Consider the following 121,896-nt stretch of genomic DNA (forward strand, 5'->3'; position numbering starts at 1 on the left):
GAACAACAAAACAAAGACACTAAGACAACTCGGCAAAATAATGTGGCTAAGGCTAAATATAAACTATCAAACAAAACATGGTACAGGGACACAGGTCAAGATAGACAATTACATGAGACAAAAAAAGCAGTGCAAACAGTGGCATATATACTAGTGTGCTCATTAACTGAAACATAAATCAGGTGCAGGTGGTCATGTGACACTGATGAGTATGGTGCAGTGGCTGCTGGGAAATGAAGTCCGGAGTTCCCTCCTTGATATATGACAATTATGTTGTACAGTTAATATTTATTGTAAGTACACTTACTGTAGGAAATGTAGCTTTGTTTTCAAAGTGCTTTGGGCAAATGTATTTTTTAACTAACTGAGGTGACAGCACATAAGCTGATAGAATGTGCAATCCATAAATGTTTCCCTTTGCACTGAGAATACTCACTGCTTTTAAGTTGCTATTATATATTATTATATATATTATTAGTATATATATTACTGTACCAGTGTGATCAATTACATAAGCCTACCTATCGGCATTGAATATCATTGGCTACATGAGATACTGGAAGCACTTTTACATGTCTGTAAGTTTGAGGATCATGACCTTTCGCGTGCCTCCCGACCTTAGTGTTCTGGGACCTGCAGATTTACAAATTAAGCACTGCTTGAATGGGATGTTTAACAAGCACAAATGGGTGTGATGGTCAGGTGTCCACAAACTTTTGGCCATATAGTGGGTTTAAAAAAAAGTTAATCCAACATATCGAATAACTGTAATAAAATTATATTAATAATAATAATAAATCAATAGATTAACTGATTATGAAAATAATCATTTGTTGCAGCCCTTGAATATACCATATACTGTAGCTAGAGTATTTGAGAATTCAGTTAAAGACTTTTTTAAAGACTTGGCTACACCAAAATGCTGGCCCAACAGAGCCTAAATACCACAGTTAATCTCTCTCTCTTTTTTTCACATTTCAGTGGGAATCCCCATCTTTAAAGTAATGCTGCATTACCGCTCATGCTGCGTCTCTATGTGCAACCCACCCACACGTCAGACAAAAGCAAATGAGTTGTGGAGGTGGAAGTGACACACAGAACTAAGTGCTCTTTAAAGCTGCTATTAGCTTTATTATATGGTCCAGAGACAAGGAAGTCACCCACAGTGGAAAGTTCTAATCCAACAAAATGCCTAGTCATATGTGTCACATTATGGAGGTTAGGATGGATGCAAGTGCAGATATGAGATTTGTTAACGAGAGGCAGGCAGACAAATCCAAAACATGAAACACAAGCGTGGTCAAAAACAGGCAAAGGCTCAGGCAATCGGCAAATGGGCATAAACGAGACTAAACAAGAATCAAGTAAGGAGGACGAAAATAGGATCAAAACTTTGGCACGTAATCGAGGAACAAAATCTTGGTATGGTGGTAACACTTACGCAATACTTCGCGCAGAACAACGAGACATGAGGGGTTTAAATACTAAACATATTCAGACGGATAGCACAGAACAGTTGAATACAATAATGACACGTAAGGGAAACAACCAATGACAGTACATGGGCGGAGACAGGACAGAAATAATAACAAAAGTAAACAAAGTCAATGTCACTGAAACCCAGACATGCGCGCTCGCACTTTGAGCTTCGAGGACAAATCGTGACAATATGAATTTATTAGTCATATGAATTTATTATTCACTCACGTTACAGCGTTAAAAAAATCCAAGGATGTTGTAAAATCAAAAGAGGAAATTGATCATACATTCTGACCTACTACACCAGTAGTCCACGACATTTGGCTTTTTAGCCAGCACTGTGGAAAGTATAATAGGCCATCTTTTGGAAATAAATTTGTCCTAGTTTGCCGAATCTTGTTCCAGTTCTGCTTTCAAAAATCTGACCAGGGCTCAATTGTTCTAAAGCTCTAAATGGAGCATTCATCTTTGGTAAAAAGTCACTTATAGTCCTGCAACCATTTAAAATGAAGGCAAATAAATTAGCTGACCAACCAATTAAGTAATACATCAACAATTGTACTCCTTTGACTACGTCTGTTGATGCAGTCTGTGGCAGACCATTGCTAGGAATTAAACAAATTAGGTAACATGTCAGGTGCTCCTCTTTGTTGAAACCTATCATGGAGAATAATGTCATGTGACAAAATAACAGCACGGAGGACTGTTTGTTAAACCTCTCATTTTCTAGATGTAATATAGCATATGCGTTTAATCTGACCAAGGATTTACACTCAAATATATCCTTGGGAAGTCTTCCCGAAATCAAATCTTGACCATCAAATGTGCATACAGCTGCATTTACTGCATACTACATTTATTACATGCCCATTACATCCATATTATGGTACTCTTAAATGATGAGCTCCACAGGTTTTGCTGAGCTCAAGGGTTTTGTTCAAATTCCACTGAGAGACCAATAGATGCTGACTTTGTACTAGTGGATTGCAGGTTGTAATGTTGTTTCTGTGCTAACTGCTGCTGATGTGACATGATGCATTTAAACTTAAGCGCTTCTGGGGCACTCCTACACTCACATAGCAGATATAGGGAGCCTCCTCCACAACCCTTTGGGATTTCTTACTGATCTCACTGTTCCTTTCCTAAAAAATATGGCCCAATTTAGAGATTTTTCCCTCAAAACATGCTTTTGTGAGTTCAACGACCAGCAGTTGCATTCGAAATGGACCATTTCTGGTCTTGATAAATATGCCGTGTCTGTTCATTATGCTAGCCTAATCTTTCTGCATGCTTTATGATAGCAAGGAAGATATAGTACATAGGTGTATAGGTGGGTGAACAACTATATGTTGAAGGACACATTTCACAAATAGAACTGCTATGGAGTTACAGATTTGGCAGTTGTGACTTTATGGCCAGAACAAATCTAGTGAAGTAGGGTACAGATCACTTTCATCTAGGCTTAGCAATCGCGCTGTGATAGCAGTGTGAAAAATTAATCCCAGGTGAAAATTGAAAGGCAAAATCTACCGTATATGCACTTGAATGAAACCTGAAATGTTAAAATATTAAAATAATTTAGCATCCAATCTAGTCATTGCCAGTTCTCACCCTGTAGCTAAGTTTCCATCTATCACATCAAAGCCACTGGAGTGTGAGACTGAACACTAGCGCACTTGGGTACTGGTTTCCGCAATATGATAGTTAGCCTGATGTTACTGCAGCTAGCTTGTTATGCAACTTGACTAGGGGTTTAGAAAATATAGCTGAACGGTCAAATTTTAGCGCTTTAATTACAATGCATCTCATTTATCAATTTAGTAATTTTGTGTGTAAATGTGTTTGTAGGTCAAACCAAACTAAATATTCCCACCAGATTTATAAAAGTTTCATTAACCCTGATTTTCTTCATACTCAGTCAGCTACTGCCTGAGTTCTGACTGAAGTTGTACTTTTTTGGCTTTTGGTACTAATGTGGTTTTTCCAGTGACAGCCATTTTTCTTTTCTTCCCAGACTCCCATTATAAACCTTCTGCATGACTGCTGAGCCTCCAGCCTACGCTCTCTGTGGCATTCAACCCAAATTATCATGCTGAGCTGGGGATCTCTAAATTATGATAATTTACTCAATTATAACGCTTTTAAACATGCATTTCATAATACACTTGATCATAAAAGGCATAACCGAATAAGTTACCAAGTAACAATTGTGATTTTAGAGTTTAACCTTTAGAAGGGCTCAGTTCCACTGTATGAAAACCATACATAAGTAGAAATATCTCTAATGTTCATCTGCTAAAGGATGTGGTCACTTTTGTTAGTGCATGTATTTGTTGTGTGTATATTCTTATATAACACAGAAAATATTACATATGTTAGCTGGCATGGCAGGTTAAAGATGTGAGAGGTTTAAATTAATTAACAATCCCACAAAATAAAAAGACCTTAACAGTAGTTTCTCTCATACTGGCAAACAACACTATGCAACCATATGCAATGGAAAAAATGGGCACTTATCAGAATAAAAGAGGTCAAAGAAGTACTTAAACTAAAGTACAATCTCCCTCTGACTGTCGGCATTCATCAGTTGCATGATTGGACTTTTTTGCTGTCTTTTCTCTTCCTTTCTTCCTTTTGGTGTCTCTGGCCTGTGCCCTAAAGCAATACTTCTTGCAATATCTGCAAAGAAATTTTTTAAACATCCACATATAACCTAATTGCATAGCAGGGAGTCAAAATTTCTCACACATCTCTTTTATCTCTTTTCCCTGCATCCTCCAATGGAGTGCTGGTGCTTCCTTCCTAACACACACTCTCACGCAAACAAAATGTCAATTGTGCTGCAAATCATACAGGCCAGAAGCAAATGAAAACTGAAAAATCAGAGAAGTGCTTGAAAAGCATCCGTTGCGTTATGCTGAATATCCTTTTCCATTAGTTCACTAAATTCAGATTGAGAATGAGAGCATTGCAGTGCAAATTTGGACACTTACTAAAACCCTGTAGTAGATATTTGTTTAAATATAAAGTGTATCATGCAACTGTTACTTTCGTTCCACTAATTGGATTGGTTGAATGAAATTCCAAGAGTGCTTATGTTTCCTATAACTGCACTGGGAATTTCACTGTGTTTATCACTCCACTCGTCTGTGTTCGCTATATAAAATTTCACTTCCTTGTTCAAAATTATCATTCAGAAATATCGATTCTGGCTTAAAATATGAACACTCGTTAGTTGAAGATGAAAAGGAAGAAGGGACGCCAATTTTACTGGAAGCGCCTTTAAGGGAAATGTACACATCAATGTTCGGGATCTATTTCTAAAAATAAACATAACATTTGGCCATACTGTGACCAAAATATCACTTACTTGACATTTCTTGTTGATAGAACTGTTGCATAAAGGCAGTGTCACACTCACAATCATGTGGCTATACTGAAATTCGGCACCTGTGGCGAATCACACCCATGCCAATATTCAGTATAACCTCAGTATAAGAGTCAGTATTAATCTTAAAATACATTGAGATCAGGTGTTAGGTGAGGAAGCCTGGCATGCAGTCAATGTTCCAATTCATCTCAAAACTGTTCATTGGGGTTGAGGTCAGGGCTCTCTGCAGGTCACAGGAGTTCTTCCCCACCAACCTTGGCAAACCATGTCTTCATGGTCCTCGCTTTGAACACAGGGGCATTGTCATGCTGGAACAGGTTTGGGCAATTTAGTTCCAGTAAAGGGGATTCTTAATGCTACAGCATGCAAAGACATTCTAGACAATCGTGTGCTTCAAACTGGGTGTGATGGTCAGCTGTGCACATACCATTGGCCATACAGTGCTGCCTAAGCACAATATGGTATGAAGATCCCAGTACCCTGCGTCATCCAGGAGAGGATGGGTTACTGTTTGAGTATAGTTTCTACAAAGCAGGGGTGTCCAAACTGTTTTCAAAGGTTGCCAGATTAGACTTCATCATAATAGCTGAGGGCTGGCTATATATATCCACACAGTTATAAACATATCTAACGGTATGTTAGAGTTCAAAGTAAATAATGAATATGAGATCAAAGTGCAGACTTTCAGCTTTAATGTGAAGATATTTACCTCCAAATCAGGTGAATGCTGTAGGAATTACAGCTCCCATGTTCAACACAAACGGTAAACAAATGTACCACTGACCTCCATTTGTGTGAAATAAAACCTAATAAATCTTTCCTCTAGCTTAAAGATTTGTTCTAGCCAAAACATTAGAAAACAGTCTCAAAGCATGTGGAGATTTCCAATGTTCTACCATTAATGATCAAAGAAACAGAGTTTGCCAGATGCATTCATAGCATTAACTGGGTCAGCCGAATGCTGAGACGTGATAATGCTGACAGTTTTCATCACTGTGACAGGCAAAGAAGACAATTGTGGAGGCAGGTGAAATGGGATCGAAACAGCTTACATAAACCCAAGACTTAACACACATGCTGTGTGGGTGCATGGGTATGTGTTGTTACTGGATTCCTTATCACAGCATAACAATGTTACTACAGAATACTGAGGCAATATGTCAAACAAAAACCTTCAGGGATCTGTGGCACAATAGGCAAAATAAATCTACTAGTCATTTATTTTATTGATGCTGACATTAAAAGACAAATCAATTATTAATGCAACACTGCAAAGTACTAATAAAGGTCTGGATGGCATAGTGTGTCTTAAAGTTTAATTAAACTGCAGTTCTGTCTAATACAAGCTTAATAGACTTACATGTAGTGCAGTGCAACCACAATGCTGCTAAGCAATTTTGTAAAATATGAATTTGTTCTTGTAGCTGTGTAGTCTGGAATTTCCATGAGTAAAAACATGCTGAATAGGTGTGAAAAGTTGTTAAATATCATACTAAACCTTACAAGGATTACCATTAGAGACATGTTCTCAGTGGGCTGTCCTTGTTGGCTACACACGCATCACAAATCAGTTGTTTTTTTTCTGTAGATTTCTCAAAGCTCTGCTTATATAGTCATCAAACGAACCTGCTGACATGTCATAAAATATGGATCGCATCAACTTTATCTGACTTTAATTTCACTCTTTGGCATACTTTGGAATACAGTCATATTACGTAAAAGTACTTAGTTGATGTGCTCTGCTCTAGGTAAATCCGTACTTTCTCAAACAGAGATTTGCATATTCCATTTGCATGTTAATACTGACCTCTAATTCTGGCTGACAAACCATATTCCATTAAGATCGTCCACGCCTCTGCACATACAATATTAAAACAATGTCAGATAGATATTAAAGCATTATAATGAGTTCCGAAGGTGGTGCAAACGTGTTAAGTTTGGTGTATGTACACCAAGAATTATATGTCAGTATGTGCAACTGCATGATTTACAAGTGAAGTAACCATTATGTCCTTTGATCCATCTATTACATTTGCAATTTGAGAAGAGTAACAATGCACTGGTGCATTAGGCTGCAAAACAAGCATTCTGTAATGGTTCTGAAGGGCATACCAGAGCCACCACTTCATCCATTAATAGTTCTAATGCACTCAATACGACAAGGTTGTTGTGAAGCCACAAAGTGTCAAGGATGAGGTTTTGCAGTTATTAGCTAATGGGGGGCCCCTTTTCAGTCACACATTAGCATTAGGAACAATGCATGTAGGTTTATTATTGCTGTATCCATTATATACTGCTAACCTAGGACACATACTAATTTAATTTATTACATGAGAAATGACAAAACAGTGCATGATCAGTAGATAATGTTTTCCACCAACATCAAGAAGGAAAGATTTTCTGTAGACTTAATGGCTTTATTTTATTCTTTTATTTAACTTATGTAAGGCGCATGGTGGCTTCGTGGTTAGCATATTCGCCTCGCACCTCCAGGGTCGGGGGTTCGATTCCCACCGTAGCCCTGTATGTGCGGAGTTTGCATGTTCTCCCCGTGCTGTGGGGGTTTCCTCCGGGTACTCCGGTTTCCTCCCCCAGTCCAAAGACATGCATGGTAGGCTGATTGGCATGTCCAAAGTGTCCAAAGTGTCCGTAGTGTGTGATTGTGTGTGTGAGTGTGTATGTGATTGTGCCCTGCGATGGATTGGCACCCTGTCCACGGTGTACCCCGCCTCGTGCCCGATGCTCCCTGGGATAGGCCCCAGGTTTCCCCGTGACCCTGAAAAGGATTAAGCGGTATAAATTAAACTGGAGGATTCTATGTTCTAAGAGCTCACAAAAAAAAAAACTTCTTATTTTCAAGCTTCCTGAACTTCTTACTTACTTCTGTCAGTCTCTGTGTGGAGAAAAAAGTGTGAAATGTGCACAGACAACAGTGCTGTGAACCATGGGGACATTGTCTGAAGTGTGTCATGACTGACTTGTTTGTTTGTACCAGCTTGTTGACAGCAGCGTCATTCTTTTCCCTTTTAGAAAACAACCTCAAACTTCTGCTTAATGCATAAATTAGTGGCTGGGCTTCAAGGCTACAAGCTTAGCTACCAGATTCCTTCTTCTTGAATCATGAGCTAATAATGTTAACAGATTAATGATTATTCCTAGTACATCAGTGGAACCTAAAAAACCCCTGCAGTTCTGGATAATATGGAATTATAAGATTTAGTTAAAAAAAAAATTGGTTTATCTTTTTTATCATTTTTAGCACAAATGACTCATCAAAACAATGATTTTTTAAATTATAAATCTACTGATCCTTAATTAAGAATCAGTGGGATGGCATAAAGAGGCAAAATGATTTATCAAAGAAAATGAAATTAGATGTTCGAGCTTTTCTTAGTTATCTCAAGAGATGCGCACTGTCAGAAATATCTCTCAGAACTACAGATAATGAAGTAATTATTGCATCTCATAATTAAAAGATGTTCCTTTAAAAAGACCTTCCAACTGCAGAATGATGCGCCGTACTGTCTCGTAACTCATTTCGTTCCTAAGTTGTATTATTCCACACAGCAGTTACGAGCTTTCATTTGACATCATTTAGAGCCATAAGTGAGAGCCTGGAGAGCACAAAGAGGACTTTCATCACTTTAAATCTCAAATCAAATGCATCTTTATGACTAAATGAATGGCAATAAACATAAGCAGTGCGATTTGTTGAAGTTAAATCTGTTATGTAACTCTAACAAGTAAAAGATGAAAAATGAGCTGAGTATGTTACGCTTGGAGAGTTTTTATATGATACATATCAACAAGAGCAAACATCGCTCTACTAATAACAATGTTGGGGAGCATAAAAACAATTGTCACGATTTGGATTTAGAGGCGGATGCAAATGCAGAATCTCAGTGAAACATTTTATAAAGTATCAAACAAAGCACAACACAAGACTTACAAGGCTCAAAGACAAGCATAAGGTGATACATGGGGACAGAACAAACAAAACAAGACCACTCGTGCATTGCAGAACATGACTATATATACACACCAGTGCTAATGAACTAAACGTGAAACGGGTGAAATGAGACATGTGACATGGTGCACTGGCTGATGGGAAATGTCGTTTCTAGTCCTTCTCCCATATTACATGACACCAGTAGCATGAGAAAGTGTTATAGCCGATATCCTGAGAGACTGTGAAGTGTCAGTGTAATGGGGCAGCTTGGCGGTTAAGGCTCTGGGTTACTGATCAGAAGATCAGGTGTTCAATCCCCAGTACTGCCAAGCTGCCACTGTGGAGCACTTGAGCAAGGCCCTTAACCCTCTCTGCTCCAAGGACGCTGTATCATGGCTGACCCTGTGCTCTGACCCTAACTTCCTAACATGCTGGGGTATGCAAAGAAAAGATTTTCTCTGTGCTGCAATGTATATGTGATCGATAAAGACTTGTTATCATTATTATTATGTTCTCAGCAAAAATAATCTTATTATTAATATTTAGTACAAAACTTTAATTATAGGGAGTGGTTTAAAGAAATAATAGAGTAACAAATAGAGCATCACTTTCAGAAGAGCGCAAAAAAGGTACATAATTGATAGTGTCACCATGTTATCCATGTAACACTGAGACTGTCATATATCGTATGTTGTATATCGGATATTGTTGAAAAAATGATAATACTACAATTTCAAGTTGTAAACTATGGAAGTATTTTGTGGACAATTTTCAAAAGTAATTGCAAACTGTATTTTGCAACATGTAGTTTGCGTTTTCATTTACATGGACGTACAGTGTCTGCCAAATTTCAAATGGAAAATCCATTTGCACTTGCATTTCCCATGTCTTATAAGTTATGGTCCTGTCATATCGAAATAGCAACGGCAATTACCCCGTGTGATATTTCACTTTCATCTGCATCAAGAATGGAGCCTGCCAAAAATTCAAATGAAATCACGAGTCCCTTTGCATTTCCATTTCCGATGCCTTGCACAGAAAACTGCCAATCAGTGTTGGCGGTGGGAGTATACTATGGGGCGTGTTTTTATTTGGAAGTGATGTCACGACTTGCATTTTCATTTGAATTATGTCACAATTTATGCGTCCACAAATAGGAAATGCAATTGCAAATACAGTTTGCAATTACAACCCCAAAAGTTGGGACAGTATGGAAAATGCTAAAAAAAAAAAACCAAAAAACAAATGGGAATGATTTGTAAATGTACTTTGACTTGTATTTAAACAACAACAACAACAAAAAAACGTATGAAGACAAGGTATTTGATGTTTTACCTAATCAACTGCATAGTTTTTTTGAAGATAAACGTTTACTTTGAAATTGATGCATGCAACACGTTCCAAAAAAGTTGGGACGGGGTAATTTAGGACTAATAGCAATGTGACAAGTTAAAATAAGAAAGTGATGTGAAACAGGTGAGGCAATCGTTTAATCATAGGATATAAGGAGCCTCCAAAAAAGGCCTAGTCCTTCAAGAGCAAGGATGGGTCGAGGCTTGCTAATCTGCTAACAGACGCATCAGTGAATAATCCAATACTTTTAGAACTACATTCCCCAAAGACAAATGTGTAGGATTTTGGGCATCTCACCTTCTAGGTCCAAAAACCAGCATCTGTCATTGTATGGAAGTGGGTCACATCTGTGAGGGCAGCATTAATGCAGAAAGACATGTACACATTTTGGAGCAACATATGTTGCCTTCCAGAGCAGGACAACACCAAACCACATTCTGCCTGGATTACAAGCACATGGTAGCGTTAGCAGAGAGTGCGGGCCTGCCTGCAGTCCTGACCTGTCTCCGATTGAGAATGTGTGGTGCATTATGAAGCGTTAAATAAGGCAACGAAGACCCCATGCAGCTGTGCAGTTGAAGAAATGCATAATGGATGAATGGGGGAAAATTCTGCTTGCTAAACTTATCCAAGTGGTGTCTTCAGCGCCCAAACTTTTAATGAGTGTTATTAAAAGAAAAGATGATGTTAGACAGTGCTAAACAGTCAACTGTCCCAACTTTTTTGGAGTGTGTTGCAGTCATCAGATTTGAAATTATGTATATTTTCAAAAATAAATTAAATTCACAAAGTAAAACATAAAACAATGTATTAATAATGTGTTTTCAATATAGTACAGGGTGAATTGAATTTTCAAGTGACTCTTTTTGTAGTATTTTTTTTTTTTTTTTGCATTTTCCATACTGTCCCAACTTTTTCAGAATTAGGATTGTACTTTTGAAAACTGTCCACAAAATACTTCCAGAGTAAACACTGAATATGTTAGGGCTAAATAGAGGGATTTTATGTAAAACTATCACTATACATGTATAATAAGTGTATTGACTGTTAGTTGTGAGTAGAAGGATCCAGAGAGAACAAATCGAGACGAAGGAATCGAGTCGTGTACGCTTGCTTTCTTTATATTAACTCAGAGGGAATTTCTCTGAAGACTTCTGGGAGCTCTGGTGCCTCTGATCCTCTGCCGTGTGAAGTCTTTCTGACTTTTTCTCATTAGCCGCTTGTGATAATTGCAACCTTGTTTATAAAGGTTCTGCTTCACCAAGCACAGGAAGCAGGAGCTGAGATGTAACCATGCACTGTCTTGGGGAGATGAAGATAAAGAATTCTTATCCTATAACATCATCATGTTTGATTCTTTACTTATTACAGAGTCAATCATCATGTAAATCTCTAATTGTGTGTCAATTTTACAACAAACTATTTCTAATGATCTGTCCTATGTAGCTGATGGTTCATTCAAAACAAACTCACCAACAGCAACACAGATGTTGTTTTGGATTATGGAAATATCTATTGCTATAGACCTGCAGTGTTAAACCCACATAATTGCATTGCTGTCAGTAATTAACAATACATTTTCATTCTCTGAAGCCATAAAGAACTCATTCAGCCATTGCCTCCCTGGTCTAAAAATGCAACACAAATGGCAAGCAGTACTTAATCAAAAGCAGTGGATAAAACTGCCATGGCCTTGTGATAAGCTTGCTTGTTCTTTTTTGTTCATGCCGAATTCCAGGCTTTAGTGACATCCTGATCGACCTGATTAAAAGGCTTTCAACTGGGCTTGAATTATATATTTTAACAGATTACCCAGATGGGCAGGGGTGTATTGATTGTAGCCCACACAGAAAATAAATCTTCCACCTGCTCTGCTGGACTCTACAATCTGTCACTGACAATTCTGCTCCATATGTTCTCACTTTTAGACCCTGAAGCACACTAACAAACAAACTGAGCTTCAAAGTGACTGATTGTGGGTGACAAATGTGTTAGAGGCCATCGGTGCTAAATGCATTCATCACACTGCAAAACATACAGGTTGAAATATTGAGCAAGCACTCAATTCTGGTTTAGCTTCAATTGGTGCTTTAGTTTTAGCAGCTCGATTTCCTGAACATTTTGCTGATGCTGTTTCATATTAGTAGCAAAATGCCAGTTAAGGTCATTAAAGCAGTTATGCTTTTGGAAATATGATCATGAATCTAACAGCTAAATGTCTGCAACATAAATCCCTGAAACTCTTTTACCTTATCTCATTCATAAAGCATGATCTCTTCTCCTGAATGATGGAACTGGGAGAATACTGTACACTCCTGGGCAAAAAAAAACCAAATGGCCAAGCCCAAAATGGCAAAATATTAAGCTTTTAATGGTCTTAACAACTGATCAACTTCCTGGGCCACCATTTGCTCGTTTAATAATCAGATCCTCCAAGATTTCACAATTTTGAAATTGAAGAAACTAATACAAAATAGTAAGTAAAAAAAAAGTAAACTCAATATCAAGCAATATTCGGAGGAGCTTGCAATTTTTCTAAATTCCCGCAGATACTTTAGTTTTTTTTTTTACTATTCTGACATGCTGCATTAGCGTAGGAGTTCAGTAATAAAAATGGACAAATTTCCCCATGCGTCTACCTCCGATAGTTCCTCAACATCACTGCGTGACTGACTCAGTGGAACAATAATATAGATTTCAAATAATATGCAGAATAATATAGATTTACATGTCCTAAATTATAAATCTGGATCTGAAAAGGGTCGGACAGCAGAAAATTCATAATGTCCATTTGGGGACTTTTGCCCTAAACGTTTGGGTTTCGCCACTATATACAATAACCAACCTTTTCCGTGAACACCTAACTAACCCCTAAAATGCCAACCTCACATTATCTTAATTAAAAAAAATAAAATAAAAAAAAATAAAAAAAAAATAAAAAACCCTATTCTGGCACTTACACCTCTACTCTGCACACTTTGCTTTTCTAGAACTCAATTAAAAGATCTTGTATGGTAGCACTACTTGTATTGTTCTCTGCTTGATAGTATTCTTTGCTTTGTTCTTTGCTTTGCTTGTATTTCCTCATTTGTAAGTCGCTTTGGATAAAAGCATCTGCTAAATGAATAAATGTAATGTAATAATAAGACAATTTTGGGCCTGCAAAAAAGAAAACAACTGCAAAAGGAAAGCTTTTTTTAATGCTTATTTATTTTTAAAAATTGCGTTGTATGATGATACCTTGTAGACAGTATATGACAGTGGTAGTCATGATTTAAAAAAAAAAAAAATCTTTGGGATAGTAACACTGACCACTGAGCCAGTTTTAAATTCAGACATTTTCGTTACACAGAAGTACAGATTACTGATTTATGCTTTGTTTATCTTAATCATATTTTAATCATAGTCTGCAAATATTTAATTTAAGTTATGCTTTCAATAGACACTATGTTACTACTACACAATCTAGTTAAAAAATGTTTTTAGTGAGAGCCTCCATGCCTCATTGAGCTAAAACCCCTCAACAACAAAAATACACAGATGCTACTGTGGATTATGAAGGTAATTAATATGTTAACATGTTCTGCGCCACAACATTAATCATCTGGACTCATTCATCATGCAGGTTGTGTCCTCTAGGTACTTGTAACTGAAACTGAATCAATCATTCAAAGAAAGTTTAATGTTGGAGTAAACATAGACCTAAAATGTAAAGAAAACACAGTGAGCTGATCTCAGGCATGACTGGCTCCAAATTATTTGAATTTATAACCATGAAGAAAGATAAACTCAGCATGAAGCCTTTCCTGACTTGTGTGTGCAATCTCAAGTAAGGCAAAGCACCAGAGAGAATGTGATCAAGCATGGATGAGAGAGAAGTCTGGCCACTTATCTAGAATAAAGTACCTTCTGGAAATCCAAAAAATAGCACAAAACGAGATCCCTGCATTTCTGAAAGGATTCTTTTCTTCTCACTATGTATACATTTATTTTAGAATTAAATAATTCAATTTAAATGATACATTTGACAAAACTCTCTATGTCTACTCAATACATACACATGCTTGTTAGAACATTGCATGGGAAAAATTAGCCTTCTATTGCATAAGTATCACATTTTATAAATGCAACAGTACAAACATGGCTCTCATTATCCAAATACCATATGCACATACAGTTTGCATGTTAATATCAGGTGCAAAAGGGTACAATTCATGTTCCACCAGTAGAGAATTTTTTTTAAACACTTGAAAGTGCATGCATTATTGCTTCTTTTTCTAAAACCTTGTTTTCACGTAAAAAGGCCTCCTTTAAGATCTTTCCCATTCCTTTTGCACTAAAATATGTGAAATACTGTATGAGCTACAGTGAAGTTAATTGTTGCTTGAATGCATGAATGCAGCCCCATCTTGTGGCAGTGTGATACAAGCACATGAATGTATCATACCAACCATAAACACAAGTGCACTGACACCACACAAAATAAAACTGAGCAAGGAGCATCTATATCTAATCACAGACTTGATCTAATTCACCAGATTAAGTGCATAGCCATGAAAGGCGACGTGGGGTGTGTGTGGGGGGGAGGGTTGTGTGTGGGTGTGTGTGTGTGTGTGTGTGCACTCACGCACACATTTGCTTGCTGTCCTTTGGAATAACGGAACCATTAAGTTGACACAAACCCACACAGACACACGAGCTGGCACAGTTCCGACTCCCTGGGGCAACAACAGACATATTTTCATTGCACCTGAGACCGAGTGGACAGATGTGACCAACGATACTCATTTACAAATTTACACATCAAAATAATTACAGTCAGGCAAACTAGGTAGAATTTGACACCAAATCCATCCACATTAATTACACACTCCCTTATACACCATTCTCTATTGAGGGAATTTGCTAAATTAAATTTTAAAGTTAGGGGCTTGATTAATAATCACAGCAGCCAGAGTTCAAGATACACAACCCCAGCACCATTTCTTACCAAACCTGACAACAGTATAATAGTACCTGGAATAGTTAGAAATTCAAATATGGGTTCGACCATACCTTTTTTTTTTTTCAAATCTGCCAACAAGAATGATATACCAAACAACAAAACTGTACTGTTGTGAGGCCATACCGTTTTGAGTAAAGTTCAGCTGATGGCAGCACCAGTGGTGTTGAAAGATGCAGGTTCATCCACAAGAGGCAGTGTAATGTGTTGTGAGGTTCAGGATGCATAAACTCAGTATGTGCTTTATTTGGACAAATCCAAGAATATTAATTCAAGTCCATAACACGGGTCAAAAACACAGGCAGGCACAGTTAACCCGGGATATAATCAGAACCTATAATCAGAAAGCAAGCAAGGATCTAAAGCAGTAAAATGTAGAACTAGAAAATACTTTGAAACATGAGAGGCCTGGCTTTAATGACAAAAAATGCACAATAAGATTTTGCAATGATATAGACACAACAGTGTATAAAGTAGACAAAATAATCAGAACTAAACTCAGAACAAGTGAAAACAATTGGGCAACAAAACAACAATAGTACAAAGGTGAAGGCAGGACAAAAAAAACAAAAAACAATGACATAGGGGAAACCATGACAGGTTTAGGCTTATGCCTAAAGCAGAGGTTCTCAACTGTTTGTAACTAAAGCCCCCCCAAGCCACCCCTATCATGTGGCATGCCCCCCCCCCCATATTGGAGGAGACCAAGTTTAATGATTATCTATTCTATATATTCAATTCAATTCAATTTCATTTGTATAGCGCTTTTAACAATGGACATTGTCTCATGATGTCATGTGACATCATCACAATGCGCATTCAGTCAAAGCCCTCTTCGATTCATGTGCGTTGAACATGAGTACAGCTAAAAGATCTAATTTATCAACAAACATCACTGTGAAAGACAGTGCAAAACAATTTTGTGCCATTTCAATTTCACCAATTCAAGTAGTTTTCCACAAAAAAAAAAGCACAAAAAATTCTGCAAATTGAATCGCAAATTTTGACAAAAGCCACAGCAAAATCAAGCATTTTTGGCCACAACGACCACAAAATAACTCTGTGAAATCCTGTACGGACTGAAGTATTAACATAATTAAACTATCGACATCCCAAGTTTGGAGCTAGCTTGTTGCCACTAATAACAGACAGAATGTTTATTGGTTATAACATTTAACTGAAGGCAAATTTATTACATGGCAGTGTGCAGAATGAGTCCTCAATGATTTTTTTTTACCATCCTTCAAGAAATGTAAAATGAAAATAATTATTTCTATGGAAGAATATTGTCTTTTTGTTTTGTACTGGCATACATCCAGTAGGTACAAAGCCATTTAAAAGATGTAAAAAAAAAAATATATATATATATATAGTTTTTAAAATTATTAATTAATTAATTTAAAAAACACAGCTTTGCCAAAATTAATGAGAGTTTCAGCTTGAGTTAAAACATGGAGATACCATTTATAGTCTCTTACAAGACATGAACCAAAAGGGGCTCAATCAAGGCAGAACAGGACTGAAAAAAAGTAACATTTTCTCATTGAGTGATTATAGACTGACCCATTTATAGACATCCATGTCCATTACTCTGGTAAGCTGGTGCTCACTGGGCAGGTGTCTATAATGCCAAGAGACATGAACAAAAATCTCTGAAACTAAAATTTTACTATACTGAAAATGTCAAGTCAAAGGTCTAAATTTATACGTCCTCGCATAACTCAGTCAGATGATGGAATAACGATGGCGGGATTTGGCGAATGGAGAGTATGTTTCAAATCAGTCATTATACAACTATAATGGGGATGGATTAATGGATTTTTGCTTTCCTATTAGGTGCATACTCAAATTGTTTCCAGATGTTACTGCTGAATCTCTGATGACTGGCTTCATCAAGACTATAGAGATGGGAGTGGATTTAGCAGCAAATGTGAAAACACAACATCTGCTCATCAAATTGTGCTACAATTGTTCTCTCAAAGGAAATGCACTAAAAGCTCTTTTAGCACTCACATACTATTCATGCAATGCTAGTCTCTACATCTTTCATTTGTTTATTGACCACACCCAGGCAATTCCCTCACTTTTGATCTTTAACATTTGATCATTTTCTAAACTTCGATCATGTTAACAACATTAGCACAGTATTATATTTTTTAAAAAAAGAATAAACAATTAATTTCCATTAGAAGTGAAATTCTACTTTAGAATTATAATTGCATTAGAATTTGTATTTAAAATGATAATTTTAAGATATTTTTTATTATGATTTAAAACCTTCTATATAATAACTAGATTATTTATAGCCCCCCAGTATCTAATTAATCACCCAGCAACTTATAATATTTCATACCATCTAAGGAACTCCCCACAAGCCTACATGGCTGATGACTCATTGCTGTGTGTGTTAGCGGAAAGACAGGATCAAAGAGCATTATGAATTACATGAGTTCGCATAAAAACACTACTTAAGCAGAGAGGGTCATTGTAGATGGAGGCACTAAGCCACTGACTGTCTGCACATATAATTACTAAGCCACTGACTGTCTGCACATATAATCGATTTAAGGGTACTGGCCAAAGGAAACATGTTATGTCTGGAAGAACAATTTTTTGATGAAGGATAACTTCGTAACCTTTTTGTACTTTATCATTTAGACCCAATGATCATGAAACCTAAAATCTCTTTCAGGTTTGACTGAAAACTCTAAATTGTCAGATGGTCTAAAAGCTATATTTAAAAATAATAATAATAATAATAATAATAATAATAATAATAATAATAATTGCAAACAACAAAATGGCATGAAATGGAGCTTTTGAAATCACAAGCAAAGACAATACTCTTGACTTGAAGAATTTCCTTTACATGTACAGGAGGGTGAAAAGCACCAGGCAAACATTAATTTCATGTGTCCAACTTTGAATGAATTTTAACAAATAGTACAGAAATTCACAAATGTATGCTAAGTAATTATGACAGTTTGGAAGAAAAAAAAAAGTAATTATGAAAAAAAAATCCATCCAGACTCAGGGTAACCTCCCTTTCATGGGGGCTTAGCAACTTTCAAAACAAACCTGCTGTCCACCTCTTGTCTGTCTGAGATCAGACACTGCCATTGTCATTATCCAACTGCATGCCTATCAGATAACTGGCCTGTGGAACAAAATCATCAGATACACCTATCAGCCATAACTTTAACAGGTGAAGTGAATAACAATGATTATCTTGTTATAATGACACCTGTCAAGGGGTGGGATATATTAGACAGCAAGTGAACAGTCAGTTCTGAAAGTTGATTTGTTGGAAGCAGGAAAAATGGGCAAGCGAAAAGGATTTGAGTGACTTTGACAAGCACCAAATTGTGATGGCTAGATGACTTGATCAGAGCATCTCCAAAATGGCAGGTATGCAGCATCTGTGGGATGTACTGGACAAACAAGTCTGATCCATGAAGGCCCAACCTCAAAACTTACAGGACTTAAAGGATCTGCTGCTAACGTTTTGGTGCCAGACACCATCAGAGGTCTTGCAGAGTCTATGCCTCGATGGGTCAGAGCTGTTTTGGAAGCACAAGAGGGACCTACACAATATTAGGCAGGTCATTTTAATGTTATGGTTGATCAGTGTATACACCTAGACATATAGACATATTGCTGTGTCATGAATATTCAAAGCAGATGGAGGTAAGTGCAAGTACAATCTTTATTAATAAACCCAAATTGCCAGGCACAATCACAGTCAGGCAGGCAAAGGTCAAAAACATGAGCAAACAGAGCAATATAGGAATTCTGAATCAAAAACAGAAAGCTTAAATAAGGACTGAAAACAGGAAACAGGTGTACTAGGGTTCAAGTGAGTGAGATGAATTTAAAATCCGTGGAAGGACCCGGATCGGATTAGAGAGCAGCGGCTTCTGGACTCAGTGGAGCTGGATATAACAGGCTGATTGCGAAATGTTAAAACCAGTTTTAACCAATATTGAATGCAGTGATAAGCCATAAACCACCAAGAAAACTTGTAATACTGTGTAGCAATGTTAAACAGCAGTGTAATTGACTTTGTAAAAGCAAATCAGCGGTGCTAATTAGCCATTCCTAAATTTTCATAGACATAAATTAAGATTTTTTATAAGGTTCCAAAAATTCACCTCTGAATCTAATACCATGAAAAGCAGAGTGATGGATGTGTTGATGGGGGTGGAGTTAAGTCCAAATAGCTGTTTCTCAGGAACAAAAAATACAATTGACCTGAAATTTGATTCACACAACTAGCATTTAGCTATTGGCACAAAACTTAATAATTATGTTAATCTATGGTCTTTTTATTGTTCTATATAACTTGGCAAAAACTGGGCGCTGTATGCATTACTCGCAAAGAGTGCTTGGATACTTGTAGTTGCTAAATACTGTAAATAAATTGTATGTATAAAGTTATGTTTGATTATTTATATTCATTTCAGAATTTTTTGTTCATTTATAGCTGCCACTACTTTCTTCATTGAAATTTAGCTAGCTAGTTAGCTGCTTAGCTGTTTGTTTGTTGTTGTTGTTTTGGCATGACTTGCCAGACACTACTAATTTTGTTGATCTGATTTTGAAAAATGCTTTTGGATGCTCTTACTCATGAGGAGACTCTGATAACTAAACAGGAGGCCAGACCAACAGATGAAACAGTTAAAACAGAACACATAGATATATAGATATACAGTATACTTCAGTAGCAGACAATTGTTCTTCCCCTCTTTTAAAAACCATCAGCCACCACTGACATCATCAAATTATTCTCAGTCATCAGTCCTCAACTCCAGAAAGCACTGCCTGTTGGAGATAAGCACAGTGTAAATTGCTGACTTTGATATATTCTTATAATACTTTCAGTACTGGCCAGCTGGCAGGAGCTAGCTAAGGACTCTAAGCACTGAAGTGTACCCTCTCTCCATCAGACACATACGGGATGGGGCCTCAGATTAGAGAAGTGCCTCTGATTATTGTGGGCGCTGCAATATCCAGGTTCAAAGATGCCATTAATCTTTGTGCACCGATGCACATCTCATTTGCTGAAGTCTCCTTGCCCTGTTCGCAACAGGGGAGGCCATTCAGCAATCATTAAACTGCCTTTCCAATTTACTCCCTAAACAGTCTAATCTAAAAATGAAATAGAAAAGCCGTTAGCAGAGGCTTTCTTTTTCAGTGAGAATGCTTTCCCTAAATTATAAGGATCCCTGTTAGAGTTATACAAACTGTAGAAGACAGCCGGGACATTATACATTTCATGGTACAATAACAATATTCCTTACACATTTCTAGTTTTTTTTTTTTGTACTTCTATTTTAACACTCTGAGAATAAATAAGTGAGCTTTCTTTATTTCACAAAGCCTCAGCTTAGGCCCCTTGCTGAGTTTCCGGGAAGTGATACCTGATTTCAGTAGCCATGTTGCTTGAGTAAAACAAAACATTTCCAATAAAATGTTCAGCATGGGCTCTGCAGTATATTGTAGTCTTTTACTTGACATGAGTGTTCTCTCTATGGGGCCAATATGATTTATTACTGCAGCTCAGCACATTTTCTCAAACACAGCATGAGTTCTGCAGCTATTAGTGCAACTTCAGTCCACTGATTTGTTAAAACAGTCAGTGTAATATCAAAGAACTCCCATAATATAACAATTTATAAAGTATTAATATTGCATGAGCAGTTAAATTAATTGGACATCACATTATACTAGGGGTCTAAAAATATGCAGAATTCAAGGAATCATCATTGTACAACAATTTCATGTTGTCTCCATTCAGAACAGAGTAGACAGATGATTCAAATGAGAAGTAAAATGAGCACATACAATCACTGACCACTTTATTAGGAACACCTGTAGACCTGAATATTCATGCAGGTACCCAATTAGAAATATGGCATCACCACAATCCATAAAACCATGCAGATACAGGTCAACAGCTTTAGTTGATCTTCTTATCAAACATCCGAATGGGGGAAAATGTGATCTGAGTGACCATGACCATGGCATGGTTGTTGGTGGGAGATGGGTTGGGTTGAGAACTGCTGTTCTCCTGGGATTTTTATGCACAACTGTCTCTAGAGTTCACACAGAATGGTCCAAAAACATCCAGTGAGTGGCAATTCTGCAAGTGGAAATGCATTGTTGATGAGAGAGGTCAGAGGAAAATGGCCAAACTCGTTCTAATTGACAGGAAGGCTACTGTAACTCAAATAACTACTCTTTACAACTATGCTGAGCAGAACAGCGTCTCAGAATGCACATGATGTCAATCCTTTAAGAAACAATATAGAGACCGCATTGCTCAGATGGTCTCAGTCTGGTTCTAAGTTAACTCTAGCGCAGTTCAAGTGCCAAAAAACTCTGAAATTATCTAACTGCAGGAAGCGAACCATGCTGTGTGTCATAGGTTGCAAGCAGCCATGTTTTGTAGCTATGAGCTGCTAAACTGAGCCATAGGACATAGCTATAACACTGAAGGAATGTAGTGTTCTGGAGATTTAAAAAACAAAACAAAAGATTGATTAAACACTGGATGAAACATGAAATGCTAGCTTGCTAGCTTGGTGTTCTCCATGCTCGGGTGTAAAAATAAATACTGTATTGTGGGTTTACTCAGGTTGCCTATGTTTTATGTTGTATTCATTCAAAGATCTAAAACTATTTAGTACAAGATATACATAAAAACACAGGAAATCAAATATGTTTTCACAGCACTGTAGAAATTAATATAGTCAATAAGCATCTGTTCCACACACATAAAGATATTTTGATGTTATGCCAGTATGTATTCATATAGGAATAAAGGCGCAATACTACTGTCCATGTGAGCCTCTATGGTCAGCAAGGTATCACTGGTTCACAGATAATGCAGGATGTTGCATTGTTAATAAAACACATTAGCCTCTAAAAATGAGCAATGTCATAATTACTATGTCCACACGGTTGTAGGAGGGCTCCTCTCCGCCCGCTATTCTTTGTAGTCTGATTAAAATGGAAGACTGAAAAATGAAAACTAATTAACAGCATATCAGTCGTTTCAAAAGTGATTAAAAAAATTTATATGCATACCGTCCCAATCGCTCATCAGAGGACGCCATATCTGCTACCATCCATCTGTTTCTGACCCATCCAAATAAAAAGGACAATTACCTAAGGATGCTGTTCATAGACTTCAGTTCAGCATTCAACACAATCATCCCACAACAACTGACAACAAATCTGAGCCTGCTGGGTTTAAACACCTCCCTCTGCAAATCGATCTTGGACTTTCTGACCGGGAGACCCCAGTCCGTCAGGATCGGTAGCTCCATGTCCAGCACCACCACACTGAACACTGGTGCCCCCCAGGGCTGTGTGCTCAGTCCACTCCTGTTTACCCTGCTGACTCATGACTGTGCTGCAAAGCTTAGTTCTAATCATATCAAGTTTGCTGATGACACTACAGTCGTGGGTCTCATCAGCAACAATGATGAGTCAGCATACAGAGAAGAGGTGAACCAGCTCACAGAGTGGTGTAGAGACAACAATCTCTTAATGTTGATAAGACTAAAGAGATGATGTCGACTTCAGGAGAACCCAAGTGGACCACTCACGACTGCACATCAATGGAACAACTGTGGAGAGAGTCAAAAGCTCCAAGTTTTTTGGTGTGCACATGACCGAGGACCCCTCCTGGTCTCTCAACACCACCTGCCTAGTCAAGAAGGCCCAGCAGTGCACCCACTTCCTGCAGAGGCTGAAGAGAACCGAACTCCCCCCTCCCATCCTTCTACAGAGGGACAATAGAGAGTGTCCTGACCAGCTGTCTCAATGTGTGGTACGGGAACTGCACAGCCTCCAACCATAAGACCCTGCAGAGATTTGTATCACCTAGCTCAACTATAAGTTCTGATTGAAGGACAAGGGTTTCTAATCTCACAGTGTGGATTTGGTTCATGCCTATGTTGGACCATGATAACATTTGATGTATCTGAGTTGGCGTACAATGTATGTGTACAAATTTCCTGCCAAATTGGACCCGACACCCTTGACATAGCGCTGACAGTTACAGGATTGTCAGGATGACTCACAGCTGCTCAGGCATATTATAAGTATTTTTTCTCCACTGACTCAACAATATTTTTCAACAAAAACAAAAAACTTCTGCACTATCAAAATGCTATCAAGTCTACCTGTTTAAGAACTACATTGTGCTATAAAACAAAAGGTATTGTAAAAGTATATGACTGTAAAAGTGATTGTAAATGTGACTGCAATATTATTTTTAAATCACACATGAATTAAAAGATATATTTAAAACATATTTTATACTTTGAAATTGATCAGTGTGCTTTTTTTTAATGAGGGCAAGATCATTTTGATCAAATGAGATGTCTAAAGAGGCAAAACTATGTTGTAGATCTTTTAGCATATTCTATTCCTTATCCATTGATATTGACATTTAACATTTAGACAAAACATAATACATCCAAATACAATTCACCCTTTAAATAATTGTAAAGTTGTGTTTGGGAATTTAGAAATGCCAGACTTTTTTATGTACATTTCATTTTGAAGGTACAGAATTTTTAACGTATATATTTAAAACCTAGCATAAATAGTTATTTAAAACAAAGTTGGTTTGAATTTAAACAAACTCATGATAATGTCAGAAAGTGTAACAGATGGCTAGGCAATATTCTGATATCAAAATGATGAAAAAAGCTATTTAGAGTCTAACTAAAATGCAACCATTAATGCAGATGAACGAACCTAAAGCACATCCTCACCCTAACCTGCAACGTAGCACAAAGGTTGCTGTTGGCAATAATAAAAATGATGGCGCCATGGAGAAATACCATCCACACTCTGTCAACATACTGCTGCGATATTTCAGAGCCTAATCCAGAAGGAACAATCCAATCCACTCGGTGGCCTGCAGTGTGTGAGCGTGATAAGCCGTTAGCCATTTAAAAGACATACACTGCAGAAGGAAGCACTCCGAAACTAGCTGCAGGCTTCGAGGTATTTGTGGAACGGCACAGACAATATTTCACACAGCCAGTCTAAGCAACTCACACTAATCCGTAGAGAAAGTGCGAGCATGTGGAACGGTGGAGAGAGTCAGACATAAGAGAAAAAAATAGCGAATGTTGTTTCCTGCATCTCTCAGCTATATTGTGCATTCTTTAAAAATTCTGTGTGGGTTTTAATATTTGCCATCACAGATTTGCTGCATCCTTTAACATTGGAGCTTGATAGTTTTAAGACTAAAATTTATAGGTCCTATTGCATAAAATTCCATGAATACCAAGTTCCTGATAAGCAACTAATGTGACTGAATTATAACAACACATACATTTTAATGCTTAAACAGTGATTAGTGTATGGTCATGGTAATGTTTTGTTTCATGGTCTCACTTCATGTTACCGCTTCCTGAACCCATGAGACACATCTATTTGACTTTGATGCAGGGAAAATAAACACAAACTTTTCTGACCCTTCCATTTTATACATTCTGTCTTCATCATTGACTATTTAAACAAGGCTTCAGCTCACTAATCAGACCAGATAATGCAAATAAAATGAAAAATTTGTGAAAAGTCTGTGACACTACTCCCCTTTCTGACCTAATGTCTTAGGTCATAAGAAGAGCTCGGCTCTGGTCCAATAAGCTGCTTTCTGCAAAATAATTTAAATGCATGCGATTGGACAAACCTCAACAGAAGGTTAGAAAACTAGGGTTAATTAACTACAGGCAGATTTTTTTCATATAGACCTCATCAAAATACCCGAAAGTCATATCCTCGTCAGTTCAGGTTTTCTATCGTTTTCAAGTCAGGGGACTGGGATGGCCATGGCAGGACCTTGATTTTGTGGTCAGTAAACCATTTTTGTGTTGATTTTGATGTATATTTTGGATCATTGTCCTGCTGGAAGATCCAACGACCCATTTTAAGCTTTCTGGCATAGGCAGTCAGGTTTTCATTTAATATCTGTTGATATTTGATAGTGTTTGTGATGCCATGTATCCTAACAAAATGTCCAGGTCCTCTAGCAGAAAAACAGCCCCAAAACATTAAAGAGCCACCACCATATTTAACCATGGGCATGAGGTACTTTTCCATATGGCTACCAATCTGTGTGCGTCATAACCACCTCTGGTGTTTATTGCCAAAAAGCTCTATTTTGGTTTCATCTGACCATAGAACCCGATCTATGACCCATTTGAAGTTCCAGTAGTGTCTGGCAAACTGAAGACACTTGAGTTTGTTTTTGGATGAGAGTAGAGGCTTTTTTCATGAAACCTTTCCAAACAACTTGTGGTGATGTAGGTGACTTCGGATTGTAGTTTTGGAGACTTTCTGACCCCAAGACGCAACTAACTTCTGCAATTCTCCAGCTGTGATCCGTGGAGATTTTTTGGCCACTCGAACCATCCTCTTCATAGCGCATTAAGACAATATAGACACACATCCTCTTCCAGGTTGATTCATAACATTTCCATTTGACTGGAACTTATTAATTATTACCCTGATGGTGGAAATAGGCATTTTTAATGCTTTTGCTTTATTCTTATAACCACTTCCCATTTTGTGAAGCTCAACAACCTTTTGCTGCACACCACAGCTATATTCCTTGGTCTTACCCATTGTTATGTATGACTAAGGGAATTTGGCCTGTGTGTTACCTCATATTTATATCCCTGTGAAACAGGAAGTCATGGTTGAACAATTTCCTGTTCCTAGTCATTCAGGTGTACTAAAAAGAAATATTAACATCTTGTACAAAATATCTTGTACGAAAAAGAAAATATTATTGTTTGGCTTTAAAAAATTTTTTTTACAATTTGGTCTAATTGATCAGCTGATCTAGTCTCCTTTGCCATGTTCCCTGGTAGTTGGACCAGTTTTGTTAAATTGCCCCTGAATGTGCACATCCAGAGGGTATTCCCACCTTGCTTCCAGTGTTCCTGGGATAGGCTCTGGACTATGACCCTCATAGGCTCGTGACCCTGACTAGGATAAAATGGTTGAAGATGAATGAATTAATTACTCAATAATATGGGTGGTGGGGTATTATTTAAAAAATGCTGCATTGACACTGTACATAAAAGTTGCTTAACACCACTTTTCTTCCCACAGGTGTTTTTATAAGCAGAAAATTTGACATTGACCCCAAGTTATGTCTCTGATTTTCAGACCACATGTGAGATGTATATGAAGTCACATAAAAAAATTCACACATTATAATTCACTGATGGAGGACAGCAGCTACTGGATAAAGTAGTGGCTACTACTATGTTAGCCCTCTTTTACTTCTCTGACCTCTTTAGAATTTGTCAGAAAATTTGCGTATGGCATAAACAATTTTAGGTTAGTGATTGCTAGCGTTTCCCCATTCTGTCTGTTCACTTTTGGATCAGTGGGCCATGCTGACAGTGTTGGAAATAAACCACATTAAAAAGATAACATGAAGTAAGCAGGAAACTGAGCAAAAAAATATATAAAATAAGCAGATTGAGGCAGCCAACAAAATCACACTTAACCCTGCACAGTAAGCCAATAGCAAATTAGAACTAGAGATCTACCACAGGCTTGCTCATCTGGCTAACTGCACATTATCAGTGAGAGTGAGAGGAAGCTGATTAGAGTCATATCCCAGCAAGTCTATATTCCATATGGCAGTTAAACTAATGTCATTTCAAATCATCCAGTTATGGCCGCTTTGGTCTGAAATTGTTGAAACCCCCATTTTTTCCAAACAAAGTGTTCCCAGTCAGATTTGCAGCAAAGTTATGATGAGGATAACTCCAACGTCTCTACTTGTTCATTTCAGCATGGCTTTTCACCCTAAGTGCTGCTCTTTTAGCAATCAATGTCTCATATGATTGTACAGCAGATGGTCAATATCAGAATAATGACACATTTGAATGTGCTGAATGGCCCATGGCAAAGGGAAATGTTTGACTGAGATAATGAGAAAAACTGTTTCTTAGCAAAATCTATATCTAAAGAGTTCCAGTCTTTTGCTGAACTTCCTGCCTCAACAGCTTAACCATGGTCACATGTCGAAATTACTCTGCGTTCTCTGGAACAAGGAGGACAGTAGCAACTCGCTGCAGGCTAGCATTTAGCTCAACTCAGCTCCTGGGCAAAAAATGGGCCATGCCCAAAATGGCAGAATATGAAACTTTTAATGGTCATAACAACAAATCACTGGTCAGAAAATTAGCAAGAATTAAACAAATGCACTACTGAGACCTCCTGTGCCACCATTTGCTCTTTTATGTTTGCTGCAGTGAACTGTCTGGGGAAAAGCTAGAAACAGGGAAATTCACTTATATAGTGTTCTTGTATGCAAAGATAAAATCATGAAAATTATTAAAATGTTTGATGTACAATTCAAACTAACACGTGTCTAGGTGTACAAATTTAAAATAAAGTAAACATAAAATAAATTTGTAGAAATTAACTTAAAGTGCCTTCCACTAATATTGGCACCCTTGGTAAATATGAGCTGTGAAAAACTGTCTTTATTGTTTAACCTTTTGATATTTTGTTCACAGAATTCACAAAAATACTCTCATGGATATTGCAAACACAACAAGGTTCAACCAAAAAAAAAAATCTTTGTTAAATATAGCTGTGCAACAATTATTAGCACTCCTATGAATTCATATGAGAAAAATATATTTCAAGTATATTCCCATTGATATTTTATATTTATTTTAGTACACCTAGGTGACTAGGAACAGGAAATTGTTCAACCATGACTTCCTGTTTCACAGTGATATAAATCTGAGGTCACACATAGGCCAAAAATCCCTTGGTCATTCATAACAATGGGTAAGACCAAGGAATATAGTTGTGATGTGTGGCAAAAGGTTGTTGAGCTTCACAAAATAGGAAGTGGCTATAAGAAAATAGCCATGTTTAACAATTTTTCACAGCCTTCTTTGCTCATATTTACCAAGGGTGCCAATATTAGTGGAGGGCACTGTATATATTAAAAATAATAATAATATAATATTTTTGCCATTTTGGGCCCATCTTTTGCCCAGGAGTGTATGCAGTTATTAGATTATTTTACATTCAATTTAATCCCATTTTATTATCCAGTTATTCATCTTAAAGCAAATTATTCAGTAATTACTGAGAATTATTTAATAATTCAGTAGTCAGTGGGTCAGTGAGAAGTATTTTCAACCTGACCACTAAGCAAAAAACTAAAACAAGTGAAACTGACTTGTTTGGATTCTGTTTTAAATGAAACCGTAAGAAAAACTACAACCTTTAGGCCTGCCCCTCATTCTAAGTTTATTCCAAACATATCTCTTGCAAATTATTTAAAAATCTGCAAATTTGTGGCAACATTAATTCAGAAGCTGCAAACAGATACTTCTGCTAAGTGTTGTCTCAGTAAGTCACAGAAACTGTTATTACAAAAGGAAAGCAGGCAAACAGGCATGTTACTGTATTGTGTAGGAACAATATCGACAATAAGAAAGGTTTGTATACCCTTGTCATATTGAATGTCTAAAATCATAGAACCAACTAAACTGTAGCACTTGATTTGAACACCTGAAGAAAAAAAAAAAAGAAATTCATGCAGAAATACTGTTCACTCACTAAAGCTTTGAAAGTAACGTAATCACTCCCATACATGTAATGATCAAAGGCAAAAACTTATGAATATGCTAGATGGCTGTATTATGCATGTGTATCATGAGTTTTGGCCTATGAAGGAACACCTGGGTTATAGTGCACTACAAAAAGTGAATCCAGAGTCAATGTACTGCAGTATATTGGATAGTGTTTTGAACATGAATTTATTTTATTTTATTTACTATGCATTAAATCATTTATTATTTTCCTTTCATTTTTTATCATGCTTATGAGACCAAATAAGACAGAATAAACAGTAATTATCCTGAAGTTGTTTCACAAAAGACCAATTACAATGTGGGCATATTCATATAATGTAATCTTTCCTTTGAATCTCTCCAGTGACAACTGCTGCTTAGAGAGTTTCTTTACTGCGTGTTCTATAATGATTACCCCAAAGATACAGCCAGTGAGCTAAAACCACTGCATAAACCTGTTAGTCTTTTACAGTGAAAGGCTCAAATAAAAAGAGCTGACCCATGAGATCCACAGGGACATAACATCAATTGACAATAACAATGACAATTTTCCTCTATTTGGCTTCAACTAATGCTGCTGAAAACAAAATTTTAATTTCTGGTTTTTATTGCATCTGGTATAATCAGTATGCTTGCTTGTGCATAGTTGCTTATGATGATTATAATGATGATCTTTCAAACGCTTGGTCATAATTTCAATAACAAACCCAGGACCTCACTGACACTAACCAAAACTGACAGATGGACCTGAATAACATGGTTCACACTCATCACGGGTTATTTTCTAACAATCACTGTACTACCCTTTAGAGTCTGCAAATCTAATTTGCCTTTACCAGGTAGATATACGTAGATATGATTTTAATGTTATCTTGACAGCAGTAACCAAAAACTGATGATGATAATGATAAATATGGCCGTACACTTTTTCAACTGTATAGATGGAATAACGCTGAAAGTGCGTTACAAGACAAAAACAAACAACTTAATAGAAAGATAATTCAATTGATGTTGGGATGATATAGTTTTGGAATAGTAATGCTGGAATAGTATTGAAATTGTAAGACTTTTAAATATACGCTGTTGGGTGGTACAGTGTTCGACTGGTATTGTGTTGGTATAACTTGGCGCTGACATACTATTGTGTGTCATGTCAACACCGGAAACGTCATTGCTTCGTACTCCAAGTAACTCAGAGCAGCCTACAAACATGGCTGCCAAAGACTACAGCACCAAACAGCCATCATAACCTCTTTCATTATCACGTGCGCCTTCATTCTGATTGCACAGACCTGGACTCCATTACATTAATCACAGCCACAGCATATAAAGACACTCATTCCACCACTACATTTCAAAGTATATGCTCTGTGTCATGTACCTACGATACCAAGTCTTTGTTATTCTGCTCTGTGGTCAGGACAACGTTTCTCGTTTTTGTTTCACGTATTTGTCTTTTGTCCAGTTAACACTGTTTGCACATCACTTGATTTCTGCCTGTATTCTGACTTTAATTCTACCTCACATTTTGTTGCCTGTTTAAAAATAAAGACTCTTAACCTGCAACTGACACCATACTCCACAGACTCCATCTCACAACACAGCCTGCAAACATGGCTGCCTCAAATTGCACTTCCCAGAACGCAAACACACTGCCTCGTTCGCAATCACCGGTCTTGTGATCAGACACATCGGATCCCAATTACACACACACACACACGCACGTGCACAAACACACACCTTTATATAGAGACTTTCTACCGAATGCTCCTTGCTATGTGAACACTCAATCCCTTTGTGTCTTTGTTGTTATTAAGCCTTTGTATTTTGCCTGATTATTACTGGTTTTGCCTTTGATTTAGTCCTCTGATTTAACTGTTTGGCTCTATCTCTGATATCCTGTTTGTTAATTGCCTGACTTCTGCACATTTCCAATTTCTCTGCCTTGCATTTTGGATTTATCACACAGACTTTTATTAAAGCTGCCTTACCTGCATTTGCATCTGTGTGAGTCTCTCTAATGTGACTGTGTTCGAATGGTATTGTGTTGAAAAAGTGTTGCTTGGAATGGTACAGTCCAGATGAGGTTACAATGGTATGTTGAACTAAACGATATTACAACGGCATACTGTTGGAATTTTGTCACAGTGGTATGTTGCTCTAATGGTATGATGGTCCAAGGGTATGAGTTTGAAATGCTATGATTTTACAGTGGTATGCTATTAGAATTTTATGACATTACATTGGAATTTAGAAATGGTATTACAGTAGAAGGGTATGATGTTACAATGGTATGTTGTTGGAATTTTATGATGGCACAACTATATGTTGGAATGGCATGAGGTTACAGTGGTACTTTTTTGGAATGGTATGACATTGTAATGGTATATTTTTGGAATGGTATGACAGTACAAGAGTATGATGTTGGAATGGTATTATGGTACAACGATATGTTGCTGGAAAGGCATGAGGTTACAATGGTACTTTTTTGGAATGGTATGATGTTGCCTCGATGGCATTATGTTACAGTGGCATTTGAATTGGCTGATGCTATGATTTAATTTCACAAAAATGTGAGTAATGTTTTAATCCATATGTATGTTTGCTATTGGAACCCCAACCCCCTGATTCCAGCAACAATGTTTGGTGACTCTGTTGTTAATCAGCAGAGTGTCAATGTCCTGCATGATTGTGATCGTTTTTATAGTAAATCCAATTTAAAACACAATAATACTGCTGCACCAGAAACAATCTCTTTTCCCACGCACACAGTACACGCTGCATACATTATCACCTCATTTTTAAAGCTGGGAAGGTAACAATCTGATTGTAAATTATCCACCATTATTTCCATAACGTACACTTAAAAAAACCACAAAATGTCAGCTTTGAAAAAATAGAATAATTTGTGATAGATTGTCATGCACTACTTCCACCACACCATTTCTATATCTTACTACTGATATGGAAAATAGATTTACTAAGGACTGAAGGAAGAATTTCACAACAGATAATCTAATTGCAGGTTTAACGCATAGTAGAAACAAAGGCACTGACTATTAAGGTGCATGCCAAATACAATAAACTTAAGAGTGCAGCAATAAAGTTACATTATGCCCTTCACAGTGGGCTGGGCTGGCCTTTAGGACCAGCAACTGCATTACCCAAATGCAGATTAGTCAGGTCTTGGAGATTTGAGTCAGTGATCCAAAGCAATATTTATGGGCAATGGATCAGGATGACAGATACAAGAGGTCCTGCAGAGATTGATCCATTACTTTCCTCAACATTAATCTGGGTACTAAATAGCTATTCACTTTTGGAGACAAGGTTATCTGTATCACAATTAGTAACCTTTCTGAAATGGTGTTTGTATTTTTTTTTTTTTTTTTTTTTTTACGTTTTAAAAGGTTTTAGCCCATTTAAAACGGAATTCTAATAAAATAACTCTGTATAACGAAATACAGCAAAACATGCTTTTCGTAAATATTATGTGGTATACTTAGTAGATACAGTATCAAGACAAAACCAAAATCGGAGAGAGATCCTCCACATAAAAAGGTATTGGGATTTATCACTTGGTGTAGGAAGTATGTTTTCTGGGGCACTTTATTGGAGCTACTCATGTTCTCCTTTGAATTTTATATCATATCTGATTATATAAAAAGCCCTTCCAAAGGTTTTCACCTAAAGGTGCATGGTTTGTCCTCAAATTTTTACTACTTTGGTCAAATATTGATAGCTGCATTTCACATCAATATTTCTACAGTCCTGGGACAGCAAAATGTCTCAACACATTTGATTATGCTTCACTTGGCTAAACATGATTGCTTCATTAGGATGAACTTGACTCTACCATTGTCAAAGCAGCCGTCTTCTTTTCTAATGATGGAGAACTTAACCCTTCCACTGGTGTGAATTCTGCAGGTCTCTCACATGTCAGGACTGCGGAACCACCTGTGATAATGTCTGGTTATAGCTCTAACTGTTCAGGTAATGTCAATTGAGTAACAGGGAGTTCACACAGCCCTGTACTGTAATGATCTGTCTGTTTAATTAGATCCTCAATTAAAACACTTTCTTCAGTTCCTTTTCTTCAGGGAACAGAACAGAAAACAATGGCAGTTTGCAGAGACAGTGTTAAAAGAACTGTAATAAACCAAACTGAAATCCTTTGGCTATACCATATTGAGAATATTTTGATGTTCAGATGGTATCATGGTGGTTTAGTGGTTAGCACTTTTGCCTCACACCTCCAGGGTTGGGGGTTTGGTTCCTGCCACGGCCCTGTGTGTGCGTAGAGTTTGCATGTTCTCCTCGTGCTGCAGAGGTTTCCTCCGGAAACTCCAGTTTTCTCCCCCAGTCCAAAGACATGCATGGTAGGCTGACTGGCATGTCCAAAGTGCGTGAACGTGTATGATGTGTGCCCTGCGACGGATTGGCACCTCATCCAGGGTGTACCTGGGATAGGCTCCAGGTTCCCCATGACCCTGTCGTATAGGGCGGTATAGAAAATGGATGAATAGATGAATTACTGTATTGTATCATCATTGGGTTTTACAATGCTGGGACAGCAGGACGTATCAACCCATTTGATTATGACTGACTAGGCTAAAATTAATTCCTTCCTTAGGAAGAACTTGACTCCACCATTGTCAAAACAACTGTCTTCTAGTGAAGGAGAACTTCCACTGGTGTGAATTTTGCATGCCTCTCACAGGAAAAAAGGGAGGAAAAAAGACTGTAAGCGCCAAAATACTTTGGCTATTGAATATTGAGAATATTCTGATGTTCAAAAGTTGGTGTCTTCACAGAAGTCAGAGCCATGGATCTATAACCAAGAATGAATACTGAACGATTTATCACATATAGATCATGCATTGAATTACTGTAAAATGGACCTAGGTGTTGCTCAAAATAAATAGCAGACTAAACTATACTAAATATAATTTCTTAAAATTATGTCTTAATATCTCAGAATAATAAAGTTAATTTCATAATAGATTTGACATATGTTTGAATGTCTGATGGCAATACCTTTTAAAAGATCTGAAGATCGAAGCATCATTTTTCGTTAACATATACCTTATAGACAGATGACAAATAAAGGGGAAAAATTGTGTATCTGTTATGCTGTGGGGCATTTATTTATTTTACTGGGCATGGTCTCCTCCAGAATGACCCTGCCTCAATCTACAGGGGCAAGAGCGCTCACCTGAATGGTTTGATGAGAATGAAAATTATAACATCACATCTCACCACACCTAAGGGAGATTTTGGTGTGAGACAGCGCTCTCCATCACCACCATCAAAATACCAACCGAGGGAATATTATTTGGAAGAACTTTGAAAGACATGGTGCTCCGAAACTGTTCTGTTGGCTCGTAGTAGCCCAAAACCTTACTAAGACACTTCATGTTGTTGTTTTTTCTGTTAACTTATTATAAATAAAACACATTCATGTCTACACATACCACGTTGTAATTATGCAAATGTTGCCAAATGTTTACATTTTCAATCCCAAAATTTCCTTTGAGATCAAAGCTCACATTTGTGCACACAAAAACATTTAAATATCTATTTTTTCCCCTTACATATAATCACATTCAATTATTTCCATAACGGTTAGATTAGCCAATCTATGGTTGGATAATGGTTAGATAATCATAATTTCAATTCCATTCTAAGCCTTTACAGACCAAAGCAGCTGTTAAAACACACAGATCAGTCTGGAAGAAAATTAGCACTTTTCTCTTTTACCGTGAAGACTCCTGAAGTATCATTAACACCTGAACGTGTGAAAATAGCTTAGCATTGCTGAACTACAGTTTGGAATCTGCTAGTGAAAAGCTTTCTTTCAGACATGGATTCCAAGAAGAAATACTGCACCATTTTTGCTGTTTATTTGTGTATTTTAAAAATTACATCATAAAAATTACATCAGATTATATCAACTACAATAGATCTGATCCTGAACATTTTTCACCTTCGCTACTTATTTCTTGCAACAGAAACAGCTCAACAAAATAGTTCATGCAATTCTGTGGTTGTGAAATAAGTTACATTTCACATGGAAATGTCAAACTGTTAAGAAAAATTAAGCATAATTAACTAAAATACAAAAAAGTCAATCTGTAGTCACATGCAACATCTGTGAGCGGTGTGATTTCCCTCAGCCTTTCTCTCAAGGAAATGAAGAGGTGTCAGGCTGGCATTTTTATAGCGAGATAGTCGAGTGCAGTCACTGAAACAGAAAGGCAAAAAAACTGGAGCAGAGAGCAGATGGATCACCGGATTTCTGCAAAAAAAAATCTGACATATCACAATACATTAGAGAAACAGATGAAAACTTACTGTTAAGAACACATTTGTTCAATGAAAGGTATTCAGATTAGAATAGAAGAATGGGGGGATGTCTCACTGTGAACCCTTACAATATCACAGGAGTCCAAGAGAACCAAGGGAGTCCAACAGCCAGGAGTCCAAGAGCACATAATTAGCCCCATCAACTGTGAGTTCACATTATATCATGTATACCAAATAAGGCAGTTAGTTGCTCTTGTAAAAGTGCATTCAGCAGTGCATGAACAGCAGTTTGGAAAAAAAATTAGTGGCTTTACATGTATTGGAAGAAGCATGTGTTAGCCATCACCCTGCCAGATAGGTTCTTGTTGTGCAACAAGGGAGAGGGCTGGGAATTGGTCATGACTAAATTCAGAGCAAATTGTATAAAACAATTTAAATCTGTAGCAAAATTTAGTGGTTTAGATCTGAGATCTAGATTTAGATCTAGAGTTGTGCACAACTCCACTCACATTTTCGTAAACAAATACTAGGAGAAGCAATCAAACCCATGTTAAAAATAATACACGCCTACTTTAGAATTATCTAAGCTAATTAATTAAACTAGCGGTTATCAGACCATTGTTAAAATAAACTGACTTGTATCAAGCTATAAGCCAATGTCAAGCCTCCCCTTTATTCCAAAGAGTAGCTAAGCTCATACTTGCATAGGAATCACATACTCAATATACAGTATTTCAGTCAGTACCTCATCACAGTCCTAAAACAGTGCTAGTTAAAATAGTAATGGTAATAGTAATCCTACTACTGGCCTCTGATCAGGGTCGCTTTTCTTTGCTTGTATTACTTGATCTCAGTGCAGCATCTGATGCCATATATAACAATAATTTTCTAGAATTTTTTTTTCTGAATCATGGACATAGCTAATTTGTGGTTCAGACCTTTGAGACCGTTCTGATTGAACGATATCAGTTTGGTGTCATTATTGACAACAGTCTCTCGTTTGAAGCTCAGAGATAAAAAAATAAGTACGACAAACTTTTATGACAGAAACAATGCTTACCTAAGATATATATGTTGTTAAATGATGCAGAAAAAAGCTTGTTTCAGCATCTCACAAGCAGTATTGATCAATTTGAAAATATATTATAATTAGTTAATAATAGTATATTAATAGTTCATAAAATAGTTAATATCTCATTATCATTCCTATTTAAAATGAGAAGAACAGAATCAAACCATGACTCTCATTTATAGAACAACACTTTCATGTCTCAGACATACCTAGCTCACACTGCATAATATTTGACAAGAAAAAACAATGTGAGGCATTTTGAGCGGAAATTGCTCACATAGCTGACAGCAAGACACACTCTCTTAGGGGGTATGTCACTGGATCTGGCAGACCAGTGGGAAGGTGATGATGAAGAGCAGGGGAACAGAGTCTTTTGGATTAACACGCGTCTGTGAGTGTCAGTGGCCTGAATAAACATGGACACGGTCTGTCCAAAGCATCCAGCGCCAGCCATGCATGATGGCACAGCTGGCAGGGCACACAGATACAATTCCTAAAGCTGGGCTCTTACGTGGCTTTTAAAATCTAGGGAGTGAGACAGTATACCATGCTAAACAAATCTAAAATAGTTATACTGTTTAGGTCATGCTATACAGTTATAGTAATGATCTTGCAATAAGAGCTAGTTACCAGTTGTGGTACATCACTTTAATTTTGGTATCAGATATTAAAAACATAATGGTCACATTAAAAATAGATTTGATAAACTACTAAAGGCTAATCACAATCCTCTTAAGTATGTTGCAATAATATTCTAATAGTTTCATGAAGCATATGTCTCTAAAGCATATTGCTTTAAGAAACAGCAAAAGTGGGAAATCTCATTAGAAAATCTAAGTTTGTATGGAACCCATGACAGGGAAGTGTTAATGTGTCATAAAATGTAATAGCAGTGAAGTTCCAATCTGTCAATGAAGGCCATACAACATCAGTTTGCCAGGAGAAGGGGGTGACTGCATGTAGGCTTGGAGGTATTTCAAACTTGCATATTCATAGAAATGGGATTTTATTTATTATTCTGGATTGGGCAAAACCAAAGGGATTCTGTATCTTTCATTTTCTGTCTATTGTTATTTTTCAAGTTGCTACAGTGCATCCGGAAAGAATTCACAGCGCTTCACTTTTTCCACATTTTGTTATGTTACAGCCTTATTCCAAAATGGATTAAATTCATTATTCTCCTCAAAATTCTACAGACAAAACCCAATAATGACAATGTGAAAGACGTTCGTTTGAAATCTTTGCAAATTTATTAAAAATAAAAGATAATAAAAAAGCCCATTTACATAAGTATAAGTTACGCAAGAAATGCAGTATTCACTACTGAAAATGGTTCACTAGACAAGTTCGGTGATCTCTTATGAACAGTTAAATATTAAGCAAATTCTTTAATATAGTAAAAGACATGACATTGATTTGTCCAATTACTATAAATAAATTTGTGAAATACTGTTGCACCCCTTCATAAACCATGCACTTAAATAAAACATCTTGTTTTATTATAGACATGGTAATTATTATTCATCACATATTTACAAACATATAACATCATGTACATAGTATTATAAGGCATTTTACTAATTGATATATTACACATGAATTTCTAGCTATAAAAGGATTCATATAAATACTTTAGTTCTTTTAAAATCTGTTAAAATGTTCTCCAAGTTTAAAGCATTCCAGAAATATAGTCAATATTCACATTAGCATATACTGGGCCATTTTAAAATAAGACATTTTCACCATTTCCAATTTATGTTAATAAGTTGAATTACATATGAAACAGCAGAGAAATGGAACAGCAAGGATTAAGAGCTGAGATTTTGTTCAATTAAAAATCTCATTTTGTCCAAACATCTCATTTGCATGACAATGGTTTGTGACCAACAAAAATAGCAATTTAATTCTCCCAGTGCTTTCTGGGTTATTTAAGGGAATATTATAGATGTAGCATGTCACTGCCATTAGTGTGATACTGGTTAAAGTGATTTAGCATTGATTGGCCTCTATAACTCTGTGCTGCAATAAAAGAGATGATATTGGTTTCTTTAAAAGGCATTCCAGTAGGCTTGAACTGCAATTGATTGAGGTGGCCTACTGTGAAGACCTTAGACTATCCGGGATTTATTGGTTTCTGTGGAAACTCAAATTGCCCATGAGGTTCCTTGACAATAGGCAGGCAGGCAAAACTTCAATGAGATAGTCAAATAGCTTTTATAGGGCAAAAAAAAAAAAAAAACACACAAGGAGAAAAAAAGTATTTATGGGATATAGAAACAGCTGGGCTTATTGAAAGAACTGAAAGTTCCTGAATCTTCCTGGTGTGAGCAAAGCAATTTTGCCAAAGCCACCGTTAAGAACACTCTATACAAATTTATTGTTTCAAACAAATTTTATTGCATAGGGAAAAAAACATGAAGTCTGATCAACATCTATGTTTCTTAGTTGTGTAATGAGCTACTTCATGGTTATAATTTTTGATAGCTGTGAGCAGAACATGAGGTTTACTGAGGTTAGTTTATATATATGTATATATATGTGTATATATATATATATATATATAGTTATTTTATATTATATTACATCTATGTCACATTATTCACAGTTCACAATATTGTAATTAAAATGATTATGTAACTAACAAAAAAAAGATAAATGGTTTCCACCTTTTACTCGAGTTCATGAAACAGCATAAAAGGATTGCATAGAGTGACACATGCAATGCACATTCAAATTCAAATTTCTCCAGAATAAGAAAGCTTAGAAGACATCCATCCTCATACTGCTTCTCAGGACCTGAAACGTTGCCCTAAAATGTCAGTATCTAGCTGCACACCAGCACGTGTTGGTAAAGTCTCAGGCTGGAGAAAGAATCCACTGATTTGGCGAATTGTTCTTTCAAAAATATGGTATCCTAAAACTAATCTAGCAAACTGACAAACTGAAATTCTGACACTAAATTAGCCAATTTTACTCCAAAAAACTTAAACACCTAAATTTCATTTAACATTAACATCAAATTAAGACAGTATTTTGATATACAGTAAACAATTACTGTCCAAGTTGAATGTCTTCATATTTTAAAGACATGTCTAATTCATGTCCTTTTCACATCTGCTATAGTTCCCCTATAGAGTTGTAGTTGGTGTAGCTGGAAGTGGAAAACAGTGGATTATCAAATGGAATTCAATGCCAGTTAATTGTAAGTTGGTCATTTTTAAGGTACTGTCCCTACAATTACTGCCAGCTACCATGAACCCCACCTGTTCTGATGCAAGTCCACTAATAGCTGATTTCAGAGACCTCCTATCAGTTCAGATTCTTGCACTTACAATGCAAGCTTCTGTTTTGGATTAAATTCCTTATTGCCTAAAGAGAGTAGACAACTGTCTTCTCCATTCATGTCCCTTTAATGTCCACTCAGTGGATACTTCCAAATCCAACAGTCCAATGCTGAGATCCCCATGTATAATAATATATATAATAATATATATTAGCTTTACCTTAATGAGATGTACAAGGCATGAGGCAACTAAGAATATATGCAAGTGAGTGCAAAGCCATCAGCTTGAACCAGGTGTAAAAAAGGATTGGTTGAGTTAAGGTATATTTTTTACTGAATAAAGAAAGTTAGTTCATGATCAGTTATGGTTTACTAAGGGTTGGTCTGCCTAAAAACTGACTCATACATTTAGATCACAGCTCCTTACAGCCGAGAACGTCATAAGCACCACCCACTTGGAGTTTGATCATCATCTCTACTGATTCTCATCCAAGTTATTTAGGTCAGGTGAAAAAAATCCAGGCAAGCTGGATGCTTCAATGCTAGAAGCAATTTACAGACACAGTACTGTAGTTAAATCTATAACATTGACCATACTAAGTGCTGTTTAGAGACTGTTATCATCAACATTAAAATTATCATAAACACTAGCCGGCTAGCTTGTTGCTAAGTTCCTTGCTATTGTCTGCTGGCTACCTTACTGCTAAGATACTCGCTACTGTCCGCTGAGATTGCTGTACGCAATTTCAGTTCACAATATTGCATGAATGTTTGATGTTCACTGTAGTACTAATAGCCACTCAGGCCTGGAACTGTAAAAGTGCAGCTAAGTAGCTATTGATGAGCTTTACATGCTCTGATTGAGCAAACAAAATACATGCTTCGTGGAGGCATCCATGTTTTTTTCCCACCACGTCATATGTAGAATCTGTCGAGGTGGGAACTGATGTTATTACAACTTGCAAATTTACCTTTTTCACTTACAAGGTACCATGAATGCAGCAAAGCTCAGTCATAGTGACTAGAAGGTTGTTGGCGTGCAGGTTGACTGCCACTCTTGGTACTTTGAGCAAGACCTTTAACCCTGGTTTCAAATAGCAGTGATTTTTTTTTTTTTTTACATTACTATAGGCTGGTCACTAGTAGCTGTTCTTGAGTTTACTGCTAAAAGAAAATTTCTTACCACCCTCAACTACCATTAGTGGTCTTCACTTCACTTCGCTTCTTCTAAAGTCAAACTTTGCTTAACTTCATAGCACCCAGGAAAAACACTCATTTGCACTGCAAAGGTTCTTCTTGTCCCTGAATCATTGCTTTAAAGACATCCTTGTGGTCACTGTGATAATAATATATCATCACGTGACAGATGGCATTATCATTCAGGAGAGAAGCGGTACTTTAAACAAAACAAAGGTTGAGTGCACAATTTCATGGAAGGTTTTTTTTTTTTTAAATGATGCAGAGTTCTAAAGTAAAAAGATGCCAGATGGTAGATCTTGAAAAAGTATGATGCTCCGGTCTGCTAAGTATTGGGGAGAAAAAGCACTCAGCAGGAAGAACAGGCACAAGAGTGAATAATAGCCTTCATGCAGCAATGAGAAATACAGAAATTTCTGAATTTCCCATAAGACTCTGACATCACATTGAATACATGGAAGAAAAAGAGGTTAGATATGTATGGAGCACTACAGCAAGGTGATATAATGAGTAGCTACACCACAATACACTCTTCTGAATCATAAATAAATCTCCAAGTAATTCAATTAACTGGAGATCAACGCATAAGAAAACCAGCATAATCTAAACACCCCCTCGCACGAAGAGCAAGGATTGATACAAGATGATCACATCAAACATTTTGATTAACACAAGACCAGTTTTCCTACTGCAGTCTTATGATTAACAATATATCGTGCAGCCTCAGTCAGAAGATCATTAATTTGTCAGTTTAAAACTCTTCTATTATTACCCTAATTTTAAAACTGCTGTGTAAATTGCTTAGGAGATTGTAAAAAATGAATTAAGTTTAAATTATCTTCAGGAAATTGCTCTTGGTCTGATCAGAGATAGCTTTTTAATCTATTAAGATTTTTTTTTTTCCAATCCTAATGATCTGACAAGTTTATATCAGTGAGATTTGATTGGACTGTAGTGTCTACTCTGCAAAACCAAGTTAGTAAAAAAAAAATTTTTTTCAATTGTTTGGAATAGATTACAGCAGATGATGGTAACATCTGTGAATCAAAACTGATTTTTGGAGTAAACATTTTCATTTTATTGTTGTCTTACTGTGATTTCCTTTACATAAACAAGTGAATTTCACCAAATTGTGTTTTCTATAAAAAATAAATAAATAAATAAAACACTTTACAAATTTTTCTTTGACCTTCGATTAGGTCATTATATTTTCTGTGGACCCAAAACAATTATGAGCTAGCAACAGAAGCAGATGACTTCATCTTCCTCAGCTGGACCAAAAAAGTGGTAGCACTCAACTACTATTAGTAACACAATAAACTGCTCCGTTTATTCAGGCAATGCAACATCTTATTAGGTTTGGGCTCTTCATTCTAGATCTAATTACACGCTCTTATACCCTCAGACTGTGTTCACTTCTGGATGGCATTATCAGAGGAAAAAAAACATTACGGCAAGGCATTGTACCTATGATTAATCATAATGTGCTATTCAAAGTGGGGCTGGGTTTGTTACTGGCACTGTATCGTGTTACAAAACATGCTTATAATGCACTATATAAGGCATGATAATTCATATAAAGTGAATGGGATGTTCAAATACAATTATAAAAATTCACGTAATGCATTATAATGTTTATCAAAGTGTTCAATGTTTATTATAGATATGACATTCAGAAAAATTGTTACCAGTACCTGCCAGCAACTACAACCTTGGCTTAACATATAAAATAAAACACATACCGTCTCATCATTAACCTGTGAAAAGTTATTCCTTGTTCTCTTATGAGATGATGGTGATGTTTATTTATCTCCTTTCTATAAAGATGACTAGCCCTATATGAGAGCTGATTTATACTGTGTTCTAGCTGCCACGTATACGTTATATATTTAATCATTAGCACTTCTTATCTGAGGCATGTTGATTCTCTAAAAATTGTACCCAATACACCAACTTGTAAAGTTTATTGAAACAAGGGAGGCTTTAGGTTTTAGGATGTTATTGCATATCATGATCGCTTTATAGCTGTTCCTTCCCCTTGATATATCTTTGCTAGGTGAAGCATACACAGCAGAAAAGCTGATCTACGTCAGAGTAAGTCCTAACACAAACAGTTTGCTCATATTAATAGCGTCACCAATGGCATGTACTGTTCTTAGTCCAGCAAGAGAGACAGAGTGGAAAGAAAAACCAACAGAAAGCTGCAAAGACATTATCTGTCCTTATTCATAAATTCAGTTCTGGAGCTGGTTATTGTCTCTCCATGACACCTTCTGTCACTGGAGTCGATGATGTGTTGTCGTGCATGTCAGTTTTAGTCCTGTTGTTCAGTTCTCCAGTCACAACTTAGGAGATAGAAGGGCATGACCAGAGAAATATAAACACAGAGAGAGTATATTAAGCTGTAGAACAAAGCTGTCAGCAGCACTGGCACTTCTGTTTCTTATCTTTCACACCTTGGAATAAATAGTGAGTAGTGCTGAGGCATGAAGAGTCACAGTTCAAGTCATGGAACACATACATTACCTATTAGCCCTGTCAGGTTTCTATTACTTTTTGAAGTATAAAATTAAGCAACAAATTCCTAAAATACTACTTCCCAAAGCACATTAAAAATTCACATTCCTGGATAAGAGCACTGTAGAAGGAGCGTCATAAAGGTTCAAAAGCTCAAATTATGGACTATTAGAGCTGGGCTTCTCCTCTCAACACATCAGTTTTGCAAAATAAATAACATGCAAAATTGGTCAGCAGTACCATTACAGATTTTAGAGAGAAAATAATACGATCAAAATTTTTGCACACACTAAGGATTTATTGATTTCATTGTCAATCACAAACTCAAACACTGTATATGACAAAATACATATAAACGTGTACATATATACAGTGATCGCTTAATAATTGGCAAATCATAAATTCATTAGCTAGCCCACATAGGTAATGAAAGCTTTTGTTTGCCCAGAAGTCTAACTGACTACACTAAACCTGGTACCTAACAATGTAATAAAGTATAGTGAGCGAGTTACAGTGGATATATAAAGTCTATACACCCCTGTTAAAATGGCAGGTTTTTGTGATGTAAAAAAAAAATTCAACTAAGATAAATCATATCAGAACTTTTTTCACCCTCAATGTGAAATTACAACGTGAAACGTGAAATTAAGTGACAATTAAGTTATTTATGACTGCTTTTCTTCAGCCAGAACTGGGGTTATTAATCATGAATAACTACAAATAACAGTCAATTTTAGTGCAAAACCTTTTGGTGTCTGCTAGTAAGCTGAAGTTGAAAAGGAATTTCCCATTATAGCACAAGAATGACCAAAAGCATACATCCAACTCAACAGAGGAATGACTTAACCAAAAGAAGATCAATGTTTCTGAATGGCTCAGACCTGTATCCAACTAAAAATATGTAGGGTGACCTGAAGCGGGCTGTGCAAAAGCGGCCTTACAATTTGTTGGATTTAGAATGTTTTTTGCAAGAAAAAGTGAGAAAATATTGCCAAGTCAAGATGTGCCACACTGACAGACCACTGTATTTGCAATATTATGTTTAACCGTGAAATGACAGTGTGTAACAAGCAGGAGAGTTATATGACAGCTTGATGCTACACTTTATTTTGCTACGTTTGTTTCAGTGTTTCCACACACCTGCATATTCCTGATTCTGAAAGAGTCCTATGTCATCCATGCACACTAGTTAATCTGAGTAAAAGCTGATATGTGTGGTGCACACAGCATTGAGTTGTGTCACACCATTATGAAGCACATTTTGTTTAAATATACATATCAAATTTTAAAAAACATTATTTGGTATATTTCAAAAAGTCAATAGTAAGACCGCCATCCTACTGAACCTACATATCTGCTGGGCAACTATAAATTAAAACTAATAGTGCTAACATGTAATCTTCTTGTCCCAGTGGCCCAGGCTAGTAATCTGCCCACCCCTGTAACAGACATAAAATTTTACATTATGGAGCATCTCAAGCAAGAGCAAATTTAATGTACATGTTTATATCATCCCTGCCCTTTATAATATGCACTGGATGGGTTACAGTTCACATTCAATTCAAAATTCATCTTCTGACATTTAAAGCTCTTTATAAAAAGGCCCTCAATATCTGACTAAACTACTCCATTTAAGCGCACCTTACCGTACTCTCAGATCTTCCAGCAATTATTTCCTTGTCATTCCTAAGTTTTGACTTTCCTCAGTGGGTGGCAGTTAATTCAGCGTTGTGGTACCTGAACTCCAGAATTCTGTCCCACAGAGCCTCTGCAACATCCCCTCCATCACAACCTTCAAATCCCAGTTAAAATCTTACCATTCCACTGTCTGCTACTGTCTAGTGCCCCAACTAATATCCGTGTTCTTTCCATTTACTTTATGCATAATTTGTTTTGTTTTCCTATGGTCCATAGTTTTTGTAGTACGTGTACAATCTTCTTTGGTTATTCGTGATGTAATGATCTGATGATGTGGCTCGATACTTCGTTTTAAAAGGCCATGATTGTAACCATCGCAACAATCATAAATCGATTTTTCTGAAAAAGCATAAATGGGTGTGCAAAAAAGAATTCATATGTATAAACTGATGTGTAAATAATTTAATAGGCTATGTATCCTAGCAGATTCAGTGGTATCATCAAGTATCAAATAATTTCCTTATAAATCAAAATCATACTGTATCATATGGAAGCCTGAGGATTACACCCCTATTGGTTATTGTCTATTTGCCTGTTCACATGTTATGTTGCCCTTATATAAAATTTTAAAATATGTTATCTGTGTTTTCCAAAAAGTCGACTGAATCGAACCCTTGGTGCATTTCATTTAGGCAGGCATAAACACGGAATTTTTGGATCAAAACAACTGGTCCTGGTCCGAGATAGCATGGGACAGACTACTTCCAAGTGAGCCCTTGCATATTTTATTTAACCAAACATGCTGTGTATTAGGGGTTGTGGATGATATATATATTTTTTTTAAAGATGTGAACTACTAAACTGGCCTTTGAGGCACAAATCTATACATGTTTCCAAAAGTGATCTCTATGTGTGCCTGTGTTTTCAGACTCAGCAGACAAACTAATAAGTGAGAACGCACTGTTAACTAACCATGCTGTATTCAGTAATACACTACGCTGAGTCTGAGAAGAGCTGCCCTTTTGTATACTCCTCACGGTACATTCATGGGCCACTGCCAATGCAGGTCCAGGCAGACTGAATCACTGAACCATAAAATGTATCCATGCAAATGGCCCCAAGTCAAGTGTTACTCCATAAACCTGAATATACAGACTGACAAGTGACTGGAGACACTGTAATATCAGCATTACCTGTCTCGCCAGGCTATGTCCAACAAAAGCAAGACACATAAATCATATTCAGCAATGGTCACAGTCACAAAACCCTGACCTGCAGGAGCTGATAATTACTTAAATGGAGCTGGATGGAGCTCTACATAATAGCATGTTTTGATGATTGCTGTAGAAAATGCTGGCTAGATGGAGGGCAGAAAATTAGATGTATATAATTCTTCTGCTGCAGTGAGTAATCTAATCACATCAGCGACATTTCCATCGAGCTACCACGAACAGAAACGCTCCCAATACATACATATGCATGTCACTTGTTGTAGGTTAACAGTGAACATAATTTTAGCTAGTGCACATCAATACAAAATAACTGAGTGTTAATAAATAAAATATATATGTTAAATATGTGCGCTTTAATCGCTCAGGATGTACTTGAGTGTGACGGAAGGAGATGAAGCCTTTGAGTCATCTTGCAGTTACAAGTAGAAGACTAGCCAAGGAAAAATACTGTAACCATGTCTCCCCGAAAATACACACAGACAAAACAACAGCATACAATCCCCTCCAGAACTATTGGAATGACAAGACAAATTCATTTGTTTTTACTGTAGACATTTGAGTTTGAGATACAAAGATGAATATGAGAAAGAGACTTTAGAATTTCAGCTTTTATTTCTTGGTATTTTCAGTGATGCTTGAAAGTTTGTGAACCACTTAGAATTTTCTATATATCTGCATAAATATGACCCAATACATCATCTGAACTGAATTAAACAAATTAAAAAAATATATTATGCTTGGCCATTTATTTATTGAGGAAAATGATCCAATATTATCTGTGAGTGGCAAAAGTATGTGAACCTCTAGGATTAGCAGTTAATTTGAAGGTGAAATTAGTGTCAGGTGTTTTCACTCAATAGGATGACAATCAGGTGTGAGTGAGCACCCTGTTTTATTTAAAGAACAGGTATCTATCAAAGTCTGATCTTCACAACCCCAGTTTGTGGAAGTGTATCATGGCATGGACAAAGGAGATTTCTGAGGACCTCAGAAAAAGAGTTGATGCTTATCAGGCTGGAAAAGGTTATACAACCATCTCTAAAGAGTTTGAACTCCACCAATCCACAGTCAGACAGACTGTGTACAAATGGAGGAAATTCAAGACCATTGTTACCCTCTACAGGAGAGGTTGACCAACAAAGATCATTCCAAGAGCAAGATGTATAAAAGTCCACGAGGTCAGGAACCCAGGGTAACTTCTAACTAAAGGCTCACATTGGCTAATGTTAATGTTCATGAGTCCACCATCAGGAGAACACTCAACAACAATGATGTGCATGGAAGGGATGCAAGGAGAAAGTCACTGCTGTCCAAAAAGAACACTGCTGCCCATCTGCAGTTTGCTAAAAATCATGGGGACAAGCCAGAAGGCTATTGGACAAATGTTTTGTAGACGGATGAGACCAAAATAGAATTTGTGGTTTAAATGAGAAGTGTTATGTTTGGAGAAACAAAAACACTGCATTCAAGCATGAGAACCTTATCCCATCTGTGAAATACGGTGGTGGTAGTATCATGGTTTTGGCCTGTTTTGCTGCATCAGGACTGGGACGGCTTGCCAGCATTGATGGAACAATGAATTCTGAATTATATCAGGGAATTCTAAAGGTAAATGTCAGGACATCTGTATGGGATCTGAATCTCAAGAGAAAGTGGGTCAAGAAAGGCAGTAAGACAACCACCCTAAGCACATAAGTTGTTCTACCAAAGAACGGTTAAAGAAGAATAAAGTTACTGTTTTGAAATGGCCAAATCAAAGTCCTGACCTTAATCCAATAGAAATGTTGTAGAAGGACCTGAAGCAAACAGTTCATGTGAGGAAACCCACCAACATCTCAGAACTGTTCTATACTGAGGAACGGGCTAAAATTCCTTCAAGCTGGTGTGTAGGACTGATCAACAGTTACCGTAAACATTTAGTTGCCGTTATTGCTGCACAAGGAGGTCACACCAGATACTGAAAGCAAAGGTTCACATACTTTTGCTACTCATAAATATATAATATTGGATCATTTTCCCTCAATAAACAAATGACCAAGTATAATATTTGTTGTCTCATTTGTTTAATTGGGCTCTCTTCATCTACTTTTAAGACGTGAAAATCTGATGTTTTAGGTCATATTTATGCAGAAATATAGAACGTTCTAAAGGGTTCAAAAACTTTCAAGCAGCACTGAATATGTACATGTGTAAAACAACATTTTGTATCAGACCACCCAACTTGTGGGCGAGCAAAAATATTGGACCATATGACTTGCTTTCTCATTGCAATCAAACCTCACTGGAAGCAGACTGAGAAAACCTCGCTCAGATGCTCTTGGACACTCTTTGTTCTGGTCCACACCCAAGGGTGTTTTCTCTTTGTTCTCATCTGCCTAAATGAACCACACTGTGGGGGAAAGCGTACCAGGGTTCAATTCAAATGGACCAAACACTGCATATGTATTTAAGCACCCTTAAAGGTAGAGAAAGTCCAAAGTTAATAGTTAACAGTTCCTATGCAAATAACGTTCTCTGCACCATATGTTTCAGCAGTCTGACAATAATTTGCAGTTGATGGCTTTTGGGACTGGTTTATTACTTCAGAGTTTGTCTCCCCAAACAGGCTTAGGAAGACTACCGTTCCTCCTTGGATTAAGAACCCTATTCATATTCATAGGATAATGTCTGTCATGTCTTCATTACCAGCCTGTACAAATTCCGAAGACACTCTGCAGTCGTCAGTATCCTCCAGACAGCTTTTAGGTGTTCTGTGATTATTATTCTAAGCAGCATATTAAGGGTAACCGGAGATGAAAGCTGAAGTGTGTGTGTGTGTGTTTGTGCTGAACCAAGGCTTATATTATTAATGATTTGAATAGCCAATTAATCCAGAGTCAATAATAATGCTTTATATCACTGACCTGATCTGTATCATGAGTTACTATCTGGGACAGGATTCATGGACACCTATGTGACAGAAACCTGCTGCTCCTGATGTTTATTGTTAAAGGTTGATTAGGCAGATCCGCACAGAAGGGATTTTCAGATTATGGAAATAGAATGCTTCATCATTTGAAATGGATGGGAAATGCTAAACGATGCAGAGCAGTGCAGTGCTCTATAACAACATGTTCAAAACAACTTCAAATCGTCAATACCATGTCTTAAAGATATAGTCAGAAATTTTTGGTAGACATTACCTGAAACTACCTGTTTTGAAACTCAGATTCATAACACATGCATGCATGTACTTAAATGACAGGCAAGTAGAGGTACCTCACTGATCTTATTGGCTGAATTTTAAATTGAAAATGAATTCTCACATTTACATATAATGGGAAGCCACAGAGACTCACCGGAGGCTCGGTAGAACCCCCATTTGATCTAAGAACAGACTCAATTCTTCATGGCATGAATTTCATAAGATGTTGGAAAGATTCCTTTGAGATTCTGGTTGACATTTAATTGCTGCAGATTTGTCAGGTGCACATCCATGCTGCAAATCTCCCAACGGTATGCTGCTGGATTCAGATCTGGTGACAGGAGAGGCCATTGAAGTACACGTTTAGTTTTTGTGACATGGTGCATTATCATGCTGAAGGTAGCCATTCTAAGATGGGTAAATTGTGGTCATAAAGGGATGCAGATGGTCAGTAATACTGCTCAAGCTATGGCATTTTCATCAACAAGGCATTTCCACTTGCAGAGCCACTGCTCACTGGATGTTTTTTTATTTTTCACACCATTCTCTGTAAACTCTAGAGACTGCTGTGCGTGAAACTCCCAGGAGATCAGCAGTTTCTGAAATGCTCACATCAGCCTGTCTGGCACCAACAACCATGCCACACTCAAAGTCACTGAGATCACATTTTCTCTCCATTCCACTTAATTAAAGTTTTGGCATTAACTGAAGCTCTTGGCCTGTATCTGCATGATTTTTTTGCTGGTACATGATTGGCTGATTGGATAATTGCATGAATAAGCAGGTGTACAGATGTTCTTAATGATGTGGCTGGTGAGTGTAGTGTTTTGAAGTAAAAGTGACTAAGCCCGCAGACATGTTATGAACTTTCTTGAAGATAAACAAAAAGCAAAACAAATATGTAGCCATTGCCCCAAAACAAGTCTAGTTTCATTAAACAATAAGTCACAAAAAGGTTAGGTCAACACCCAAGACAATGACTAAACAATGCATATTTGTAAGTATCTCGGAAACATTTGAGCTCTTTAATATGTGTGAGACATAGACATTGCTTGTTATGACTGGACATTGGCAGCAGGACACAACCCATGACCTAATCGCATGTATGCAATTCCACACCATTCTAAAAATAGAGTGATGTCAATTAACACCTCTGTTATGAAGAACAATTGGATGTACAGTAACACTAACAACAAGCTTTATAACTGATACTAGTGTTGCACTATTAGTCACACATTTAGCCAAATCTCACCTTTGGTTTCTGCAAACGTAATTAATTACAAAACGAACACTGAACTGAATATTTAAGAACAAGATTCAGAATCATGTGATCACAAATAGAACTACTGACCTGAAATAATCACAAAATAAATCTGACTCTGAAATATATATGAAAGTTTTACCTCTAAAAATTAGAAAGCTAAAAACATTAGCGTATGTCACCAAATGTTATCAGTTCTATAATTAGCAAAAAGCTCTAATTAATGTATTGTATCTGACACGACTACCTGCTGCATCACAAGAATACAGTAATTATAAACACAAATACTAACTAAATATTTTTTTCCCTGGCAAACTTCACAATGTTGCTTCTATGAGTGCAACTATATAATAAAATTAGGAATGTGACAATAATTGGTTATATGATACACTATATGGGCAAAAATTTGTGGTCACCTGATCATCCTTAAAACCATGGTCATTAATATGAGCTGGTCTCCCCATTTTCTGCTGTAACAGATCTACTGTATATAAAGCATAGTATGTATACTATACTATACTGTATAGCATAGTATGTTGGATGGATGTGAAATGTCTGAAAAAAATCCTTCACAGGCTGTAGAGATCCTACAACTGTGTGGTTAATTGCATGGAACAACTAAAATCAGGAAAAAAGAACCTGCTCCAACCAAACTCCAATTTCAGCCTTATTGGCAAAACTAACTTAAAATGAGCCTATATTAAAAAATAGTATCTTAATCCCGTTCTTACAACAGTGCAGTGTGGATGGATAAAAAATTCTGCTTTGCATGGGTGTGCTAATTATATCTGATGGATTAATGCTACTTCCTCACTCAAACTTCAATCAAAGCAGATACGTATAGAGCCAGGAGGGCAAATTGATTTTGTACTATATGCATAATTGTATTATTTCCATGATAAGGCTGACATTTACATATATTCTTTGGCAGTGTTTGTGCTGTCAATATAAAGGCTGTCCCATTTAGAAAGCAGGAATAAGGAAAATACTAGACTTTATACTGGACAACTTGGAACACAACGTGGAGTATCACATGTCCTTTTCAGAGAACCCAGTCCCACAAATCTGTTCATGAACATTTGTCTAGATAATATTCTGAAATGTCTTAAATATAATATCAGAAATGTCTTTCTACGTTACAGAAAGTATCATTTGGTCATAAATGTGCAATATTTATCTGTTGGTATTAAAACAGCTCGATCTAGCAACCTAAAGTTTCTCATGTTTGTCTGCAAAAACCCTTAAGGATATGTAGTGCTGTGAAAAGGTATTTGCTTTCTTGTTTTTGTGTATATCTCATACAAAATTGTTTCAGAAATTAAAACAAAATCTGAGATAAAACAATGGCAACCTGAGTAAACAGAAAATCCAGTTTTTAAATGATAATGTTATTTATTGAAGCAAAAACATTATCCAATACCAACTGCGCCTGTGTGAAAATGTATTTGCCGCCATAGTTACTAATTCCCCAAATCTATGAAACTGTATTCATAATGGGGTTCAGCTGCACTAGACACAATCAGGCCTGATTACTGCAAACCCTGTTCAATCAAATCATCACTTAAATAGAACTTTTTCAACAATATGAAGTTGGTTAAAAGGTCTTACCCAGTAACACACTATGCCAAAGTTGAAAGAAATTCCAGAAATTACGAAAAAGAAGGTGATTGAAATATATAAGTCTGGGAAGGGTTACGAAGCTATTTCAAAGGCTCTGGGATTCCAAAGAACCAGAGTGAGAGCCGTTATCTCCAAATGGAAAAAGTCGGCACAGTAGTGAACCTTGCCAGAAGTGACCGACCTTCCAAAATTCCTCCACGAGCACAGCAACGGCTCATCTAGCAAGTCACAAAAGAGCCAAGGACGACATCAAAGGACCTACAGGCCTCTCTTGCATCGATAATGGCCACTGTTCATGACTCCACTATCAGAAAGACTCTGGGCAAAAATGGTTTCCATGGTACGGTGGCGAGGCGAAAACCACTGCTAACCCATAACAACATTAAGGCTCGTCTGAATTTTGCCAAAATATACCTTGATGTTCCTCAAACCTTTTTGGACAACGTTCTTTGAATTGATGAGTTGAAAGTGGAACCGCTTGGAAGACAGGGGTCCCGTTACATCTGGCATAAACCAAACACAGAATTCCACAAAAAGAACATTATACCTACGGTCAAGCATGGTGGTGGAAGTGTGATGGTGTGGGCCTAGTCCTAGTCCTACAATTAAGTGAAAGTCTGATCTCCAGTTTTCGGAAGTGATTGGTTGCAGTTACTGTTGCTAAAGGTGGTACAACCAGATTTTAAGTTTAAGGGGGCAGTTAGTTTTTCATATTGGTGACAGGTTTTTGATAACTTTTATTGCTTCAATAAAAAAACAAAAACAAATAAAAAACAGTGTGTTTATTCAGGCTGCCTTTCATTTGACAATCTAAAACTGTTTAGTATGAGATATACACAAAAACAGAAGAAACACTGCATGTAGAAACTTACAAGAGGGTTTCTTGTTCAGAAAAAGTTCTAAGTAGAACCCCTTTTAGTCACCATCCAAAGAAAGCTTCAGGAACCATATTTTCTAAGACTGTAGCTTCCATTATTAGAGAGAAACTATCTCATATACTTTGTTGAAAGACAAATGCTTTAATCTAAATTATTTAAAGTTACCCGATGACAGACAATTTCTCATGTAAATGCTGCTGCTGTAACATAATATTCACAGAAAAGCTTGATATTCAGTAGTGATGACAACACTGTGGCTCGGTTTGTTATAAATGGAAGAAAAGCTGACAGACATTTGGCTTTCTGCAGTGTTGTGCTGTGTTGTGCTGTGTTGTGCTGTGTTGGACATGAATTAACCAGCTGAGAGAGAATCGCTTTAAGGAAGAAGCTGCCATGCTTAATAACACCACTCTGAAAATAAGGAGACCTGAAGTGTTCACCAGCTTGTGTCCTCTGTGCTAGTTCAATGCCTCTTCTGAAGACTCTGATACTTAACTCTACATACATTTTATGACATTTGTCAGACACCCTTATCCAGAGCGATTACATATATCGCATCTATACGTCTGAGCAGTTGAAGGTTAAGGGCCTTGCTCAAGGGCCCAACAGCAGCAACTTGGCAATGCTGGGGTTTGAACCCACCGCGATCTGATCAGTAGCCAAATGTCTTAACCACTGAGCTACCACTGCATAACAACTAAAACTTCCACTACAAACAGCGAGTCACTGAGCTGAGCGATTTTGGGATTTAAAAAATGGACTGTTGCAATAAAAAATTTGCCCAAAAGGAAATTAGTTTGTTACACTCCTCAAAAGGCACACTAGCTAATTCACTCCACTTAATGCATTATCTCTAAAATTGTACAAACAGATTTACTAAATGTGTAGTAGGATTTCTCTCATGACATGTTTATGAACTGTAATAAGACTTTAGATGTGACTAATCTGAATTCCCATGTCTATACAGTGAGTAAGTATTTGGATACTTTTTTTTATTGAATATACTTCCAGAGCGTGTATCCACTTCAAATTTACACACAATATCTTTTGACTTTGTACTTATAAATACTAACAAGAACGTATGTATTCATACGCACAAGCAAAGCTATGTTTAAAAAATGAAACTGAAGAATGAAATGAAAAGCTATTGTTGGCACTTACAGCGCTACGATGCCTACTGTATTGTAATTAGGTTTTTGCAGCAATGTGGTTACATTTTTGCCCATTCCTGTTAGCAAATCATCTTTAGTTCCCTCTGATGGATCAGTAAATCCTCCATAAATAAAGTCAGCATTACAAAGCTTTTTCCAGTCGAGTGTTGTTTAATAATGTTGTCCCCGAGGAAGCTCCTTCACTTTCACCATGATTGCTACTTGTTACATGGAATCTTCCCAACCAATGGCAACATCTTTATAATAATACCTAGTGCACTTTGCCTGAGAACTATTTTTTGCAGCATTTCTATCTACAACCTGATTTATTTGTATGTAACATTTATGCGTGCGTGCACACACACACACACACACACTCATATAGAATAACTACAAAGTCAAACGACGGCATGTGTGTAAATTTGAAGTTTATATATTCACTGGAATTATATTAAATAACAAAAAGAAAGTGTCAAAAATGCTTTGAGATCTCCCCTAACTGTATATTTAATCATAAAGTCTTAAATTTGAAATAAATTGTAGATTAACTTCTCACTCTGATTTTAGACTGTACTAAAATATTAGCCAGAAAACATGATATGAACATCCCTATAGGATGTAACCGAACCGAGTATTAAATGATAATATTTCTGAACATATATGTGTTACTTTATGTAATATCAATACCATTTGGTCATAGCTTCACAGCCAAACAATATTTATTTTTTAATGAATCAAAAAAAATGATATATTAGCTAGGGCTGGGCAATATGACAATAATATATCAACACTGTGGTAAATTACATCAGTATTTTTCATATCAATGACAAACTGGTTTTAAAAACAGCTGATAAGATAATAATTTTGTACTGAATCTTTAAGATAGCTGAATGGTACAATTTTGTACATTTCTTTTATTCCTTTTCTTGTTAAATCATTTCTTATTAGATAAAATTGAAATCTATTTCGTGTTAGATAAAAGTATCATTTCCACAGTTATTTTGCAGCACTACTGCTTTGTGAGCAAACCTACTGTACATAATGTACTTATTATGCATCATAGAAATGTTTTCAAGTACCATGAATAAAAGTCCTATTGCCCATCCCTAATATTAACTAAGATTGTAGGAGTGGAAGTTAAAATGTTTTCGTCAAAGGAAAATACATTTTAATAGATCTGGAACACTTTCCGGAAATGTTCCCATTATATAAAAACAGGTTTAATGTTTGCAGTTACAGTTTGTAGCCTTGATGAAATTCAATAAGAGAATAGAACTGACTAATCCAATTCCATAGCCATACATCTCCACTGTCCATAGATTTTAAAATGTTTACAAAAAGTTTGAAGTTTAGACTTAAACTGAACTGTTCAGCTCAGAAAAACTCAATCTTGCCTTGTTCAAGATAAGAAGTGAATTCAGGTGAATATTATCTGACCTGCTAGTTTTCAGAGATCATCTGGCAACCTTCAATTCTACGACTACCATTATACAGAAGCTATAGCACACACACACACACAGTCCAATGTGTTGCTGTTTCCTTCGACACTGGATTTCTCAGTATGATGACTGATTTTCACTGGAAAGTAAACAATAGATGAAACTGATGAAAATATTGATACTTTTAAAAGCCACTCTATCTGATCTTGCAATTCCCCTGTGACTTCCTGTAACTTCTCACAGGAACTTTTTCTTCACGTCTTCAAAATAGGTGTCAAAATGCAACATGTCTGTCTCTTATTTGGTGTCCTTTCATCTATCCTGGCTTACACCTACAGTGCCATATACGCAGCATTGAAGTTTTACATTACACCTTCACAAGACAGTGGAATGGCTATAGTAATATTTAACATGAGTTTACTGCCCACTGTATTTCCATCCTTAGAGCAAACTTTCTCACTAGTATCTCCAGACAAGCTACACTCATTATGTATGTTCCTCGAATGGCCTGCACAAAGCCCTGACCTCAACCCAACTGAACACCTTTGGGATGAACTTTAATGCTGACAGCACCGCAGGCCTCCTCACCCAACATCAGTGCCTGCCTCACTAATGCTTATGTGGCTGAACGAACACAAATCCCCACATCCACACTCCAAAATCTAGTGGAAAGCTTTGCCAGCAGAGTAGAGCTTATTATAACAGCAAAGGGAGGACCAAATCTGGAACTGGATGTTCAACAAGCACATATGGGTGTCATGGGTCAGGTGTCCACAAATTGTTGGCCATAAAGGTCAGTGGTAGCGCAGTGGTTAAGACATCTAACTACTGATCGGAAGGTCGTGAGCTCAAATCCCAGCACTGCAAACCTGCCACTGCTGGGCCCTTGAGCAAGGCCCTTAACCCTCAAATGCTCACTTGTATAAAATGAGATAAAATGTAAGTTGCCCTGGATAAGGCCGTCTGCAAAAATGCCATAAATATAGTGTACTGTATACTCCTGAAAAGCTTGACGTGCATGAAACAGTTTTATATATTTTATACTTTCTGTAAGGAATAATGAAGGAAATGCAATTAAGTATGTAATTTGAGATAACGCTCAGGTCTACAGGAATTCTCATAAACTGATATACCTCATCTTCCTGAAGAGTTTAGCCCCATCTCAGGACAATCGGACAGACTGATGCTGTGGCTCAGATGTGTGTGTTTGAGATTGAACTTGGGTTATCCTGGGTTTGAGAAAAGGACACACCACTTGAACCTGAGCACGTGCAGAAGTGCATCTCATGATGCAAAATCAGCACTGAGAAGCAAAAAAAAAAAACACCAGCAGCCCCTTTAACTCAAGGCATTAGAGTCAAGTCTTTGTTTGCACTAAGCACAATTCTTCAAAACAAACCAACAAGAGCATCACTGGAGAAAACACTCTTACGCACGTGCGCCAAAGCCGCACACACGCACGGTCAGCTGGCCACCGAGATTACAGCAACGCAAACTGAGCATGCTGCGGTGCAGCTTTAAATCCCCGCGTCTTACCTTTAAATCCCCGCGTCTTACCTTCGTCGTGCGCTTTCTGCAGGCAAAAAGTCAGATTTCTCCTCCAGCTCGGCATGGCAGCGCGTGGTAATGACAACAACGGAAGCAGAAGGCGATAAACGTCAGCTGTCGGTGAAAAGTAGGCTACAATCCTCTCCGAGACCAAACCGAACAGAAGGCAGGAGAGGTTTCCGCTGGCGGTAGAAAGTGGGGAGAAAAAGCCGCGCGCGCTCAGCACTCGAAGCTGGCTGAACCTGTTTAATGTCACCGCGCGCTCGGGAAAAGTGTGCCAATCCCTGTGCGCCCTGTAGGTCCGAGAGGCCACGGAGCTCGATCTAAATCTCAAATGGTTTCCTAATGATATATAGTGCACTACAAAGGGGGCAAAAGCTATTAACTTTTAGTGCACTTCGTAGGGAGAAGGGAGTAATTGGGGATGCATCCCATTATGCATCGCTCTTTTGTCGCTCGAAGTCGTTTCCTGTGATATGTCCCTGCAACGTGTGATTGCTTCTTCTTCTTCTTGTAAGGGTGAAATGACTTTACAGTCAACTTCAGAATTATTGCCACTTTTCATTCATATTACACGTGCAATTGTTAATATTTCAACTACAAACCTTGAAATATTTGGAGACAATATTCAGTTTTATTTCAGCATAATTCAAAAAGAAATGTTTTCCAAAAATAGTGCATTTTGTGTGTGTGTGGGGGGGGGGGGGGGGGGTTCTTCAAAATTATCTGCACCCCTACAATTAATAATTGGTAAAGTCTCCTTAGGTTTGTGAATGCGGAGTGCTCTCTTCAATTCCGACCTCAGTAGGGTTCAAATCTGAAATGGTCAGTGCAGTAAAATATGTATTTTGTCGAAGGTTGTGAGCTAAATTATTCGGGCACTTAGTTGTCATGATACCACCAATCTGCACAGAATCCCCAGCGCATCAAAATGCATCAGTATTCACTGACATATTACAGAGTGGTTGGGGCTGTTTTCTTCTCTCTAATCATGTAGAAGTTGAGCATGAACAAAAATCTGAGCCAGGGCGAGTTCTGAACATTTGAGGGCTATAAACTACAACTTACTCAGGGGTCAAAACAGTTTAATAGACAATAAAATAAATACATTAAAACAACTGAACAATAACTATACACACAAGGAATTAAAAGATGGATTTGTCTTAAAATATACCTGCATAACTTTCCTTTCATGATGCCCCAACTGTAGGTGATTGACATTTCGATCACCAGAGAAGTGACATAGCTAGTAATAACGAGTTAGCAACTTAATGTGTTAACCTAACACTTCTTACTCTAGATATCAGCTAGCTAGTTAGCCACAAATAATTTCCATTTCAATTAAATGAACACAGGAAAGCAGACAAATTATCAATCAATCCATTTTCCGTACTGCTTATCATACACACAGTCGCAGTGGAGCCTGGAGCCTATCCCAGGGGACTCGGAGCACAAGGCGGGGGGGGGCACCCTGGACGGAGTGTCGACCCATTGCAGGGCACAATTCGCACACTATGGACAATTTGGAAATGCCAATCAGCCTACAATGCATGTCTTTGGACTGGGGGAGGAAGCTGGAGTACCCAGAGGAAACCCCCGAAGCACAGAGAGAACATGCAAACTCCACGCACACACGGCAGAGGCGAGAGTCAAATCCCAACCCTGGAGGGGCAAGTCAAAAGCCGCCGTGCCCCCACACAACATATTGTTAAGTGTGTGGTGACTAATAGTTAGTTTTGAAGCTCAACAACTCCAACAAACAGCTAAACTGTGCAAATCTGAAATTGTGATGTTTTTTTCTTGGTATATTTAATGTTTGGTATATTTAACTGCTTATTTTCTCCTGAGTATCTATAAGATGACTTCAGCAACCTTCTGTGACTTGTGCGTTGAAAGTTGTTTGGTTTGGGTGATGGATGATGAGCAGATTTGTGTAGCTTCCATTTTTGTCAAACATAGCAAAGATACTCTCTCAGGACTAGGAGCAATGCAATAACATTTGAGGGTGGCATGTGTCCCATTTGGGCAGATTTGGGAGTAGCTGCAGGACATACACCACAAAAAGCTACAGGGAATTTGTTTTTAAACTTGTAGCACTCTCTAGGGTCACTGGGGGTTCAAGCTGATGTACTGCCGGGGAGGCAAACTGTTGTGCTGGATGTGCAGGGATCTAGTATAGTTTGGTGATTTTCCTACTGGGCTACATCTCATTGTTTGTTCATTGCATGATGGAAAACTCTGCTGCTGTGGATGGTCCCACATGAATAACCTAAAGTCTTGGACTTCCCAAAAACAGTTAATGCTGAAGACTCACTCTTGCTTCAGTGCAATGTCACCTGGATATACTTTAGATTTGTCCTGACGAACTGCTGCCGTAATCGTGAATGTACTCATGTGCTTTGCTCATAGTGAAGATCCTTGCGAGGTTTCTTCCCCATGTCATCTCGGGGAATTTTTCCGTGCCATTGTCTTGCTCATTAGGGATCTAAATCTATATTCTGATTTCTGTTAAACAGCTTTGTGAAAATATCTATTGTTAAATGAGCTATACAAATGAAATTGATTTGCATTTCTGATGCAAGTTTGTCTGTCTGGAATGAATCTGTAGGTTCCTCCTCGTTGCTCACTCTGCAGGCCGGTCAGGAAGGACGCAACCACAAAAACTGATGTGTTGAATTGTGTGTTTTAATGCAGAAAATTCACCAACCTGCACTGGACTTCCACATACACTCCTGCTCTAGGGAAATGCATCACTCAACACCATAATAAAAACACTGAGTGAAAGCATGGCATGCTGGAGATTGGTGTTACAAATGCTTTCACCTGTTGTTCAAAACACATGACCGGTGCTCAAGGGGACATCGGCATTTTCCGAACAGTCTTTAAGCTCTGAACGTGATTAGGTCTGTGACTTGTACAAAAAAGGCAACCCTGCCTGTGTAGGAGCAGATAACATCAGAAAAATTAACTAGGCTGTTATTTAAACCACTTTTTACTTTTCAAGATCCTTCAGCTACAGCAGTTTGTGCGTTTCAATTTTTAAAAAATGGAGGTTACACTGAACAAAAATTGTAGCATTTAAAAAAATCATCAAAATTAAAGTGTATAATTACATATAAAAGTTTATTTATTAATCCAGTGGCACTGTGAGTGAATTTCAAACAAAATATCATTAGCCATTCCACTTAAGATATTAAATACAAGATTTGGATTTTGAACCTTCAGATCATCAATCACAACGCTTATTAAATCTACTTTCAAAGGACGCATCAGAAAATCCTGAATCTCAAACATGGCTGTGAGCAATCAATCGTAGTGAACATATTACCTTTGAAAAACTTTTGAAGGACTTCAGAAATTGACTGAAATGTAGTTCAAACTGTTCTGGCCATCTGGATTTACTGGTTGTTGGGGGAATGACAGGTCATTGGTTTAAGAAAGTCTCTGAGGCTTAATGAGCTTGTCCGTCTGTGTGAACCCAACTACACTAGGTTCCGTCTCACTGCTCGTTCTGCTGGCCGTCTGTGATGGAGGTCACGGCCCCTTGGCCTTTATTCACATCGCTAATGCAAGCCCACTGTCCGCCCACAGACTCCTTCCACAGGGTCACCTGGGAAAGCAAGACGACAAACATCATCAGCCTAAAGGTCACCTTATCAGTCAAAATAATGTGCTTTGATTATAAAGTACTCTTCTACAATATGTGGGTTCATATTCTGTTTAAGCCATGAACACAGAATCATATTTTCAGGCTTCTGGTTACACGAATATGCTTGTTGACCAAATACCAAACAAGATACACTCATGAAATTGTTAACAATACATGTTAGACAATAAATTATGATTGTCAAAAGGTAGCACTTTTTCAGCCAAGAATGACACTATTCAAAAACTGCTGTTCTGATCAAGAAAGAAAGAAAGAAGAAAAAGAAAAAAAACAACAACAAGAACAAGAACAACAGAGCTATACTTAGAATGTCTCAAAGTTTTTAGTCAACCTATAAGCACGAGACTTAACACCAACAAAACCCCAAACGCAGCTACGGCTACATCTACATTAAGCCGGACAGATCCGATAGATCCGGATAAAATGCTCTCTGCCTACATTGGCGTTTTCAAATGTTTTCCAAAAACTGCTCTTCCACACTGAAACGTCTGAAAAAGCTTACATCCCTATACTGTACATTCGTAAAAACGTAAGAAGTTGACCTGCATCATTACCGTCAGGCGTTTATTTAAAAATACAATCTGAAAGCTGTACAAAGAGACACGCACCTTTAACAATGCTATCAAACTGGATAGCAGGCACAACAACCGCTGTGCAACATCATCCACCATCTTGTTTGTTTTGAGGTGAATGGGTCACATGACTTTTACACGACAAGAAATACATCTTCGTTTTTGAATTTCTCCATTTTCTCAGTCCACATTACAACACGATATTTATCCCAAATTTATCCACTTCAGAGAGTGTTTTAGGGGAAAAAAAGCTAAGTTTTCGTTGGACAAAAACACCATCTCAGGGTGGACGGAAGGCCAAAGGGTTGATAAAAAGATGCATTTTCAAATCGATCCGGATAAATGTAGACATACCCTAAGCATCAAGATTTTGGACCAAACATCTGGTTTTAATAAACAGACCACTGCAATTTCACATACAATGCTGCGCAAAAATCTTAAGCATCCTAAATCTTTCAGATAAATTTTGTCCGAGATGTGTGTTAATCTGTATGTGTATAACTCAGACTTCAGAAGATGCGACTACGCCTTAACGCTCGGTCTGAGTGCACCAAACATCATGATTAGGCAGACATACTTCACTACATCTGCTGCTTTGCTTACATCTGTTGCTCCTCAGGAACCGGGGCTATGTTAATTAGCAGTAAATCCCTTTCAGAAAAAGCATATTTGGTGCAAAACAGAAGATGGCTATAAACTAAAAACCTTTTTAAGGTGCTGAATATGAACATCTGTTTCTTTCTTGAGCAAAATATATAAAACCACTTCTGAGAAAAGTCTGACCAGATGTGCACAAAATTTACTAAATGAAATATTGCAGAAACTATTACTTTGAGGAGTAATTTCTTACACTAACCTCATCTTAAAATCACATTAGTAATGTTTGTAATATACCAATGGACTGGGACTTTTCTCCCAGTTACTGACAGCCAGGAAATGTCACATGCTTGTGTGATAACTAGATTAGATCACATTAACGTCCTCGTGTGGCCGACTCAAGAACAGCATCTCTAACCGACAGAATGAAGCTGCCAGAATCCAGATACATACCAGAATAAAAGATCACACCTTTAATTTCCTCACAGGCTTCCTGATCATTTTAAAACTGATTTTAAGATTCTGTTATTAATTCTAAAGGACTGCCCCAGACTACACTCCATAAAATAGTTCGATGCTTTCTTGATTTCAGGTCATCAAACAAACAAAGATCCAGACTAATGTTTGCGCACCCCCCCCCCCCCCCCATACTGTAGTTAATAAAATTTTTATTCAAGCCTGTTTGTATTTTCTTGAACTGTTTTTTTTTTTTAATATTTAAATATTTTATTCTATCCCTGTAAAGAAATTTTAATTTGTGTTTTTTTACAATACAATAATACCAATTATATAATTATTATTATTAATATTATTATTATTATTATTGTTGTTGTTGTTGTTGTTGTTAATAATAATGTCCCAAAAGTCTCCACATATTGAGGAAATTAACACTTTTTAGCACAGTGTATTCCAAAAAATGTTATACTTTGTGATATTTGTGATACTAAATGTGATACTAAAATGTGATATTTTTTCATAGCCTATATAAATGCCTTTGACACTGACATCATTCTCATGGCTAGATCAGGAAGCTGTTGCAAAGTTGCTACGGACTTGAACAGAAAACACTGCAAGCACATCTCACACACGACACTGTCGCCAAACTTATTAACAGATTCAAAAAGACTGGAAGTGCAGCGGACCAACCTAGAAGTGGAAGTCCACGAACATCCACTGACGAAGGCACAACCGACGTGGTGCTGACAAACATAGTCCCCTATATATGGAGACTTTTGGGACACCCTCTAATATTTAATGCATTACAAACATCCGAATGAAATGCTTACCAAATTGTCTGGAACTTATCAGCAAGGACCTCTTGCTGAAAGAGCAGAGTTATTCATGCGCTATAATCTAAATGAAATCAGCCGGAGGCGATCTGACAGCCTCCTCGGGTGAAATAAATGTAGTCATTAACCCCTGTACCTTAAAGTATCAGAATTGAGAGTTACTATACAAAACAAAACAGGTTTATCCAAAAAAGAAATATCTTCATTAAATATAGGTGTGCAACAATTATTGGCACACTTTTAGTCAATACCTCCCTTTGCCAAGATAACAGCTCTGAGTCTTCTCCTGTAATGCCTGATGAGGTTGGAGAATACATCGCAAGGGATCTGAGACCATTCCTCCATACAGAATCTCTCCAGATCCTTCAAATTTTGAGGTGCGTGCCGGTGGACTCTTCTCTTCAGTTCACCACGCAGGTTTTCTATGGGTTTCATGTCAGGGGACTGGGATGGTCACGGCAGGACCTTGATTTTGTGGTCAGTAAACCATTTTTGTGTTGATTTTGATGTATATTTTGGATCTTTGTCCTACTGGAAGATCCAACCACGGCCCATTTTAAGCTTTCTAACACAGGCAGTCAGGTTTTCATTTAATATTTGTTAATATTTGATAGAGTCCATGATGCCATGCATCTTAACTTCCAGGTCCTCTGGCAGAAAAATAGCCCCAAAACATTAAAGAGCCAACACCATATTTAACTGTGGATATGAGGAACTTTTCCATATGGCTACCTCTCTGTGTGTGCCAAAACCCCCTCTGGTGTTTATTGACAAAAAGCTCTATTTTGGTTTCATTTGAAGTTCCAGTAGTGTCTGGCAAACTGAAGATGCTTGAGTTTGTTTTTGGATGAGAGGTTTTTTTTTTTTTCTTGAAACCCTTCCAAACAACTTGTGGATTTCTGACCCTAAGACGCAACTAACTTCTGCAAATCTCCAGCTGTGATCCTTGGAGATTTTTTGGCCACTCGAACCATCCTCTTCACAGTGCACTGAGACAATATAGACATACATCCAACTCAAGATAGATTCAGAACATTTCCAGTTGAATGGAACTTCTTAATTATTGCCCTGACGGTGGAAATGGGTATTTTCAATGCTTGTGCTATTTTCTTATAGCCACTTCCCATTTTGTGAAGCTCAACAACCTTTTGCTGCACATCACAGCTATATTCCTTGGTCTAACCCACTGTTATGAATGACTCAGGGAATTTGCCCCATGTGTTACCTCATATTTATACCCCTGTGAAACAGGAAGTCAAGGTTGAACAATTTCCTGTTCCTAGTCATCCAGGTGTACTAAAAAATTTGTAAAATATCAATGGGAATATACTTGAAATATATTTTTCTCATATGAATTTATAGGGGTGACAATAATTGTTGCACAACTATATTAACAAATATATTTTATATAAACCTGTGTTGTGTTTGCAATTGTTTGATATCCATGACAGCAGAGTATTTTTGTGAATGTTTTTTACAAAATATGAAAAGGTTAAACAATAAATACAATTTTTCACAGCCTTCTTTGCTCATATTTACCAAAGGCGCTAATATTAGTGTAGGGCAGTGTAAATGGCTGTTAAATTTTTTCCCCTTAAACTTGTTTTTAAATACAATCAAGCAAAACTGTTACTCAGCTCTCAGTGATATAAATGACCTTGCTTCCTTCTTTCTACGACAAATAAGTAAGGAATAAAACATGACGGGAGTGCTGTTATGAGAAAGATAATCAACAGTGGGTGGTGTAATACAGCCTGATGTAAATCAGAGTTAGTATTATATTGATTATTTTCCTGTAACAGCATATCCCAAGTGTTTCCTTTCTCTTATATTACAATTGATCACCTACTGCATTGACATTTTTTAGTTATATTTAATGTTTAGGAATGTCTGTGAGACCAGTTTCTGACATTCCCTCACCAGCCTCTCATGAAGTTTTCTCTCATGAAAACTTGTTACTGAGAAATCCAAAGTGCAACGTCATCTGTCCTGAAGACTCTCATGTGGCAGAAAATGTATTGTTTGATACAGTAGTAGAGGTGGACTGACTGATCGGCTTTGACTATTAATCGGCACTGATAACCGATCTCTGGATCAATTAGTTATCAGCAAAAATCCACACAGTTTTTCCCGGTTGCGTCCGTTCACGGAGTGGCTGAAAAAGGGTATGTTGTCATTATACAGTATGAGAGTGGCCTCTAGAGGCGAAATAAAAACTACCACTGACAAATTTTGTGTTTCTTAAAGTGTTTTTTTCATTTTGGAAGTCTCTATTTTTATTTATGTTGCCTTTTTGTCCAAGTTTGGATGTATATATTTTATTTACTTTAATATTTATTAATAGCATTAATTAATAATTGAAAATAATATTTAAAAAAAAAAGTATTGTACATTTTCATGGTACATTCAATACTGCTTATTTTTTAAATAATGTTCAGCAATATTTTACTTTGAGTGTTGTTTATTCATTCAGTATCTATTTTAAAAACTATCGGTTGATTAATCTGTTATCGGCAGGTACCGCCCAACTTAGTTATCGGTATCGGAAAAATCAGTCGACCTCTATACTGTAGACACCTTCCATAACCGTTATATATATATATATATATATATATATATATATATATATATATATATATATAAATAAATGCTTGAACACACTTAATTTGTTTATCATAAAGCTTAAATCTTAGATAGGCACATATGCCATATAAGTCTCTGTGTATTAGCTCTTACTACAGAAACGCTATTAGAACTAGGTCATTAATATAAATCTATGATTTGAATTGCACCTGACACTAGTCACAACCATAGTAATTGAAAAATTAGCAACACCTTCTGACCAATCAGATGTGAATTTAACAGCACTGCATTTTAACTAACATTTTTAATGGACCATCAAGCTTAATAAATACTTCAAACAAATCAAAAATAACCTACTCTGAAGATTAATTGTTGAATATGTTTTTAAATGCTAATGAAACTACATAAATGGCCTAGGGACCATTCCTACATGTTTACTCTCATAAAGAATCTATAAATATTCATAAGGCATCATTCTTCGCACAGCCTTGAAAGAGGAAACATCTGTTCTCCATAATGAGGGAACTGTTGACATAAGAAAATGCATCAGCATTTACTGACATTGCTACTGTAGAACTAACGCATTAAACTGCCAGGTATACAGTAAATGGGGTTGGAGGCACAAGGAGGATTTCAGAATACATGTCTCATTTTTCACTGTCATGTTCTCAGTGATTTATTGTTATATTACTATCTACTGGCTTTGTTCCGAAGAGGCCATGTGGAGTCACAGTTTAGGTTGCAGCTCATCACAAGAAACTCTCATGTATAACTTACAGCAATTTAGTGTCTCCTTCTTTGACTCATTTGTGATAAAATGTCTTTTCTACATGATAAGGAAATGCCTTTTCTATCTTTTCTACATGATAATAAAATGTCTTTTATATCTTTTCTACATGACAATAAAATGTCTTTTCTATCTTTTCTACATGATAAGGAAACGTCTTTTCTACAAAGTACCACCAAGTCTGTATCTCTCTATTACACCGAGTAACATAAGAACCTACCTACATTTTGGCAAAGTAAATTTGTTAAAAAATCATAAAGTGTGTCGCCTATTATCCTTTAGACGTCTACACACATGGACATGTACCTTGTTGTCTCCTCCGGACACGGCCAGGATGTTGCCCGTGATGGACCAGCTGACGTGCCAAACTACATCGTTGAATTTGTGCAGGAGTTTAGCGGTCCAGGTGTTTCCGGAGGGATCATCACATGTCCAGATGAATACGCGACCATCCTGCAGAGAGAACGAGAGAGCATTTCAGCTTAGGAGTTTGCTAAATAAATATACTCATCAACACCTTCACACTTCTTTTAATACCCTGACATAGATTGTTTTTTTCACTTGCTTTAGGCTTTAACACTAATCCTATAATCCAGTCATTCATCGGTTATGTCTCTACCTGTTTTGTCTCTTCTTGGCTTCATGGTCAGGGTCAATTCAACATGTAGAAATATATATTTTTTTCATTATTTAGAATAGCATGAGAATGTATCAGCCTGTTAAAATCAGTTGTACAATGCAGGCAAGTCTTAGTAAGTTTGTCATTTGATGATTGTGATAACATCTCAATACTTGAAACTGTATAAGAACTTCATCCATCCCACTAGACTGCGAAATCATTGCAAAGAATATTCCTTTATTTTTCAGTCAACTTTCTTTAGGGCTGGCCGATATATCGACATCATATCGATATTGTGATAAATGATTATGCAATACAGTTTTCTGAGATATCATTCTGTATACTGATGTATTTTTTTTTTTACGTTTTTAATCACTTAAAATTAAATGGTACTAAATGGATGCTGTTGATTTGACGTAATTTGTTTTAATTTAAATCTTCTTTGTGGGCATTAAAGAAAAGTCAAACTCAATTTAACTGTATTTATTTATTTTACTACTGTTTTGCTGACAGTTTGTTGGCTAAATTTTATATATCGTGATACGCATCGTGCATCATAGAAATGCTCTCAAGTATCGTTGTATGATATTTTTGTCATATTGCCAACCCTACCTTTCTTACACACATGTTACTGACAAAATACAATGATAAAATGCTACACTAGTCCTAAACTATAAATCTGAACATTTTAATAATATAGGGTGATCAAGGCTTGGGGTCACAGAAAATGTATAAATTCCACTTGGGATCATTTGTCCAAAAAGTTTTTGAACCCCGAGTTAGCATGTGTGTTGGGCTTAAAATAAATAAATAAACACAAATCTGAGCAAACCGGATAAAAATGCATTTTACAACGTGACTAAATGAAACTGTAAATACATGCTCAAACATTGGATTAACATTAACTTAGATTATGGAGCAGTAATATATTTTAAAACTCTAGAACACACCACATTTGGGAGTGAGAATTTTACTATTAAGGTTTCATATGGTAAGAAAATGGAGGAATTACCTGAGAGCAGCTGGCAATTGTGCTGGTAGGTAGACCGATAGACGGAGCCCAGCCTACATCTCTCACCCAGTCACTGTGGGCCTCCAGCTTCTGGTCCTCCTTCCACTGACCATCCTCCTCTCTGTATCAACAGTTTGTTGAAGTTATATCTCAAATGGAGCGTGTAGTAATACAAATGCAATATACTATTTTATCTATATGATGCAGTCCTACAGCTAGAAAACATCTGCAGCTTTAACTGTGCTCAAGTCAGGTTTGCTGCTGCATAAAAAGTAATCACAGCAAGAAGCCTATTACTTACTTCCAAAGCTTGACCAAGTTGTCACAACCTCCAGAGACAAATCTCTTCACATAGTTGGGTTTCTGTCCTGTGGGCTGGTCTATGAGGCTGCCTGGAACAACAGCTGGAGCCCAGCTCACTGCATTGCAGCCAATCTGGCAGGAAAGACACAGAGAAATGTTGAACTCTCCTTCTTTTGCCATAACAAGGAATAAAAAAAATTACCACTTGTACTCAGAATTATTAGCTAGTACTAAAGAACAAGCCAGAACAGTGTCACATATTTATGTACGCCTGGGGATGAGATAAGTCTTCTAAACTGCATTTACAGTGTGGGCATTGTTGATCTTCTTGATGTCCCACTGCCCATCACCAGTGTAGGTCAGAATCGAGATGGCACCGTCAGAGCTTCCGCAGGCCAGAATTAAACCGAAGTCATAGGGTCCCCAGCAAATAGAGTTCACTACAAGAGGGAAAATACATTTCAACACAATGCATCGATCCATTAACCTAACAGTCACTCGGTATACAGCACACATTAAATCTAATTTTAAATCTGTCTAATCAATAGAAGGTACCTGAGGAGTTGTGGCCCGTGTACTTGTACATCTTATCCCACGTCCCGTTTTCCTCTTTCCAGATGATCACTTTTCTGTCGTAGGAGCACGAGGCCAGGATGTTGCCGTAGGTGGGATGTGCCCAAGCCACTTGCCACACTGGACCTTCATGTCTGCATGAGAGAATTACAAAATTCTTTGGTCAGATTAGACATACACTTCTAGTTCCTGCTGGATGCCATGAAATTTCAGAATAACAGAGGTGTGGGATTCTATCCTCAAGATTAGCCATGTTGTTGGGAGATCGCCCGTTCAAACCCCAGCAATGCCACAGCCATCCGTTGCCGGGAGCCAAGGTAGAAAAACCAACTTGGGGTGTCTGTAAGCTCATGTATGCAGCAAAGAGGGTTTTTTTCAGGTTTTCAATGTTTCTATGTAATGCGTACTGTCAAGCTGCACAAGCAGCTCCCATTCTCAATGTTCTCCTTCAAATGCTACAGCAAAGGCAACTCCCTATTACCAGATAAACACTGATCGGCCTCCTCCTTCCCCTACTGACTACAGGTTGACCAATTGATCGGTTTTACCAATTAATTGGCACCGATAAACGATTGCTGGAACTCCAAAACATCCACACCGATAGTTTTCCCGGTTGCGTCCATTGCGTGAGCGGCTGAGAAAGGGCCGCTCTCATCATACAATACAAGAGCAGCCTCTAGAGGTGAAATAAAAATGACCACTGGCAAATTTTGTTGTGTTATTTGAAGTGGTTTTTTTATTCATTTTGGATGTCTCCATTTTTTTTTGGAGTGTTATGTTTTGGTTCGGTTTGGATGTATATCTTTTATTTACTTTATTTATTAATTGTTAACATATTAATATTTACATATTTAATTTTAAAAAGTACGGTACATTTTCATGGTACAGTCAGTACTTTTTATTTTTGTAATAAAGCTCAGCAATATTTTACATTGAGTTTTATGTATTCATTCAGTATCAGTTTTAAAATCTATTGGTTGATTAATCAGTTATCGGCAGGGACTGCCCGACTTAGTTACGAGTATCAGTAAAATCCACTATCAGTCAACCTCTTCTACTGACCAATTCTGTTGGAACTACGCTACATCGGAAAAAAAAACAAAACAAAAAAAAAACACAGAGCTGCACAGTTCTGTTCTGGCTGGGGCTTAGAAACTTACTAGATCCACTGCACGCCATTAAGTTTTATTTTTCTAATATACACAAAAAGTAACATTATTATAGATTTAGAAACACTTGACCAGTGAGCTGGAGGAACAGTCAATACATGATATGCATTTTAAAAAAAAAGAGCATACCGTAATATCAACCACTTGTAAATTTACAGTAAATTTTAAAAGTAAGACTTCCCCTACCCCCTCAGGTCTGCCACAAGAATCTGGCCACCATTCTTAACATCAAAGATCTTCACAGATCGATCGGAGGAGCAGGTCGCCAGTCTCGTGCCGTAGTAGTCCATCTGAGCATCATGCTTTAAAAAAAGAAGAAGAAAAAACAGGAGTTTGTAAAGAAAGACTCTGGATGCATTAAGCACAAACTTCAAAATCCAGGTCACTCAACATTAAATCAAATTAGTCAGCAAATATACGTACAATCATATCCTCATGGGAGGTATCCACGGTGTTAATGACAGACACCTGAAATATAAACACAGAGCTCAAAGGAGGGAAGAAGGTAGAACTGATAAAGGTTGCCAAAAAAAAAAAAAAATAGTCAAATCCTAGAACAATCAAAATCAATCCCAACAAGTAAGGAATAAAACACAATGGAGTATGTGTATTAATTATTTTACAATAACAGCACATCTCAAAAGGTTTTACTCCTCTTATATCACTGCAATTTGACCATAATAACCTTTTTTTTAATCTATTAAAGAATGTCACATAATACATTTCATCTGCTTATAGTTACTTTTATTGTTGTGGAATATCTGTGAAACAAGTTATCACTTTACCGCTGACAGTCACAAAGCTCCTTTGGAGCTTTGTAATGGAAACTCCTTCCATCAATAATAAATAAATGTTGCCTCACAGAAAACTTTACAATATCATAAATTACACACTGTTTTAATCTGTTTATGTGGCACGTCCCCCATACAAGTCCCCATGTACGTTGTTATTATACAGTACTGTTTACATGGACAACAATATTCCGATATTAAGACAATACTCTGATTAAGAAACTACCATGTGAACAGCGATTTCTGATTATCCGGCTAAAGTCATACTCGAAGTAAACACAAATCGAATGATGACATGTGAACTATTCCTGTTTTAGTCCCATTATCGGAGTGAATTACAGACATGTACACACCTTAACAGAATGTTGTCTTATTCAGAATACGGTCAATAATTAGATTACTGCTGTCCATGTAAACACAGTCATAGAAACGGTAACTTATTACTAAGAGCGCATTGATATAAACCTGTGATTTGTCTTGTAACTGGAACTACTATCAAAGCTGACCAACTGAAGATTCAACTGTGACGTGTGATATAGAAGAATATAACAATTAACGCAAATTGTGTTTGTTTAAATTAACAAAAAGAAGAAGAAGAAGAAGAACTTTCACTATTGAGTTCAAAGATATTTTAGGTAAACGTTGGCTGATGTTTAGATTTTATTCAATTTAAATTAACATAAGGTTAGCTAACTGACTAGCTAGCTAATATAAACAGGAAACTACACCTTCAGTCTGACGATAATAAAACCTAGAAAACAGTTCTAGATCAACTTCCAGAACTAGCTCTCTCTAACTGTTCGTTTGAATTAGTTTAACTCGTAAGTATGATTTCTTTTGGCTATTCAGCAAAGCAACTTACTAACAACTAGAAGTCTAAGGAAGCCGGTCACTATAAGCTAACGGTAACTAGCCAGCGGTTAGCAAATTAAAAAAGCATTCTAAAGTAAATATATATTTTAAAACTTCTAAAGTAATCCTTGTCTAATCAAATACCAAACAGCTAGTAATGTTTCACTTACCATGTCTAGATATTAGGGTTTGTTTAACAAAACAGCCACTGCTGAAGGCATCCAATTAAACTCTGCTTGTGTTTTCGACGTGGCAACGGGACCGCCGAGTGACGAGGAGATTTCCGCTGTGAAAAGGCGCCGGGTGGAACAAGTAGAAAGGAAAATAGTCCCACAAATTGGTTCCGCTTTGCTGCAATTCGAGAACTTGGCGCAAAATGGCATAAGCACTCTCCAAACTCTCAACGTACCGCGTTAAAACGTGTGATAATTTTGCGCCACATTACGTCCAAATATACAGCATGAACGTAACAAATAATTTACAGGTGCATCTAAAAAAAAAAATTGAATATCGTGGACAAGTTCAGTTTTTTTCCCCGTAATTTATGTGAAAAAGTGGAACTTTCATATATTCTAGATTCATTACACATAAAGTAAAATATTTCAAACCTTTTTTTGTTTCAATCTTGATGATTACGGCTTACGGCTCATGGAAATAAAAAATCCAGTATCTCAAAATACAAAATACAGGGTTTCCAGTATGGAAGCAGGCCAAGACCAACTGGGATGTTTTGTTCATGCTTTTTGTTGCCATATTTTCATGATCTCTGCGTTGATCTGTTTTTTGTAATGTATCACAATAAATAAATAAATAAATAAATAAATTAAATGGATGTAATTGATAGTGACAGTGAATAAAAAATATACTGATGTACATGGACTCAAGTCACTTTTTTGGAATTTATTAAATTCAATAGGATTCATGTAAAATATTAAAACTAAAGATTTTGTACAATAAATAGTTTAAAATTAATTAAAGTAAAATTACTGTAAGATAGCTACTGTAAAAATAAGTTGCGGTGAGGGCATCATAATGTAGAATGAAATTGCGGTAAGGGCATCATACTGTAAAACACATTTACAGGTAAGCTGCTGTAAAGGGGCAGTTACAGTAACTTATTGGCAATAGTGCTGCCTGTAAGTTACCGCAACGCAGTGTAGGTAAGTGAGTCACTCGTGAGAACTGTTCAGTCAGTAAGGCTATACATATGTCACACACACACACACACACACATACACACACACACACACACACACACAACATATTGAGAAATGACCAATTTTATGTAGGCTAATATATTTAAGTGAGTATTGATAGTAGAAGTAGCTATATTGTAAGGAGACAGAATTTATTTGTTGTATAGGTAAATGCAGGGTGCGATTTGCAACACTAAAAACTAAAACTCCAAAATGCATCTACACCACACAGTTACTTTCACACTGCTTTTCAGCACCTCAGTCAACCGAACAAGTGTGAACAACAACTGAACCGAACAACTCTGCTACTGCAGAGAAGCCATTATGATGACGAGAGTAACTCTGTACATCATCTGCTTCTCCCAAACTGCCATCTTTTATTGATCCAGCAAAATGACCTGCGACCTGCTCATGTAGAGACAGCAGTAAATTAATAATAATGTTAACGCTACAAGGTGGGTTTTAATTCAAACTTCTTTATTAAATTATTCCTCACCAATCATAATCAAGAGTAGCAACTGTTCGGTCTGTAAACATACAGTACACTACCGCTCTTCTTCACTCTCTTCAGAACTCTAAAAGACAGCGCATTCACTTCATTTAAAGTCAGGGTTGCCAGATATCATTAGAAAGGTCAACGCCAGTTTCCATGTTTTGATTTATGCCCTCAAAATAACTCAATATTATCAGCAGATGTGGCAATACTGTACTGGGGGAACCCATCTAAATGGAACAACTGATAAACAAACAAAAATAAAACTAATAAAATGTAAAGACAGAAAATGTGCTTAGTTATAAATAAATCATTTAATATAAAAAATTGATATTATAATAACTTCATAAAATATAAATAAAATGATAAATTAAATTATGTTTAATTACTATGGGTTGCACTTAATATCAATTTGACATTAAGCTTAGTTCGCTATTTCCTTAGAAGGCTATAAGCTTTTTTCCTATTATGGATCATTTTTGTGTTAGTCTACTTTTAATTAGGACTCTTTATTGTTTAAAATATTTAAAAATTCATATTTTATGCTTGTTTATTTATCAAATAATCAACAGTATTTCTCATTGCTATTATTTTAATTAAGTTAACAGTGACCAAGAGCAGAGAGCTTACATTTAACTGTTTATGACAGACCTCCTGATTAAAGCTTAAACAAAAAAAGATTGGTATCTGGATCGGTATCGGCTGTAAAAATCCTGATCGGCGCATCAGTAATGAACACCATTAAACTAAAGTGCTTTGCATCTGACAGGTAAATGAACTCACCCAATCTCATCCTATATGAGATTATTCAGATATATACACAATATACACAGAGTGGTTCGAGAACTGACTCCAGCCCAGAACCATGACAGTGGAAAATGTCTAATAGTGTAGCTTTAAATATATTTAAGAGGAGCAGACTTCAAAGACTGAACATTGAGGTTTATTGTATTTGTTTACAAGGTGGAACAGGTTAACGGTTGTTGTAGTTTTTTTTAATACAGCCTGTAAAATTAACTGAAAATATTACGTTTAGTTTATTAGAAGGTAAATTGATGTGTCATGGCTCACACTATGTTCGTAAATTCTGTCATATTTGACAAGCTCAAGTTTTCTCATGCCTACTTGTTTGTTATATTGTGGCACATTAACGTTACAATCTCTAAAAAACTAAAAAACAAACTAAACTTCAACCGTGCTCCTAAATTTTTGACCGTGCTCCTAAATTTTTGTAATTAGGAGCACAAGTGCTCCTAATACATTTCTTGTTTAGTGTTTGTCAACGTTTGTCAACCTTTGTCAACCTTTTATACCCAACATGACCTCTGTCATCATCAGACAGAGGCATAGGGCAGGGGCGCATTTTATATTAAATGCCATGGAGAAGACTGTAACCTGTAAACTTTGCAAAGTGGTGCTTGTGTAGCACGGAAGCACGACAGTGATGCACAAGCACAAACATGTTCATATCCAAAATTGTGTTGTTGTTTTTTTGTTCATCCATTAAAATATTGCATAAATACTTAAATAATATAAACTTATGTATATATAATTAGACAAACAGTTGTGTTAATGTAAAGTTTTATCATTTTATTTTATATTTGTAACACTCAGTTTGTGGATTTTATTTTAAATAAACGGAAAAAATGATACTGTACATTGGCTGAGTGATCGATTATGAAAATAATCGTTAGTTGCAGCCCTAATAGAATATTGAGGTGCTGTTAAGAAAATAATGAACACCAGATTTGAGCATTCAAGCCCTCTGTGGTACAATAGATTATAACATTTTGAATTTCCTATAGAAAGTAGAAGTCTTTGGTCATGGCATCATAAACTAACTATTCATCCCTGCTGAAAAAACACAGAATTCACAGATTCTAATGGTTTCCACTACAAATACCATTTAAAAACCATTACCATTATTAATCCTTAATGGTATCCACTAGACATCACATGCCTCCAATAGAAGGCAATAATTTACCAGTAGAGGCCCACTGGAACCAATACAGTTCCCATTAAAACCATTACAAATTCTATGAGGGTTTCTATTCTTTTTCAGCATGGCTGTACTTACAAAAGAGTGCAGCTTTTTTGGTGACAGTACATAATTTATAGTCATATTTATGGTTATTGTTAGTTTTAGTATAAATTTACAAAAAAAAAAAAAGAGTTTCCGAGTGTCCGCGCCTCAGTGTTTGTAGGTTGAGGGTCCCAGTACCCCAGTGTCCGCGCCTCAGCGTTTGTAGGTTGAGGAGCCCAGTACCCCAGTGTCCGCGCCTCAGAGCTTGCAGGTTGAGGGGCTCAGTACCCCAGTGTCCGCGCCTCAGCGTTTGTAGGTTGAGGGGCCCAGTACCCCAGTGTCCGCGCCTCAGCATTTGTAGGTTGAGGGGCACTATAGTCTAGTGTACCCATACTGTAATTTAAAAACAAGATCCTAAATCAAAGATAGGGGAAAAGAGTAAAGATGGAGTGTTGTAATTAAATATAGTCTTAAGCATAATCTCAATTAAAATTAAAGCTAACGTTACCTAAGTAACTCTAATTCACTAACTTCACATAATGTAGATTATGTTTTTTTTAATCTTGTTCTACATATTGTCCATATTGTTTTTATTTGTATAAGTAAGGAATTTTAAAAAATCAACTATTTTACCTTTCAGAATCAGAATCAGAGCTGCTGTAAGATGGAATTTCTGTCTCCAACTGGCTTTTCCTGGTTGCTGAGTAGGGTAAAACTCTGGCTGGTTTTGCTAGAAAGGCTTTGGTCCCAGTCCTTCTCCAGTCTCAGCAACAGAGTCAGAGAGGTCTTCCACTTCCATGTCCTCCACTGGATCCAAGTGGGAACTGCTTACACCTGAACAGAAACACTTTGTTCCTGCTGCTTCTCCAGTCTCAGGAACACCTACAGAGTGAAACAAAGAAAAGGGAGTCACTGTATACAGAGTAGATTAGAGGATACAGAAGTATATGCTAATTACAATTCTATGCTAGTAAAAATGGATAACCACCAGTGGCAGTGAGAATCACCTGGTTAATTTTTGTCTGCGTACATGATGGGTGCAATTCATGAAGTGATTTGTGCTACATTATTTGCAATAAAGACAATGGGTGGTGAGAATTATCTGGATAACATATGCAACCAACACACCTTTGATCTCACTGGAAAGTTGTTCACACCACTTGGAGAGGCAATGTTAACCTTGTAGAATATGCTGTAAGTGTATGCAGGAGAGTATCTCTACTGTAACAAGTGTATGCATGTTACAGTAGAGACTGTGTGTTCAGGATACCTACAAGCCCTGGTGATGTCTACCACCCAATGGGCCAGTCTCTGTTCTGACAGTGGAGCTACTTGCTTCTTTAAACCATGACAGATGAACAGTTCAAATGCTACTGTTTGGTCTAAATAGTACTGTGGGGTGTGTATTTAGTAGACAAGGGAATGTTCTGCAGGGTCACTTTCATGGTGTTGATTGGTTTACAAAATTGAGTAATATCACCTTGGGCAGAAACCCTGGGTCTTTGGTGTCTTGCTAGCATCATCGAGCCATTGGTGCAATTAAGGTAAGCTTAATATCAAAAAAGTTTTTAAAAAATCATTATCAAAAAGGCAGTGTTTATAGACACTGAGTGAGGAGAGGGAACGATAATTGTATGGCAATAGTATTTATAGCAAATACTGTGTCGTACATCACTTCATGGCTTTGTTGGCAGGTCTCAGCATGCATGTGCCCAAGAAGGTATTCAGGTGATTCTCAATACCCTTGATGGTTAAGACAGTTAAAATATATCCCACACCCAAACTGAGGTTAAAATGAAACTCGTACTAAGTTTATGTTCCTGCACTTGGGTTATGTTGACGTATCCACCCAAACGATCTTCATAGTCTTTCATACTCTCAAGGTCGAAAGACTGAAAAGGAGGCTTTGTTGTGTCATTGTCATATAGATGCCATTTGTTGTCGGAGGACTGGAAGCACATAGTCATGTGATCATTTTTCCCAAGCAGCACAAATTGAAGTACAAAGGTCCTAAAAGAAAGATAAATACACTGTTCAAGGGACACAGAGCATCACAGGGATAAACAAATAATCTGCATGTTTAAACTTCAGTTTTGCTCTGTAAAATGAGTTTTGATGCATTTGTACAGTTACCTTTTCTTCTCATCTTTAAAATGCAGCAGTGGTGGAGACGAACAGTTCCCCAGAATGAGAGTTAGATCTTCTGGATCTTCCAAAGCCTTCCGAAAGCTTAAAAATACATTTGGTTCACAGCCAGATGTATCAAAACTGCTGCTAAGACAAAAATCACATTATATGTATAAAAGTAGTATAATACAGAACATAAAGTGCATAAATCTTTACAATTTATTAAAACTACTTTGTTAAAATACTGTATATGACTGACAATGAATTGTCTCCATTAGAAGTAATATCTACTGTTATTACTTGTAATGAGAGTGATTATTGCTTTGAAGTGGCTTATACACTTACCTGAGCATTTCTTTGTAGATGTGACTATCCTTTAGGGGGTTTGGTTTATCAGTGAATTCACATACCAGCTTATCAAGCAGAATGAAATGATCATACACAGAGCCATAAAAGTCCATTTCTTTCCTTGTGTCATCAACTTGAACATGTTTCAGCTTCTGCACCCAAAGAATTTTAGCCTCAACATACCTTCCGTCACTTAATAAAGCCATAAGCTCTCTGAACAGCTCATCTGAATCCAAAAGAGCTTTTACATTTGGATATTTTAAGTATGTAGTGTGCAAAGCAGCCAAAAGTGAGTCCAAGACACATGTCCTTTTAAACTGGTACGGGTCAGAAGAACCCCCTTCTTTAATGTAGCAAAACTTCTCGTCATCCAGGCAATCCAAATGGGAACTGAGAAATGCAAAATAAGTAAGGCAGAAAATGTAACATTAAAATCTTTTAAATATCCTTTTTTTTCTTTAACATTCTATTTAAAAACCAGCACTATAACCATGAATAAACCGGTTTATGTTGGTTAACTAGCATGCTAACTAGCATTTTACAACTTTCTACACAGATAATGAGAAGAATGTTTGAGACTTTTAGTATGTTGCCTAAAATAACAATGAACTGTATTACACTAGAGTTTTTTAAAATTTATTTTTAGTAGACATGCACTGTTAAAGGATTGCAAAAGTGCAGTCACAACCTGACTGTTTTGATTGATCGCCATCTTTTCTGCCATGTATTTCAGTCTGTTATACCAGTTTTATAACTGATGCATGACATAAAAAGAAGTGAAATTTCATCACGTTATGAGGACTCAACCCTCATATTTAACAATCACTTTCCCTTAATTACTTGCTGTAACATCCTAAATTTAGCTCTTCATGTTAGAACATGCTTTTCAACTTGTCTCCGTAGGGTGTTGCGATTAGCCTACGGGTTGCGGTTTAGAATAAGGATTTTCTGAAGTGCCTAGAAAACATTGTTTGAGCAGAATTATACCTAATTGTTTTCATAGAAAGAACATATTGAACGTTTTATTTACCTTGCACTTCCCATGTTAAATCACTTTTAAAGTTAGCACACGAAGTCTACTCTATCATGCCGCTGGACTATTTCCTTAAAAATAGATGTCACGTGAATGCAAATCACTTCCTGCAACAACCTCCTGGAGCCGCACTGATGCAAAAACCACAAAAAAGAAATTAACTGTGGCGTTGAATAAAGATATGCAGGAGAAAAGCCATAAACTGTCACTACATCTTCCATGATGTGGTGTAAGAAACAATCAGCATAAGAGTTAAAGCCATAGTCTGATAAAGACATAATCTTACCATTAGATTGGGCCGGTCAAAAAAGTTAAAATAGTCTCCTAAGAGGCTATATCTTTATACACATTTTCCACTGAACACTGCATTGTGCAGCTGATTAAAGATTAAAGCATAGGGTTGCTTTTTAAAAATGTGCAATAATCTTTTATGTGTACATCATAATATAATATGAATGGATACAAACGAGTCATTTTGAATATTAATCATTTTTGATGCTTTCCAGCAAACAGAAGGTAAGGTACCACAGATTTAACTGCAACTACTACCTTCATTATTTAAATGTTTATAAAGATAATGTGACTATTTATTAGAGCCATAGAGCTTTTTGTTACTGAACTTTCCATTCACAGCATTCGCAACCTCTGAGTCATTTTGATAGTAACTTTTCCTTTGAACACCATGTCACTCAAATCACCAGAACTGCCTTTTTTCATCTAAAAAAACATAACTCACCTCTGCACATCACTTTCCTTCTCTGCTGGCGAAACTTTGATCCATGCCTTCATCACATACAGAATCAACTACTGCAATAGCATTCTCTATCACACATCATCCAAAATCCTAAATAAACTACAGTACATCCAGAACTCTGCTGCACATCTGCCCTCTCGTTCTCGTGACCATCACTCCTGTCCTCCAGAAGCTTCACTGGCTTCCTTCCCCACAATGGATTCAATTTAATGTCCTTCTTTTCACTCACAAAGCTCTTCATAACCAGGCCCCCTCCTACCTCACTGATTTGCTCCAATATCACATTCTTTCCCATAGTCTCTGTTCCTCTGGTAACAGATTCCTGTCTATATCACTCAGAAGTAAGCACCGGACCTGGGGCAATAGAGCATTCTCCATAGCTGCCTCTCAGGGCACAAGGCATGGGACACCTTGAATGGGGTGCCAACCCATTGCAGGGAACAGTTGCACACTACAGACAATTTGGAAATGGCAATCAACATACAATGCATGTCTTTGGCCCCAGAGGTGCACGGCAAACATGCTAACCACTAAGTCACGGCGCCCACTCAAAATGACATTTGGTTGGGGGCTCGAATCCTGCTTCCACCCTGTGTGCATGGAGTCTGCATGTTCTCCCCATGGTTCGGGGGTTTCCTCTAGGCACCATGGCTTCCTTCCCCAGTACAAAGATGTTCCCTGGGTTTTCCCTGCCTTGTGCCCCAAGTTCCCTAGAATTCCCTGGAATAGCTTGAAGGGTGATGTGAGGAAATGATACTTTCTCGGGTATTATCAATCGATCTCAATTTGCTGGTTGATTTACAGTGTTAATTTTAAATGCTAGTTTTGATTTCACTTGTTTTCACATATTTTATGATTATTGTTAGTTTTACTATAAATTTAAGTGAAAATGAAGTAAAATTTAGTCAACTAAAATTGAATGGTATTTGCTTTTTGTATTCAAATTTCCAAACCTGCTCTAAGTTTTAAATCCTGCTTAAATAGAACATCACAGATGAGTATTGCACTGCGTACTCATAAAAGTAATTTCATTTCAGTGACTTTCAGTGACTTTCAGTATGGGCGCACGGTGGCTTAGTGGTGCGCATGTTCGCCTCACACCTTCAGGGTCAGGGGTTCAATTCCCACCATGGCCCTGTGTGTGCGGAGTTTGCATGTTCTCCCCGTGCTGCAGGGGTTTCCTCCGGGTACTCTGGTTTCCTCCCACAGTCCAAAGACATGCATGGTAAGCTGATTGGCATGTCCAAAGAGTCCGTAGTGTATGAATGGGTGTGTGCCCTGTGATGGATTGGCACCCTGTCCAAGGTGAACCCTGCCTCGTGCCCGATGCTCCCTGGGATAGGCTCCAGGTTTCCCCTTGACCCTGAAGGAAGGATAAGCGGTATAGAAGATGGATGGATGGACTTTCAGTAATTTTCAGTAACAATGCAATTTCATACTCAAATCAGAGAAAATATCCAGGGTTCGTCTATCAGTGTGCAGCAGCACAAAGGTTTCCTCTCACCTTGTCTGTTACTGCATGCAGCCAAGATCATCTCAATCCATGCAGGCTCAGTTAATTCTTCTGTATAATTGTCTTACTGTGGCAAAGTGAGTGCAAAATTGTTTTCTTCACCAAAAGTAACAGCCTTAATGATTTTGTGTTTTTGGGAAACATGAGTGGTTTGGGGCCGCATGGTGGTGCAGTGGATAGTATTGCTGTCTCACGACTCCACGGTTTATGGTTTGATCCTCGGCTTGGGTTACAGTCTCTGTGGACTTTCACCTGTTCTTTCTGGGTTTGTAGGGGTTTCCTCCAGGTTCTCCAGTTTCCTCCCACTGTCCAAAAACATGCAGGTAGGCGGACTGGCTATGCTAGGTGTGAATGTGTGTGTGCATGGTGCGCTGCAATGGACTGAAGCCCCATCTCAGGTGAATACTCCCACCTTGCACCCAGTGTTACTGGGATAGGCTTCGAATCCACCATTACACTGACCACAACCTGAATGAATGAATGAATTAATTCATCGTAAGGATGTAAACAACTGCTTTGCTTGTATATACATGAATAAACTTGCATGTGTTAAAATAAACACATAGTTAGCAAAGCACATCCAGTGTATTTTTTTTAATGGTGCGTGGTATTGTCTGTATAGTGTAAGTTTCCCCACATCACCACAGAGTATAAAGGAAAGATTCTGGGGTCTTTCCTGCCTAAATAATGTAAACTTTGAAGCTATAGTAAAATAGTAAAATGCCATACGGAAATATTAAAATAAGAAATGAAATGTCTACCACAAAATACAGTAGAATACAATAGAAATCAGTGTGTTTTTTTTGTACTTTTATTTGGTTTTTACAGTGTTTTTTTATATTATTATTATTTGCATTGTATTTAAGAGCTGGTAATTGATAGATTTTACAGAATGGCTCCCAGGTCTTGCATCGACTCTTGATCCACGTGGTTAGACAGAACCTGTTGGTGTTTTGTTCCTATCCATAGTCTGGTCTCAGGAATACCTACAAAATAAATTATTTTGTTAAAAAAAAAAAAAGGTGTTCACTGTATATAGAGAACATTAGTACATATGAAAATTCACACCCAGGTGTAATAAAAAAAACCCAACTAGTACCATGCTTATAGTCTTCTGCTTGGGTTGTGTTGGCACATATGGCCGAGCAGATCCAAACATCTTTCATAGTGTAAAGTCATTCAAAGTCAAGATACCGGAAAGGTCTTCCTCGGGTGTTATCATAGAGCAGTGTTTCTCAACTCCAGTCCTCAAGCCCCCCTCCCAGAATGTTTTAGATGTCTCCCTATTTAACACACTAACAAGCTGATGAGTTGAACCAGGTGTTTAATTATTGAGACATCTAAAACATTTTGGGAGGGGAGCCTGAGGACTGGAGTTGAGAAACACCGTCATAGTGTATTCATATGCTGTCTGATAACTTAAAGCACATAAACATGTGCTGTTTTTCCCCCAGCCAGCACAACCTCAAGATCAAATTTCCCATAAAGAGAGAAGGCACTGTTTGTGAGACACAGCTCATCTGTCTAAACAGCTGAATGTCAGAACTGGAGGTATTTCAGAAAGTAGGTTTAACAAACTTTAAATGCTCTTTTTTTTTTTTTTTAACCCTGTTTTACTCCCAACTTAGTCATTGTTATTTAATGTCTATTAACTAGTTCTCTCTAATCATGCTCCTGTCTGTTAGATAATATGCCTACTGTATTAGGGATTTAATCAAATACAAAGATATCATTCATAATAAACAGATAGACAGTTAATGTATTCTAAACAGATAAATATACAAACAGAGGGTACACAACTGGATGTATTCTTTCAGTGTTTTGGTGAGATGGTAATTCTTGTGATGGTCATGGCAATAAAGCTAATATATATATATATTTAAGTTTTCTGAGGTGGTTATTATTTTCATACGGATACAAGTGAGTGGTCAGATATGAAGCTAACGTGAATATGCGGCGCTGTGTGAGGCATTTACAGTCTTCTTTCATTGATTCATTCATTTCAAAATCAAAAAGATTGTGTCGAAATCAAAATAAAACAAATCCCACTGTCAGTTACCACAGATCCTACTACCACTACTACTACTACTAATTTTAATATAGATTTAGACTAGTCCTACAATTTTGCTATACACATTTGGATATAAAAGTATGTTCGAAATAAAACAGCTGTAAAATATCATTAATGTTAGTTTCTTATCCAGACCTTTGTAAGGAAGGAACTGTATGTAAAGACCTTAAGTGTTGCAGGCCCTATCATCAAATTAATCATTAATGCAAATTAATACAAATTAATGCTGTGAATTTTGTTCTGCGTATACTAATCCCTTACTTGGAAATTCCTTCCATTACACATCACAAATGTTTAACAGTTAAAACACTTGAATAGTAAGCACATAATGCTTGAAAATGTATTGTTTTCTTTAGAATGTTTCGTGTTAGGGATCTAAGCACCAATTGTTAATTGGTTTTTCTGTTTCTTCTGCTTCTTCTCGTTCTTCTTCCCTTTTCTTCATTAAAATGTATCATAGGTCTAATTAACACAATGGTGGCACAATAGTGCAGCCACAAAATTCATTTAGCTGCATTTGCATAGTATACGATTGTGCAGACCAAACCCTAAGTCATAGAGACATGAAATGTAGACAATATTAGTAGTACTCCTGCCCGCTACTCAGGCAAACATGATGGCTTCTCCTCCGCCCACGTAACTCTCTATAATCCCAACCAGCTCGCCCAGCTGCACGCACTACTAAATTTATTATCCTACATATCTTTATGGCTTGTAAAATCGCCATAAATGCTGACTAAAAAACTGATCACATCTGGCAAATGTTTATAATGGCTTTCAACGCTAATAATGATGGTAAACTCTGGCAATTGTCCAGAAAAGCTAATACACGACACAAGTTTTGAAATCATGTATGCAGCCTATAGGATGTATACTGTGCTTTGCAGTTTTGTTATCCCATTTATTTCCCCAATCGCTTTGCTGCAATGCATGTAGTCGCCACAAGATGGCGGAAAACTCCCCAAACTGTCAATGCACCGCTTTAAAAGGTGTCAAAAAATGCGGGCCACATTGCATGCATGAATGTACCGCCGTGAACAACTGTTCATACCGTATACAACGTATTTACAAGTTAAATCCAAAAACAATCAAAATGGATCCCAATAAGTGAGGACTGAAACACGACAGAGTATGCTGCTTTATGAAAATAATCAGTGACGGATTGTTGGTTTATTGCTGTTACCACCCCAAAGCTGATTGTTTTTACAAATACATAGTATGAATGTAGCACTGTGAACAAAACTGTCCACACTATTTGTCCAATTACTACCCTTTAAACTTAATAGTTAGACACAAAGTTTAATGTGATGTACGCAGCCTAACGCTTTGCTGCAGTGCCTTTAGTCGCCAAAAGATGGCGGAAAAACTCTCACTGCATCAAACTGTGTAAAAAATATATAGATATATATTTGGATCAAAAATACGTCCAAATACATAGACATGTAGCACCGTGAAAACGTGTCCATACAATCTGCGGATGCACTAAAATGAACTATTACACAGTTAACAAGCTTGGTTAGCATGTAGGCAGTCTAAGGGTTAGTCTATGGTTAGTGGTTTTGAACGCACCCATGTGTTCCAACAATCTATTTATAACTATGCACAAGCGTCAGGTTTCTCAGTGTGTCCTCCAACAGAGACAGACCCTTGAACTAGAAGATATGGTCTAAAAAAGAAAGAAAGAAATCCCTCCTTTTCAGTGAATACTGGCAAACCGACTGATTTCTGATATTGGTGTTAATATTTGAAGAGCTGAAATGTCGAATGTCACCTACCACATTTCCAACCTGTTGGAAAAAATGACATCCACTGACAAAGACTTTCGGTAAGAGCGCCTGTGTGTAGTTTGAGTGGAAGCCGCATGACTAGTATCAGGCTATAAATATAGGACGGTAATGGATTGTCTCAAATAAAATGTCTTTTCCGTTTTATACGAATGTCATAAGATAGGATCACTTCATGCTGCCAGCACCGTTTATCGGTAAACAGCCCGTTCCAAGTCCGGCATGTGTCACACAAACATTCTGAGTGAAAATAAATCACTTCTAACAAATTACCTAATATAAGGTTATATAAAAAAGATATGAATAAGCCTCCTAAATTAGCAGAATTATATTTATTAACACATGTATATTGGACAATTTATAAATTTAAATGCAGCTCTGGCTCTTTACAGAATATGCAAAAACAAACAAACAAACAAACAGGGTGAACACTTCAAAAAGTATTAATCTATAACAATAACTTGAATAGTTGAACTACCACCATCCACTATTCATATCCATATGCACGACCATTTCACTTTACTTCCATAATTTTTTCCGTTTTCACACTGTTTACAATGTTTAGACAGTTGACAATGTTTACTGCCACTTTAATTCCACTCAAATTGGCTGCTTCTACAATGTTTCAATGCTGACACCCACTAAATACTGCTCTGACCCGTCGAGGCATGGACTCTACAATACCTCTGAAGGTGTGTTGTGGTGTCTCGCACCAAGACGTTAGCAGCAGATCCTTTAAGTCCTGTAAGCTGCGAGGTCGGGCCTCCATGGATCGGACTTGTTTGGCCAGCACATCCCACAGATGCTCGATCGGACTGAGATCGGAGGAATTTGGAGGCCAAATCAACACCTTGAACTCTTTGGCATGTTCCTCAAACCATTCCTGAACAAATTTTGCAGTGTAGCAGAGCGCATTATCCTGCTGAAAGAGGCCACTGCCATTAAGGAATACCATTGCCATGAAGACATGTACTTGGTCTGCAACAGTGTTTAGGTAGGTCGTACGTGTCAAAGTAACATCCACATGAATGCCAGGACCCAAGGTTTCCCCGCAGAACATTGCCCAGAGTATCACACTGCCTCCACTGGTTTGCCTTCTTCCCATACTGCATCCTGGTGCCATCTCTTCCGCAGGTAAGCGACGCACACACACCCGGCCATCAACATGATGTAAAAATAAATGTAGTTCATCAGACCAAGCCACCTTCTTCCATTGCTCCATGGTCCAGTCCTGAAGATCACATGCCCATTGTAAGCACTTTTGGCAGTGGACAGGGTACAGCATGGGCACTCTGACTGGTCTGCGGCTACACAGCCTCATACACAGAATTTTTAAACTCTGTTTGGAATCCAAGATGGATTTAGAGAGTAAGTATGATGCTAAGTGATGATGATAAAGTACCGATCTGGCAAACAGTCAAATATACAGTACATAATTTTCCATATTTTTACACATTCCAGAAACCCAGAATCATTCATTCATCTTCAGTAACCGCTTTATCCTGGTCAGGGTCCCAGGAACACTAGGCACAAGGCATAAATAAACATTGAATGGCAGCCCATCACAGGCGCTGTGAGATGGCAACACTACCCATTGTGGCACTATGCTGCCCTAACTTTTCATTATTTTGGCTTCTTTTCAGTTTGGTATCATTCCTCCCTACAGGTCTGACTTTCCCAAAGTTTGGAATGTAATAGTATGGGGATGATGAAATAGTTTGAAGTTTATAATTATTAACCCTTTCTGCTATTTTAGAAAACAATCGAGTTTACATAGTTTAACAATTTGTATTTCAAGTATGCCAAGATTTTGGTGTGTATTAGCCAAAAACATTTTGTTCGATATAGACCTTTATTAAAGAAACAATAAATAAATCACCTGCCTGATTGATGAATTGTATGACATGATGATTTGTAGTAAGAGAAAGTTGTATTAATCTGATGTTTTATCAAACAATTCATTTAAGAGCTTTATAAACCAATCAGTTTCCTGACTAGACCTCACTGTTTAGGTTTATGGCTACCAATGATCTCATGATGGAGCTGCAAAAAGATTCTATAAAACTGGATGAGGACAGCGAAAGGAAAGTGGTGACCATGCTCCTGAAGCTCCTAGAGGACAAAAATGGGGAAGTTCAGAACCTGGCCGTCAAATGGTAGCCAAATTATTTGTCTGATTCACCAACACATACTGTATATAGTGTTTATAGATCATTGCTAAATTATTTGTCTGATTCACCAACACATACTGTATATAGTGTTTTATAGATCATTGCAAAATTATTTGTCTGTTTCACCAACACATACAGTATATAGTGTTTTATAGATCATTGCTATCCATGAACTATCATCATAGCTGTTTTTTTCAAGTGCTGTTGGCTGAAGAATTTATGATCTATGCAGTCTTGGTCCTCTTGTGGGCAAAGTGAAGGAATATCAAGTGGAGACGATGGTGGACACGTTGTGCTCTAACATGTTGTCTGACAAAGAGCAGCTACGTGACATCTCCAGCATGGGGCTGAAAACGGTTATTGCTGAGCTTCCCCCACCAACTCCAGGTGAAACATTCACATGTTGGTCCTGATGGCTCAATGTTTGAAGGCTTTGGCCTACTGAACAGAAGGTTGTATGTTCCAATACCTGTACTACCAAAATGCCACTAAAAGTGCTTGAGTATTGGTATTAAAATGTAGCCATGCTCTGTTATATATGCTTTATTGTACTTTGTTACACTAGAGAAGCTTAAGGATGGCTGAGAGTACAAAATTTGTTTTCAGTCCTTCACATTTTGCGGTGTAGTTACATGAGACACAATCTCACACCGAGTTCAATCAAATTTGCAATCATTTTTATTTGCCTGCTTGGTTAATGTGGCTAATATAGGCAAATTCCAGGAAACGTACACTGCATTCTGTCATTTTATCCATTTATCCAACTGATCTCCACCTCTTTTAGGTTTGTGTCTGACAGCTAACATCTGTAAAAAGATCACTGCTCAGTTGATTGGTGCCATGGGAAAACAGGACGATGTGTCTGTACAACTAGAAGCCCTGGACATCCTTTCTGATATGCTAGGAAGGTTGGTATCTAACATTAATCTGAGATGAAATTCTCATCCAAGTCATCCAGGTTCACATATGCACTGTATTTCCATTTGTGGTATATTAGCAGACCTAATTTTCTGGTATTTTATGAACCATAATCCTATTGAAATTTTGGTAGATTAATAAACCTGATCAACTGTCAGTGTCATGTGTATACATAGTATGAAATCACTCATTTTGATGGGGATTGTGGTGGTGGTGATGGTGGGGGGAGTAATTATGCATCATGCAGCTTTTTTTTTTCCCAATAATTCTAAACACCGTAATTTTATTTCTGTAGAGATTCAATTCAAAAGGAGCACCAAAAAAAAAATCACATATTAATATGCTTAAATTTGATGTTGCAATACAAAAAAATTAATAATAATAATAGAATAATCATTTTCTAGAGGTATTGTACGTTCCTTAGAAAGAATGTGTTATGAATGTGGCATGTTGGATAAAGTTTCTTTATAGACTATAGAAATGGCACAACTACACCAATCAGCCATAGCATTAAAACCATCATCCTAATATTAACAATATTTTGTCATGTTCCTCAACCGAGCAATTCTTGCAGTGTGGCAGGATGCATTATCCTGCTGAAAGTGGCCACTGCCATTGGGGAATACCATTGCCTTGAAGGGGTGTACTTGGTCTGCAACAATATTTAGGTAGGTGGTATGGTCAAAGTAACATCCACATGAATGCCAGAACCCAAGGTTTCCCAACAGGACATTGCCCAGAACATCACACTGCCTCCACTGGCTTACCTTCTTCCTACAGTGCATGCTGGTGCCATCTCTTCCCCAGGTAAGCGACGCACATGCACCTGGTTGTCCACGTGATGTCAAAGAAAACGTGATTCATCGGAACAGGTCATCTTCTTCCTTTGCCCCATAGTCCAGATTTGATGCTCATGTGCCCATTGTAGACAGGGGTCAGCATGGGCACTCTGACAGGTCTGTGGCTACGCAGCCCCATACACAGCAAGCTGCGATGCATGGTGTGTTCTGACACATTTCTATCATAGCCAGCATTCACATTTTCAGCAATTTGTGCTACAGTAGCTCTTCTGTGGGATTGAACCAGACATTCTAGCCGTCACTCCCCACGTGCATCAGTGAGCCTTGGGTGCCCATGACCCTGTCACCGGTTCACCAGTTGTCCTTCCTTGGATCACTTTTGGTAGGTGCTAACCACTGCATACTGGGAAAACCCCACAAGACCTGCTGTTGTGGATGTTCTGACCCACTCGTCTAATCATCACAATTTGGCCCTTGTAAAAGTCGCTTAGTCACATGCTGCCTAATAACCCCTTTACAGGACCACTGTAACAAGATCATCAATGTTATTCATTTCACCTGTCAGCAGCTTTCATTTTATGGTATGTTGTTAACTGTATGAAACCAGCAAAATAAGACTCAAGGGAAAATAAACAATGAAACAAGTTTAAAAAATGTTCTTACAGTTTTATTTTTCCACGGTATGGTTGAGATTTGCCTGGGCTTGCCCAACAGAGTACGATTTGGATGTGGGAAGGTGTGACCTAAGCATTAAGAACCTAAAGGATAGACATTTGGTCTGTTATAATTGTTTGGTTTATATGCCTCACTCTTTCATTTACACCATGAACTTACACCATTGACATTGACTACTTTCAAAAAGTCATATTTAGAGCTAAAACAAAAATACACAAGTTTAAATACTTTATTTACACCTGTATTTACACAGTATTTTTGATAGTATTCCTTCCAATGACACTGTAGATCATAATGTTTTCACCTCTGTAGGCTAAGCAGCACCTTAGTCGGTTTCCACCAGTCAATCCTGACCAGTCTTCTTCCACAACTGACTAGCCCTCGCATGGCGGTGAGGAAACGTGCCATTATGGCGCTCGGGCAGCTGGTGCCCAGTAGTAGCCCTGCGGTCTTCATGCAGCTCACTGAGTATCTCATGGGTGAACTAGCACGAGGAGCACCTGCTGCAAACACACGTACCTACATCCAGTGCCTCACCGCCATCAGCCAGCATGGAGGGCACAGAGTTGGTGAGATAAGGCTCTATATAATCTATGAGTAATCTGTATGCAATTTTATGAACTGGAGGAGGATGCATTGAATGATTCTTGTTTTTCTTACAGTATCATTGAGATAAAGTTATTGCCTCATCTGAAATGCCTCTATCAAATCCCTCATATTGCTTTCAATGTGATTTCCATGATTTCCACTCTTTGTATCACAGTATTTTGTTACACCTTTTCAATTTATAGTTGCATTAAATGACAATATAATAGTCAGCTTTTGAATCAGATGTATCGAATACTGTATGTCTTCCTCAGGGGAGCATCTGGAGAAGATCATTCCAATGGTAGTGAAGTTCTGCAGTGTGGAGGATGACGAACTGAGGGAGAATTGCTTTCAGGCATTTGAAGCATTTGTTCGCAAGTAAGTCTTTTGGCTTATGTAACATAAAGTTATCATTTCTGAATGATTTCACATTAATCCATAAAGTGTAGAACCTTTCTCTTTTTCTTGAAAGATGCCCCAAGGAAATGTCTCCTCACATTCCTATGGTAATTAACTTGTGTCTGAAGTATGTCACCTATGACCCAAATTATAACTACGACGCAGAAGACGACGAGGAGGACTCCATGGATATTGAGGATGGAGGGGATGAAGACCAGGGTGCAATTTTTATTCATTCCTAAACATACTGGAAATTATAGTAACATTTTTGTGCCACTATACACTCACCATACACTTTATTAGGAAAAACCTGTACACCTACACATTCATGCAGTTATCTAAGCAGCCATTCATGTGGAAACTCTAGAGACTGTTGTATGTGACAATCCCAGAAGATCAGCAGTTTCTACAATACTCAAACTAGCCCATCTGGCACCAACAACCATGCCACGGTTAGTCACAGAGATCACGCTTATCCCGATTCTGATGATTGATGTGAACATTAACTGAAGTACCTGACCTGTATCGACATGATTCTATGCATTGCGCTGCTGCCACATGATTGGCTGATTAGATAACTGCATGAATGTACAGGTGTTCATGTACAGGTCCCCCCCCCCCCCACCCCTTCTGATGATTCATACAGCAAAAGGATTGTGAAACAGGCAGCAAACCTTTCACCATCACTATTTTTTTCTAACAGAATCTGAGGATGAATACAGCGATGATGATGATATGAGCTGGAAGGTAAGACGCTCATCCGTGAAATGTCTGGAGGCGGTCATCAGCAACCGTAGAGACCTGCTGGTGGAACTTTATAAGAATGTGTGCCCAGTTCTGGTGTCACGTTTCAAGGAACGAGAGGAGAATGTCAAGTCAGACATTTTCTTGGCCTTTGTTGCCTTACTGCGGCAGACTAAACCCCCTCATAGCTCTGCTTTAGATCCTGGAACTAAGGAAGACCCTGCAGTTACCCTTTTGAAGAAAGAGGTACAAACAAATAGTGATATAGTATATACAGTGACATATTAATCGTCACACTCAATTTAAGGGATACTCAACTTGCTCACAGGTGTCTGTATAAAATTACTGTGACCTTTTTTTTTTTTTTTTTACTATTTCCAAAGCACCATTATTTTTGGATATAGTCCACAATTGCTATTCAAAATTCTGTATTTTAGGGTGGATTATTGGTTAGCATGTTTGCCTTGCGCCTCCGTGCGTGGAGTTTGCATGTTCTCCCCGTGCTTTGGGGGTTTCCTTCAGGTACTCCTGTTTTCTCCCCCAGTCCAAAGATGTGCTGTAGGCTGATAGGCATTTCCAAATTGTCCATATGCTATTATGCCCTGCAATGGGTTGGCACTCTGTCCAGGGTGTCCCCTGCTTTGTGCCCGGACTTCCCTGGGATAGGCTCCAGGCTCCCCCAAGACCCTGGGTATGTCCAAACCAGCTCCCTAGTTTAGTAGTCAGGGTACTGATCAGGGAGTCGGCCATTTTAAGGGCTGTCTCAATTGCAAAAATTCTTCCAGGGCACTGGAACATTCGCTCCCTAAAAAAATCCTACAGCGCACAGCAAAAATCAGGGAGCATCAATGCTCACTATGTTCCCTTACTGGAAATGACGTCATGATTTCTGAAGCCTCTCAACTCGAAAAAAAAAAAAGGTAACTTTTCAGCCAACTTCCGGCTACAAATACAAATTGTTATTGTTGTAGCTCTCAAATGATTACTTACGTTAGCGATTTTTTAACTTTCTTTGATGTTCTATATGCAGTTTGTTTGAGTCTAATGACTTTTAATGATTTTGTTTTTAAATCCACTAGCTTGCCTATGATTCTTCTTGGCCTATTATGATAGAAATATGTGTTATTAAGCTAACAAATTTCTATGACATATAAAACTTCAATAAATTAAAAAATTCAGCTATCAGTGTCCCAATGTATAGTAAGCCAGGGTCCTTACCAATGCCCCAACTCATGTACACGTGTTCACTACCTACTGAACTAGGGAGCTGGTTGAGACATATCCCCTGTATAGGATAAGTGGTATGGAAAATGGATGGATGGATGGATGAATTCTTAAGTTATGACCTAGTTTCAGACCTTTTACAGTATATGTCATGTAAATACCACCATATTCTGTCTATTGGAGCCGTCTTCATCGTTGACTGTAGGTGTCCCCAATTCATGGATCCTTCTTACAAAAGAACCAGCATACCCTTAATAGACCTATAGTGTGGTTAGTCCCAGAAAAAAACTTAAAATATTAAAAACACTTTGTTTGTGAAAAAAACGTATTGACTTTGTGAAAAAAAAAACGTATACACTTTGTTCTGTGTGTGAACTAAGTGAAATCCCTCGTACATGTATTTGAAATGTCTGGTTTTTACAGAATCTGTGATAAATCTGCTTGGATTCAGGAGATTTGTATACATGTATTTTAACTGTCTATTAAGTTGTCTTAAGTCTCGTCATATTCAGTTACTGTTTCATTTCAAATCCAGTGTAGGGGGATAATCAAAAATTGTGTCACTGTCTAATTATATATGGATTGGTGAGATATTTGTACAATAATACACTTTTAAAATCAGATGCCCCTTGCATTTGTAGGTCCCCACAGTAATAAAGGCCTTACACAAACAATTGAAGGAGAAAAGCATGAAATCCAGGCAAGGCTGTTTCAGTATACTAACAGAGATAGCCATTGTGCTTCCTGGGTCATTAGGAGAGCACGTTCCTGCCCTAATTCCAGGTAAGGTTCTTGTTCATTTAAATGAACATATTTTGTACAGTTCTGGTTCATGTTCATCTGAACAATAAACCAGACCAGTATTAATATGATACTGTGTTTGCACTTTTGCACTAACTTTTAGCACTTTTCATACTTACTCCCTCATGAAGACTTGTTCTTTCCATAGGCATTGTGTACTCTCTCACAGACAAGTGTGCCTCCTCCAACATGAAGATCGATGCACTTTCCTTTCTCCATGTTCTCCTGTCCAGCCACACCCCAGAGGTCTTTCACCCACACATCAAAGTCATTCTGCCACCTGTAATTCACTGTGTTGAAGACCCTTTCTACAAAATTACATCGGAAGCCCTTCAAGTGACTCAACAAATGGTCAAGATGATGCGCCCCCTGGATAAACCACCTTCTTTTGATGCAAAGCCCTATATTAAGGATATCTTCAACAGTACCTTAAAGAGGTTAAAAGCAGCAGACATCGACCAGGAAGTGAAGGAGAGGGCCATTTCCTGCATGGCCCTCATTGTCAGCCACTTGGGAGACCAGTTGGGAGGAGACCTGCAGCCCACCCTACAGATTTTTTTGGAAAGACTAAAGAATGAAATCACCAGGCTCACAGCAGTAAAGGCTTTATCTATCATTGCCACATCTCCACTTAAGGTTGACATAAGACCTATCTTGACAGAAGGAATTCCAATTCTTGGATCGTTCTTACGTAAGAACCAGCGTGCCCTTAAGCTAAACACATTAACAGCCCTAAATATCATTGTAACAAACTACAGTGACAGTTTCAAGCCAGCTTTGATAGAGTCTGTGTTGAATGAATTACCTGCTTTGATTCAGGAGAGTGATATGCATGTTTCCCAAGTGGCTATGATGCTTGTCACATGTGTGGCCAAAGTTTGTCCAAATTCTTTAGCCAAGATAGCAGGCAATATCTTGCCTGAAGTATTTCACTTGGTCCATTCACCACTGCTTCAAGGAGGTGCTCTTGGTTCCATTGTTGAGTTCTTTCAAGTCCTGGTCCTGACCAAGGCCAGCAATACAAGCTACAATGATCTCGTAAAGGCTTTGACTGGCCCTTTCTATAAGGCTAAATCAGCTGACTCCATGCCAGTTCATAGACAGTCCTATTACTCAGCTGCAAAATGTGTGGCAGCACTGTCTTCTGTATGTCCCAAAGAAGCTTCTGGAACAATTAACAATCTCACCCTGGAGGTGAAGAACCAGAAGACTTCAGAGTCTGTGAGGATCCTGTCATTTCTTTGTCTTGGGGAAGTCGGACGTTCCATGAAGCTGGGTACTCACAAGGAGTTGAAGACCATCATCGTGGATGCTTTCAGTTCCCCCAATGAAGAGGTGAAATCTGCAGCATCATTTGCACTAGGCAACATCTGTGTGGGAAATTTAGATGAGTACCTTCCATTCCTATTGAAAGAAATCGGTAGTCAGCCCAAGAGACAGTACCTGCTCCTTCATTCACTAAAAGAAGTGATCAGTGCTTTATCAGTTGAGAGTCTCAAGCCTCATGTGGAGAGCATTTGGTCTCTGCTCTTCAAGAATTGTGAGTGTCCAGAAGAAGGTATTCGTAATGTTGTGGCAGAATGTCTGGGCAAACTCACAATGGTCAACCCATCTGAGCTTCTGCCCAGGCTTAAGAAGCAGTTATCCACAGGTAAGAATCCTTAGCAACTCAAGCTACTGTAACCAAAAAGAGAATATTTGCTTTAGGCAACACCTAGGTAGAGGTCCACAGAGGGACAATGAGATTAGTATATTCAGCTGCGACAAATGAAGAATATTAACACAAGGCAATCTCTTTTTAGGTTCCTCTCTTGCCCGTAGTACTGTTGTGACAGCTGTGAAATTCACTATCGTAGATCAACCTGTGCCCATAGACTCACTTCTTAAAGAATGCATAGGTAAAATCTTTTCAATGTTATTATCACTAGAGTGTTATTGAATACAACTGTTCAGTTTCATTGCAAAACAGTGTGACATTGTCACATCTCCCTTACTAGGTGACTTCCTAAAAACCATCCAAGATACAGATCTTAATGTACGGCGTGTTGCCTTGGTGATGTTCAATTCAGCTGCTCACAACAAGCCTGGCCTGATACGTGGTATTCTAACCACAGTTCTGCCAAACCTCTACAAGGAAACCCAAATAAGAAAGGAGCTCATTCGAGAGGTAGCATGCCATTTTGAGATTACCTACAGTACCATGGCAAAACTAGCATACTTTTACATATTTTAAAATGGATGTTTTTGAAAATAATATGTTACTATAAATGTCTGAGAATATTGCTTGAAGAAATGAGCAAAATTAGCTCAATAAATAAATACATTTTATAGTATACTGTATATCATGGCAACTTAAAAGGTTTTCATGAGCTGAATGTAGAACACTTATATAATAATGCACCTAAAAAATATTTGTTTACTATTTCAGGTAGAGATGGGTCCCTTTAAGCACACAGTGGATGATGGGCTAGATGTCCGTAAAGCAGCCTTTGAGTGCATGTATACTCTACTGGACAACTGCCTGGAGTGTCTGGACATCTTCGAGTTCCTCAACCATGTGGAAGAAGGCCTAAAAGACCACTATGACATTCGAGTGAGTATACTGATGATACTATATCACATGATTCCAAGCCATTCATATTTAAATGTATGTTTTGAATAATTTGACACAATCCAGTTCCTTGAAAAATAATTGACTGCACCTTATAATGTTTTATACCAGTGTTTTGAATAACAGCAGCTCTGAAAATAGTAGCAGCTGTACTCATCACACCACCCCACTGTTGATCATTTTCCTTTCTGCTTCATTTTATTCCTTACATAATATGGATGTACGTGTTTGTTTATACTCTATCGGTTGTTTTCTTTTTTGTTTTCGTTCTTATGGATGTGACATACAGCAAAAGCAATTATAAATGTTAGTTGGTTTTTAAAAGGGTATGGTCTTCTACTAAGAACCATGGCATCTGCACAATTCAGGTAAAATGAGTAGAATTTTTATTTTACAATTTGTAATATTATTAGAAATATTATTATGTATTAGGCAGGTACGCATTAATTTAAAAATCAATAACTTCTAAATTGAGCAAGGCTTTGAAAAAGGAACAAAACATTTCCAGTTTTCTGCACTGCCTGTCATGGTTTGTGGTAAGCCATTTTTTCCAACCACCACCCTTTATTTTTTCTGTCATAGAGTTGGGTGGAAATGTTTGCATACCTTTACTTTGAATGACAAAACGAGCTAAACAAAATTGATTTTAACCCACAAGACTGTGCCTGTGAATTTTGTGTTTGTTACAAATATGTCATTATCAAAAGTAACACAGTGGTATTAATTGTAAGACAGACAAAGTATTACTGCTTCAAAATTTTTATTTCCTTTGCATTTTGTAATGTATAAAGAACTTGCATGTCAGCTTTGTATAGTTAATATTTTGGTAGCCCTGGGGAAACAGTTGGATCTTTCTATCTTTGCATCTGACAGATTGCTTGGTTATCTATGATACACAGTTCCATTTAAACAATGCAGAGATTTTGAGATATATTTAGACAATGTAGACTGTATATCCCCTCCCACAAAAAAAAAAAACATTTTGGTTTTTTTCTGTCTTATGTCACATTGCAGAATCTACTTTTTTTGCCTGTTGGTTTTTTTCTTTTAAAAACTGACCATGAACTTCATATCATGTTCATACCTCCTATGATATGCAGTGAATATTACCCATGTCTATATGTATTTAGAAAATACATGTAAATGTCTGAAGGATGAATAATTACTTTTTACCCATTACATTATTAAATAACTGATATCTTTGATGTTCCCCAGATGTTAACCTTTATCATGCTGGCCAGACTTGCCTCTTTGTGTCAATCTGCTGTTGTCCAACGGTTGGACCGTCTAGTGGAGCCCCTCAGAGCCACTTGTACTACAAAGGTAGGTCCTAGCTGGCAAGATACATCAGCTATGTTGAGTAACAAGGACAAGTCATAAAAGATTTCTCCCACCATTGTTCAGGTAAAGGCTGGCTCTGTGAAGCAGGAGTTTGAGAAACAGGAGGAGCTGAGGCGCTCAGCAATGCGTGCAGTGGCAGCTCTTCTGTCCATCAGAGATGTGGAGAAAAGCCCAGCGATGGCTGACTTTGCCACACAGATCCGAAGCAATGCAGAGATGGCTACCATTTTTGAAAGCGTTCAGGGAGACCCCATATCAGGGACCGTGGAATCAATGGACACTAGTTAGGACTTTCAGCTATAAGTATGCACTTTGTGTGTGTGTGTGTGATTATTTAACAATAGAAATTAAAGAAGTCTTCTGTGCTAATGGTTTAGTATCACAATTTTGCTGATGAAGATTACAATGCATAATTTCCAGACTTAAATTAGCCTTACTATCCCATTAGCAAAAAAAAACACCAACCCAAATCTTCATTTACTATGGCAGCACAAGACTAAACTGATAAAATCTGAATTGAGATTCTCAGCTTTATAAAAATTGGTTACGATTCAACAAAGCCTAACAAGATTACACAAGACAGTAAAAATGCACACATTACACAGGAAGCTAAACATGCTGGCACAAGCACAAAGTTGCACAACACCCACAAAGGGGCAAACTAGAGCCATCTACAACAGCAATACATAGCAAGTTGTAAATGTCAGTTTAGTATGAGTTTAACTGCAAACAGCAGATGGGAAAGACAGCAAACATTTATAACACATTTAAGAAAATTACAAGACACACGGACTGGTTTTTATGATTTTAAGCTTTATTGAAAAGACCATATTTCCAGATTATTCGTTCTCTTCGCTGCGGAGTCTTGCGTTCGGGTTTGTGACCTTGATGGCCAACTGAGCCGCTCGCTCCACAATCACCTTCCTGTTCTTTGAGGAGACGTTGTGGGCAATCTCTGCACAGTAGCTCCTACAAAGGTAACACACAGACAAAGAAATTAAGACAAGCACACAACTGCAAAGTTCTATAATATCTCAAGAACTTGACTGCACTACAGACCCCTTATACTGCCTGTTTTTCTTTTATACAATAGTTCTTATTAAATGCATTCCATTGCAAGCAATGCAGCAAAAGTTAATTACTAGACACGGAGAATCAAATGAATGCTGGAGATCTGTTGCAGATTATCTTCCACCTGCAGGCTATGGGCAGAGCTTGAGGTGGAATGGGTATCTCCTCTGCAGCACTCTCTCTCTCCATATTCAATACCTGACTAGAACATGGGTGAATTCAGCAGGTACAGCTGGAGAGGAAAGCTGGGCTGACCAAGGTCTTGATGCATTTTAAGCTTTGAATTACCATAAACATAAGACAGTTAAAAAGTTTCCTCAGATCACAGTATACTACACCTGCATACTTATTATTAGTTTTAGAGAACTCAACATACTGCTGATCCAGTGTTTATAGATGAATAAGCTTGCACATTCACACTGCATACAACAAGAATCTGGGCCGGGCAAAAACAGCCAGTACTTTGTTTAGGTCTGGTTCATTTGTTAAACTTTCATAAATTTGGACCTTTCTATATTGCCAACGATTACGTGGTAAGCATTCACTTCAGCAGGACTGCATGATGCTTGATGAAATGCCAGACAGACTTAGAACTGAGATCTCAATTCTCAGTCACGATTATTTAACATTTTGTAAGGAACGGTACATACAGTTATCAAATTACATTATTGTAGCAGAACACCGAAGCAACATTTTTACTAACGGAAATTTGTGAATGAATTACTTGCATGTTTGTACTGCAATGGCCTTACTCCTGAGCAATGATGACTGCTACTTAATCTCAAACTAATCATATTAGCGTGCCGGGTGTGCAGTGTGTGAAGGAAACCATTATCATCAGCTAGTTAAATAATCAACAGTAAGTTTCAGAGCATGTACAGCGTCAATTTCCTCACCCCATTCATTCATTGTATTTATTTAGTGAGCGATTTTATTTTTCTGTATTCATTCACCTAGTACAAAGGTGTTCCTTTTCACTTACAAGCAGGAATTTGGATCATTTTCAAATTCACTCCCACATTAGTTTTCTGAAGCGTCTCTGCTTTTACGTCGGGAGACCGCATTTAGTCACATGGTGATTTCAGGCGAATTTTATCTAATACATCTGTAGTGTTACGGGAAATTACCAAACACAAGAACAGGCATGTTTTCCTGTAAAGGTCACACATTTTAAATGCGGCAGCTGGGGGGGGGGGGGTTTACAATATTATATACTGAGAGATATCTTATCACCCCAAGCCTCTAAGAACAGCAGCATTAAAAGCTCTTACTTGTTGCTCATTAGAAGGACTTCGAGCTCTTTGACGTTGTGCACCAAGAACTTCTTGAAGCCAGACGGCAGCATGTGCTTGGTCTTCTTGTTGCTACCATAACCGATGTTGGGCATCAGCATCTGGCCCTTGAAGCGCCTGCGGACCCTGTTATCAATACCTCGTGGCTTCCTCCAGTTGCGCTGCAGAAGGAGTGGGTCAGTGTTTAGCGTTTAAAATGATCATGTTTTGGAAACTGAAATATCCTCTAATGTTTTAGACAAGGAAATATATACAAATACATTTCAACAGGCACAACATACAAGTACATTCATCTTTCACTAGCTGAGATGCATATAAATTTTTTTGAAAAAGAAATAATAATAATAAAAAAAACCCCCAAACCACACACCTCAAGCTGCTGATTCCAAAGAAGTGTGGTTTAATTTAATGAACAATGTCACATTCGAGACACACATACCGTTTTTAATATTAATAAAAAAACTGATGCATAACGATAAATCTGAAGGTGTGCCATAAGACATCAAGTGACGCGTGGGTCACGTGGTTTTCTAAACAGTTTAGAAAATGTGTCGGAATAGATTCTGTAAATGACTTGGGGGCCGTTTACACAACGTTTTCAACTAAAAACTTTTTTGCTGTTCGGGGCCTGAAAACGCAAACTTTTGAAAACAGGTCACAAAGGGCAAGTTTTTGAAAATGATGCCGTTATCATCTCCGTGTAAACGTACAAAAACGCAAATTTGTGAAAACGATGACGTCATGGCCATGCGTATTATGTGTTCAGTATATAGGCATGCATGCGAGTACTTCAGAACAACGCGCGAGACATTCAAAACTACAGTGATGGATTACAGGACTGTGTTTGTGCTGCTCAAGATCGCGAGTTTATTGATGCTTCTCCAGCAAAGTGTAGATTTACTGCATCACTTCTATGACCAGCGGAGACGCATTCGTTACATAAACCACATTATTAACCCACATCTACACTGACGAGGAATATTCAAAACTTATAATTACCTTTATAATTGTCTGTTTGAGAGTATATCTGTATCCTTTTATTGCTAATAAAAGAAAGAAAGCAGACTGACTGCCAGTGTCTCAGTATTTTATTTGTATTTGCCGATTTTGTTCATTTTGGTGCAACGATGGTCAATTATTAGTACTTAAATATGCACTATTTCGATTTTTTTCAGTATTTAAAAATGAATGAGCTTTGTTAACAGAGTTCTGTTAATTTCAATTCCTTATGACAATGAATAATTTTCCAAGTCTAACTATCAAGATTCTAACTGGACACCGAACTGTTTTTTTGTACTCCACGTAGATCATAAAGCATTGAAATAATTTGAGAAATGTAACCGTTATTGTGCTTTTTATCCAGGAAACCCACAGCTCCTCCGTCTACTTGTATTTATTTACAGGGCAGTCTTTCCCAGATCAATATAGCGGACACATTGACGTGAATGCTTATGTGCGCAGGTACGTAATGTTTCTTTACAAAGTAACATCACCAACTACTGGCCTGGCATGCGTAACACGCAGTTCATAGTTTGCACAGGTCCGTGTGAACGGGGATCATTTTCACAACGCCGTCGTACGAGAAACATTAAAAAAATTCAAAGAAAAACTTTTACATTTTTAGTACATTGTTGTCGTGTAAACACACATGCTACAGAACATGGAATTATTTTTTTTGGGATGTGCAGGATTGGGTTGGTCTCTTTTTTTTTTGCCTTTGAATAGACAAATAATAAGTTTATCAGACCACTTTTATATATATATATTCAAATATGTCCTCAAATACTCCTTACTGTTTCCAATATGCTCATTATTCACACTACAGAACTACTTGTGATATTAGCCCTGACAAACACGGATAGAAACATGTTCAAATCAATTCAAGCTGATATTGGAGCAGATTATCCAGACGTTGGCCCTACCAAACATCTGTCAATAACAGCAATCATTGACATTCATAACAGCCTCCCACTGCAGAAAATATATAGCACTTCTTACCCTGATCTTTACATAGCGGTCTGACTGATGCCTGATGAACTTCTTAGTCCTTTTTTTGACGATCTTAGGCTTGGTAAGGGGTCTGAGGGCGGCCATGATGGCTGCAACAAAAACATTTCATTAAAAACTAAACACCACATACATACATACATACTATATAACTATACATATTACAAACACGCTACCGGTGTGTACTGCTTTACACACACTTGACTGAAATGTTTCTCATAACCTTAAAAATCTTTTGATCCGAAGGTGTATGATTAAATGTTTGAAATCTGTGCTGTAGACAAAAATATAATCGTGCCAACATTCATTAGAAAACTAACATTTTATTTACAAAAAGAATATATTTTTATATGGATGACTTGGAGCAAAACATTCCAAAATGCAGCCGACAAGTGTCCAGCATAGGTGGGAAGTCCTTTAATACTGTTTAAAAAACATCTCAGGGAGATTCCTTAAGAAATCGGCTGAAAAAATTGCCAAGAATACATTTCTGGAAATTCTAGGCAAAAGGGGGTCTACTCTTAAGATGCTAAAATAATAAATTATTTTGGGTTTTTTTTTTTTTTTATCACAACATAATTCCCATAGTTACATGTGTGTTACTCCAGAGTTTTGATGACTTTATTATTCGAAAATGCAGGAGAAAAATAAAAATACAAGAACTAGTGTCTAAATATTTGACCGGTAGTGTGCGTGTGTTTTATTTATATATGAACATTACACAAATATTTCCTTGCAAAAGAATGCCTTTAAATCCGGGACTTTTAGAAATCTGAGTAAAGTACCCTGAAGTACTATAAAATAACTCAATATTTGAATATCAACATGCCCAATTTTTTTAAGCCCGACACTGTAGACTGTAACTAAAGAACGCTTCTTAAATATTAAACAGAAAAAAAATAGGCGTAGAAAGTCAAGTACTGTCTCTCACTAGAGCTACTTAGCTAGCATTAACAGCTTAACACTTCTCACATAAACACCAACTCCATTCTACAATTACAGTTGTAGGAGGAAAACAGATCAGAAAAAAAGACGTTAAATAATCATCACTCTATTTATAACTGAGAAACCAAACAAGACTCAATAGAGCTGTACATGCAGTTATTAGCCGTTTAGCATGAACATCGCTAGCACTAGCATGCGCTGATGCCACTTTCCAACTTGTGACATTACAATTACATAAGTATATATAATTAATTTAAGAGTTAACGACTTGATAACTACTTGAAGCCACGTTTAAATAATACATATTCGCGCTACATAACTGTGCATATTTAAACAGCGCCAACTCCACACTAGCCGCCATGTCTGCTAGTGCTACTTTTTTTTATATACAAAATACCCAAAATTATTTAACATCTTGAACCGAAATATCTGAACGTGTATAATCTTAGGACATCTTGGGATGATTCTGCAAAGTGATGAGTTTAAACCTGAATCAGGATAACTTGATGGAAACAGATTTCCTCGTTCCACTCACCGTTCAATCTGTCTTCACGAAAAGACAGAAGGTAGAAGAGGAGGAAGTAAAGCGCGGAATGCTGGGAAATCAACCCCAAACACCGGAAGTTGGTGAAACCGAACGGCTTCCAAACGCCTTCTAATTTCCTACATTAGCGCACTACATCGGGTATGAAATAATGGCTTAGGCACACTTCTTTATATTTAATAGAGCGCTATGTGGGATTAGATTCATTATATTATAAAAGTTTCACAGTGTGTTGTGCATTAGCGCGATTTTGCGTAAATTAACAGGATTTATTTATTAATTCATTCATTCAGCAACAAATTTAGCTTTTTTTTAATTTAATAAATATTTATGCTTCTCCTCGCTACAAATGGAAACGTCACTATTATAAAATAATGACACATAGTCCATTATACCCATTAAAATATAATGTATTTGGACGTGTTACAAAGTAAGAGAAAGAAAAAAGTCCCTGTAGTAATAAAACAAAAAGTAAAAAAAAAAAAGTCTGACGACATTGAAATGCTTAGAAAGAAAATCGGGGTCATGGATGACTTGAGTTCACAAATTCCGTTTGTCTACCCACATACTGTACATATCCCATAGTGTTTAAATTCACAGTATTAGGGAACACTTTATACATAGTTAAAAAACAACTTAGAACATGAAACAACGACCTGAAGACTATACACAAGGCCAACATGCAGGAAATGACAGACAAAATACTTGACATTCTTTTCAGTTTATTAGAAATGTATTTATAAATCCACTGCCGTAAATAAGCGCATAGCAAAAGTCAATTTTAAGTTGAATATATTTATTAATGTGTATTTAAATAAGTGCTGGGGGGGCATACGAATTGTAAACATTAAGATTCATTTAATTGCACTTAATTTAATTTTCGCTTATTTGCAAGGGATTTTCTAAGACAACAAACATGCTGCTGCTAATCCATTAACCCATTGTGCAGTGAGCTGACAATCACTGATAGTCTCCTGTCTTGTCCTATCTGAAAGTCATAAAGATGACATTAATGATTGCCCTTGACTAACTTACAAGTTTAAGAACATAATAAATATTAATTCAAAACAACAGCAACACGGTCTTTAACCATGGTGTGTTAACAAGGCAGGTGATTCTAATTGGCCACATTAATCCTTAAATATTAGTGGATTTTATTTATTTTATTTTTTTAAACAACATTGATGTAACTATATATAAATACTACATACGCATGTCAGTATGTTATATAAATATTTGGAAAATCTATGCATTTATTGGATACTAATTACCAAAAATCGCAGTACTTCCTCTCTAACTCAGATCACCCACACAAACCTTCCTAGAAGTGAAGTCTACATGAATCATCATCTTCTTTTTTTTAATGGCGGTTGGCAAATCAACTAAAGGTACATTACCGCCGCCTACTGGACTGGAGTGTGGGCAGTAGATTGGCAGAAAAAATAAAATAAAATGGAAAAAAAGTAATAATAATAATAATAATAATAAACAATAAATAAATAAAAGAAAAGAAAGAGATAAATAACTATATACTAGATATTCCTACTAGAGTACTAAAGTCTCTCACTTATCCCAGTATTTTTTAGATAGTTTATTAAGGGGTGGTGCATTTTGCCAGATGTTTTCCCCAGCAGGTTCTCTAGTGTCATGTTTTGCTTTCCAATTTGCATCTCTATCTCAGTTCTTTCCTTATCATATCTCTTGCAGTCTAACGGAATGTGTTTTACCGTCTCTTGTGTACTGCAGTGTGTGCCAAGTCCAGTGGGGTGTTCTCCTATTCTGTTGAATGCTAGATTTAAGCCAGCATGACCTATTCTAAGACGGGTAATTATCATCTCTTCCTTTGAGTTTCTGCGCTGCCTCACACCCATGCCTACTTGTTTTTGTATAGTATATAGGTGTCGTCCTCTACATGAATCACGTGGGGGGGGAGGGAAGAGTTATGTGGGTGGTATTTGGCGGGAAGTGGAGGGGGGCAGGAAGCAGGGAGCGGGGAGGGGGGCGGGAAGCAGGGGGCGGGAGAAGTTATATGGCTGGGTTTGGTCTCGTCATTCTTCACATTTAATTTCTCCTGGATTCTTCTTAACATTTTTTCCATCCGTTCTCGGCTCACGATTACAACAGCCAAGGTAGGTTTAAAACTTAATAAATAAATAAATATTCACGTCTACATCTTTCTTATTTGCTTTGTAGAAAGCTGACCCTCATTTATCTAGTAGTCTTTATGATTTTTTTCTAAAATCTAAATTAAACAATAAATAAATAAATAAATAATAAATAACACATCGTTGTTAGGTACACATCGTTATTTTTTTGCGTTATTTTTGTTGCATGCATGCATGCATGCTTGCTGACCGGAATGATTTTATTAAACAAAAAGTAATTATAAGATTGCAATGTGATAAATGAATATTTTTATATGACTTAGCCTAATAGAGGCCTAGGTAAAATAAGTCTTTTTAACAAGTCACGTCACAATTTCTGATTGTAAATTTATGCCAAATAAAAAATTATCTAATATTAAAACTTGTCTCTTTTGTCCTCCCTGTATGGGTCATTAGGTAGATATGTAAGTAAATTAATATCTCAGCATATACAATAGGGTAAAAAAAAAAAAAAAAAAACATGGCACAGATCTGAATGGTGAATTAATATCTGCGGTTTTACAATGGGCTGGTTTGTCTATGAATCAGGAATTAGATATGGGAATACAAACCAAAAATATGTGATATTTTGAAAAATCCAGAATTTGCTAAGAGTCAGGAGTAATCAGACTCGCAGGACGTTAATGAAGATAATCGACCAGCCAGAAGATATCGGAAGCATTTTTAAAATACCACCATTTGTCAAGGGAGATATGCTTTCCAGCATTATAGCGGGTCTAAGTTCTGCCTCATTTGTCATCTGCATTAAAAAAATTCCAGATTTAACCACAGAAATTACAGACTTTGAGCAAAATGCTGACTACCTATCAATTACTAGATTATCTAAATTGATAAAGAATAAACTGCCTAGGAGGAGATTGAAAATTCAAAATTGCAGAAAAATTTTCATGGCGGAAAATGACATCGGAGGGTGCATTCGAATTGTCTTGTTTCTAGCCCTTATGGTTCAAAAGTTATATGGTGTAATTGGTATCTTTGAATCTACGAAGACCAGTCTCATGACAATGGGCAAAAGTAATCAAAAACAATTAGCATTTTTTGAAATTGCATTATAATTTTGACGCCAATGACAGGTACTAAGTTTGGTCTGAATACGCTAATGCATTACGGAGATTTGGCCTCACATCTGTTTTTGCGTGAATTCGCCATCGAATTCGTCTGAACATTATTTGAGAATGGTTTCTTTTATCAAAAAGCTCTTGATAACTTTTTGTCTGCATGCTCTGAAGATGATCTCTTACGAATTTCATCAAAATTGGATGAACTATCTAGGACGAGTTTGAAGTAGGTTTTACAGGAAATTCAAAATGACAGACAGGAATTTTAGCCTACCATGGCATAGGCTGTTTGAATTGTTGTACAATGTACAGTCATAGGCTGGATGACAGAAGAGGAGACTTTTCACAAGTACTTTTAAGCTCCAAGTAAAAATGTAAGGAGCGAAAAATATTTTTTTTTTCTTGGAAACATAATTAAGAGTATATGTATTAAATTTTATATTACTCAAGTAACAAGTAAATACACCAACATAATGCTTAATTATAATAAAAAGAAAAGTACAGTTACTCAAGCATTGTTTAATCCTGGGCTTAGTCCACGCAACTCGGGAAAATGTGAAAATGAATATTTTCTTCATTTTGCCATTCTATGCACACTAAAGTACTTTCAACTACCAAAAAGATAATGACAGTGTTTTTCTAAATATGCCATATATCCAATTAATGGTTTAAAAATGCCTATGTAGGAGCTGGTTGGGTCACCAATAAAGTAGGTGGTGATATTGAGCTATACTGATAAATTCACTACTAGTCAACATTTACTTGTGATAAGAAAAATGTAACTGAGCAGGAGAGATTGGCTAATACCTGCCCCTTTTCTGCCCCATTTCACATAATGCTATTGGGCAGTTCCTCTCCATAATGGTTTTCTGATGTTTTGAAGGTGTTGGAACCCTCTTCAGACGTAACCACAAATCAGCCTTAAGAGTGGAAACATTAATATCTACAGTCGTGAACAGCTGAGTGTTAACCCACTCGGAATGCATCAGAGCCATAACTGTGGCCTCTACTGAGCTTGAGCCTTTAACTACAAATATTTAATTAATGCATTATACTTAATAGTGTTTCATCAAAGTTTTAACCTGTGATTACAATCATCACCAGTAATCAGAAATATATTTGGGTTAATCTCCAATGTGAAAGATGTGACACAATGTTTATCATGCTAATTTAAAAAATTCCACTGTGTTTACTACAGCTATGTATGCCCCAGTGCATGGAATGGGGCCCCCCCTAACGCAGCCCCTGTTATATGGGATGCAGACCCCACCGAACCCAGTGCCTGGATTTGACGGAATTGGCGGTAAGAGCTTAAATAATTAAATATTGGAATGAAATGAAAAATAAATAATAATAAAATGATTTTTGAAAGGAGTTTTATTTGGCTGATGTATAGGTATATTGCTCTTATGATGACCACTTACCCACTCTTGTGTAATGCCTTATTATTTACTGAGCCTCTAATGTCACACTATATACATGACCTTTGGGGACAACAGGCCATTGTGTCAAGAAATGAAATGTGTGCAAAAACAGAAATATCAAAGGGTTTGATTATGGCTTGCCTTAATGTATTTGCCAGTAGATATATAGTAGCGTGTCAGTGGGCTAATACAGTACTTCTTCTTCAGCTTGTTTCTTATATAGAGACCCATGTCTAATCTACTGTTAATAGTACAAATCTTGTACACACTTGTGATGTTATATTTTGAAAGGTGGGTTTCTTCCTCCTCCACCTATCCAACCAATGCCAACTCCTGATTCACAGCCAGCACAGGACTGGAGGTATGATTCCTTCATTTAGGGACAACCTTTTTCATATCATCATATAAACGCATGTATTTTTTTAATGTGCTTGTTGGTCATTGCCAGGCCTGACTGTTTCCAACAGTAAGCCTAGTCTGAGTAACTCTCTAGATCAACTACATGGTGGCAAGCATGACAGACATGGTTGAACTGATATCAGTGATCCAGCTGACCCTGTAACTTGGAGACTTGTACTTGTCAACAAAACCCTCTGTATAGGTCAGTGGCTAGTCATACTTCATGCCCCATCTCAGTTGAACATGAGGAAGCTATATTTACAGCTACTTCTGGAAGGCTTTTCCATGATTATAATGACCTACCATCTGAGCTACCGTTTTCAACCAGCTCACAAGTGCAAGTATCACCCCATCACCCCAGTGAATATAGGCTCATGCCAATGAACAGCATGACCTGCAGTTACTTTGCCAATCGGATTCAGCCAGACCATCACATGTGGTATCAGCATCAGTTGAGGACACTAGGACTAATGACTGCAGCTATATTGGTGTTCCACCTAAGCTTGCAGGAGCTGTGGGCATTCCAGAAGTGACTGATTATTAGGACAGAAGACACGAGAGTTATTGTACCAAGTGATTGCAATTTCAAATCCCATTGGTGATATCATTTTTCAGTTGGATGAGTCCCTGTGTATGGATATAGTGTAACACTATAAAATTACATGTGGCAGCCATTGTAGTGACCATAGGACCATGGATGGCATGGATTTAGAGTTCTATAGGCTTATTACCACCTTTCTAAAGGGGCAAGGCACATCCACGTACTACAATCCCAAAGGAGTTCAGAATGGGACATTTCTTTAGAAGAAATGGAATCAGACAAATAAAGAGATGAGATTTTGCTGAGATACTCATATATACTCAGGTAAACATGTGGGTTTCAGTATCCATCCATCCATCCATTTTCTGTACCGCTTAGCCTACACAGGGTCCCGGGAAACCTGGAGCCTATCCCAGGGGACTCGAGGCACAAGTTGGGGTACACTGTAGCCCTGTTGCCAACCCATCTCAGGGCACAATCGCACAGACTCACACACATTCCTGGAGGTGCAAGGCAAACGTGCTATCTACTAAGCCAGGTTGTAGTATTGTAGGGCAAAATGGCAATGTTTTAAGAAGGATTTAACCTGACCATCTTTGAGTCTGTATTTTTGAGAAGTATCTGTTTTTTAAAAGATAATCTCAAGTTAAAGGGATTAGATGTTGTCTCTCTCTTCTTTTGTTTCAGTATTCCTGCTCTTACCAAGGAAGAGGCCCAAGAGGCTTTTCACAACTTTGCAAACAGCAATTGCTGTTATTCGACTGGTCCAGCTACAGATGGTGTGATCACCAATATGGAACAGTTCAACACCTACCGAGTAACTGCAATCACACACATTCTCTCTCGTGAAATGTTATACAAAAAAAACAAGCTTGGGTTATACTGTATGTACATGCACTGTAGTGTACAACAAGAGTTTCCTACAGAAGACAAGAGCGATAGTGTTCACTTCCTAGTGTACTGGTTCTTATGTTATGTCCAGCAAGTGAGCACAATTTCAAATCCTACTGGTGATATCATTGGCTGTTGAATGAGTTCCTGTGGATGGATATAGTGTAATATAATGCCTTGGAATAGTTGAATATAATGGCTTCATAGCAATACTGTTTCAAACATACCCTCGTCGACTATCCCTTGCCATTTCCCTTGGTTGAATCCTCATTCATATCTGAAGGGCTTATAATACTTGTTAGATGACTATTGGAGGTGCAAGAAATCTAAACTGTTAAGCAGGAGGAAAAAATATATATTCAGTAGGTAGTAATTTACAAAATACTTCAAAAGTATATTTGTTTTGCTATGTAAATTAGGTTTTATGTATCCAACTATTCATAACCCTTGATGAATGTGATTATTTTTTTATGCTGCTTAGCTAGCAGACTTACAAATTAGCAAACTAGCTAATTATCAAGACAATTAGACAGTTAAACTTATCCCTAGTAGATTAAGCACTTCTTAGTGGTGAAGAGCTGTTGACAAAGGTGTGATGAAAATAGCATCGAAACAGAGGATGTGTTTCAGTCCCATTTTGGCTGACGCATTTGTTCACCTTCACAGTATCGCCTAGAGACTTACACGGAATCCAGAAAAACGGAGTGGGCCACCAAGCCTTATGAGGGTAATAAAAGAATCAGATAGGTCTTTACAGTCATTTACATTGCCCTCCACTAATATTGGCACCCTTGGTAAACATGAGCAAAGAAGGCTGCGAAAAATTGTCTTTATTGTTTAACCTTTCTGTTAAAAAAAATCACACAAATTCTCTGCTCTTATGGTTATCAAACAATTGCAAACACAACACAAGTTTAACCAAAATTTTTTTTTGTTAAATATAGGTGTGCAACAGTTATTGGCACCCCTATGAATCCATATGAGAAAAATATATTTGAAGTATTTCCCCATTGATATTTAAAAGTTTTTTGGTACACCTTGATGACTAGGAACAGGAAATTGTTCAACTATGACTTCCGGTTTCACAGAGGTACAACTATGAGGTAATAGGCCAAATTCCCTAGTCATTCATAACAATGGGTAAGACCAAGGAATATAGCTGTGATGTGTGGCAAAAGGTTGTTGAGCTTCACAAAATGGGAAGTGGCTATAAGAAAATAGCACAAGCACAGAAAATGCCCATTTCCACCATCAGGGCAATAATTAAGAAGTTCCAGTCAACTGGAAATGTTATGAATCAACCTGGAATTGGACGTGTGTCTATATTGTCTCAACGCACTGTGAAGAGGATGGTTTAAGTGGCCAAAAAAATCTCCACGGATCGCAGCTGGAGATTTGCAAAAGTTAGTTGCATCTTGGGGTCAGAAAGGCTCCAAAACTACAATCCGAAGTCACCTACATCACCACAAGTTGTTTGGAAGGGTTTCAAGAAAAAAGTCTCTACTCTCATCCAAAACCAAACTTAAGCATCTTCAGGTTGCCAGACACTACTGGAACTTCAAATGGGATCCGGTTCTATGGTCAGACGAAACCAAAATAGAGCTTTTCGGCAATAAACACCAGAGGTGGTTTTGGCGCACACAGAGAGGTAGCCATATGGAAAAGTTCCTCATATCCACAGTTAAATATGGTGGTGGCTCTTTAATGTTTTGGGGCTGTTTTTCTGCCAGAGGACCTGGACATTTTGTTAGGATACATGACATCATGAACACCATCAAGTATCAACAGATATTAAATGAAAACCTGACCGCCTCTGCCAGAAAGCTTAAAATGGGCCGTGGTTGCATCTTCCAGCAGGACAATTATCCAAAACATACATCAAAATCAACACAAAAATGGTTTACTGATCACAAAATCAAAGTCGTGTCATGGCCACCACAGTCCCCTGACTTGCAACCCATAGAAAACCTGTGGGGTGAACTGAAGAGGAGAGTCCACCAGCGTGGACCTCGAAATGTGAAGGATCTGGAGAGATTCTGTATGGAGGAACGGTCTCAGACCCCTTGCCATGTATTCTCCAACCTCATCAGGCATTATAGGATAAAACTCAGAACTGTTATATTGCCAAAGGGAGGTAGCATAAAGTATTGACCAAAAGGGTGCCAATAATTGTTGCACCCTTAGCTCTCGGAGATTGCATGTGGTGCATAGAGCTATGTATCTCTATGGGCCTCTTCTAAGGGTGCCAATAATTGTTGCACACCTATATTTAACAAAGATTTTTTTTTTGGATAAACCTGTGTTTTGTTTGCAATTGTTTGATATTCATGAGAGCAGAGTACTGTTGTGAATTATTTTAATAAAATATCAAAAGGTTAAACAATAAAGACAATTTTTCACAGCCCTCTTTGCTCATATTCACCAAGGGTGCCAATATTAGTGGAGGGCACTATATATATGCTTCCATAAATTTTTTTCTTATTGCAGTAACTGTGTAATGATAGGTCAGCCGTTGAACACCTATGCACAGATTGCTCCTAATCCATGGGAAGTCCCGGTTCAAGTGCCAGCCATGTTTACAAACTCCACTGAGGATGTCGAAGTGCCCTGCACAGCATCAGTCAAGGTATATATTAACTAATGACTATACTAATTAGCAAAACTGTTGTTTTTGTTTGTATCTTGTGGGCTAAATTTCTTTATTTTAACTTTTTCCTTAATTCACACCAAATATATTTTTTACTCCAATATACAATTTTCTGTTTTAATAAGGGACATCTGTGTAGCACTAGTTTGCACTGAGAATTTAATCCAACTGCAAAAAATTGTTTAATCTGTAATTTATGAGTGGTTTTATAACATTTTTTACTCATTATCCATATTTTTTAAAATTTCCTTTCTAGCCATGTGACCAATGCTCTGCCTCAGGAAAATGTCAGTGTACCAAGTGTTGTGGATCCAAAACTGTAAGTGATTTCAGGTTTTATATATTATACTTTACGTTATGTTTTCCGTTACTCCTCAAGCCTGGCTATCAGTCAGTCTGTGCAGTGCATGGCAACATGCAATGGTCTATCCAGCTGTGGCTTCTTTAGGAGCTATCATCATTGACAAACAAAATATTAGACCATATTGTGTCTGAAATGTCAGTTCCGCTGTATTAATTATTTCTTTATAGAACCACCTTTTGTTAACTAAATATCGAAATACTAGAGATAGATCTAATATAGAACTTAATATCCTTTTTGGATTAATGTTTGATTTTCAAATACACCAACCATCTCTGTAGGCTGTGCAAGAAGAAGAATGAGGCAGCACTCTCTGTAACAGTCTTCTCAGTCAGCTGAACTTAAGCTAATCAATGCAGAACATCTCTGAGGAACATCTGGAAAAACTTAGTGTTCGAATGCCTGTAGTCCCCTAGTCTTTCTGTACAAACAAAGGAAATATGCTTTTATTATTTGAGCTGTTGCTCTGTATAGCTCTCGGAGATTGCATGTGGTGCATAGAGCTATGTATCTCTATGGGCCTCTTCTAAAATCATTATTTAATTGATTGTTTTTATTGTAAAACTTGTATATTCGTTGTGCATGTTTTTCATCTTTCTTAAGAGAGTGTTCTCTATCATTATTAAAAGGAAATCTTCTCAGAAAAATCATATGGTTATTATGATGAAATGCTACTGAAAAGACCCCATTTTGACTCAATTTACTCAGCCACATTAGACAGAATATAGAAAGTTTACCAGAAAGTTCCACACAGTGTGTGGTAGAGCAGATACAGATACTGATAATGGCGTTGCATTACACCTCTAATATACTGTATAGATTATACATATAGCCCTGTGGAGGGTTCATCGTAGAAAAGACCATGCCCTTTAAGATAGACATGTTTCATAGGATAAAGGTGATCAGTCAGATTAACTTTGTATTGATCTGCAGTGCCTAGACAGGTGGAGCCAAGCCATGGCAGCAAAATGGCAGTCATTGGATGACACAGCCACCAGTAGTATCTGTGGCATGTAAAGCTATATAAAAATATGTTGCCTTAAAAAAACCTATCTATTCTCCAAATCATAGTCTTTTATTCTGCCAAATGTCTTATTGCAGAGACAGTGCAGTATGTGCAGAGGCTCTGGGAAAGTTGCTGAAGAACAAGTCTGTGAAAAATGCAATGGCACAGGCAAAGTGAAGTAAGTTTTCACACTACAGCTGACTCACTAACCCTTTTAGTTACCACTTTGTGCAATGAGGCTAACATATCTAATACACATGTTTTGTGCAGATCAGATGTGTTATCCATGCAGTGTCAGTTTTACTCAGTGATTGTCTACATTAAATGATCTAGAGTATGGTCGTTCTCTACCCAATGAGAAAATGACCAAAATTACACTTTGAATCTTTCTTACACTGCAAGTCATTCTAGACCCACCAGCACTAAACTGTGACACTGTGTGAAGATCCTGTTGCTTCAAGCCAAGGCAATAATCATATATGGACCTGGTGCTGTGTTTTATTCCATTTTTTTTATAGGTGCCCTGGTTGTTCAGGTCAGGGAACAACTGTATGTGATACCTGCAAAGGGAAGCAGAATTTATTAACGTATATCAAGCTTATAGTGGAATGGTAAATCATTCACATTTTAACACAGAAATTAACTAAAATCTAGTCATTAAATATAACACCATTTTTTGGCCATTTTTTGGCATCAGGAAAAACAACGTTGATGATTATATTGTGGAACAGTCAAGTGGTCTGCAAAAAGATAAACTGGAGACAATTACTGGGAAGAAGCTCATCAAAGATACCAAGTTCATGGTGAGAGAAAAGTTGTTATTATTATTATTACTACTACTTTTGAATAATATGGTAGGTTCCCCTTTGAATAATAGTTTAGATTCATGCCTGGCAGTGTAAATGCTGAAATGCACAGGATCTTTTATCATTGCTGTTATGTTTATCACAGGTGTATCCTTTGAGTGGATTCCCAGAACATAATGTGGCTCAAGCATCTGAAAGAATGGTCATGGAGCATCACAGCAAATTTTCCAAGGCATCACGCATCATACAGCAGGTTAACATTCATTTATGCCTGGCAACATACAGTCATATGAAAAAAATTTGGACACCCTGTTAGACACTACTTAAAGTCTTTAACCGATGGTTTATTGACAGATGTTACAGTTTTTTCTAACCAGCAACAAGCTTTATTTATTTTTTATAAAATTTTTTGCTTTGCTAGTTTTTTTCCTCACTCTTCCTTGCAGAATGTTTTATTCCACTAACAGTTTTATGTCGACTTGAGTGCATTGCATGTCTGAGAGATCTACCTATAGATTTACAGTATCACCAATAACCTTTTCATGTGACTGTATGAACCTGCCATCATTTGTTCTACATGAATGAATGGATTCAAATTGTAGTCCTGATTGTGTAAAAATACATTTCACTTAATTCTTGTTTATGTGGGGACTAATTTAGAATTTTCTGACCTTTCTGTGTTCCAGCAACAAAGTGTTGAGCTGATTCCCATCACTAAGGTGACATACAAGTGGAATGAAAAAGACTATGTTTACTTTGTTTATGGTAATGAATTAAAGGTCAAGGCAGTTGACTATCCAGCTACGTGTTGCTGCACTATAATGTAGCAACCCAGAGGAAGCATAAACTCCCTAGATGAGTGGCATTTAAAATTTAAACATTTATAAACATTTAAAACTTTAAACATTTCTAGCAAATATAGGTGTTTTGACATGTTTTGGGTCTGAGTTTGCTTTTTAGGTTTTGCACTGGAGCTACAAGTGTAAATCTTTTCCTTAACTCTCTACCTCAAACTACATAAGGTTCTTCATAATAGCTATGTTTCTATCCACGCATTTTTATGTGAATTTTGGGATATCCTTGTCCTCGGTTCAATCCTGATCTCAGTGTAGAGAGTGTAGAGTTTTGCATGTTTTCTCCATGTCTGCTTGGGTTTACTCTGGGTTCTCCCATGTCCTCCTACCTCCCCAAAACACACCATTGGCTATTCTGGATAGCTTTTTGGTGTGAATGAGTGTGTGAGTATGTGTGCATGCTTCCCTGCAATGGACTGGCATATCATTTAGCGTTCATATTCACTCCTGCTTCACATGTTGTTCATGGGATGAGCTTTGGATCCACTGTGACCCATGACCAGGATAAAGTGATTACTGAAAAGAAATGAATGAATGTTAATGAAACAATTATATGATGATTTTGGCATGTATTTATGAATATTATGGATGAAACAGATTTCTGTTAGCTCCAGCACAGTCCTAAACTGTAACATTTTGATACCAGACATGTCTTGGCTGATCAAGAAGAAAAGTACGTATATTTCATGATTTCTGCTAACACTGTTACATAATCTACAATTATGCCTGTTTCTGATCTATTGCTATGCTGTATTTTTTAAATGAGCTAAAATGAGCTTTTACAGTAAGTACTTGGGACTAACCCTAACCCTGCTTCTGTTAATTACGTGTTTTTAATGTTAAGCTTAACTTGTATGTGCTGCATGACAGTATCATATGTATCTAATAGCTGTCTCTGTATACTTGATTTACTTATAAACCTGTGGAAACATAATCAAGTGAGTGCTTATCACACATTGAAAATGAATACTGCCAATAAATATGACATGTCAATGATGTAACATTGTGTCTCTGGTTCAAAAACTCTAAATAAATATATGTGTGATATACTGTAAATTCTAGAAATTCTATTTTGAATTTCTCACAAATGGCAGCTTGGGAAATCTACTACTAGGAATTACATACATAATTAAAACTTTACTCTGACTTATTTCTTAACTTGGGGTCCATTAGTAAACAATGGCAATAGATAATAAATTATTAGAAAACCATGCTATATTGCAGAAATTTTTAAAATGTGACATATTTATAAGGGATATTTCAAGATTAAAGGTACACTATAACTTTTTTGTTCAAAATAAACAGAATTTAAATAATGAGTATACGTCATAAATTCATCTTCCAAACCGTGTTTTTGTCTCATTCACTAAAGGTAAGCCTATTATAAGTATTTATATTTTAGATCTGTCGGGATGGATTTTGCGGGAAATTACGTACATACGTCATTCTGGTTTTATCTCTCAAGCCTAGTAGTGAATGAAATCGGAATCAGATTGAAATCAGTCACTACAGATTAGTCACATTCGCTAATGCTACCACTGCAGCTATCGAAGGAATCAAGCAAGTGTTACAACCCGCTAAAACACATAAAGCTCCAGCTGCTGTGTTTTGCCACCATATGTGACATCTACCTTCGGTTTGCCTTTAGGAGACAGCTTTTCCCCTGTGTACGTCTTTAACATGACTGAGGTCTTTTCTAACGGTAGCTTGAAAAACAGTCTGTTGTAGACAGCTTCAGAATTACAGACAAAGCTGAGCCTGTATCCAGCTCCGTTTTCAGTTTTACACCAGACACATTTGTTGTTATCCACATTATTTTCCTGTCTGTTTCAGTCATGCTATGCAGTTCTAGGCATACGGATCATCTTCGTCAGAGCCTGTGTTCTCTGATATGTTTTCACATTCAGACACTTTGTGCACGTGTTTAGTTTTGTATTTGAAACCTTTGTCTTTACCTGTTTTTCCTTTTTGGCCATGTTTTTTGTCTGTTTTGCACACTCTTTCTGTGTGGCCTTGTCTGTGACACTTTCTACAGACTTTTTCCTTGAACCAACAATCATTTGCATCATGAGAGGATTTACCAAATCTATAACATTTCTGCCTTTTTACACCATTTAGGGACATTTTGTGCATTTCATTTTCTACACTCTTTTTTTGTAGTTCCGATGCATCCTTGGCTGCTGTTTCCATTGAAATGGCAATGGCCAGTGCTTTTTCAAAGTCCAGGTCTTTTTCTGACAATAGCCTCTTCTGTGTGCTTGAACAATGCATGCCGCATACCAGCCTGTCCCTTAATGTATCAGAAAGTCCCTCTTTGAAGTCACAATGCTGTGAAAGGTTGCATAGTTCTGCCATGTATTCAGAAATGCTCTCCTCCTTTGACTGGTTTCTTTTGTGAAAACTGAATCTTTCCGCAATCACTAGTAGTTTGGGGTTCAAGTGACATTGTAAGATGTCAACAATTTGCTTGAATGTCTTGTTTACTGGCTTTGCAGGGGTTACTAGGTTGCCTAAAAGATTATATGTTTTAGTCCCCATGAGACTAAGGAGTACAGAGACTTTCTTCTCTGCACCCACATCGTTCGCTTCACAATACAGTTCAACCCTTTCAATATACGCCTCCCAGTCTTCAATAGCACTGTCGAACTCATCCATTTTCCCGACAAAGGCCATTGTGTTATTTCCACTTTAGCTTTTTAGCGTCTTTTACTGCGTGCTATGCACAGTTAACGTTACTCACGCAACCCTTTCGCTAGAAGTGACTGCCTGCCGTGATTCACTATTCCTCTCCTCATTCCCTCCGGAGACCCCCTGGAGCTGGAGGAACATTTTGCAAATAATTAGGTTAACTGGCAACAGGTCAGTAACATGATTGGGTATAAAAAGAGTATCTTAGAGAGGCAGAGTCTCTCAGAAGCAAAGATGGGCTGGAATCTGGATGGAAGAATATGTTGCTCTAAAACCTGTATATACCTTTCAGCATTGATGGTACCTTTCCAGATGAGCAAGCTGTCCATTCCATAGGCACTAAGGCACCCCATACCATCAGAGATGCAGGCTTTTCAACTGAGTGCTGCTAAAAAGCCAGATTGTCCCCTTGCTCTTTCATTTCAGTCCATGGTTAAACTATTGTTAAACTACAGTCTGTGTTCGTACTCATTTTCAGAAAACATCAGATTCCTTCAGTAATACTGTTCTGTCTTATTAGACAGCTGCTGGCTATCCTTCTACACTGCTAATGCGCTCTCTCTCTCTCTCTCTCTCTCTCTCTCTCTCTCTCTCTCTCTCTCTCTCTCTCTCGTGTGTGTGTGTGTGTGAGAGAGAGAAGGCTCCTCTTACCAGACCACTCTTTTGGATTCAATCCAACTGCAGTGTGTACAGTAGGTGCCTCACTTGCCTTCTGGAACACATATGGAACAAAATATTGTTAAAAGTAGCAGTTTTCCAAAACCTGTTTTAAGGATAATATTTTTCTAGATTGAATAATACATTTTCTACAATTTTCTAGTCATTGTCCATAAAAATGTACAGAATGCCTAGACTTTTCCTTTACCCCATTATCTCACAGTTCATCCAGTACCAATTCCCTGCCCACATTTCTCCCTCTTCACTTTCTTAAAACCAACACAACTTCTGCTTGTGCAACAACACAGAGCAGCTGAATGCACCTAGGAGAGGACTAACAAGCAGGGACGGAGGAAGGAATGGTGAAAGAAAGACTGATAAAGAAAAACACACTGTACATTACATACAGTGCTTTAAAAATCAGCTGACCCATATAGTGCTAATGTAAACTTCACTGTAATGCCATTGTAATCTTCACTGTGGCGGCTGTTGCTCAGGTGGTAGAGCGGGTTGTCCACTAATCGTAGGGTTGGTGGTTCGATTCCCGGTACACATGACTCCACATACCGAAGTGTCCTTGGGCAAGAACCCCAAGTTGCCCCCGATGGCAAGTTGGCGCATTGCATGGCAGTTTTGCTACCATTGGTGTGTGAGTGTGTGTGTGAATGGGTGAATGAGACACAGTGTAAAGCGCTTTGGATAAAAGCGCTATATAAGTGCGCCATTTACCATTTACTTTATATTTGTGTTGATATGGATAAACATTTTTGGTCCCATATCTACCCAAAGGTATAAAGGTACAGACAAAAGATTGGGAGGGAAAATAGTATAAAAGTGTATACAAAAGTGTATACATGTGAACATAAGTACAAATTAAGCTCCAATACACTTTTTGAATAATAAGCTACAATCCACTTTTTTTTTCTTCTAGAAACCCATATCAGATTTTTCTCCAACAAAGCACAAATGGTAATTGCATACCAAAAAACCCTGTGGCCAGTTTATTACATCACATTTTTATCAGGTAAAACTACCATACAATATCACTATTATAATAATGCCACTGAATGAATTAATGAATGAATGAATATACAAATATGGACAATAAAAAGGAACAAAAATAAAACATGGAAAAAAGAAAATGCATAGACTTTTTTTTTCAACGTAGAGCAAGAATTCATGTTTGGAAGTGTCACTATTTGAAATATCAGGGTTCACAAATACTGTATATAAGAGAGGTTCAAATCTCCTCTATTGATCACGGACTTACATGGCCTACAGATACAACTATACTATAAGGGTTTTTCTATCATTTATCCAGTGTCAATGCTTGTACTGAACTGCTGTACTGCAGAAAACCATAGATTCTTGTGGGAAAAATCAGTGTCCTGTCCCTTTAAGGAGAGCTTCTAGCTCTGGAAGTAATGAAATTAGCTAGCACTCACATGATATTGATTTGGTTTGGGGAGTGGTGTCATTTTTACATTGCACTGCACAAAATGGAATACAGAACTCTTTCAGTACATCCAATGTTCTTTTTACACCCAATATCTACAATAAGATTAGGTTTAAGCTGGAGTTTATCAATTAAATAAGGAAATGTAGGTTTATTTTGCAGTTCACTGATTTGAGTGGTGTCTCAAAATGTCCAAACATTATCAACATTATCATTAGAGACCTAGAGAGCCTGTGACATCATTCTATTCACAGCAATGTAAAGCCATGTAGCTGACTCATTGCTCCTGCTTCTCTCTCCCTCTTTGCAAATTGACTAGTTGTCTATGGACATAAAAATAAAATACCAAGATGTGCCACATGTTCCTGCAACAACACCAAGTGTAGGTTTTGCAGGAAGACATTTCATGCAATAACATATCCAGAAGTATAAATGGTAACCCTTTACTGTATGATCCAAGGTATAGGGTCATAAAGATTCAATAATACTATATGCATTTCTCCTTAGCACATCAGAAAGTTCTGAAGTATATACATTAACAGCCAGTTGAGTCATATATGCATTAACAGTTTTTCAGAATTTCACTTGCAGAGGTTAATGTTTCAAGGAATGCACTTAAGCGACCAATCGAGAGAAAAATCTTTCTTCTTGGAGGAATTTTAGCCCATTCTTCAGTACAGAACAGCTTCAAGTCTGGGATGTTGGTGGGTTTCCTCACATGAACTGCTTGCTTCAGGTCCTTCCACAACATTTCTATTTTAGGAAAATGTTTGTGAACCCTTTAATATTTCCAGGAAATGCACTTAAGCAATCAAAGGGTTCATAAACTTGTTAGGTATGTTTCAGGAAATACACTTAAGCGATCAATTGAGAGAAAAATCTAAACTAGACACACCGTAGAGGACATGTACCGATTGAAAAGTATGATCTTTTGGGGTATTTTATTTTATTAATAGCATGAAAACCTGAACATGAAAAGTCTGTTTTTTTGTTTTTGTATGTTTTGTGTTTTTATCTGTGTTTTTTACATTTTTTAAAAATATTTTCTTATTGTGTAAAGTGCCTTGAGAAGCTGCTTTGAAGGCTTTAAAAAGAAAGTTTTTTTTAAAAATGATTATTATTATAACCTATTAATAAAATAAAATACCCCAAAAGCTGATAACTTTCAATCTGTATGTGTCCTGTAGGTTCATCCCAGAGTTGAACAAGTTCTGTACTGAGGAATGCACTAAAATTCCTCCAAGCCGATGCGCAGGAACACAGAGTTACCGGAAATGTTTAGTTCCAGTTATTGCTGCACAAGGGGGTCATACCAGATACTGAAAGCAAAGGTTTACATTAGAGATGCACCGATGTATCGACCGATAATCGGTTTCGGTCGATAAAGGCAATTTTTCACGCTATCGGCTATCGGCCGATAGTTTAAAAACATCCGATGATCAGGGCCGATTATATTCTGTCAATCAAAAGAGGGCGCGAAAACACATCAATTTCGTGCTGTCTGTAAAGA

General features: G+C 37.4%; 5 protein-coding genes across 6 annotated transcripts; 2 read left to right on the top strand and 3 right to left on the bottom strand.

The window, feature by feature from the left end:
* Positions 1-58,214: 58,214 nt before the first annotated feature.
* sec13 (SEC13 homolog, nuclear pore and COPII coat complex component) lies at positions 58,215-72,248 on the bottom strand. The gene is made up of 9 exons (XM_053653311.1): positions 72,131-72,248; positions 70,741-70,785; positions 70,504-70,619; positions 69,131-69,282; positions 68,882-69,015; positions 68,574-68,707; positions 68,273-68,393; positions 66,948-67,094; positions 58,215-60,756 (listed from the first exon to the last, which is right to left on the bottom strand). The coding sequence occupies exons 1-9, from the start codon at positions 72,131-72,133 to the stop codon at positions 60,646-60,648; spliced, it is 963 nt and encodes a 320-aa protein (XP_053509286.1). The 5' UTR covers positions 72,134-72,248; the 3' UTR covers positions 58,215-60,645.
* A 2,984-nt stretch (positions 72,249-75,232) lies between these two features.
* LOC128625147 (uncharacterized) lies at positions 75,233-79,286 on the bottom strand. 2 transcript variants are annotated; one of them, XM_053653250.1, is made up of 6 exons: positions 79,178-79,286; positions 78,145-78,537; positions 77,806-77,943; positions 77,480-77,682; positions 76,306-76,554; positions 75,233-76,065 (listed from the first exon to the last, which is right to left on the bottom strand). In XM_053653250.1, exons 1-5 carry the CDS (start codon positions 79,189-79,191, stop codon positions 76,403-76,405), a joined length of 900 nt encoding a protein of 299 aa, XP_053509225.1. In that variant the 5' UTR covers positions 79,192-79,286; the 3' UTR covers positions 75,233-76,065; positions 76,306-76,402. The 2 variants fall into 2 exon arrangements, with proteins under 2 accessions (XP_053509225.1, XP_053509223.1); XM_053653248.1 differs by having other exon boundaries at positions 75,233-76,086.
* Positions 79,287-85,074: 5,788 nt separating this feature from the next.
* cand2 (cullin-associated and neddylation-dissociated 2 (putative)) lies at positions 85,075-97,943 on the top strand. Its single transcript, XM_053653122.1, has 15 exons — positions 85,075-85,343; positions 87,315-87,458; positions 87,706-87,860; positions 88,258-88,381; positions 90,179-90,435; positions 90,727-90,832; positions 90,927-91,072; positions 91,557-91,843; positions 93,463-93,604; positions 93,771-95,273; positions 95,425-95,520; positions 95,620-95,789; positions 96,051-96,215; positions 97,449-97,556; positions 97,638-97,943. The coding sequence occupies exons 1-15, from the start codon at positions 85,276-85,278 to the stop codon at positions 97,860-97,862; spliced, it is 3,696 nt and encodes a 1,231-aa protein (XP_053509097.1). The 5' UTR covers positions 85,075-85,275; the 3' UTR covers positions 97,863-97,943.
* Positions 97,944-98,367: 424 nt separating this feature from the next.
* Positions 98,368-103,794, bottom strand: rpl32 (ribosomal protein L32). Its single transcript, XM_053653123.1, has 4 exons — positions 103,425-103,794; positions 101,936-102,036; positions 99,917-100,098; positions 98,368-98,543 (listed from the first exon to the last, which is right to left on the bottom strand). Exons 2-4 carry the CDS (start codon positions 102,029-102,031, stop codon positions 98,414-98,416), a joined length of 408 nt encoding a protein of 135 aa, XP_053509098.1. The 5' UTR covers positions 102,032-102,036; positions 103,425-103,794; the 3' UTR covers positions 98,368-98,413.
* A 1,657-nt stretch (positions 103,795-105,451) lies between these two features.
* LOC128625306 (protein SSUH2 homolog) lies at positions 105,452-116,910 on the top strand. The gene is made up of 12 exons (XM_053653507.1): positions 105,452-105,562; positions 107,855-107,959; positions 108,372-108,441; positions 109,708-109,837; positions 110,578-110,638; positions 112,416-112,537; positions 112,815-112,877; positions 114,021-114,103; positions 114,444-114,536; positions 114,623-114,728; positions 114,877-114,984; positions 115,418-116,910. The coding sequence occupies exons 2-12, from the start codon at positions 107,857-107,859 to the stop codon at positions 115,556-115,558; spliced, it is 1,080 nt and encodes a 359-aa protein (XP_053509482.1). The 5' UTR covers positions 105,452-105,562; positions 107,855-107,856; the 3' UTR covers positions 115,559-116,910.
* The last annotated feature ends 4,986 nt before the right edge of the window (positions 116,911-121,896 follow it).

The sequence above is a fragment of the Ictalurus furcatus genome, chromosome 21, assembly GCF_023375685.1.
Source record: "Ictalurus furcatus strain D&B chromosome 21, Billie_1.0, whole genome shotgun sequence".
NCBI classification, from domain to species: Eukaryota; Metazoa; Chordata; class Actinopteri; order Siluriformes; family Ictaluridae; genus Ictalurus; species Ictalurus furcatus.

Bases quoted from the DNA above. Each gene is read 5' to 3' on its own strand.
- sec13 (XM_053653311.1), bottom strand. The intron at 69,283-70,503 runs GTAGGGGAAGTC...TCTCTCATGCAG, and splicing joins CTTGTGGCAGACCTGAGGGG to ACATGAAGGTCCAGTGTGGC. The intron at 69,016-69,130 runs GTACCTTCTATT...TCCCTCTTGTAG, and splicing joins CACGGGCCACAACTCCTCAG to TGAACTCTATTTGCTGGGGA.
- LOC128625147 (XM_053653250.1), bottom strand. The intron at 77,944-78,144 runs GTAAGTGTATAA...TTGTCTTAGCAG, and splicing joins ATCTACAAAGAAATGCTCAG to CAGTTTTGATACATCTGGCT. The intron at 76,555-77,479 runs GTACGAGTTTCA...TTCACTCTGTAG, and splicing joins AGTGCAGGAACATAAACTTA to GTGTTCCTGAGACTGGAGAA.
- cand2 (XM_053653122.1), top strand. From the start codon at position 85,276: ATGTCGAATGTCACCTACCACATTTCCAACCTGTTGGAAAAAATGACA. The intron at 91,073-91,556 runs GTGCAATTTTTA...TTTTTCTAACAG, and splicing joins TGGAGGGGATGAAGACCAGG to AATCTGAGGATGAATACAGC. The intron at 95,521-95,619 runs GTAAAATCTTTT...CTCCCTTACTAG, and splicing joins ACTTCTTAAAGAATGCATAG to GTGACTTCCTAAAAACCATC.
- rpl32 (XM_053653123.1), bottom strand. From the start codon at position 102,031: ATGGCCGCCCTCAGACCCCTTACCAAGCCTAAGATCGTCAAAAAAAGG. The intron at 100,099-101,935 runs GTAAGAAGTGCT...CTCCTTCTGCAG, and splicing joins ACCGCTATGTAAAGATCAGG to CGCAACTGGAGGAAGCCACG. The intron at 98,544-99,916 runs GTAAGAGCTTTT...TTACCTTTGTAG, and splicing joins GTCCTTCTAATGAGCAACAA to GAGCTACTGTGCAGAGATTG.
- LOC128625306 (XM_053653507.1), top strand. From the start codon at position 107,857: ATGTATGCCCCAGTGCATGGAATGGGGCCCCCCCTAACGCAGCCCCTG. The intron at 112,538-112,814 runs GTATATATTAAC...TTTCCTTTCTAG, and splicing joins CCTGCACAGCATCAGTCAAG to CCATGTGACCAATGCTCTGC. The intron at 114,537-114,622 runs GTAAATCATTCA...TTTTGGCATCAG, and splicing joins ATCAAGCTTATAGTGGAATG to GAAAAACAACGTTGATGATT.